General features: G+C 47.0%; 12 protein-coding genes across 14 annotated transcripts; 7 read left to right on the forward strand and 5 right to left on the reverse strand.

Annotated features, from left to right (window-relative positions):
* Positions 1-8,998: 8,998 nt before the first annotated feature.
* On the forward strand, positions 8,999-17,090 carry LOC120669807 (DExH-box ATP-dependent RNA helicase DExH9-like). The gene is made up of 14 exons (XM_039949645.1): positions 8,999-9,378; positions 9,831-10,031; positions 10,120-10,338; positions 10,540-10,878; positions 10,975-11,079; positions 11,308-11,418; positions 12,037-12,287; positions 12,620-12,743; positions 13,823-14,099; positions 14,863-15,008; positions 15,108-15,257; positions 15,329-15,561; positions 15,973-16,237; positions 16,386-17,090. The coding sequence occupies exons 1-14, from the start codon at positions 9,079-9,081 to the stop codon at positions 16,662-16,664; spliced, it is 3,000 nt and encodes a 999-aa protein (XP_039805579.1). The 5' UTR covers positions 8,999-9,078; the 3' UTR covers positions 16,665-17,090.
* Positions 17,091-18,162: 1,072 nt separating this feature from the next.
* On the forward strand, positions 18,163-18,495 carry LOC120670322 (pEARLI1-like lipid transfer protein 2). Its single transcript, XM_039950409.1, has one exon. The coding sequence runs from the start codon at positions 18,163-18,165 to the stop codon at positions 18,493-18,495; it is 333 nt and encodes a 110-aa protein (XP_039806343.1).
* An 8,905-nt stretch (positions 18,496-27,400) lies between these two features.
* On the forward strand, positions 27,401-29,299 carry LOC120671261 (scarecrow-like protein 6). Its single transcript, XM_039951549.1, has one exon. The coding sequence runs from the start codon at positions 27,465-27,467 to the stop codon at positions 28,959-28,961; it is 1,497 nt and encodes a 498-aa protein (XP_039807483.1). The 5' UTR covers positions 27,401-27,464; the 3' UTR covers positions 28,962-29,299.
* A 2,472-nt stretch (positions 29,300-31,771) lies between these two features.
* On the reverse strand, positions 31,772-34,216 carry LOC120670324. Its single transcript, XM_039950410.1, has 3 exons — positions 34,205-34,216; positions 32,430-33,693; positions 31,772-32,362 (listed from the first exon to the last, which is right to left on the reverse strand). The coding sequence occupies exons 1-2, from the start codon at positions 34,214-34,216 to the stop codon at positions 33,049-33,051; spliced, it is 657 nt and encodes a 218-aa protein (XP_039806344.1). The 3' UTR covers positions 31,772-32,362; positions 32,430-33,048.
* Positions 34,217-37,526: 3,310 nt separating this feature from the next.
* On the forward strand, positions 37,527-42,646 carry LOC120671267 (protein arginine N-methyltransferase 7-like). Its single transcript, XM_039951555.1, has 10 exons — positions 37,527-37,873; positions 37,939-38,039; positions 38,566-38,828; positions 39,062-39,298; positions 39,398-39,471; positions 40,090-40,183; positions 40,291-40,440; positions 40,528-40,602; positions 41,055-41,151; positions 42,185-42,646. Exons 3-10 carry the CDS (start codon positions 38,706-38,708, stop codon positions 42,319-42,321), a joined length of 987 nt encoding a protein of 328 aa, XP_039807489.1. The 5' UTR covers positions 37,527-37,873; positions 37,939-38,039; positions 38,566-38,705; the 3' UTR covers positions 42,322-42,646.
* A 485-nt stretch (positions 42,647-43,131) lies between these two features.
* On the reverse strand, positions 43,132-51,846 carry LOC120670170 (protein transport protein SEC16B homolog). 2 transcript variants are annotated; one of them, XM_039950237.1, is made up of 13 exons: positions 48,387-51,846; positions 47,986-48,309; positions 47,101-47,220; positions 46,901-47,023; positions 46,628-46,789; positions 45,994-46,119; positions 45,785-45,919; positions 45,343-45,470; positions 45,162-45,273; positions 44,762-45,082; positions 44,586-44,693; positions 44,201-44,499; positions 43,132-44,129 (listed from the first exon to the last, which is right to left on the reverse strand). In XM_039950237.1, the coding sequence occupies exons 1-13, from the start codon at positions 51,609-51,611 to the stop codon at positions 43,556-43,558; spliced, it is 5,757 nt and encodes a 1,918-aa protein (XP_039806171.1). In that variant the 5' UTR covers positions 51,612-51,846; the 3' UTR covers positions 43,132-43,555. The 2 variants fall into 2 exon arrangements, with proteins under 2 accessions (XP_039806171.1, XP_039806172.1); XM_039950238.1 differs by having other exon boundaries at positions 43,137-44,129; positions 44,586-44,690.
* Positions 51,847-54,673: 2,827 nt separating this feature from the next.
* LOC120669814 (protein REVEILLE 6-like) lies at positions 54,674-59,720 on the reverse strand. Of its 2 annotated transcripts, XR_005672825.1 has the most exons (10): positions 59,369-59,694; positions 58,646-58,703; positions 58,037-58,160; positions 57,784-57,945; positions 57,598-57,702; positions 56,612-56,721; positions 55,777-55,836; positions 55,439-55,530; positions 55,280-55,356; positions 54,674-55,199 (listed from the first exon to the last, which is right to left on the reverse strand). XR_005672825.1 is itself a non-coding variant. In XM_039949651.1 (9 exons), the coding sequence occupies exons 1-9, from the start codon at positions 59,596-59,598 to the stop codon at positions 55,184-55,186; spliced, it is 942 nt and encodes a 313-aa protein (XP_039805585.1). In that variant the 5' UTR covers positions 59,599-59,720; the 3' UTR covers positions 54,674-55,183. The 2 variants fall into 2 exon arrangements, 1 of the variants encoding a protein (XP_039805585.1); XM_039949651.1 differs by lacking the exon at positions 55,439-55,530 and having other exon boundaries at positions 59,369-59,720.
* A 201-nt stretch (positions 59,721-59,921) lies between these two features.
* On the forward strand, positions 59,922-61,883 carry LOC120669816 (putative septum site-determining protein minD homolog, chloroplastic). The gene is made up of 2 exons (XM_039949652.1): positions 59,922-60,511; positions 61,182-61,883. The coding sequence occupies exons 1-2, from the start codon at positions 60,031-60,033 to the stop codon at positions 61,616-61,618; spliced, it is 918 nt and encodes a 305-aa protein (XP_039805586.1). The 5' UTR covers positions 59,922-60,030; the 3' UTR covers positions 61,619-61,883.
* A 21,242-nt stretch (positions 61,884-83,125) lies between these two features.
* LOC120670325 lies at positions 83,126-87,929 on the reverse strand. The gene is made up of 3 exons (XM_039950411.1): positions 87,694-87,929; positions 85,838-85,943; positions 83,126-85,717 (listed from the first exon to the last, which is right to left on the reverse strand). The coding sequence occupies exons 1-3, from the start codon at positions 87,927-87,929 to the stop codon at positions 83,126-83,128; spliced, it is 2,934 nt and encodes a 977-aa protein (XP_039806345.1).
* A 17,181-nt stretch (positions 87,930-105,110) lies between these two features.
* LOC120668432 lies at positions 105,111-106,056 on the forward strand. Its single transcript, XM_039948135.1, has 2 exons — positions 105,111-105,787; positions 105,901-106,056. Exons 1-2 carry the CDS (start codon positions 105,133-105,135, stop codon positions 105,954-105,956), a joined length of 711 nt encoding a protein of 236 aa, XP_039804069.1. The 5' UTR covers positions 105,111-105,132; the 3' UTR covers positions 105,957-106,056.
* Positions 106,057-115,014: 8,958 nt separating this feature from the next.
* Positions 115,015-117,257, reverse strand: LOC120670025 (probable polygalacturonase). Its single transcript, XM_039949989.1, has 2 exons — positions 117,116-117,257; positions 115,015-116,658 (listed from the first exon to the last, which is right to left on the reverse strand). The coding sequence occupies exons 1-2, from the start codon at positions 117,152-117,154 to the stop codon at positions 115,222-115,224; spliced, it is 1,476 nt and encodes a 491-aa protein (XP_039805923.1). The 5' UTR covers positions 117,155-117,257; the 3' UTR covers positions 115,015-115,221.
* A 7,973-nt stretch (positions 117,258-125,230) lies between these two features.
* On the forward strand, positions 125,231-128,084 carry LOC120670026 (deSI-like protein sdu1). The gene is made up of 4 exons (XM_039949991.1): positions 125,231-125,478; positions 126,206-126,467; positions 126,670-126,737; positions 127,197-128,084. Exons 1-4 carry the CDS (start codon positions 125,350-125,352, stop codon positions 127,521-127,523), a joined length of 786 nt encoding a protein of 261 aa, XP_039805925.1. The 5' UTR covers positions 125,231-125,349; the 3' UTR covers positions 127,524-128,084.
* The last annotated feature ends 10,511 nt before the right edge of the window (positions 128,085-138,595 follow it).

Here is a 138,595-nt window from a genome sequence, read left to right on the forward strand (position 1 = left end):
GCCCTTCTCATGCACCGAAGCTTGTGCGGCGACTGGAGCCATGGCCGCGGCACCATCCTCTCCGCATAGGAGCAGGGGCCCCACCGCCGGGCGCAGCCTTCCTTGTCTATTTCTATCTCATTTCTTTCTCTCTCTCTCCTGGCTGCGATGCCTGGCTGTGCTACTCCGCCTGCGCTAGCCGGTGGCACTGCTCCTTGCCTCCCTTCCATTCCAAACCCGAGCTCGAAGGTCGGGCAGTTGGGAGCAGGCGGCAGGAGCAGGCCAACGTGGCACGTACCGTGCCTCCTCTTCCTCCGCTGGATGTAGCGTCCTTGCGCCCAAACGCTACTATCCAGTACCGTTTAGTGTCCCTCGGTGTAGGGAAAAAAAACGCTAAACGCGTACTGCAAGGAGCGGTGGCGGACGGATAGGGCGCGTTTGGTTCCCTGGCTTAGGCCTGAACAGGCTTGCATAATGCAGCCTCGTGGTGTTTGGTTGCCTGGCTAAGCAACTAAGCCAGGCTATAGGTGGCCAAACGGGCGGCCCGGCCCGGCCCGGCACGGGCCCGGCTAAGCACGGCCCGTTTAGGCACGATCCGCTTAAGCACGAAAATATTAACGGGCCGTGCCGTGCCTGCCCATGGGCTGAAGTGCCGGCCCAGGCACGGCCCGAAATTGATTTAATCGGGCCGGGCCGGCCCGTTTGGCCCGGCAGCCCGGCGGCCCGAAAATATTTAAATAGGGTTTGATAATGGATAACATAGTATTTAAACGGACTTATCGTGCTACCCATCGGGCCGATCGGGCCGCCCTTTTTCGGGCCGTGCCTGGACGCGTCCATGGGCCGGGATTGAGGCCCAGGCACGGCCCGGCTATCGTGCCCGTGCCAGCCCGAGCCCAATAATATTCGGGCCCGTGCCGTGCTCGGGTCGGACTAATATGGGCCGGGCTTCGGGCCCCCATGGGTATCGAGCCAAATGGCCATCTATAAGCCAGGCTTACCTTATGCAGCGAGGACCTCTTGGCCCGGCTCCGCTAGAACGCCCGAATCGGACGTACTAGCTAAGCCAGGCTTGTACAAGCCATCGGTGACCATGTGAACTAATCATCTCACCATCACCTCATGTGCTTCCACCACTCACCTCCTTCCCTCGCCTGTCGCGGTGGAGCAGCGCCCTCAGGCTTGCACGGTGGTGGGACATGTCGGCGCAGCGTTGACGTGGCTGGGCAGCTCCCCCGCTGGTCGCCGGCGCACCCCCACGCTCAGCGAAGCAGCCATGCAATACGACGAAGCAGCCAGATCAGCTTGCCCTGCGGGGCGGCGGCCACTGTGGGCCGGCGGAGCGGCTACGCACGGCCAGAACAGCTCCCCCGCTGTACACTCCTGTTTGCGCATATGCTCTCGTGCTTGGATAGGAGGGGGAGCAGCACAGGATTGAGAAAGAAAGAGATGGGGAGAAGCTCAAGCTGCTTGGATGAGAGGACATTCAGAAGAGGGAAAAGCTTGGCTTTACCGATTGGAGAGGTGAGCAAACGGAATGAGACACAAAGATGAGATGCTGCGCTGGGCTGCTCTGATTGCTAGCTTGCTTGGTAGGGGCTGCTGCTGCTTTCTTCTCGGAGGTGACGGCGAGAGCTGTTGACGCGAGATGATCACGCACCAAACTCAACCTAGGAGCCCCGTACGCCAAGCCCGGACTGCACTTGATTTGAACCAAGACGTGCCAGTCAATTTAACCTGTAAATTGACAAGAAAACAGCAACAAGTCAAATTCAAGAGTGTATCGGCTGGATTTCCGAATCACTCTTACGCGGGTTATCGGCAAGGGCCTGCCGATACAGAAGACGACAAAAGATCGGGTTTGATAAGCGTGTAATAAAAGCAATCTATAAGGGATCGGCAATGAGCTGTCGATGCCGATAAGCAGCTAGACGACTAGATCTAAAGCCGACACGTGCCGGGTAACAATGTACAAAACCACGAATGTATGGATCTGGACAAAGCTAAACTTATAATTCAATCTAATCGGCTTTACAAGGTTTATCGTGATAAATAAGAAGCTTACAACCGAAATATCTGGTCAACTTTCCCTTCTTCGGTCAGCAAGATCTTTTACCGTGGTATACGATCACCTCTCTAAATCCTCCGATCGTACAATATAGAAATTTTTCTCCTTCGTAACACGCCTCCTTGACACGTGGTAAAATCTGGTGTCAACAAGAGCTGTTGCCGCTAGCTTGCTGTGATGAGTGGCACCCATGCTTGGCAGAGTACAGCGAGGTTTCGGAGATTTCAGAGCTCGATTCGCCATGTACAGGCAGGTTCATGAGCTCTCGATAAGGAATGGATTTGCACGCGGCGGACCTCGATTCGCCGTCGAACTCTCCATGCCATGTCCGACGGGTGAGGGAAGACAGAGAGGGTAAGTTCACCAATATCCAATGCAAAATTATCAAACCAATTTATACATACAACCAAACACAAGCTAGACTATACAAACTATCAGTAGCCACTCAAATCAAACACAACCAAACACGGACGAATGTACTAGTTAAGCCTGGTTAAGTCTAGCCTGGCTTAGTTTTCTAGCCAGACCAGAGCTAGCCAACTAACCAAACACACCCATAGCGTTCCGGTGTGGACAGACTAAGGCTGTCTGCACTCGTCATACTCTAAATTCACCCTCTATAAAGAATATTCTATCTTGGTCATCAAAATTCTCTCATCTACACTTAGTTTTGTCGCACTCATCTTACTCTATATCCCATCCTCTATGCCAACTACCTAACCGCGGGACCCATATGTCAGCCCCACACCGCCCCCTTCTCTCCCTCCTGGAACTCTCTGCCCGCGCCCACCCCCTTCCCCCGCTCTCTCCCCCTCCCCATCCCCTCTGCCGCAACACCCACCGCCCCTCCTATGGCGCACGGCGGCGGACTCCTCGGCGGCGGAATCGAGTCGCGGGCGCGGCGGGTTGGACGGCGGTGCCCTCACTCTTCCTCTCGTGGACTGCCGCCTCGGCCATCCCCGGCGCGGGCGAGCTCCGCGCGGGCGGGCGAGCTTCGCGCTGCCACGGGCGAGCTCCGGTCTCCCCTGCGCAGGGCCTCGCCGCGGCGGCCGGCCTCCCTCGCCTCCCATGGCCGGCGCGCGCGGCCAGGCGGAGCGCACGGCCGGGCGGCGAGCGCGGGCGAGCACGGGCGAGCGGCCGGCGAGCGTGCGGAGCAAAGGCGGGCAGCCGGCGAGCGCGCCGAGCAAGGGCGGACGGCGGCGCGGCCTCGAGCTCGGCCACGGCGGTGCGGCGGAGGCCCTCACGCGGCGAGCGGGGGCCGGCGAGCTCGCTGTGGGCTAGCGGCCGCGCGTCGGGCGGCGAGCGCGCTGCGGGCGGCGCGTGGCAGCCGCGGCGGCTCGGTCCTCTTCTTCTCCCTCTCTGTCTGCCGGCGGGCGGCGGGGCAGTGAGCTGCAGCTCCTTCGGGCCCGGTGAGGTCTCCTTCGCTGGCGCGCGGCCCCCTCCCCTACCTCTCCTCCGCCGGCGGGCGGCGCGGAGCGGCACGGAGCTTGCGGCCCCCTCCACTGCCTCTCCTCCGTCGGCGAGCGGCGCGCGCGGGAGGGCGGCGTGGAGCTTGCGGCCCCCTCCCCCCTTGCGGCCCGTCCCTGCCCCCGGCGGCGGAGCTCCGCCCGCGGCCTCCATGCCGCCGGTGTCCGAGTTGGAGCTGCGCGGCGTGGCGGCGGAGGCGGAGGCGTGTAGGTGCGACGCGCGGGCGGCGGAGCAGGAGCAGAGGAAGGAGGTGTAGCAGGGGCGGCCGACGAGTAGTCTTGGTGGTTGGGGTGCGCGGCGATGGAGACGGGCCCCACTCGTAGCGGAGGAACGCTACCTCCGCTGGGATTAGCAGATGACGAGCCGTCCGCTTCCATCCAGTACCTGATAGAGGGCGCCGCTGCGGGGATCCGGAACGCTATCCTGTCCTCCAGGACGACGATAGCGTACCCGGTGCACGCAGTCTAACCCAACAGGAGCAGTCGAGCCTGCCTTCTTGCCGTTGCAGTTGCGGACCAACAGCTAGCGCGTTCCACATTCCACAAAGCAATATGTACTGGTTTATTTTTTAAAATTATCGTTGCGTCACATATTGTTCAGATAGTATAACAACTAGCAAGATGGCCCACGCAAATAGCGCGGGAGCTAGCTCTTTTTGTTTTAAAATTTAAGCTCTTTTTTATTGTAAAATAAATTTGTCCAAATATTTTTTGTCTCATTGTCATTCTTTTGTTCAAGTGGCACATTTTTTGTTTCATTGTCATTGTTTTGTTCAAATGGCACGAACCGAGGTGTCACATTTTTCATCATATTTGTGTCGGATGATGAACTCTTAGTAAAAATAGTATATTTCTAAAAATAGTATCTTATATAGAAATATATCTCTTGTGCTTATTGAAAGTATTGTATTTTTGGTATTGTAATGTGAATTCGTGCTAGAGAGTTTTAGGTACGGTGATAAACTATTCTTAAGATTAGAAGATATGGGTGCGTAGTGGTTCTATGTAGTTAGCAGGTGAATGTAGTCCAGACCCACTCAACCTGAACCAAATTATTATGTCCAGCTCGATTAGTTATATTTGACTTCTTTGTTCGATCTTGTTTTGGCGAATACATTATTCATTTGTCTTGTAGCCATACCTTGAAGGCCATAGCAGCGTTGCATCTTTAATTTTTGCATAGGTGATGTGGCGTCAAGAAATAAACCGTGCTGAGGGATGTGTTTGCCATAGCTAGGGGCCACATCCATGGTGCATCTTCCTGCTATGGCAAATGATGTGGGCAATGATATCGTAGAAGTTGAAGCATTCCTCGATGCAAGCTCCTTCTCATATAACCGCATGATCCACAATGCATATTAACTTTTCCTATTGTTTTCATACTAATGAAGAGATCCTTCTACCCGATTTATCATGTTTAACTTCCATACAAAATCTAAGTCATATTAATCCATATTCAACTACAACAAACTTGATCTTTTTTATTCATCTATTTTTATATATTCTTCTAATACATCAATCGGTTATAACTTGCATCTATTGTTTACAAACAACATAAGACTAATTTTGGGTCTAAACTTCGCACCTAGTGCCATCCTACGGGCAACTTTCAGACCGAGCTCAGGCTTTCCACCATTTCTTAGTTGAAAAATAATTAAATTATAATGTTGGGCCATTCTCTCGAGGCCGAACATCTCAGGCCTGATTTCCTCCAATCCTAATCCTACAAAGGGGTTAGCGGGGCAAGACCCAATGGGCTCGAGCAGGGTCTAAAATGCTTATATTTACCATTAATATGATAATTTCTTGCCCTCAACATTAACATGGTGGCCTAATGTTTTTATATTGAAAATTATGTACTAAGTAGATAGATCTGGGTATCAAGATTTTTTTATTTATGCATCGACTAATTATATTCTACATGGGTTTTTGATCTATGTAATTTGCTTGGAAATAAAACTTTTCACTATTTTTCTTTCCAATATAGTTATTTAATACATGTATTTGATATGGAATTTTTTTTACTATTTACTTAAAATTTATTTAGAATACTACTATCTTTCCTTCTATTGTAATTTTATTAAGCTATTTATTGGTCGTACTCAAGATGAATTCTTGGGATCAATCTACATAATTAGAGCATCATACAAAATCAATGATGTGAGTTATTTCTTTCTCAAATAGCAAGGTAGCTTCAAGTCATATTTCAAAATTTAGCTATTGGCAAATTTTATTGCATAAGCTCTATACATAAGTAATTTGCTATCCAATATTATTGGAAATCAAATGCCAATTTCTAATATTTTAATTAAGTAATTAGTTATTTATCCAAGGTATTTGCCATAGACTCTATATTCATCTTGGTTTCATCCCAATTTGTATACAAATAAACTACAAATTTCCTTTTTTTCTTAATTCTTAATTTAGCTATTTATTAACCTCATTCGTCGTTAGCTCTTAGGACAACTTCCTCTCCTTATTCTTCTAAAAAAACTTTAAATTTTATTGTTTATTAATTTCTTTGACATGAGCTCTTTAGTAAACTATTAATGTTATCAATTTAATTTCTGAATTTATCCATGAACTCTTTATGTTACTGTAGACTGGTCATAATAAAACCCAACGTTGTGTATTCTTTTCTTTTCTTTTTTTATTTTCTAGATTAATATTTTAAGCTCTAGTCTCTGTTGACAAACTGGCGGCTTTGTTTTAACACCATGGTATTAAATGCAAAAAATTGTTATAAGGTTGAGTGAGCACTTTATAAGAGAGGCAAAGTTGACCTTTTTAGCCGTTGATTAAATAGATTATTGGTGCCCACGGACACGTAGACCTCGTTGAATGCATTCTATTTGAATGTTCACACGACCTATTTGGAGTTCGGATCATGGAGTTACGTTTGGCGTAAGATTAGAAAAAGGAAGCTACAGTAACAACAGGTACTTTATACAAAAGAGAGTGTTGATTTGCGAGTGTGATGATGAATGTGCTTGTGTAGATTAATATTACCGCCTACTCTAATTAGCGAATGAAGGAGCCTGGCCGTTCTTAACTATTGCCCCTTACCAATTTATGATTACTATTGATGACGTGGAGTATTATTACAACAGCTTTTAACAATCAATCAGTCATTGTTCGTGAGGTGGTAGGTAGGAATGTGTTCATGTGGCATGCTGGTGCTTGCTTCTATTAACATGACAATTTTTACTTCTCTTGCCAAAGATGGACTCTCTAGGCTAGCCTGGACCGGTAGATCTTTTCTAATTAATTTGACAATTCCTTACTTTTTTTGTTGGACGTGGACTATCTAGCCTGGACCGGTAGATCTTTTCTAATTAATTCTGACAATTTCTTACTTCTTTTGTTGGATGTGGACTCTCTAGATTAATCTAGACTGTTAGATCATCATAAAATCCGATGGTGCAAATACTTATCTTTTTTAGATTAACGTGAGAATTTCTAAACCCTCTCGGCGAACGTGGTGGCTTCTTTTAACACTCCCTTATATATATAATAGATGCCACATTTCTATGTTAGATGTTACGACTTTTTTTTTTTGCGGGTGAGATGTTACGACGTTCAATTCCACAAATTAAATATGGTTCACTCTGATAACATTATTGATAACATTATTCATCATATTGTATTAGAGTAAAGTCCATTTTTGGCCATCCAACTCTTGCCTCGGTTTGGTTTTAGCCATCGAACTCCAAAACCGGGTATCCTTGGCCATCGAACTCTCAAAACCGTTCATATTTAGCCATCCCGGTGGTTTTGGATGTGGTTTTGCTGACGTGGCTGCCACATATTGGTGGGACCCACCTGTCATTTTTTTATCTCTCTCATATTTCTCTCTTTCTTCCCCCTCTCTCTCCTATTTCTCTCTCCGCCGCGTGCAGGGCCCTCCCTCCTCTCCGGCGTGTGCGGCCCTCCACCCCCTCCCTCCTCTCCGGCCCCCTCCCTTGCTCCCACGGCTGGTGGCCTGCGCGGCGCGGGCGTGAAGGCCGATGCGGGAGCGGCGGCCGGCCTCGCGAGGAACGGCGGGGAGCCTCGGCGGGCCTCCGGTGGCGCTGGCCCGTGGTGGGGCTGCAGCTCGCTTGCCTGGCGGCGCTGGCCCGCGGCGGCGCTCGAGCTCGCCAAGCCGGCGGTGCAGGCCCGAGGCGGAGCTCGAGCTCGCCCGGCCGCCTCGCATGCCTAGGCAACCATCGCCTCCCTCTTCTCGGCCGCCTCGGCACGAACCGATCTCGGGAGCTGCCGCCTTCTCCGCGACGACGTCGGCGAGCTTCCTGTAGCGACTCCGTCCGCAGGTGGTGCCATCCCCTTGCTGCAGCACGTCGGCGAGGCCCGAGTGGCTGCGCCCCTCACGCGCCATGGCCGCCGCCCGCCGCCGACTGGACCAGCAACGGCGCTCGCTAGCTCCATCCGAGCTCGCCCGCCGCGCGCTGCAACAGAGGGAGAGGGGGGGGGAGGGAGGCGCCGCCGGCTGAGGTCGGAATTGGGTCGCCGGGCACGAGGAGGAGGGAGAGAGAGACCGGCGGAGCTCCGAGGACGCCGCGCCATGGCCTCCGCCGGCGAGCAGGAAGGAGAGAGAGGAGGAAGGAGATGAGATAGGAGAGAGAAAGAGGGAGATAGAGAGAAGAGAGAGGGGTTGTAATGCTGACAAGTGGGCCCCACTGCCACGCGGCGTCCACGTCAGCGAAACCGGCCACCAAAACAGCCGGATGGCCAAATGTGAACGGTTTTAATAGTTCAGTGGTCAAAGATACCCGGTTTTGGAGTTCGATGGCTAAAACCAAACCGAGGCAAGAGTTGGATGGCCAAAAATGGACTTTACTCATTGTATTATTAGCATCTATCTTTTCTTGCTATTGCTGCCTTTCCTATTCTTGTTGCTATAATTCAACACACCTTATCCAATCCTTAACTACATGATCTTGAGGTCTAACTTAGGGTGCGTTGATGTATTTGGAGTGCCAAAACTTTTAGTCTAAAGTTTTTGCTTCAAATCTTTTAGCATACAAAACTTTACATCTTGATGTTTAGATGCATAGCAGAACAGCAAAAGTTGTCAAATACCATAAGTTACTCTCTTGGCTCATCCCCAATGCGATTTTGGTGTTTTTTGGGACTCCTGACTCCCAAATGCCAATAGTTTTGCATCCCAACTTTTGCTACCTTTTGCCTATGGTGTTTAGATCCATTTTGCCAAAAAGTAAGAAAAACAGCAAAAGTTTTGGTAAAAATGGGGAACTAAACACCACCTTAGGGGCTGTACAAAGTTATTGGACAAATATCATATCATGAGGTAATTTGTATAAGGTGTGGGATAATAATAAAATTATAGTCGAATGATACGAAATTTAGACAGTTTTGCCTAAGTTGTTTTGTCGAGGCCAGCGTCATCTCTTCGACGAAGAATACGCTTTCCCGGGAGCAAAACGACTTCCATAGCTGCAAGCGGGTTGCAGACAGACGGGGCCACGGGGCCCAACTTTCTCCTCGCGCGCGCGACCAACTCCCCCTTTAAACCCTAGTAGCGCCGCCGCCGCCGCCCCCGCCGCCGCCATGGAGACCCTCAAGCGCAAGGCCCCGGACGGACCTGCGCCTGCCGACAACGCCTCCCCTCTCAAGGCGCCGCGCGCAGACGCCGCGGAGCCTCCCGCCCGCACCACCCTCGCCGCCGCGGATCCCATCGCCTGCGTGCACGACGTCTCCTACCCGGAAGGCTACGACGCGGCCGCCTCTGCCTCCCGCGTGCTCGCCGGCGGTGCTGAGCGCTCTGAGCCCGCCAAGAAGTTCCCCTTCCAGCTCGACCCGTTCCAGGCCGAGGCCATACGCTGCCTCGACAACGGCGAATCCGTCATGGTAACAACGTCCGAAGTTTTATCTTGCTTTCTCCTCAGTGCGTGCATTGCCTCAGTTTATCATGCCCGAGGGCAAAAATTCCCCGTTGCATTTGTCCACACAGCTCGGTGCATGCGTCCCGCCAAATTATGTTTTTTTTAGCTCCAGTGCCCCCTGAATTAGAACACGGGCCTCCTCAAATTACCTTCACTCAAGGCAATCTGTGCTCATCAACCTGCGGTAGTGTCGATTAGCAATTTAGCATTCATCATTGACGACGAGTTCCTGATTCTCTGACGAGCTGTATGGCATCAGAGCACAGCTCTTAGAGATATCCTCCACCCCCCCCCCCCCCCCCCCCCCCGAAAATCTGCTTTGCTGTTCTATGTATACTGGCAGACCGTTTCTCTTACGTCAGCTAAGTTTTCTGTCTCTAATTGATGTTTCTATATGTTGCTTTTGTGCATTTACAGGTTTCAGCTCATACATCAGCTGGAAAGACAGTGGTCGCCTTGTATGCGATAGCAATGTCTCTGCGCAACCAACAGCGTGTCATCTATACGTCTCCAATCAAGGCATTGAGCAACCAAAAATACAGAGAGTTCAAAGAAGAGTTCTCTGATGTTGGTCTCATGACTGGGGATGTCACAATTGAGCCGAATGCCTCCTGCCTGGTACTAGTTGCTTCTCGCACTATTCTTTCAGATCACTTCTTTGTATGTATCCGTGCTTGGCTCTTAAAAGCATGCCCTGTCTATGTAGGTCATGACCACGGAAATTTGGCGGAGCATGCAGTACAAAGGATCTGAGATCATGAGGGAAGTTGCTTGGGTTATATTTGATGAGGTGCATTACATGCGGGATAGAGAGAGAGGAGTGGTGTGGGAGGAGAGTATAGTGATGGCTCCCAAGAACTCACGTTTCGTGTTCCTCTCAGCTACTGTACCAAATGCAAAGGAGTTTGCTGATTGGGTAGCTAAGGTCTGTTGCCAAGCTTCCCTAGTTCTATCCGTTTTTCTTTTGCTATGTTGACATTGGGTGTTTGACCGAAGATTCAATGATTTTCATCTCCAACTCATCTACTTGTTAGAACGCATTTTCTGGTGCTAATTGGTCAAGCATTTATATACGTTTGCAGTATATTGCCATTTTGTTAATAGTGGAGGTTGTTTTGTTTCTCAGGTACATAAACAACCTTGCCATATAGTATACACCGACTACCGACCCACACCTCTCCAGCACTATGTATTTCCTTCAGGAGGGGATGGATTATATCTGGTAGTGGATGAGAAGGGCAAGTTCAGAGAGGACAGTTTCCAGAAAGCATTGAATGTGCTTGTCCCTGCTAGTGGCGGTGACAAGAAGAAGGAAAATGGGAAGTGGCAGAAAGGTATCGTGGCAGGCAAATCTAGTGAGGAAAGTGACATATTCAAGATGGTTAAAATGATAATTCAGCGTCAATATGATCCTGTGATACTTTTCAGCTTTAGCAAAAGGGAATGCGAATTTCTTGCTATGCAGGTAGTCAATTTAGATAACAGAAATATTTTGTGATTTCATGAAAGAATATAAAAAAATAATTTGATTCATATTTACTATCCTTGCTGTGTGCAATAGATGGCTAAGATGGACTTGAACGAGGATGATGAGAAGGCAAACATTGAAACTATTTTTTGGAGTGCTATGGATTTGCTATCTGATGATGACAAAAAGCTTCCTCAGGCAAGTTATTCCATCGCTTCTTAATTTTTGTCTCAGGTATTCCCTATAGGTGTCATGCGGATGTTTGTTGATGGCAGTCTTATGGAATGCTTTTCAAAGCTATTTATTGTGCTACAAATTAACCATTTAAAATATTTCTATTTGTAATACGTGAATCAGCAGTGGTACTGGTAAGCAATGCTACGAATTCATAATTATTTTAAAACTGAGTCATCAGAGCCTTTCCAGGTTTCAAACATGCTGCCCTTACTGAAACGCGGTATTGGCGTGCATCATTCTGGTCTGTTGCCCATCTTGAAGGAAGTGATTGAGATTCTCTTCCAGGAGGGCCTCATCAAGGTTAGCAAATTTTATGAATCTTATCATGTCTTGAGTCTATTATTGCTTAGCCTCAAAAGTAGCACATTGCTGGAGTTATATCAGCACCCCTCAGCTACATTTTATTTGGAGCAATGATAGTTAATCGTAGATACTTTTCCATACATTTTGCACCTTTTTGCTTCAAACAAGAATTTCATGCTTCGAAAAGTTATGTGATAGTGCTTGATCTGATTCCCAGGAGAACAGATTCTGCTAGTTGCTACTGTGTTCTAATTCATAATGAAACTGGAACAATTCTTTAATTTGCAACACACAAAATGGATAGATCAGGGTTGGGTGATTCTAGGCTGCTATTTTCCATTGAACTTGAGTTTCTAAATTTGAGGACAAATTCAAACTATTTGCTACTTAAGGACAAATTCAAACTACTGGCTACTTTCTTTCAGAGTGTTCTCATCTCTGGTTACTGCCATGTACCGTCTTTACTTTGAGAAATGTGTCATGTTATGTTCTTTTATTCTCTTCTGAATAATGATGGCGTGCTTCACTGAGTCTGTTTATAATGTTTCCTTTGCAAGACTATGATGTGTGTTGTGGCTTCTTATTTCTTGCCGATATTAAAGCCTGGTGTTATAGTGTTTGTTTGCCACAGAAACATTCAGTATTGGGCTGAACATGCCTGCAAAGACTGTTGTGTTTACCAATGTGCGAAAATTTGATGGAGACCGATTCAGATGGTTGTCGAGTGGTGAGTACATCCAGATGAGTGGCCGTGCTGGTCGTCGAGGTATTGATCAGCGTGGTATATGTATCCTGATGGTAGACGAGAAAATGGAGCCTTCAACTGCCAAAATGATGCTGAAAGGAAGTGCTGATAGTTTGAACAGGTACATATCATGGATTCCTGACATTTCTGGCACCTGTAGAGCATAGTTATTATCTAGCCTGTCGAATGGTCTGAATGAAAACAAAACAAACCGCGATGGACAGATCCTCTCAAATATGAATAATTACTTTGTTAGCATTGTTAGACAGGTCCATGCTGATAAATGTTTATGCTACCCATGTGTAATATGCCTGTTCCTTGCATCCTAAAATCTTGAGTTATGCCAACACTCAAGTTTTGATCTGCTATCCTTTATATTGTTTTGAGTCATTATGGAAACTGTTCTGTTCTACATGCTTATTGCTCTCACACTCCTACCCTTCTGTTTATTAGTGCCTTTCATCTGAGCTACAATATGCTGTTAAATCAAATGAGATCTGAGGATGGAGATCCAGAAAAGCTTCTTCGGTTTTCATTTTACCAATTCCAGGCTGATCGAGCTCTCCCTGATCTTGAGGTTTGTTGACATGTCTATGATTTCCTCCTCTTTGAAGTGAAGAATTTACTTATGCCCTGAGTATTCTTCATGGTCATCCTTCATGCATCACATATTTATCATAGTTGACAGCCATCAAACACATATTTCGTGCATTTATTAACTTGTTGCCTGTTGAAACTTGTACTTTTACACACTTTATCGTGTACCTGCTCCACAGTTCATCTGCTGCTATGGACTTATTTTAACGGGTCCTTTAGGTTCGTCTTTTAGTGATTTTCTGAGGGAATACTCCCTGGGGAAGTAAAGTTGACAGCTTTACATTAAAATTCAATACAGAACAACCTCTCCCAAGTTTAACATGTTCCTTCTGGCACCACTTTTGTTGCTAGTTTTTCTGTGTATGATGTTGCATGTTCAAAAAAAGGAGCATGGGCATGCAAGCATTTTTGGATGCCTTCCAGAGTACTTGAGAGATGTATCCATGCACAATAAGACTTTTTTTTTCTCGAACGCGCAGGAGAACTGCGCATCAATATATTAAGCAGAAAAAAGGGGAAAAGAAACCTGGAGTGTACCAGAATTAAGGGCCTGCAACCCACCCTTATACAAAAACAGTTTTTTATCAAAAGGAAATAAACTAGACCAAACAAAACACATGACCCGAACCACCTAAGAGGCAGGGGCTGCCAGGGCGAGGAGGTGAGAAACCCCTCGAGCTCCAGCGACCGACCACTGATGCATCTCTTCTTGGATGGTTGCAACAACATAGGGTAAGTTAGGAGTGACTCCATCAAACACACAGCTATTGCGGTGCTTCCAAATGGACCAGGCCCCTAGGATGATGATGGAATAAGTCCTTTTTGCACTTGACCAGTCACCCTGTTACTCACATTAGTCCACCAGTCCTCGAAGGAAGTCATTAGACACTCGTAATAGGAATTTCTGCTGCTAATCTGGTAGACTGAGTGTTTTCACCTACTGCTTTTATCTATAAGCACTTTTACTAAAACAGAGACACAGGAAGTCAGGAACCCAGCAACAAAGCCCCAAACCATTTCATGAAACTTGCAATAACACTCCATTTGAATTTTGTGCAGAAGCAAATCAAGGAACTGGAGTCGGATAGGAATTCCATGGTTATTGAGGAAGAGGAGAGCTTGAAGGATTACTATGATCTCTTACAACAGTACAGAAGTTTGAAGAAGGATGTCCGTGATATTGTCCTATCTCCAAAACATGTTCTGCCTTTCTTGCAACCTGGAAGGCTTGTCCGTATTCTATATAGTACAGATGGGTCGTCCACCTTCTCCATTGATGAAAATGTCACATGGGGAATTATTATAAACTTTGAAAAAGTGAAATCCAGTGGTGAAGGTATTTAAACAGTTAATCTCATTTTCAACCTAATTTGCTAGTATGATTTCTATTTTCCTTGCATGTTTAGAATACAAAATGAATTTTATCCTGAAAATGCTTGGTGATGCATTCCGTTACAGAATTATGTTATACATTTTGATGTGGATTGGGATGGGATTTCAGGCTTAAGCTGCAGATATATCTGCATACCGTTCACTGTCATGTTCTGATGATTTATGAATTAGGATCCTTCATGGCTTTTATGGGATCTGCTCATGTTCATGAGCTTTGACCAATTGTGACAGGTGTTATAACCCCTGTCGGTGTTGTCTAGGTCTCCTACCTTGGTGATGAATTGACTGGCAGCCAAGTGCCTCTTCACTTCTTCAGAGTTGGACATAATTCTGTAGAACCATTCTGATCTCAAATGATTTGGACTTTGCAAAAATTATATAGATGCATTGATGCAGTTACCTTTTTTCTTTTGACAAGCTGATCTTAAAAGGCTTGATTCTAGTTAGGTTTGGATTAACTATTTGCAGAGCGTAACTTTTCATCAGTTTGAATTGCAGAACTTTTGGCAGCTTTTAACCTGTAACTGTACCTAAGTTAGGACCTCTTTTTGATGAAGTGAATCTTGAATTCTCAACCACACGCAGCAAGCACATCTGATTTTAATTCCTAAAAATACTCAGATTACTGTGATTCTAGCTATGCCTTTAAAGGTCATTGCTGAAAGGGAAAATAGCCCTTCACCTAACATCTGGTCTTGCTCTTGCAGATAGGAGGCCTGAAGATTCTGATTATACAGTTGATGTCCTTACCAGATGTTCTGTAATGAAGGATAGCAGCGGAAAGAAAACAATGAAGATTATTCCTCTGAAAGAACGTGGAGAACCAGTTGTTATTTCACTTCCACTTTCACAGGTTACTTTGCACATTTCAGTAGTGAAGTTTTTGTCATACAGTTCTATCTCTGTGCTAAACTGCCTTTTCCTAATCATGGGGTTAACCTGAATAAAACAGATTGATGGACTAAGTAGCATCCGGATGTACATACCTAAGGATCTTCTGCCTGTAGAAGCTCGAGAAAACACTTTGAGGAAAGTTGAAGAAGTGCTTTCAAGGTTTGCTAAAGATGGGGTACCTCTATTGGATCCAGAAGAGGATATGAAGGTAAGAAAACACTCAGGATGCTGTCAGATTTCCTCTGTTTATGCGGTTCTAATATGACCTATTCCTTTTAGGTACAATCAAAATCTTTTCGGAAAGCCACCAGAAGAATCGAAGCTCTGGAGGGCTTATTCGAGAAGCATGATATCCGTAGTTCTCCACATATCCAGCAAAAACTTAAAGTCTTGCATGCTAAGCAAGAATTATCAGCTAAAATAAAGTCCATCAAGAAAACAATGCGGTCTTCCACTGCTTTAGCTTTCAAGGATGAGCTCAAGGCCCGGAAACGGGTTCTTCGCAGGCTGGGGTATTGTATTTTTTTTCTCTTTGACATGATTTTTTTACCCCCAGAGTTTGTTGATTTGAAACTTTTAAGAAGTGCCTACCCAATGCTTGACTTGTTACAAGTGTACCATGTTTTCTGACAATAAATTTGCTGTTTTGAATTCAAATTTTGGTTGTGTATAGTATAATATTTGGCATCTAATATTGTGATGCGAAAAGACAGACACAGAACTTAATCGGTAGGCCAATTTACCAATTAGAAGCATCTTCCTCTGGCATGTTGGATATTTGTTTCATTTTGAATCGTATTGGAAAAATATATGTCCTATCATGAATTTTAAAATCTCATTGTCGATTGAAAAGAATAGTGTCAGGGATATCATATAGTCACACCAACCTTACAATTTCTCAAGAATGTATATCTTTATTTCAGATATGTTACAAGCGATGATGTTGTGGAAGTGAAGGGCAAGGTGGCCTGTGAGATAAGCTCAGCTGATGAGCTGACATTGACAGAGCTTATGTTTAGTGGCACTTTGAAGGATGCTACTGTAGAACAGATGGTAGCCCTGCTTTCTTGCTTTGTTTGGCAGGAGAAGCTCCAGGATGCCCCGAAGCCAAGGGAGGAGCTTGATTTGCTCTTCTACCAATTGCAGGAGACAGCAAGAAGGGTTGCTAACCTTCAGCTAGAGTGCAAGGTAATTAATACTACTAAATCATCATATCAAATGCCTGTCCTTGTTTTCATTTTCCTTTTCTCTGGAAAGATATGTGGGCTTGTAGTGCTGTGTATATATTGAATCAGGGTTCTGAAAAATGATATTTTGCTCCAACTGATAATGACAGATCCAAATTGATGTGGAAAGCTTTGTGAATTCTTTCCGACCTGACATAATGGAAGCGGTGTATTCTTGGGCCAAAGGGTCGAAATTCTACCAAATCATGGAGATGACTCAAGTGTTTGAAGGCAGCTTGATCAGGGCCATCAGGAGGCTGGAGGAGGTTCTGCAGCAGCTAATTCTGGCATCCAAGTCGATTGGGGAAACCGAATTGGAAGCAAAACTTGAGGAGGCAGTCAGCAAGATCAAGAGGGATATAGTATTCGCTGCATCTTTGTACTTGTAACATGTCTTGATGGCGTCATGATTTCGTAAGAGCTCCAAAGCATAGAGAAATTAAATCACACTTTGCTCAAGTGCTGTTGGCCTGATGGAGCTGTCTGGTCGAAACATGGAGCAGTGATATGGCAGGCAAAGTTTTGTTAGTGTTGTTAACCTTGTAGGGCATGTTTGGATTGCAAGATGTAAGAATTTTGCAGGAACCTTTACAATTCTACCAGAAATTCTGGAGAACCACAGGAATCGATGTAGCTTGTACAAGTAAATTAGTTAGGAATAGTCCATGGACGGAAATCTGTACTGATTTTTTGCCCTGTACACAATCAGAGACGCACTGAAATCCATTGTTTTTATTTTGTCAGAAACGAGTGTAAGAGAGCAGGTCAATTTCAGATTATTTTGGGTGTGTATATTATTGCAAAGCTCAATGTCACTTGCTATGTGTTGGTTTGGATGTTATTGGCCGGCTGAAGGTCACGGGCTACTATATCGCTGCTTTTGGACAATTATCATCATTTGAAAGTGAGCATTTGTATGTGTATGTTTGCATCATAACACAACGTCTACACCAGTCACCAGGGTGCAAGTGTCAAACTTGGAACTGGTCAGCCAGGTCAGGTGATGAGTATGACTACTCCTACAGTCCTACTGTATGTGATAGAGTATGTATGTACGTGCAGTAAGCTACAAACTGCCTGACGCTTGTGCGGTAACCAGTTGCGGAGATTATATGATCTGATTTTAAGTTGATATTTAAAACTAGTTATGATTATATATGATTCTGTGTAATACTATAGAGTGCATATAAACAGAGCGCGGAGTCGAAGAACCGGTCCTGACAAGGAAATGCGACTAGTAGTTAATCTCAAATGGAGCAAGTATTTGGTTAGCAATGTAAAAATTAATTGTACGTTGCAGCTGAAGACATGCATGATGGCCGGCCAGTTATGCACATATATATCAGATTAAAAGCAAAGTAAGCTCGTTCAGACAATGTATTACTTGTCCTTTTACTATCCACTAATTATTACTAATGCAAGTGGTAGTGAGCAAATTGGCATCGTTGGATATTATGCTGGTAACTAAGTCGTGCATGCTTATGATGTCGTATCTGATCCAATGAAGAGCACGTAAAATCTGCGCAATCAAGAAGGCTATCTACTACTACTACTACATACTAGAGTGAGAGATAGCAAATGCATGTTCCACAGGGCACGTACGTACGTATGCCGCGCCTCAATTGCTTGCCGGCCGGCTGTCTGTCAGTATTACTAGCTAGCTAAAACTCTGTATAATAAGCGAGCGAGCGAACAACTATACTAGCTAGCCTCCAGAATTCGTGCAGTACAAATATGGCCTCCAACTGATCATATTTCGCACAGCAAACAAATTGAAGCATCAGCTAGCCATCATCTCAGCTCTCGATCATCACTAAACCAGACTCGCAGCTCGCTGTAATTGACACAAATGACGGCAATGGCGGCGATCAGCAGCAGCATCAGGCCATGATCACCTGCTTGCTGCTGTGGGTCGTTGTTGTTCCGCCGGCGTCGGCGTGCGGCAGTCACCCGTGCCCGAAGCCGGCGGGCAAGTGCCCTGTGAACGCGGTGAAGCTGGGCGTGTGCGCGGACGGGCTGATCCACGCGGAGGTGGGGCAGCCGCCCAAGGAGCCCTGCTGCTCCCTCATCTCCGGCCTGGCCGACCTGGAGGCCGCCGTCTGCGTCTGCCTCGCCATCAACGCCAACGTCCTCGGCGTCGGCCTCGACGTCGCCGTCGACCTCTCCCTCCTTGTCAACTACTGCGGCCGCACCGTGCCCGCCGGCTTCCAGTGCGCATAGCTGCAGGCCAGCTAGCTAGTACACTGTGTGCACCGCATGCGTGCATTTTATTATCATGATCCATCGTATCAGCGCCACCGATCGACACGTCTATATAATATATATCATATATATCCGACTCATGTGTGTGTAAGGTAAAAGAAAGAAATAAGATCGAAGTGGCGTGCATGCAATTACTGGCTTTTATTAATTTCCTCCATCTATTTTTTGCATCACTGTGAGCTATATATATATATATATATATATATATATATATATATATATATATATATATATATATATATATATATATATATATATATATATATTGTTGGAGTAATGGGCTTGGCCCATTACTTCTAAAGCATTAAAAGAATTTAAAGCCCACTATTAAAGCTAGGGAATCAATGCTTAATTCCGTACCGGGAATTGAGGAGGATCTCAACCGACTTAAAAGGTGGACTTCGTGTACACCACTTGTGAAGCCGGTAAGAGGAGGACGGTGAACCACGCGCGCGCGCTCGCTCGCCTCGCTCGGCCGGGCGGGGCCGTGGACGAGGCGCGGCGCGGCGCGCGTGCGCGGCCGGACGTGACGTGCAGGTGCCGGTGCGGTGCGGTGCGGTGCGACGTGATGTGCTGAGATGAGAAGGATACTAATGACCGGACATTGAAGGCTCTTTACGACGTCCAGGTTCGTTGAACCTGAGGCACATTAACTGCCGCTCATCAAAGCCATTCATGATGTCCAGGTTCGTTGAACCTGAGGCATATCGTGCCTATATAAACCAGCACCCTCTCCTCTCATCCTCACTCATCTCAAGCACTCATCCAGGTACTCCTCTTCAGGAGACCTCTCCCTTCTTCCTCAGCTGCTTTCTGCCTTCCCCACCGCTAGCACTGCGCGCACAGGTCTAGCGAGAGCAGGCCCTCTCCTCTCATCCTCACTCATCTCAAGCACTCATCCAGGTACTCCTCTTCAGGAGACCTCTCCCTTCTTCCTCAGCTGCTTTCTGCCTTCCCCACCGCTAGCACTGCGCGCACAGGTCTAGCGAGAGCAGGGCCTCCGGAACCTCGCGGGCAATTAGGTTTTTGGGAAGCGTCTTGACGCGACTGCTCGCTCCCTGAACGACTCCTTCGTCTACTTCCCGGCGTAACCGCTCGTGCGAACGACTACTTCGTCTACTTCCCGGCGTAACCGTTCGTGGGACTGCACTGCGAACATCTTCCTGCATCGACATAGTTCGGCTACTTCGAGCAAGACCAGTCGAATAGCATGTCTATTCCAGCTCTACTTCGAGCAAGACCAGTCGAATAGCATGTCTATTCCAGCTGGTAACGGCGCAACCGGTGCCTCTGGCACTGGTCCCGCCTTGGGGTACTTACTAAACCTACTCTGGTTTAATTCTTTGTTCATGCTTATTAGTGAGAATAACATGAACACATGCACATATCTTGTACACACATTATCACTCATCTATATCATGAAATTGATATTAATATTTGGAATTAAAATATACCGAAAATTGCCTAGATATCTAACAATCCAAAAACCTAATTGTGTTAATAGGCTTTCGGTATCTAGCTTTGCTGCATCAATCAAACCACCACCTTTTGATGGTTCAAATTACAAACGTTGGCAAGAGCGGCTTATACTGTGGTTAACACTATCGAGAGTGATCCATGTGAAAGAGGGTAAGCCTGAATAATTCTCTCCAGAGGAAGGGAGTGCATTCGATGAGGCTGATATTCTCTTTCGAGGCTTGATCATTAGTGTTCTCGGTGATAACCTGGTGGATTCTTATATCCGGCTGCCAACTGGCAAAGCATTGTGGGATGCTCTTGAGACTCAATATGGAGTATCTGACGCCGGGAGTGAGTTGTATATCATGGAGCAGTTCCTTGAGTACAGGATGGTCGAAGACCGTTCTGTAGTGGAACAGCCTCATGAAATACATACTCTGGCAAAAGATCTAAAAATTGCAGCAAAGAGTCCCCATGTGTGTTACCCAATAAGTTTGTGGCCGGAGGTATAATCTCTAAGCTGCCACCTTCTTGGAGGGACTTTGCTACTTCTCTAAAACACAAGAGACAGGAGTTCACAATAGATGGACTCATAGGGACTCTTGATGTTGAGGAGAAGGCGAGAGCAAAGGACATACGTGGGAAAGGAGTTGTTGGTGCTTCAAGTGCCAATCTTGTTCAGAAGAACAACTCCCACAAGAACAAGAAAAAGCCACCGCAGAACCAACCAAAGACTAAGAAGACAACCACTTTTAAGAAGAAGAAGAAGACGGGAGCTTGCTATGTGTGCGCTAGTACGGATTACTTTGCTGCAAAGTGTCCGAACCGCAAAGGCAACGACTCCGCCAACATGGTTATTAGCGAGCCTGGAGGAACTTCGGGGTACGGTAATTTATTACCTACTGTTCTTTCAGTCTTTGGTTCACCCGAGTGGTGGGTTGACACTGGTGCTAATATTCATGTTTGTGCTGATGCTTCTTTGTTCTCTTCTTACCAGACCGGCGGGACTTCCTCCTTGCTGATGGGGAACGGATCACATGCGCGTGTTCTTGGTGTTGGTACGGTAAATCTGAAGTTTACTTCGGGGAAGACCGTGCAGCTGAAGAACGTGCAGCATGTCCCCACCATCAAGAAGAATTTAGTCAGCGGCTCTCTACTGTGTAGAGATGGTTTCAAATTAGTCTTTGAGTCCAATAAATGTATCTTGTCTAAGTTTGGTACTTTTGTTGGAAAAGGTTATGAAAGCGGAGGCTTGTTCCGTCTTTCTTTGTCAGATGTTTGTAATAAAATTGCATACAATGTTATTAACGTTGATGAAACAAATGTTTGGCATTCGAGGCTTTGTCACGTTAATTTTGGTTGTATGATGCGCTTAGCTAATTTGAGCTTAATTCCAAAGTTCACTTTTGTCAAAAATTCTAAGTGTCATGTATGTGTTGAATCAAAACAAACTCGTAAGCCTCATAAGACCGCGGAGGCAAGGAGCTTGGCACCCTTAGAATTAATTCATTCCGATTTGTGCGAAATGAATGGAGTGTTGACAAAAGGTGGTAAAAAATATTTCATGACTTTGATTGATGATAGTACTAGATTTTGTTACATCTATTTGTTGAAGTCAAAAGATGAAGCTTTACACTACTTTAAAATCTATAAAGCTGAAGTAGAAAACCAACTTGAGAGAAAGATCAAAAGAGTTAGGTCAGATCGTGGTGGCGAGTATTTCTCAAATTTATTTACTTTATTCTGCGAGGAACATGATATTATTCATGAAAGGACGCCTCCCTATTCACCTCAGTCAAATGGGGTTGCCGAAAGAAAGAACCGCACTCTAACGGATTTGGTTAACGCCATGTTAGATACAGCGGGACTTTCCAAGGAATGGTGGGGTGAGGCTATATTGACTGCATGTCATGTCCTAAACCGTGTTCCTACAAAGAATAAAGAGATAACTCCATTCGAGGAATGGGAGAAGAAAAGGCCAACACTGTCATACTTACGTACATGGGGTTGTTTGGCAAAAGTGAGTGTGCCAATAACCAAGAAACGTAAGCTTGGACCTAAAACTGTGGATTGTATCTTTCTAGGTTATGCTATTCACAGCGTTGGATATAGATTTTTAATAGTGAAATCTGGAGTACCTGACATGCATGTTGGTACTATAATGGAGTCCAGAGATGCTACATTTTTTGAAAACATTTTTCCTATGAGAGATGAAACAAGTTCATCTAGGCAAGAGTTCATCGAGGATGATGGCTCTGCTGAGCCGATAGAACACAATGAACATACACTTGTAGAAAATCCTGAGGAGGATAACAATGATGCTCTGAGAAAGAGTAAGAGACAAAGGACTGTAAAGTCTTTTGGTGATGATTTCATTGTATACCTCATAGATGATACACCCAGAACCATTGAAGAGGCATATTCATCTCCTGATGCTGACTATTGGAAGGAAGCAGTAAGGAGTGAGATGGATTCTATTATGTCTAATGGAACCTGGGAGGTCGTTGAACGTCCTTATGGATGTAAACCGGTTGGATGCAAGTGGGTGTTCAAGAAAAAGCTTAGGCCAGATGGTACTATTGAAAAGTACAAGGCTAGGCTTGTGGCCAAGGGTTATACCCAAAAAGAAGGAGAAGATTTCTTTGACACTTATTCACTAGTTGCCCGATTGACCACAATTCGAGTGTTACTTTCCCTGGCAGCATCTTATGGTCTTCTCGTTCATCAGATGGACGTTAAGACGGCTTTCCTCAATGGAGAGTTAGAAGAGGAGATCTATATGGATCAGCCGGATGGGTTTGTATCAAAGGGTCAAGAAGGAATGGTTTGTAAGTTGTTAAAATCTTTATATGGTCTCAAGCAAGCGCCTAAGCAGTGGCATGAAAAGTTTGATAGAACTTTGACCTCTGCCGGCTTTGTTGTGAACGAAGCTGACAGATGTGTGTACTATCGCTATGGTGGGGCTGAAGGAGTGATTTTGTGATTGTATGTGGATGACATACTGATCTTTGGCACTAACCTTAATGTGATTAAGGAAGTCAAAGAGTTTTTATCTCAAAATTTTGAGATGAAGGATCTGGGAGAAGCTGATGTTATCCTTAATATAAAACTGGTAAAAGAGATCAATGGTGGGGTGATTCTTACACAGTCTCACTATGTGGAGAAGGTGTTAAGTCGCTTTGGTTATAGCGACTATAAACCTGTCTCAACACCATATGATGCCAGTTTAATTCTTAGAAAGAACAAAAGGATAATGCGAGATCAGCTGAGATATTCTCAGATCATTGGTTCATTAATGTATTTAGCGAGCGCTACAAGACCTGACATCTCGTTTGCTGTAAGCAAACTGAGCCGGTTTGTTTCAAACCCGGGAGATGATCATTGGAAGGCTCTTGAAAGAGTAATGCGCTATCTGAAGGGGACAATGAACTATGGAATTCACTACACCGGGTACCCAAGGGTACTAGAAGGGTATAGTGATTCAAATTGGATTTCTGATGCTGATGAGATAAAGGCCACAAGTGGATATGTGTTTACACTTGGTGGTGGAGCTGTTTCCTGGAAGTCTTGCAAGCAGACCATCTTAACGAGGTCAACTATGGAAGCAGAACTCACAGTATTAGATACCGTCACTGCTGAGGCTGAGTGGCTTCGTGAGCTCCTTATGGACTTGCCGATAGTTGAAAAACCGTTACCGGCAATCCTAATGAACTGTGACAATCAAACGGTAATTGTCAAGGTGAATAGTTCAAAGGATAACATGAAGTCATCTGGACATGTGAAAAGGCGGTTGAAATCTGTCAGAAAATTGAGAAACTCCGGAGTTATAGCCCTGGACTATGTTCAGACGGCTAAATATCTGGCAGATCAGTTTACAAAGGGTCTTTCACGAAATGTGATAGACAATGCATCTATGGAATTGGGCTTGAGACCCACGTGAGTCATTCTATAGTGGAAACCTGTCCTATGTGATCGGAGATCCCGTGAATTAGGATGGTGAAACAAACTAAAGTCTGACTGTGAGAAGAGAACCTTTGTGAAAAGGGCTCATTCCGTGTATAAGGTGCATTTCTCTTCTAATCTGTATGGCAGGTTGGTCTATACCTTAATGTGTGCCAGGTGGTTTCTTTTAAACAAATGAGTTGTTTTCTTGAAACAAAGATGTTGTCCTACAGAACATCTGAAAGGAACACACCTATATGAGTTTGACCACTGGTCATGGTCTATGAGAATTGGGTATTCTCTAGAAACTCATGAAGGGCCAGGAGTATGACTTATAAGCTCCAAACCGCGGGGATGCTTTTACAGCCTAGTACCAGTGTAGGGCTCTGGTCAAACTTGTTTGCACAAAACTGGCAATTCAAGGCATAGTCCATTGCACAGTTGTGAATAAGTGTAGCCTTTGTCCTAGATTTAAGTTCAACTTAACAGTCTCTGTCGAATACTGGTATATCAATGAGGGAATGAGGGTATTTCTAGTGTGGCTTGAATTTCTTGGTGGGGATTGTTGGAGTAATGGGCTTAGCCCATTACTTCTAAAGCATTAAAAGAATTTAAAGCCCACTATTAATGCTAGGGAATCAATGCTTAATTCCGTACCGGGAATTGAGGAGGATCTCAACCGACTTAAAAGGTGGACTTCGTGTACACCACTTGTGAAGCCGGTAAGAGGAGGACGGTGAACCACACGCGCGCGCGCGCTCGCTCGCCTCGCCGAGCCGGGCCGGGCCGTGGCTGTGGCCGTGGCCGAGGCCGAGGCGCGGCGCGGCGCGGCCGGCCGGGCGGTGCGCGTGCGCGGCCGGACGTGACGTGCAGGTGCCGGTGCGGTGCGGTGCGGTGCGGTGCGACGTGATGTGCTGAGATGAGAAGGATATTTTGCAGTAAAGAGTATTAAAACAGAGGGTTAATGTCGTCACTAATGACCGGACATTGAAGGCTCTTTACGACGTCCAGGTTCGTTGAACCTGAGGCACATTAACTGTCGCTCATCAAAGCCATTCGTGACGTCCAGGTTCGTTGAACCTGAGGCATATCGTGCCTATATAAACCAGCATCCTCTCCTCTCATCCTCACTCATCTCAAGCACTCATCCAGGTACTCCTCTTTAGGAGACCTCTCCCTTCTTCCTCAGCTGCTTTCTGCCTTCCCCACCGCTAGCACTGCGCGCACAGGTCTAGCGAGAGCAGGGCCTCCGGAACCTCTGCTCGCTGAAGGTCCTGCACGGGACACGGGCAATTAGGTTTTTGGGAAGCGTCTTGACGCGACTGCTCGCTCCCTGAACGACTCCTTCGTCTACTTCCCGGCGTAACCGCTCGTGCGAACGACTACTTCGTCTACTTCCCGGCGTAACCGTTCGTGGGACTGCACTGCGAACATCTTCCTGCATCGACATAGTTCGGCTACTTCGAGCAAGACCAGTCGAATAACATGTCTATTCCAGCTGGTAACGGCGCAACCGGTGCCTCCGGCACTGGTCCCGCCTTGGGGTACTTACTAAACCTACTTTGGTTTAATTCTTTGTTCATGCTTATTAGTGAGAATAACATGAACACATGCACATATCTTGTACACACATTATCACTCATCTATATCATGAAATTGATATTAATATTTGGAATTAAAATATACCGAAAATTGCCTAGATATCTAACATATATATATATATTACATCCATTTTTATTTACATATCGTATTAGGTTGAGAACATCTCTGATGTTACCAGTCCTTAGAGTGTTACCTTGCTTTAATTACACTAAAATTTATGCATCGAAAATTAATAAAAAAAATATGAATGGATAGACCATACATATAAGCATCTTGCACAAATTTTGTTCACCTCAAACCTTGTGTGATGGTAGACGATTGTGTGCTCTATCCACTCATATTATTGGATAAATTTATGATGCATAATTTTATTTAGATTATACAGTACAACTCAGGCACTCACAACGCATGCACACTCACCTTTATTTTTGAACACACGTATGGAAAATCCTATCTCTATGAGCATTTTCGAAGACTAAGCCGGCAAATCCTCGAGATTGACAAAGTCACCACAAGCGCATGCACACTCGCCTCTATTTTTGAACACACGTATGCAAAATTCTATCTCTATGAGCATTTTCGAAGACTGAGCCGGCAAATCCTCGAGATTGACAAAGTCACCACAAGCGTCTCGTTGTCGACGGGAACGTCGCCTGCCATTGAAAGAATAATGCCATTAAACCCTAGAATATTCGTTCCCATTGGGAGTCGAACCTAGGACCTAAGGTGCTACTGAGGCTCTTGTAACCACTAAGCCACATGCCCTTTCGCATGATGCACAGATTTAGTTATAATAATAATGTTAAAAGTTGGTAATACGGTAACATCGTAAGGACCCGTAACACGAGAGATGTTCTCGTATTTAGCTTTGACCTGAGTTAAATTTGACTAACTTTGATAAAATCTTAAGAAAAATATAGCAACAACTATTTTTCAACATATGCACTATCAATATATATTTCGTGGCGGATTTAATAAAATAAATCTGGTATTTGAATATTATTTTTTTATAAGTGTGGTCAAAGTTTGCCAAATTTGATTTAAAATAAATCTAATACGACATTTAAATAAAAACTGAGAGAGTGCATATCCGTCGTGTGTATGTATGGTAGAAGAAAGAAATAAGATCCAAGTGCGTGCATGCAATTGCTGGCATTGATTAATTTCCTCCAATTTTTTGCATCACTGTGGGGTACTGGGCTTCTTTGTTCTATAGTCTAAAGGCCCAGCTACCAGCCCAATCAGCAATTCATATATATAGTTTGGGCCTCATGTCCTGTCCTCTCAAGGGGGAAAAAAGCACCGGCCCATCACTTCACTAAAAAAATCCTGCGGTACGTCTGCTTAATTAATTTTGTGCTGTATAATTAATTAGTATAAACAAGTGCATGCGTCGGCGTCGTTAACTCAAGACTTTGGCAGCAGCCTATAGCTTCTTCTTGTTATTATTAACTATTTAACTATACTATATATACTACACGCTGATGACCATCACATGACTATCACCCCCATGATTCTCAATTCTCTGGCCATGCTTGTCAAGGGCAAATTATATATTTACACATCAATCATCATCATCGCCATCGTCATCGTCATCGTCATCTCTAAAAGAGTTTAGAGTTGTACACATAACAAAACCAGAGTAGATTTTTTTTTTGAGAAGAACAAAACCAGAGTAGATGACGGCTGTGCCTCTGCACAGGGGCGAAGCTACGTGGTCTTTCCCTGGTGCACATGCACCATGGTAAAAATTTATTTTCTTAATAGATCACTAAATTTTACCGTATAAAGTATACTAGCTTCCATCTTTGCAGTGAAGAGTGCACCAGGGTCAAATTGACCTTGGCTTCGCCACTGCCTCTGCATATCATTGCAGTTGCAGCAGGAGCAACACCACCACCACCATCATCATCACAAGCAATCTCATGATAAGCGCACTGCCCATGTCCAACCTCCACGACGCCGGAAATGCCCAGGACCACGATGCCTCGCCGTCGCCGCCCAACAAGCGTCTCCGCAGGTCGCCGGCGCCGGAGCCCACCTCCGTGCTCTACAACCGCAGCCCCAGCCCACCCACCTCATCCTCTCTCGCCTCCTCCTCCGCGCCAGAACCGCCGCCCATCAGCGCCGAGGATTGGGAGGCCGTCCTCTCCGGCGACATGGCCGCGCGCTCTCAAGACAGCTGCTTGTTTCTACCCTGGATCATGGAGGACGACGACACCCAAGCCGACGCCTTTCTTGCTCCGCCGCCGCTGTGCCAAGAGCCCGCCATCGATCCCTTCTTGCTCCCGCTCCCCGTGGCCGAGGACCTCCAGCCTCAGGCGGTGGTGGACGAGCTCCTCGAGGCGGCGCGCCGCGCCGACTCCGGGGACACGACTGGCGCGCGCGAGATATTGGCGCGGCTCAATCATCGCCTCACCTCGCCGCCGCTGGGAGTGGGACACCCTCCTCTCCTCCGGGCTGCCGCTCACCTCCGGGACGCGCTCCTGCGTCTCCTCGTCCCGCCCGGCCCCGGCTCCGCCGTCTCCTCCCCGCTCGACGTCGCGCTCAGGCTCGCCGCGCACAAGGCCCTGGCGGACGCGTCCCCGACCGTCCAGTTCGCCAGCTTCACGTCCACGCAGGCGCTCCTCGACGCGCTCGGCGCCGCGCGCCGCGTGCACGTGGTCGACCTCGACGTCGGCTTTGGCGCTCGGTGGCCGCCGCTCGTGCAAGAGCTCGCGCTCCAGTGGCGCCGGGCATTCGCCGCTCAGCTACTGCCGCCGCCGAGCATCAAGCTGACGGCATTGGTCTCGCCGGGGTCAGCGCACCCCGTGGAGCTCCGCCTCACGGACGAGAGCCTGACGCGCTTCGCCGCCGACCTCGGCATCAGGTTCGAGTTCGACGCCGTGGTGTTCGACCCCCTGGACCCGTCCCCGCCCGTGGGCGTGTCCGCCGCCGCGCCCGGCGAGGCCGTCGCCGTCCACCTCCCTCTCGGCTCCGGGACCTTCTCGCCGGCGCCGGCGACTCTCCGCGTCGTGAAGCAGCTCCGGCCCGCCATCGTGGTGTGCGTCGACCACGGGTGCCACCGCGGCGACCTGCCGCTGCCGCATCACGCCCTCAACGTCGTGCGCTCCGGCGCGGCGTTCCTCGAGTCGCTGGACGCGGCCGGCGCGCCGGCGGACGCGGTGGCGAAGGTCGAGCAGCACATTCTGCGTCCAAGGGTGGGGCGCCTGTTGCTCAGCGACAGGATGGCGCCATGGCGGACCATGTTTGCGTCCGCCGGATTCGCACCGGTGCAACTGAGCAGCGCCGCCGAGGCACAGGCCGAATGCCTTGTCCGGCGCACGCCCACGCCGGGCTTCTATGTCGTGAAGCGGCAGGAGGCTCTTGCGCTGCGGTGGCAGCAGTCGGAGCTGGTGACGGTGTCGGCGTGGCGGTGCTGAACGAAGGTGAAATAAATAATTCGGAACAGTTGCTGTAAATTCTCTCTATATATATTATATATCTTTTCCAAAGATTGAATGATCTTTTTTTCATGCTGTAGTGCGTGGAGTATATATGTATTTGCTGATTAACTTGCATTGTGTTTGATGTAATTAGTGCCTATTAGGATAGATATAATTAAGTCCTGCTACAAGGCAAGTGCGTTTGGCTAATATAATAGTGTGTAGCACTAACCATCCAATGTCAAAGCTTGAAGATACTTCTCATCAGTCATGAACAATAATAGACATGGATGTGATGTGCATGACTTACCAGTAAACAAGGAAATGTTTATGTTCGTGTGTCCTCGCTCATCTGTGAGATGACAGTTGACACGGATCGGACCTAGCTTGGATTATGCGAGCATGATAAAGCTAATAATTAAATTTTCTTGCTGTTTCAGGAGCCGCAGTTGAGGAACAATGCAAGAACTAACAATTGGAAGCCACAAATTTGCAGTACTGTTTAACCATCAAATTAAATGAGGTGCATGGTCACTCATAGATGAGTCATCTACCTAGCTTGTTGCAATGCAGTTAGTTGCGACGTCAATTATATGTATTATTGATGTATGGTCAATTATATGTTACAAGCCACAAGTTAGTTGCATGGTCAATTATATGTTACAAGCTAATACATCCATGTTGATGTATTTTACCAAGAGTTAGACACATGGTATCTGATGAGGACCGACCACTGCCTGGCATTTCTGGAGTGAAGATTATGACCTCCAAAGTAGCTATATATTAGGAGGACCACAGACCATTACATCGGATGCCAATGCCATAGTCTTGTGCTCCACAACTGTTGCTTCTGAATTCTAGCTAGTGCCTTGCAGGTGAGTTAACCTCGCTCGTCACAACACACAAGCTAGCCAAAAAAGTTGAGACGATGACTGTACGCTTTACGGCTCTAGAACTCTTGCCGCCCAGGAAAGGTATTTTCGGGTGCCCAAGCAAAGTACGCAGTGCCTCAACATCAATATACATATGGATTCTTCAGCCTGCCAGTTGTTGAGTATATATTATATTGTTCAACGTGTATGCATGTTGCAGGCAGGATTATATATATTATTATCCAGTGGCAATGGCAACCCCTGAAAACGCCGACACTTTTTCGCAAGCACATAAATCTCATTATGTACAGTACTAGCAGAGCAAAGATATAGTAGAAGAAAATGTAGCTAGGCAGGTCATCTTCGGATGATCATTGAATTCAATGTATCCAATTCAACTGTACCAGCCAAATCTCAGGGAGATACATGCATACAAGGCTAGCTGCATCACCTGCAATTGATGATTGGCCGGATAACACGTCCAGCAATGTAGCCAGCGCGATGGTGACAGCCACTCTGATCCTGATGACGACGGCTTGGCATTCTCATTTCTCAAGGAAAGCTTTCGCTGCCTGCCTCTCCTTTTTGGCGATGCCTTGCAACCACAGCCCCTCTTTTATCAGTCACATTCCCATATTCTGATTGGGGGCATGCACTAAACAACAAGTCAACAAGCAACAATCCAAGATTTCTTTCTATACACCATCCTATAGATGTGTGTATCCTGCAATAATCATATCGTGCCCTATTGCAAACAAATTAGTTTCTTGGTACATTTACTAGGTTCAATGCATTACCAATAGCACTTATTGAATCCAATATGAATACTAACAATCCAAAATGCTTGATTAAAAAACTATATGTGATGTGAATTTGGAACAAAAATCGAAGAGTCATTCATGTTATAATATATTCCAAGACATTCAAGACAACTATATGTTGGTCTGGAACTATTGAACCATCTAAACTATTCATAGAGAAAATAATACGGGCTACATGTCTAAGGAAGGTGTGTAACAAAAAATGACAATATGCCAACACCTTGCGGTCATACAAGAATAAACTGAAACAATATTTAAAACTATCAAGGTAAATTAAATCAATCTCTTTGCGGATCAATGGAGGGAGTTGTCGCTTGACATTGCGCCTTCACTCTTGAGCAAAATAAAATTGGATAGGGATACGGATAAGATAAGCTACCCCAACTTGCTTGGGGAAAAAAGACTATGTTGTTGTTATTGTTGTAGGGATACGAATAAGATAAGAAGTGGTATGTGAATAGCATCCAATTTGGAAGCAACATGTACCCTGAGAAGGCCTGTGATACAAATGCATTTCAAGCTTGGACGCTCCATTGTGTGACATTAGAAGTAGCAATGAAAATGAAATGTCACAGCATGTACACGAATGTTCTTGGTCATGAACCTACACTGTCGATCAGATCGGAGGTTCACTGGAGGACTATTTAAAACGTAAATTGCTGTTCTAACTTGGTGAATACCATCACACCCGTGAGAATCATCATTACCCCCGTCCCAACCTAACATCCTGACTCAAAAGCACCATGGTTGGACATGGAGGGAGCTCAATCATGGAGGGAAGCATGTTACTGATAGGCAAGGGATTCTTAAAACAGACACACCAGCAGCGAAGCCATGAGATCCAACGCAAGCTCGCGCATCCAACAAGCATCCCGGATCTGCACCATGGCCACCATCTTTGCCATTGTCCATGCTCCGCAACAGACACCTATGCAAATATGTTTGGGATCAGCACAAATTTTGCTCTAACAGTGCTTAAGCATCTGACATGAAGTGACGAACCAAAACAATAGAGAGATCCCACCAGCAATCAACAAGATACCACCCGCAACCAACGCAAAACACAACTCTAAGAAGCAAGCCCAAATAAATGAGGAAAAATACACAATATACCAGCAGCAGAAAATATACCTCCTTAGTTTTCATTGCATTAAGACCCAAAGGCAATATCTTACAAATTTGAGAAATCTCACATAAGCAGTGGAAAGGCTAGAAAGGGAGAATGTGGCCTGTGTTCAGTCACTCTAGTTTTTGAGCACGACTGAGTTCAATATGTTTTAGAACTTGAGGATGAAATATCAAAGAGGTGAACTCATTTTGCTTGTCTACGTTCTAATCTTTGCAGTTGCTCATTGATGAATCAGGTTGAATCAGAAATTTATATTCAAGAAAAAATAAAGTTACCTCTGTCCGGATTCATTCAGTTCATTGAACTCATTCAGTTTTAACCAGTTCTCCAATATTTCTTGGATGCTAAGCCCATCTGCAACCTTGCAAATATCACCTTAATATAAAATTCAATCAATCTATAATCGATAATCATTTGCCTATTTTGTTACCACCTAAGACAGTATGATAATATTTGGTGATGAATACACTACAGATGAACACTGCAGAACAAAACTTACTGATGGTTTCCGAACTGACGGTATTTGGATCTCAACAAGCAATAGGTTCTCATATCCTTTTTCACCACTGGACGGAGCTGAAATAGTGGAAAACATTTTAGTATTACTACTACCACCAGTGCATGGGGAGGGTTGGGCACGAACCCTTGTAGGGAGTTGAACTTGACGGTGAGTCCGCCGCTGTTTGCTCTCAGCACCGGCAAAAATAGACAGCTCGGCTCCCTGCCTCCTTCCATCAGGATATGGGTTGCCACCAATATTGTTGGAGTGTACAAATGAATTCAGAAAAATAGACATCGTCCTATACAATTTGCTTCTCACCATAGAAGAAGGTTGCGGTGATAGTTCCTGCAATGCATCTCATTGCCTCCTGTCATAAATGTGGCTATCTTGCATTTTTGGCAGCATGCTTCATAATTTCCTTCAGGCTGCATAGTTCTTCAAGAATTCTCTGATGATCTCCTTGCACTTGGCTAGATTGTTAGTGTTTCTGAATAAAAATAAAGTCAATATTCCCAACAATATCTTGAAGCATAGAGGACTAATCAATAAGATAACACAACCAAAATGGCCCCTCACATCCATTAACCTACACTATGATGCTCCAATCTTGGAAGAAGCATCGCTACTGAAACAGACTACTGATGGAATCGTCAGAGTTTTGGAACAGAATCGATGGAATCATCAGAAGTTTTGGACAGAATCACTCTATGGCGCTGAAGCTGGGCACCTGGCTTGAGGCTTCCCGCACTGTCTTTGCCGATCAGACGCTTCTCTTCTCTTCAGCCCCTGCTCCGCGCAATAAGTTCTCGCGGCGGCGGACAGACGACGCCCCCGTGGTGTCTGCGGCCTTGCCGGCGCCCGGCACAAAGAGCGACATCAGCCTCGCCACGGCGTTCCTGAGGCTCCCACCCATCTTGCTGGCATCGAGGGCGCTAGCCTCCTTGACGTGCACGGACGCAACCGCGCTCATCACGTGCCTCAGCCTGTGCGACATGAGGATCTCCGTGCGCACGTGCTCCGGGAGCCGCAGCGCGACCCGCTCCATCCCGCCGTCGCTGGTGCCGCCGCCGTGCCCCGTCGAGTTGGACCGCGGCAGCGCCTGCCGACCCGCCGCGCGCCGGTTCCTCGTGAGGCGCTGGACCGTGTCCCAATCCTCCTCCTCGCGGCCCAACGGGTGCTTCGGTGCGGGGCTGCCCCGCACAGCGGCTGTCCCGGCGGCCCGGGCGAGGGAGCGCCCCGCGGCTGCACCGCGCGCGGCCGGCGACCGCGGTGCGCCCGGCCCGGCGGCGCCCCCACGCGGCAGCCCTGGCCGCGCCCGCGCGCAAGGCTCCACGCGTGCGCCCCGCGCGCAGATCCGGTCAGCGCCCCGCGCGCAGCAGATCCGGTCAGCGCCTCCGGCCAGCACCTAGGGTTTCGGGGAGGGGGGCGGATTCGAGCGGGGAAGGGGGATTCGGGCCGGCTCGACTCGGGACGGAGCGAAGGGGGAGGCGAGTCGCGAGGGTCTGCAGGGCTCAGATCGCACGGGGGCTGCCCGTGAATGGGCCGGGCTTCGTTTCTCATGGGCTCGACGAGGCCCATTTTCTTTCGCGGTTTTTTCTTTTTTATATTTAAAAAAACTTAAAATTTCAAAAATATATGTCGGTTTTGGAAAATTTCAAAAATATACCTCGGTCGCCCTATGGGGGGCGACAGGGCTCAAATGTAATTTTTTTTCTTCAAATTTGCAACGAAGTCCCTGGAGAAAAAAAAAAGAGGGGGGTCTGTCGCCCCCCCAACGGGCGACAGGCCCCTGTCGCCCAACCCAGGGGCGACAGGGTCCCCTGTGTCAACACTGCAAATTGGAACAATTGCTTCCGTTCTTTTTTTTTCGAAAATATTATTCAGAAATAGCATAGTCCAAGCAAACCCACTTAAACACTGGCCACCATTCGCCGCCATTCTTGAGCGTAAAAATTCAGAAAAAAAGAGAGGGGTGAGGAGAAGAAAAGCGGCGAAACTCTGCCGAATTGCGTACTCCTGATCTACAGGTAACTTAAAAGCACACATGTAATTAATATAACGATAAAAAATAAGAACTAAGAAATGCATTACGTAATGTGAACCACCAAATTTTACATCATAATACAACGATAATGAAACACACATCACACATGCAGTGGCATGTCAGAACCCGTTGCAAACTACGGTAAACAAATTCCGGACTAACCTAACATGCCTTAGGTAATTTAAAAAAACAGAATAAACACAATGATGCAGCATGTCACTAGCACTAGGGTAGTCCTAGTAGCCGTACCCCCACGTAGCAAACTGCGTTGAGCCTTCTCCGCAGTATCCACCCATTGCATGTGGTGCAGGCGGTGGTGCCGGAGGCGCATGGCCCTTCTTCTTGTGACAAGGGCAGTTGCAGTAAGGAATAGTGCATGGTTCATCCTGTGAACCGGCTGCATTGCTGGTATCATCAACTTCGTCGTCTTTGTTACCCTCGCTCACTTCCTCATAATGGTTCACCTTACATTCCAGATCAAAGATCTTTATCTGGAGGTACTCGATGAACTCCTGAACAGAATCAATTGGTGCAGGATCTACCCACCTAGTAAAACCACAGTTTTCTGGAGCATCGGAAGACTGCAAAACAAATTCCATGTAAGGTGTCTCATTAAAGATAAAGAAATGAAACAACCAAGTATTACCCATGCGTGTGGACATTTAAAGAAACGCCGACCGCCATCCATCCCGTCGGTGCACATCTGCACTAAGCAGTCCTCACCATGTCTGCATTTTGGCCACGGTTCTCTACGGTTATCGTATTGTCGAAAAGGAGTTTCATTGGTAAATTCACTCTTGTGCTGTGGCGGAAACTCAAACACTGGTTCCGGAAAGGAATCAGGTCCAAGAGGCCCCTCCCATATTATGGGGTCTCCCTTTCTTCCCCCTTTTCCTTTCCCAAAACCATAGTAATTCTTCCCGTTAGACCCACCTCCAGACATTGTGTATACAATGAGGTTTGATGTTTTAGTTGTGCTGGGAGTTCACAAACTTGGGAGTATTTATAGGCGCACAAAGGTCTGATACCCGGAGTGTGGAGTGTAAATGCACCTAAAAAACCTACATGACAACACAGTGAAGATGCTAGCTGACCTAACACTGAAAAGGCTAGATTCGATTCTCGAAATGACTACTCGATGCATCTCTGTGCATGCAGACTCACAGCACTGCATTACTGCCGCTCGGTCGATCGCGCCTAGATGTCGCCTTCCCCACTACACGCCACAGACCTTCGCTGTAGAATGACAGGTCCGTCGTCCTTGCCAGAGAGACTGCTTTGAAGGTGAACTGGTGTGGTTGCCGTGTTGTCACATCTTTTTGAAATGTTGGAAGAGCACTGCTATTGGGTTGTCGTCTTTTGTCACGTATGTCTGGGCAAAGAATGCGACATTTGGGAAACCCGTGATCGCCGTGCTGAGCAGTGGCAACCTGTGATCTCGTACTCGCAGCTAGATACACTATGGTTCCTATTTTGAGCTATTCGAGCTTTTTAGCAGCAGACCCTGATGTATTTCTTAGTTCTTAATTCTTATCGTTATATTAATATGTGTTTTTTATATTCTAGTGACATGAAAAGCTCCGAAAATATTAAGGAAAAGTTCAAAGATTTCATAGACTCCCGGCTACAACTGCAAATTAATGGTAAAGGCTACAACACACAGAGTTAAGCTCTCAACTTAAAACATAAACAACTAATTGCAGTGGCATGTGCACGCGACAAGATAATTTCTTGTTGCATCTAAACCTACCATGCCTTATGGAATATAAAATGCCGGGATTACATGGTACTACTCTACTGAGTGCACCTAGGATATTTGCCCTTTCTAATTGCTTTGGGCCCGGCTTCCTTCGCACGGCGTGCCCTCTCTCGCTTTCTCTCCCTGTCAGCTTCACGTTCGGCCGCCGCCTTACGATCCACCTCCTCCATCCTCTTGCGGATCTCTTCTTGCTCTTTGTTGCGCTTCTCCTCTTGCTGCTCCTCGTGCTTCATTCGGCGCCAACGTTCTGCAGCCCATCTTGCTTTTTGTTCCACAATGTCCTTTGCCTGCTGCGACTGCACGGTGTCGAACCACTGCATAAAATCACAAAGAGGCGGAGGAGACTTTGTCCAACACAAGTTAGAATCATAACTCAATGTTAGGTCATATAGAAAAATAGCGTATGTTGTCCTGCTACCTTGGCCCGGTCTTTGCCATATCGCTTAGGTGGATCATATTCGTAGTTCTCACACATAAAGAACCGCATGCCGTAGTCATCTTCTAAAACCTCAGATTGTATGAACTTGCATAACGAACCGCAGAAGCACATTGGCACATCAATTACTTTGGGTACGGTGGCTTTACACTTGCTCCACGGAATGTAGGTTGATCCTGACGAAGACATTGGCGCTATAGTGTGGTGCGCCAAATAACAAACCATAATTTAAGCAATGCACATATCGTATACCAAATCGATGCGTGAAAATATAGGTACTATTATAATTCTATTGTCTTATACTGCAATATCAATAAGGTACTATCATAATTCTATTCTAATGTATAATTATTTTATTTGAAAAAGTCTGTAATAGTACTCAAATTGTAATACTAAACCAGTGTTCTAAAGCACCAAATCTAATTCAGCTAATCTGCTAATTAAATTAAATTGTTATACAATATCAACGAATTTATACGAAAGTTACCGGTAGATCACAAGTGCGGAATTCGGCAGAGCTTCGCCGCTTCCCTTCTTCTCACCGCTCTCTTTTTTCTGGATTTTTTTGGATTTTTTGAGGTCAAATGAGAGGAGGGAATGAGGGGGAGGCCTTATATAGGCGGCCTGACCCGGTCGCCCGTGGGGGGGGGGGGGCGACAGGCCCCCCCCTGTCGCCCGCAGGAGGGGCGACCGGCCCCCTGGCGGGCCCACTGGCCTGTCGCCCCTGGGGTGGGCGACAGGGGCCTGTCGCCCGTTGGGGGGCGACAGGCCCCCCCTTTTTTTTTCTCCAAGGACTTCGTTGCAAATTTGAAGAAAAAAAATTACATTTGAGCCCTGTCGCCCCCCATAGGGCGACCGGGGTATATTTTTGAAATTTTCCAAAACAGACATATATTTTTGAAATTTTAATTTTTTTTAAATATAAAAAAGAAAAAACCGCTTTTCTTTCGTTCGGAAACCAACCAACGGCCTGCGCCGCCCGCCGCTCTCGGCCTGCTATCCTAGCTAGTTGAGAGCACGTTCTTGTGGAAGATGCATGATCTGCACAGCAATGAAGCAAGCACTGAAGATGGTGTGTGGCTTACTCCTGACGGGACAGAAAACATCCTTTCTGTGAAGCTACAACAACATGCGATGCACTGGCAGATGAAATACGATTGGTACGTAGTTTTTCTTTGCATGATGTTATATAAAGTGTTATTCCAAGTCCTAATTTCGTTGCTTTAGCTGTCCGAACCCTTCAAAGTTTTTGAATTTGACTTTTGGAAACGACCAGATAGTCATCGTGAAACAAAGCTTGAGATAAAAGCAACTGCTTATGGGCATGCTCATGCTATTATTTCATGGTAACCACAAAGTCTTGTCTCTCTACTCCTTAAATTTCTCTGATTTTTTTGGTCTTCTGTTGCAGGTGGGTGCTTCAACTGGATTCTGCTGGATCAGTCTTTTACTCAACGGCTCCTAGATGGGTGGGACAATCGAGTGGTGTGGATCTACCACAATGTGTCAATGGTTCGTAAAGCAATTGTGATTCTCACTTTATGCGACATTTCTTGTTCTGAATTTATTAAATGGAATTCCCTTGATTGATTCTTATACTTGGCATGCCTTGGCCAACATATAATCTATTGTTTCTTGGATGTTTAACTTTCATCAGCACAACTCCAACACAGTGCTGAAATGTAGCACAGGCTCACAGCACTATGCCTCAATTTTTGGAAAAAGCACCATGTCACTTGTCTGCATGGTAGTACACTTGTATTCCAAATTGTACAAATGCAACAACCTAGCATCTTGCAAAAGCAATAAGTGACTTTCGTATATGATGTTTTTTTTTGTTAGATTACACATATTACACCACATATTCTTCCTCAGTTCTCATTCAATTCTTTTATGTAGAAATACATTTTTGAAGTTGACTGTTGAATTGGTATTTATCTGTCTAGAAGTGGAATAGAGTAACCTGGTTGAAGGGTAATAATATTGGGGGTCCTTTGAATGTTTTAAGTATCTTTACACCATTTATCCCTTATCTCAGTTGCTAGGCATGGAGGATTGGTGTGATCATGGAAGCAGTGTGTTTGGTTTATACAAGGGACAGGGGCTCCTGCTACGAAACATCAAATTCTTGCCTTGATAGCTAGTCATGACAAAACTAGTATCTCATATCACTTGAATATGAATGATGAAGTAAGCAGTACAAGCCCCAAAGGTGACCATCTAACATTGTTGCCAGAAAGGATAGCACTTTATGGTGATAAAGCTTGGAGATCAGCATTGATAGGTGCAGTTAGAAATGCTGTAAGTACCCCATGCTTGCTTGGGTATAATTATGTTGTTATCCAACTAGGATATATTCGGATATCCTAATATTCAAAAACTTGCACAACCTTCCAATTCGTGCTACATTTTTCTCATTTTAACAATACAGAATCAACTTGGTCAACTCTGTGAAGGATAGACTATTTGTAGCTGTCCTATCATGTACATCTCCTCACCTTAACGGTATCATGTTTAACGGTTTTTCTGCCCAGATGAGTGGAAGGTCTTCTCCAACCTGCATTGTGGCTGATGATAGTGTGCTACTGGCTCTCATAGTTTCTTCTCTGTTACCATCTTCAAAAGTTATTACGATGTTTCCTGGTCTTAGGGACAAGGGTTTCAACTATCTTCGAGCTGTTGCAGATGCAAATAATTTTTCCATGGACCGGATTAAAGTCATTGGTAAAAAAGCCTCATCCCTTTCTATGAATGACTTGAAAGATGAAAAGGTAAAGGCTATAGGTCCTATGTTTCTCATCTCATTTAATTCCGAGATTCATATTATAGTGTTTATGATTAATGAGTGACTTTTGATACTTTATCACTAGATTAATCTAGTAGTAGGGGAACCTTTCTACCATGGAAATGAAGGGATGCTGCCATGGCAAAATCTGCGTTTCTGGTTCGTAAATACTTTAAACCCTATTAATCATTGCCCACCAAATCAAGCTTCGTCCCATAACTAAGGGCTACCGGTTCTTATTTTCACTACCGGTTCTTATTTTCACTTTTGGTCCATGTTTGGCTGGAAGTAGTGGTCTAAGTCCCACACGGTTAGTTATAGTTGCATGTACAGACCTTGGAGAATCACCGATACTAGGGGTGCAAATTGATGACCTTTAGGTGCACCTCCAACCCTCTTTAGTTCAAAATTTTGTACTAATTATCCAAATTGAGATCTCATTTTGAAGAATTAGTACAAAATTTTGAACTAGAGTGGGTTGGAGGGGCACCTAAGGGTCACCAATTGACACCCCTAACTGATACCAGCTGGGTTAACTGTTTTGGAAGAAGAAAGGACAAAAGTTTGAGACCTGGTATGCGCTGGATGAAGTCAGGGTGTTCCGCTTTGTAGAGTTTCACTAACCCATATTGACGAGATTTGTCGAGAAACAAATTTATTTCACTAATATGGATTTTTCCTGTTAATGGGCACTTGAAGCTTCTTATTTTATCCGGAACTCATTTTTGTGTTGTTAATTGTAACTAGTTTTGAAGAATCATGTTTTTCTGACTCTAGGAATGAAAGAACTCTGCTTGATCCATTGCTATCTGAGGATGCATTCATCATGCCTTGTAAAGGAATATTAAGGTTATGTGCCATGTCACTTCCGGTTAGTCCATCATATATTCACCTCTTTTGTTTCTCTCTCAGCCCTATTATTTTCACTTGGGCAAGTAGTTTTTAGTTTTATTTTCTCTGATAACTGTTCTACTGTAGGATTTGTGGAGAAGCCGTTGCAGCCTTAAAGATGTTGAGGGCTTTGATCACTCGGTTGCTAATGATACTTTTGGAGCCTGTGGTGATCTGCCTGGAGAGCAACAAGGCCCTTGCCTGCCATATTACGTGTGGCAATGCGGTTATACCAAGGTGACATCACTGCCACATTTTAACCACACAACAAATATCGTTTCATTGAAAAGCAACTGATGTCTGATGCTCTGTCATTTTTTCCAGAAATTAAGTAAAGTCTACTCTCTCGTGGACTTTAACTTTTCTGAGCCTATTCACTCTTGCTTTGGCAAGACAAAGGTACCATTTTAACCTTTTCTGGAAAAAGTATATCATGATACCATAATAAGTTACTTTAAATTTGCAAAATCTGAATACTAGCCTGAGTGATTCTGGCTGAATTGGTGAATATTGAGAAAATTGAGTGTAGGAGATTTCAGACCCCGATGCAAACAGTCCGTTTGATGAGTTTTGGGTGCGATTCTGCTGTAACAATTTTGTATATAAAAAGTTGCACTGTTAGTAGTGAAACCAGGATTGATACATAATAAGCAGATCACAGAATACCAAACCTCAAAGCACTACGATTAGTAGAGTAGTGGACAGAGCATGGAGGCAAAATTTTTATGAACAAGTTAATCATACACTGCGATGCAGCTTTGGTCACTTGGCTGAAATGCTGTGTAGTTTTCTACTTCCCTGCTGTTTTTTTCTCCCATTCAGTGAACTCCTTCATTCAAACCACCTTGCAGATCAAGTTTGCCCATGATGGAATATGCCATGGTTTCGCAGTTTGGATTGACTGGGTACTTGACGAGAAAAATCCGATTGTGATAAGCACTGGACCAGGTAAAGATTATGCAGCACATCCATATGGTACCGTTTATTGATATCTATTTAATATAACCTGCAGGCCCGTCCCCAAGGGCGTGCAACCGGTGCACCTGCACAGGGCCCCCAAAAATGTGGGCCCCCCAAATTAAACTATGTGCTAACTACTAGTGCTATTTCTCAAAAAAAACTACTAGTGCTAGTACTCTACAACCTTAGCATTTGATAACTTTCCTTCCTCTTCCTAAATCTCTTCCAATTTTTCCTGCAGCATACAAACAATCTGCTTTAGATCAACAGCCGTGCGCCTAATTCTCCTCCCCTAATTAATCCCTGAGTTCACCCATAGAAGATCACCTGGACCTGTGGACCATAAATCGCCACCAATCCAATCTAGCATTTTTTTTTGTGTGCGTGTGTATGCGCGTGAGCTCTATGCATAGTCTTCCTCTATTTTTTTGTTTCTTACGTCTTGGTCCAACATCTCATTTAATCCAAAGGGATCAGATTGTATTAGATCGGGCCCATCAAGAGCAATAGCATCCCAGGGCCTCCGTACTAGTACAGAATGGATATGACTGTAAATTATGGTTTTCTTGTTGAAATGGCCATGTTAATTTGACCTTTTTTATACTTTTCACCAGTATTTAATTAGTCGCATTAGGAAATATTACTCCAGAAAAAAGAGTAAAAATAAGAAAATAGTAGAGGAGCGGACTAAATCTCAGAAAGGAGCTGTAGGTTTATTATTAAAGAATCTTCATCTCACTCCAAAATTTAGATTTTGAGATTCTTTTAGCTTAAAAAATAGCCTATCTAACATAAGACGTTGAACAAATGGATTCAATTAAGCAACATACACAATCATTATATTAAACTATTTGATTGAAGTGGCTATAAAATAAACCTTAGTTATATTATTTCTATAGTTAGGGCCTAAATTGAAATTTGGCACAGGGCCCATATATTTTGCGGGACGGCCCTGATAACCTGGGATTAACAACGAAATCTGATGCCCTCCTGCTATTTTGCGTGTGGATTTTGAGCTCAGAGAGCAGATACTGGAAGCAAGGAGTGCAGCTGCTTAGCAGGCCTGTGCAAGTGAATCCAGTGAGTTCAGTGATGCATGTTGAGGCGCATTTCGATCCTGGCACGGCGGAGCTCGTGTTTAAATCCATGGTATCGTGATGTGATCATGTGGTGCAAATTCTATGTGTGACCAACCAAGCTCTTGCATGTGTAGAACTTTGGTAGTAGAGCTTTGCTCGTTTGGTTTTGTTGGTCAGCAGCTCCTGATGTGGGTTACGTTCCCTGTGATTACAGGGACCTTGATCAGATCTGCTACAATACTGTGTGTGCTTAGTATGTGGGCAGGGCTAATAAGGTGGTTGAGCTCTATCTGAATCATCACAGGGCACTGTAATCACAGGGCAGTACAATGACTGTAATATACCCAAGAATCATCACAGTCAACCATTCGGCGACGTAGGCTTTGTATTCGAGGAGCACCCAAGGGATCTCTTCTTCATCATCGCCGCGCGCCTGTGTCGAGGAGGGCAGGCGGATGCAAGCTCGCTTTCATCAATTTCATCAGGTGCATGGGGAAAGACATGGCGACTGGATCTCTCTCTCTCTCTCTCTCTCTCTCTCTCTCTCTCTCTCTCTCTCTCTCTCTCTCTCTCTCTCTCTCTCTCTCTCTCTCTCTCTCTCTGGGTGTTTTGTGCTTTAATTTGTGTTTGGAGGATGAATCGACTCGACGCCTCCACGCACCAAATATATATGAGTACATCCATCGAGGAAGACGAAACCGATCAGGAGAGAGGACCGCCGGCGTTTCAAACTCCAATATACCCAAGAATCATCAACAGAGCTTTTCTTGTCTCTCCATAACCAACAAAATTGGCTGATTCAAACAAGCTGCAACACAAAATAAGCTGAAACGCCACTTATAGGAAAAATGCTGCAACACAAAATAACCATATATCGATAAAATACAACTTCTCTAAATTAACGTACATAACACGATTATTTATTTAGCTTGCTAGCCACATATAGGGCCTTATTCATCAAAGTTTTCCCAAGCATCCAGCCTAACAATGAATCATGGTTCTAATTCAAGTGTTTATATAGAAAACAAAAAGACAAAAAAGAGGAGGTGTTGTCAGCCTTTCTACAACTTGCTTGCTACCTGAACCTACATCTCTCCTTGATACATTTTGCATCTGGCGAACGAGTGAACTATCTGTACAGGTACAGCGGCATCCACATGCTTCTCCTGTAAAAATCGAAAAGGGACGCCACTCTTTTTTTTTCTCCTTTCCTTTCCTTTCTAGACACCACAGCTATTATAAGTTACAAAACGAACAAAAGGGTTAAAGCTGAGACATTTCACGGTGAAAGCTGTGCCACCTCCTGTCAAATATCAGAGCTCCACCTCGTGCAGATCCTCACCCAAACCATTGAACTGCAGCGATGAGTTGCTGCTGGAACGGCTGTGCGGTGGCCTCTTTCCAGGCATCATTGGTGGCGGCATGGTCTGTCCTTCGGGTGATCTGGAAACAGCAGTGCCGCTCAAATGCTCCGGGTACGCTCCACTCCATGACGACGCTCTTGACCTCGACATCGAGCTGCCAGCGCTGTCTGCGGGGGGCACGATGTTGTCCATACTTGGGTACCGCTGAATGTTGTCCCCACTTGGGTACCGCTGAATGGTTGACTGCATGGGTACTGGTGGTGCCAATGAACTGAATGCTGCTGCCTCCACCGCTGGTGAGGATGAGGGTTCAGCCTGTTGAGTGGTTTCACTGTGGGCATCCATTGTTGCATCAGCAGCTGCCTGTTCTGAAGCAGCAGCAGCAGCAGCAGCAGGAGTTGGCACAAAGAATTTTGCACCCGACAGCGAACTCATTGATGGAGCAGCTGGTTTGCTATACATTGTTGCTGCACCAAAAGCATTTGCACCACCACCACCACCCTTGTTGAAAGTGTCAACATACCTAGACAAAGAAGAAAATGTCACACCCAGCTGATACAGAAAGAAATTAGAAAAAATAACTAAGCAAATCACCTTGATCTTACACCCATCCTTCCCCGTGCTGAGAATTGGTTCTGGGTGGGTGGCATCGGTGGCATCCCAGAACTAGGCTCCGAAGGGTTCAAAGCTTTAGCTTCTGCAAATCCATTAGCAGTATAACCTCCAACAACCGGGGGACCATTCAATTTCGACTCTGGAATACTGTTCTGGAATGAGGATTTTGTAGGAGGCGGGGGGAGTGGAGGCTCCTCGGCAGGGACCTCAGCACCTTCTTCCACCCACCGCTTCAGCTTCTCATCATAGTAGAACTTGTTCTGTTCCCCTAACTTTGCCTTCAGATCCATAAGGAGATTAAGAATGTTACTAAGGTAGAAAGTAGCTAAGGATAAAATAGTGTACTTAATGTGCACCCAAGTACCTGACGATGAGATTTTGAAACAAGCCCCACTGTCTTCTGCACCAACCATCCGAAACGAGAACTTCCGGAACCTGATGTGCTTTGTGTCTTACTTGACCCAGCAGCCTGCTAAAATTTCAAATATAGGTAAAACATGATTCAGAAAATCGTCAGACAAAATAGCAGACGGGAAATACCTTTTGTGGGGTTTTGCCAAAGTCTGGCTCAGAAATACTTCTGTTATGTGCAACTTCCCTGCCAGGGCCGCAATTTCCTGCCATCTCGCTCATAGACTGCTCAGAAGCAGAAGACATTAGAGGTGACATGGACATTACTGACTGGTTATTTGCAACTTTTGTATCCGGAGGAGAATAGACATCTCTTTCATTTGCGCCGCCCGGTGGCAGTGGCGGCATTGGTGCAGATTGTGTACCCATCATTCGGGACAAAGATTTATCAAGTGATGTGAAAAGCTTCCCAACAATCATTCCAGGGGCCAGATTTGTCGCATATCCACCCTAAATAGCAGCATATTGACTATCAGCGAAATGAAAAGAAATGCTCTACGAAAAAAACAATAACAGCAGTATGCCGTACCTGTTGATAGGTGCGTATTCGCTCCTCCAGGGTTGAAAACAATTGTTTCCATGCTTCTAGTTCAGGTGTGCGGCCAGAGGCCTTCAGCACCTTCAGAGATGCTTGACAATACCTTAACAAGGTAATTCAATGTCAACTAGGAAATGAGGAAAAATACTGAAATGATAATTCAACAACCTACCTTAGCGAATCAGAAACCTTCCCAATCTCCGCAAGCATATATGCATATATCAGCTTGTACGGTTGAAATGGCAAGAGTATATACTGAGAATTACCAAGAACCTTTGCATATTCATACACTTCTGTTCTCTGTTCATTCAATAGGAATTTGATCAGGGGCCGAAAAAAATTTGCACTGCATGTCCCAAGAATTTGAACTTGAAGATGCAGCAATGTTCACATCTCATTACATAACGCATATGCCACAATAATATCAAGCAAATTCATTTGTATATATGATATTTTCCTAATGTACTCTAAATTAACTTCAGCAAAGCATGATGGTAAATGTACCACAGCATAGCACCCTCAATCAGAACCTAACACTAACACTAGCAGCAGAAGACAAAGAAGAAGACAATCTTGTAAACCAGGAAAAACAAACAGTGCAGATTTGTATTGACCTGGATGGCTTCAGGGCTGGCAAATGTGCGTGGACACCTCAGATGGTCTGCGCCAATGAGGCACATCCTTGCACTTTCAGAGTACGAATCAATATTTAGTTCAGCAACTAAATAGCAAGAGTGGGCTGATGCAACCTGCATAAATAAAAGGTGCATTAGACTCAACCATAAAATTGAAACAGGTATATTCGTCACATAAGGATTCGAACCTCGTTCTTCTCTTTCCAAAGGCAATCACCAAGGTGGGTAATTACAAGGTCATCACCTTTGGTTCTGTTTGCTGTTATAATAGCCAAATTCTCTTGCCAGTCATCCAGCATACCCTTAGGCGCAACCTGTCCGAAATTGGAAAGTGAGTTTCAGATATTACAAATATTACAATTAAGAAAAAAGGCATGTATGATGAGATCTCATAAAATCCAAGAATCATTTAACGTAGTTTTAGATGACAGCACATAGTATAATACAAGATTAAATTACATGAAAGGCTGCTTTAAGTAACACATGATGACATCAAAAAGAAGAAAGTAGATGCCATTGATGATAAATTTATTTCCCATCGAGACAGTTATCATTGCACTTAAAACACTATTTCAAGTACAGTAACTCCATTCACAAACATATGAGCAAACCTCTCCAACTTTGACCAGTAATTTTGAAAGAACTATTTGGGTTAGTCATATTTAGAAATTAACATTGGATTTGTCATAAAAAAAATACTTTCATGATATAGCAGCTTTTACAATCTTAAAAAAACATATAAATAATACTGGTCAAAGTTGCATATTGGAAACCATGTTGGTGTACAAAAAGGATATGTACGAACGTGGGAGCGCATGTTACCTCTACAGGCTGGTGGGGTGTATACAAAGAACCACTGTTGATCGGGTTCTCAGAACTGAAAACATCTGCAGGTTGTCCAGCAATAAGAAGGCACAATGTCCTCAACGGTGACCCAGACACAAAATGGCAGTGAGCCATTTTCTTCACAGTATCCGCATAAAACTGCATCATGAGGTAGTAAAGCAATAAGAAATCACTCAGGGAAAGGAAACCGTCATGCCATCCAAGTATCCAACTAATCTAGAGACTGCAAGTTTTGATTCTGAAGCAGACCTTATCACCCAGTTGTAAAGCAAGGATCAATGCAGGTCCCCAAAGTTGACCTTCCTGTGCATACTGAAGGGCCTCTTTCCTTCTACCAGAAACCAGGAGATTTTGAACCTCCTGAGCAGTAGCCTGCAAAAGGGTATTTTCATAAACAAAGGAACGCATTGTAATATTTATCGCAGCGCAGACAGAGAAATAATAATTACCTGAATCTGGCTTTCCGAGGGAAGATTTCTCATGCAATGGACTCCATACCCTTTCATATTAGCACTGCTCTTACAAGATGAGAAAAGTTTTGTAACTGCCATATCTGGGCCATCTATACCCTGTTACAAATAGTTCACACAAAATAAGTATTGGATACAAAAATTAAAATAGCAGCCACAATAGAGTTAAGAATCCTGTTGAAAACAGCCCTTCTTAGCACATGATTCATCTGGCTGAATTAATAACAGAATGAACACAATAATACATTTTTTATGTTTCTTAGATCAGAATACATATACATGGAGACTATATGACTTAATTTGCATACATGGGCATTAACGAACTCATTAATCATCTTCCAACATATTTCTTTGTTTCATTATCATGTCTACAATTTCCATTAATAAGTGAAAACTTGATCACCTCTATCAGCGCAATTGACAAAACAACACACAAAGCGCCTTAAAAGTATATCTCTTAGGTGGCCAAAAGTTGAGCTTTAGCATCAAAAGATTGTGTTATTCAAGCATACATAATAATGATTTAAGATTGGACTAAAAAGGAGACCCAAAAGGAGTAAAGATAAAAACCATAGAGTAAATTTTCAACTATACAAGAATGATAATTTTTAAAATATTAATACTGAACAAATCCATTACTAAACATGTCTCCTTACAAATTATCAGAAACCAGATTATATTTAACATATGATCTTAGATAAAACAAAGACTTACTAGGACGACATCATGATAGTGGTGTCTGCTATATGTTTTGCTTATTGGAAGATTTGTAATAAAGTGACAAGTGACGCTCAAACAAAAATATGAATTCTTGCGAACAGGATCATAAGTGCAATATAATCAAGCAAGACAGGTAGAGAATACCTCCTGTGATGGATCAGACCCAAAGGGTGCACGGAGTTTTCCATAGTGTTGACACAGTATTTTCAACAACGAAATAAGCACCTTCTGGACATCCCCTCCCTGGAATGCCGTAAGAGAAGATTCATATACTCCAATCATATCATCAAGCCATTTATTCACGTCCTTTGATGCAGCACTACCACCAACAAGAGGGCCAGGAATAGGTTGACGACAAAGAGCATGGAAGTAGCTAAGTGCACTGCCGTTAGCCATGCTTTGATTGTCAATTTTATCAGCGACAATTTCTGGAATATTAAGAACTGACACTGTGCGACCAGAATTGCCCTAAGATTGCAGCAATGAAAGTTATTAGTCACTACTCATTACAAAACGAATATTACAAAGAAATAATCTTATTGTACCTGATTTCCGCTGTCAAAGTTTGCGGTCATGGAGCTGCTCTCTCTCAAAACTAATAGCTTCCCCCCAAATCCAAAGGTGACCACAGCATGTGGTGGGCGTCCAGCTGATGATCTCTGCTCATGTGGTGAGAAACCAAACTGTTGGGTTGGACCATTTGTACCAATCTGTTGCTGCTGAGCAAAGTCCATTGCGGTCTGAGTACCCCAATAGTTGTCGGGCACATACGTATGTGCAGAGGAGACAGCATGTGTTTGTGTCTTGTACATGCTCTCTTTTGGAACAAAGTCTTTTGGACCATTTGAATTACCATACCCAACCCTTGTTGAAGGTTCATGTGCCATGTGGCCAGCCTGGTGATCAATAGGAGGCTGTAATTCCTTGTGACCAGTCTGGAAACCTGTTGAAGATGCAAACCCTTTGTACCCAACCTCCTGACTTGTAGAATGCTCAGAACCCTTGTACGAACTGTGGTTCCCTCTGAATCCCTCATAAGTAGCATGATTGCCCTCACTACCAGTGTGTTGGCCTGTAGAAGGCACAAATGTGTCCGCATGAGGCTTATAATTTATAGATGACTGCAATGACTCAGAATTGGCCTGCCGCCCAATCTGATTCTCAGCCTGCTGATTGGAACTATAGGAACAACCCAACAAGCTATTACCTCCCAAAACATCAGGTTGCATAGTGTTACCCAATGAATCCGGTTGCCACTGGCTCTGCTTGCTGAAGCTACTTGCATAAGAATCGTCGGTGTACTGAGCTACACTATAACCAGCCCCTGCGAACCCATCTGAGGCTGCTGGAGAAGTTGCAGCTTGCGCAACACTTTGTTGGTATGACTCGAGTGATTGCCACTGCTGAGTGTTTGTATCAAAGTACCACCCTGGGTATTCTGCATAGAATAACATGTTTGGTGGGTATTCTACAGGCGCAGCACTGCTCCTAGACTGGCCCCAGCTCGCGGCATTGCCACTGCTCTCCTCTGCAATGGTCTCAAGTACTGCATGCGAGGTGTTTTGCAGGTACGAAGCACTAAATTGCTGCTGATGCTGCTGAACATTATCACTCTCAAGGACTGCCACAGCACCAGTATTATCAGCAGCATAACTCTGTGCACCGGGAGTATCAACCTGATACCACTGTTGCGTAACCACATCGTACTTCCATCCAGGGTAGAGGCTCTCGAGATATTTGGGATCAGTGGAGTCCAATTGTGCATCGGTGCTCTGAACGCCATATCCCGCAGCACTTGCACTGGAATTGGCATCGTTATCCATTCCCCCTGAGAAGCTGTAACCCACCACTCCAGCACTAATGGTGGCATTGTTATCCACTCCTGCAGAGAAGCTGTGATCTAGTGTTGTAACATTGCTGGTACCTACCATGGATGCTTGGACACCCTGATTGCCAGGCACAGTAGCCCCAAAGAAGTCATCCTCTGTTCCTTCTGGCAGAAGGTCCCCAAACGGATCTGCTCCGCCAGCACTGGTGTTGGCACCAAAGTCGTTCCACTGCACCTGCTTGATGGCGGTGTGGATGCCCTTCTCCAACCCCATGGACCCACCATCTGGCGCTGTGACAGCCTTGTCAGCACTGGCGGGCATTTTCTGGAGTTCAGTCTTGGTATCAGGATGCAGCACCGCAGACCCCACCTCAACTGCCTCATTATCAGCCTCAGGATGATGCGCCACCACAGGCTCCACCTGTGGACACACCAGTGTGGGATCATTCCCCACCTCATCCTTATGTGGCGCCACCAAAGGTTCATTATCAGCCTCAGTCTCAGAAGGCGCTGCCGAGGGCACAAACTCAGGCTTCGGCTCAGAAGTCGCTTCCGTGAGTTCATGTCCAGCCTCTGCATGCGAATTGTTTTGCTGTTGCTGCTGCTGAACATTATCACTCCCAACAACTGCCACAGCACTAGTAGCTTCAGCAGCAATATGCTGTGCGCTGCCAGTGTCTACCTGATACCACTGCTGTGTGGCATCGTTGTACTTCCATCCAGGATAGAGGCTCTCTAGGTATCTGGGGTCAGCGGATTCCAATTGCGCATCGGTGCTGTAACGCCCATATCCTGCAGCAGCTGTGATTGAATCGAACTGGGAACTGTCATTGCTATCCATCCCACCATAGAAGCTGTGATCTGGTGCACTGGCATTGGTGGTACCTAGAAGTGATGCATGGCCACCCATAGGCTCCAGTTGTGGATGCGCCGGTATGGGCTCATGGTCCACATCCTCCTTATGTGGCGCCGGCATAGGCTGATCATCAGCCTCAGGCACAAGCTTGGGTTGAGGAGTTATCTCTGTGGATCCATTCGCGGCCTCTGCATGTGAATTGTTTTGCTGCTGCTGCTGAACATTATCACTCCCAAGGACTGCTGCAGCACTGGTTGTTTCAGCAGTAATATGTTGTGCGCTGAGAGTGTCTACCTGATACCACTGCTGTGTGGCGTCATCATACTTCCACCCAGGGTAGAGGCTCTCAAGATATCTGGGGTCAGCGGATTCCAATTGAAAGTTGGTGGTTTGATCGCCATATACCGCAGCACCAGTGGTGGAGTTCAACTGAGAATTTGTATTGTTATTGTCCGTTCGCCCATAGAAGCTGTAATCTGTCTGCCCATCAGCGGCGGTGGCATTGTTATCCGCTCCAGCGGAGAAGCTGTGATCTGGTGCACTGGCATTGCTGGCACCTAGAAGTGATTCCTGGCCGCCCTGATTCCCGGCAGCAGTACCCCCGAAGAAAGAGTTTTCCACTCCACCTGGCGGGAGGTCTCCGAACGGATCTGCCCCGGCGGCCCCGGTGCTGGCACCAAAATCGTTCCACTGCACCTGCTTGAGGGCGGGGGTGGCATGGGCGCCCTTGTTCGGGGCCAAGGAAGGCTCGTCGGCCGCAGCCCCAGGCGGTGCGACGGCAGGCTGCTGAGCCGCGGCGCCAGGTGGTGCGACGGCAGGTTCCGCCTCCGCCACCGGCTCCGTAAGAGGGTCGGGATTCGGCGGCGTGGGGTGATGCTCCGGCTCCTCCGCCAGTGGCGCCGGCGCGGGTTGATTATCGGGTGGGCCCGCGTCGGATTGGTCGTCCAGGGTGAGTGCGGCGAGGTCCCCCGCGGAGGCCTCGGCGGCGGCCGCGGCTAGGCGAGGGCGATCGTCGTCGCCGTCGTCGTCGGAATTGACTAGGTTGTCGAAGAAGTCCTCGGTGGTGTCGTCGAAGTCTGCAGCCATGGCGGAATTAGGGTTTGTTTGGATCTGGGGTGCGGGGAGATTTTGGGGCGGGGCGGGGCGGGGGCGCCGCGCCCTTGGACTTGGTGGTGGTCTGGTGGACTTGCGCTGCAGGGGAACGAGATGGAGTCGGAGTCGGAGGCGAGGAGGCGCGTGCCGCGTGCCGCGTGCGATGGCGATGGCGATTTGACGTCACGCTCTCTTCTTCATTCCTCGACTCCCTCTTTTTTTTCCCATTTGATTACCATTTTTCTTTGCTCCCCTGGATTGTAATGCTACTGGAAGTCAGGATGACATCACACAAAACCATATTTTTCCACTTGTCCACTAACTTCTATGATATGACTATGATGGTTTCATTATTTTTCAAAAAAATGAAGCCGTGTTTAGATAAAATAAAATTCAAAATTTTTATAGATCGCCTGCATGGTGTACTAATATAGTCGAAAAATAAATCGCATTATACAAATAGACTGTAAATCGCGAGACGAATCTAATGAGCCTAATTAGGACGTGATTAGACACTAAATTGCTACAGTAAACATATGCTAATGATTGATTAATTAGGCTCATTAGATTCGTCTCGTAGTTTACAGACGAGATCTATAATTAGTTTTGTGATTAGTCTACATTTAATACTTCAAATGTTGAAAGATTCTCTTCCAAAATCCCAAAATCCAAAGTGAACTAAACACACTCTAAATATGATGATTTATATACACACACAGACACACACACTAATTCCATGTACATTTACTCATAAAAATTGCAAGCTTTTTGTTTAGATTGCTATGGATATAGAAGTAGAGAAAAATTGTTTTCCTTTTACGCGCCAAAAGAGCTTTTACTGTCTTCTTTTGTGGTTAGGGGTGGTAAACAACCTTAAAATTTAACTTAGAATATCTAAGAACCGACCTCTAATCCTATGCAATTTTAGGCTAAAAATTTATAAATGTTAAATTGGATTATGAAGAGATCACTAGGGTCATTCTATTACCACCCTTGCGGTACACCTTTTTATCTGATAATTCACATAGAAAAACTGCTTAGCTACGCAAGTAAAAATTCCGCAATGATGAAAAAGTATAGTGTAATACCATATGTTAGGGAAGAAGTTAGGAGGTAAGTGCAAGTTTTCTGAATGTTAGAAGTCAAACAATATGATCTTGAATGTTTTTCCTAAACTGTATTTCCATGCAGACACTCTCAACTAAAAAAAACACAAAAGAAAACCTATCTACAATACAGATACGTTGTACACACTCTCAACTAAAAAAACTAAAAAAAAGCACAAAAGAAAACATATCTACAATACAGATACGTTGTACATAGAGATATTTACTAATATCATCTCGTACATATGTCAAGGAAATAATATATATATACGTACAAGAAAAAGAAAAGGAAAGAAACCTCTACAGAAATGAAATATAGTAACCTATCTACCGAAATAATGCATTCCATTATCTAGCAATATAAAGGAATTCTTCACATGTTAGTTGCTACGTGTGTTGCATATTGTACCGTATTATATATGCAAAGTGTGGAAGCTAAGGTAATGGATAACTTGATCTCTTGAGCTTGCTTACTACGGCAATGTAAGTGTATGACCACTACCTACAGTAATTTGTTATTGAGTATGGAGGCATCTAGGCGGAGAATGGTCTTCGGATAAGGTTCTTTAGAGACCTCTCTCCACCTCATACACTACATTGTTTGAAAAAAAATCCACCTCATACACTACATTGTTTGAAAAAAAAACTCTCGTCCCTATCTTCTTCCCCCTCCCTCGACCTCCGCTCCCGTCGCCCCTCCACCCCTAACACCTACCTCCCCCTCACTGGCCTCGCCTTCAACACCGGCGAGAACCACCACTTCAACCCCTCCACCATTACCACCTGCCTCACCGCCCACACCCTACCTCCTCCGCTAGGCCGGTCACTGCCCACAGCCATCCCTCTAAGTCCCCCTGGCCATGGAGATTCTCCAACCCAAACCTACCAATCCTAACCCTAAGGCCGTTAACCTCCGCCACTACCCACAACCCACCAGCTTACTCTTCTTTTTCTTGTTACTTTCTTCTACTTATGAAGTGGAGGCGACAATTCACTTTGCTTGTCAGACAACCAGCCAGTAGTGTTTTTCCTCACATCAAATCAGCACCAGCCACCAGCTGGCTAACAGTACTTTTCTTTCATAACAAATCAGCACCAGCTTCCAGCCATAGCCAAATGAACAGAATGTTGACAGAGCCTCTCCAGTTAGTGCTAAATGCAGAGGACTCTCCATGTAGCATTTAGGTTCCATTGTTCCAGTATTGCTGCTGCACCACTGCAGTTGTTGACAATCAATCTCGCTCTAGTATGTTGCTTGCAAACCCATGCATATGTTCAGCTAGCTTGTCAGCCAGCTAGCCAACATTGCTTTTCTCTTACACCAAATCAGTATCAGCCACCAACTAGCAAGCAATACTTTTCTCTGACAACAAATCAGCACCAGCTACCGGCAACAGCCAACTGAACAGAGCTGTAAGCCAAGCGTCACGCTTCCTCGTCCTGCCTGGGCTTCATCTATCAATCAAGCTTCTGCATTCAAACGGGCAGACATGCAACTAACAACCAGAGCTGATCGATTGCCCGGTAACGAACGAGCTCGGGGGGAGAATGATTGGTGCCTTCGCCAGATTCGGACACTCCTTTGATTGCAAGGCAAGCAAGCGCATGCCTCGTCATATCCTTTGCTTCTCTCTCGATTCACGCTTCCAAGCAAAAGCAATCCAAAGCAGGCGACAGATCAGTCAGAATCAAACAGGCGAACAGCACAAAGATTCGACATCTAAACTTCGATCAGACTATTTTACAAAAGCCACATGTACATTCACAAACCACAGATGCAGTCTCCATACTTGAGCATCGATTCTTCATAAAGGACATCTACTCAGGTTTCTTCTCCTTTCTGAGACCCACAGATCTATCTATACAAGCCAAATAAACCAGAACATATCAAGTAAATGTCACATGTGTATGCCAGAGTGAAATGATAAGGGCAAAAACTCCAGACAAGAGTTGCAACCATGTGTCAGCAAGGGCAACTGAATTTTATTTATGTTACATCTGCCACCATTCTTCAATACAATATCATTCGGAGGAGTCCTTGACATGAACTGCTGCAGAATCATGCACTCTCAACTATGCATTACAACAGCAGTTTGTTAGCCTATACACATACCATTGCATACCACTGCAAAAACTACATATCATTGTATACCATCCATCCATCCTTCCTTGTGGGGGAAAAAGGTATCGACAATAAGCATACCATAACAAACCACCTGGCTCATACTTGGTGGCAGGCTCACACATAGGTTAAAATAGGGAAAACTGAAGGGGCAAAGAATCACATGCGCATAAACTAGCTGGCCATCTACATGATGAGCAAAACCAGCCTAAGGTGGTTAGGGCATTACCAAAAGCTATGTACACATGCGAAACTATAACATGCGGCTAGCATCCAGCACGCTTCCACGCTACAGAGTAACTCCAAACCCTTGGGTGCTCGCAGGAGGGGACCTTCTCTCATTTGCTCGTTATCCTGCATTGTGATCGGTAAACTCAGCAAAAGAAGATACTCTGGAGCAGAAATGAAGCTGTGAAAGAAATGCTTAGAATTACATGAACGGAAGATGAATGGTGTGAGAAGAGCCAGTATCTTGGTCCATGTTTGAGCCATGTGAAGAAAGCAACCTCCTCTGCGACAGAGAGGGACCCAATAGGTAAGAATCCAAGGAGAACAACAGTTAGTGCGGAGGTTTTACGGGGAGTGTCAGTAACTCAGTATATGCGCGCCACTAATCATGTATTAGCACCTCCAGCAAGGAGGCATTTTACCACTTCTAGCGAAGCTTTTCCAGAGTGCGCACTGACTATAACCACATCCACAGCAAAGACACAGGACTTTACAGTGTTCAATTATCGTAAAGGATGGAGTGGAACACCAGAATTTATTAATGTAGTTCATGACAGTGAGAAAGAAAATGACTTAATTCTAGCATTCCAATCAATTGCACAGCAGTACTAGATTGTACATACTTCATGCGTAATACAGCAGGTAACTAGAAACACACTGAAAGTCAGGTAAAAAAAATGAGTTTAAAGGAACAGGTGCTTACATGTTCCTCAAAGTTTGGGCTGGTTAGGTTGATCGAAAGATTTTTCATCAACAACAGTACCTGGAGATCAAAATTGTCACATACAACACATTTCATGGGTGAAAAGACAAAAAACACTGAAGGTACGTGTCAAATAGAAGAAACTGATTTGCTAAATGAAAATGCAATGCGCAATGTTTAGGACAAGTATATGCAAGCCCGATAAGTTAATGAAAACAGCAAAGCCTATCAACTACAGTGCCTTATTTTCCTATAAAGCTTAATGAGAAAGAGCTAAAGATTTTGGTCTCAGCAGGTATATACAAGAGGTGGAAGCATAAAAAGTGTTAGTGCAGTCCAAAAGATCTGCCAAACATTCTTTGTCTGTGGTAGAGCACTATCAATTTGCCATTTGTTTTCTTGAAATTATACATGGCATACTATTTGATGTTGATGTTGATACATGGCAAACTATCAAGCTTTAGCTACAATGGACAAGCTGGAATGGACTAAATTACACCGGGCTGCATAACAATGCGTTAGCTATACCATATGTAATAAACAGCTCCTTTTTCTGAAAAAAAAGTACTGCCAGAATGGTGGTTTTAGTTTGTTAAAAAAAATGGTGGTTTTACAAGCAGCTTGAAGACTATTTGCAATATAATTTGTGGACAGGTCTTCGTTTATATTACATAAAACAAAGATTAAGTTTTTTTGTTGTCGATTTGTTGTCCATGTAAAAAAAAAAGATTTATACAAATAGCACTACCAAAGTATGAACTTCATGCCTGCAGGCAAGAGTAACAAAAGGATGGATGGATTAACTAATTAACATTAAGCTGGGAGAAGGGAATACCGTTTCAGCATCAATAGGATCCATTTCCTTCAACTTTTGCAAATGTCCATTTGTCTCTGGATCAAATATGCTTCCAAGGAAACTGTATACACGAGCAAAGTCTGGCATGGCTGCAAGTTTCACCAGATTGTGCGAGAGGAGAAAAAAGTGAGAATATGTCTGAAGATGGGACACAAATGACAACCACAGTTAATAATATCAATGCTACAAGAGGGAAATACGGAAGTAGGAGATAGGGATCCCATTTGTAATAAGGTCATATGAGCCCTTATCAATCAAGCATCAAAGTCTTAAGGTCACATGTATAATTTGAAGGATACAATTAAGGTTATGAAATATCAACAGAAGAAGAATCCAACATAGAACATGTTCGCTAAAGCAAACAGAAGAGTCAACAGGGAGATGTAGTAAAAAGTTCATTTGGGCAAAGGTTCACGTCCCATAGTTCTGACAAGTGCCTAATATGTTAGCTATCCTGATAGTATGTGTATGGCAAGTTGCAAACAGTTATCATCAACAGGTAATGCAACAGTGATGTAGATGAATCTATAAGACTACAATCCAGTCATCTACAGAAGGCAACAACAAAAAACATTGTGTTTGAATTCTTCCAGCTTTGTTGGAAGAGAATGAAGACAACAGAAACAATTGTTACAACTTACAAGTTAAACTAAGTCCATTTCTATCTGAACCTGAACAATGATAGCTAGCATAATCTTTAGATGATACTATAATAAAGTTTGAAGGTATCCATGAATAGAAGTAACTAGCTAAAGTTATTTCATTTAACACAAGAAAATAGGAACCAGATTGCTTGCCACAGATTATCAGATGTCAAATTATATTAAATCATCTAATCAGGGGGGAAGAATAGAAAACGATTTGCACAAATAACATGTTGAAGTGTGTCCAAGATAACCAGAGTAATGCTAGGAAGTTAGTATCAGCAAAACATTTGCAGGGACACAGTTGAAAGAGAAGCTCACCTCGCAGTGCTGGAAGCATGATATCTTGCTCTGTAGCTTCAGAAGTTGGCCAAGTTCCAGATTGGCTACCTATGCTACTAGAGTAATTATTTGTTGCACCTGAACCTGCAGCATCTTTGATAAGTAAGTACCTCGTTGCAAGAAATTGATCAGAAATGGAGTTCACAACAACAGAAAATAAGAAACCTTGTGTATGCCTCGGACCTAAATGTTGAACAGGATCATTCTCCCAAGAAGGAAAAGCATCATTTGCACTTAAGTCCGTAGCAACAGTAGCTGTATCCATAGATGTACCACAGCCTTGCTCCATTATATGAGATGTTTGTTGCGGTAAGACAACTTGAAGTGCTGCATGATCCCCCAATGTTTCTTTTAGATATATTTGCTAAAATATAGATTTCATGAAAATCAGATACAGAATCAAAGAAAAAGGCCAAACCTTTTTTCGATGCTTTGTGTGGATATGGATGGGCAGCCTTACGTTTTGGCCTAGGCGGGGGCAAATGTTCACCTGTTCCATTCTTTTGAACCTTCAAAAAGTACTTCTGCGCATGACTCCTGATCTGTTAAAGGAACTGTTATTTAGATAATGCACAGCCCGTCAGATACATCATAAAAAAAAGCAGCAACCGGTTTAATCTTTGGAGTAGCAAGTTGACAATGGGTGATTTATGATATAACCTTGTTGAAAGAACAGGTAGCAAAATGTCTAATCAAATTCCTTGGAGAAACTTTGAGGTAGTGAAATAGATTCATTTTTTCGGGGTCTCAATAACACAGGACTCGGATACGACTAGTTATCTAGTTCAGCCACTAAAGTTTCAAATTTATAATCTTTGCAGCATATAAAAGTAGGATGGCCAGGGGAAAAACATGAAGTTTGATGCTGCTGGCATGATCCCTTATCCTATGTTGCTACATAGAAAATGTATGTATCTCACCTAAAGCTGTGTGTCTAACTTGCCTAAAATAGTGTGTGACAAAGCCAACCAACTAAACAGGAAACAGTGGCACAAGTTTTAGGCTGGAGAACAGATTTAAACTATACCTGTATTACAGTCTTGGAGCCAACATAAGCTTCAATCTTTTTCCAATCACGATCAAACCTGTTAGAGAAGAAGAAAGAAGGAAATATGTAACAAAGTTTTTTCCAGCTGTCACATGAGCCATTCTAGAAGTATGGAATGTCCTGGACTAGTAAAGCATCTGGTTAGCCGACAAATCATGTATAAGACTATGATCCATAATCGCCTAGAGATAACATGTCCCCAAAATCCAAATGCTTATCCGTGGGGCGAAGATGTTGCCGTTCAGAACAAGTTGAGAAGGCAAGATCCTAAAAGGCGCAATTTGGTAGAATGTTAACAGCACAAATCATATCTATAACTTGAGCCACAGCCACTTGAGAACTGAGCTGCTAATAGATGAATCCTACAAGACCCAAACTCGTAGCAGTGGTACAGAAATGTGTACGCGAGAAGCTGGAAATGGATCCACGGTAAGCAGTGCAAACGAGGGCAAGGCCTGCTAAAAAAAAGGAAGTTTTTGTTCCGATTATTTATACAAATTTAGGTGCAGGTACGAGGGAAGGAAGGAACACAGATGGCTCATTAAGCAAGCTGCAGGAAGCTGCGATCTAATATCAGGCGAGCTAGATCTGGGTAGGAGCATGAAAGCACACGAGGACGGCATAATAATCGCGGGAACCAAGCAACCCAACTGGATCCCGACGAACGAGAAAAGGATGGGATGGGGGAGGAGGGAGACTCACAGCTGCAGCGCCTCGAGGAACTTGTCGTGCTCGGGTTCGGTCCAGCTCTCGCGCGACTTGGTGATGGTGTAGGGCTTTCGCACCCTCCTGGGCCCCTCGTCGTCGTCGTCCCCCAGCGGCAGGGCCATGGGCGCGGCGGCCTGGCGCAGGCGCATCGGGCGCGCCTCTTCCTCCTTGCCCGGTGCCGTCGGGGAATCGAGAGGGTGCGGCGTTGTGCTCATGGACACCATGGGCACGGGGAAGCGGGGAGCTAGGGTTGACGTGGTCCGGTGCTGGCGCTCTGCTGCTGCAGCTGTAGGCTCTGGGTGGGTGGGTGGGAGCAAGAGGAAGAGGAAGGAGAAACAGAAGACAGCCAGGCAGGCCCAGGCCCATGCCCACCATCGGCGGGCTCTTCTCCTGGCCACAAGTTTCTTACTCACACTGACACCCGGGCCCCACTGGCTCATAAGCAAACACATGTTGTTTTTTGTGCCTATTCATTCAGATTCAAATCTGAAAGGTCTTTGCACGAAATTTGCTCAAATCCGAAACAAATTTGAAATCCCAACAGATGAGCGAGTGAGCCTACAAACCAATCAGCCAGCCATGGTCGCCGCCGCCGCCACCACCTCGGACTGAGACCTCCCCAAAACCCTAGCCAGCCAACCATACCCCCCACCCCGATGGCGTTCCTGCCCCTCCCCCCCGCCCGCTCCGCCACCACGCCGGCCGTCTCCGCGCGCCACCACGGGGGCCGCACGGCCCCGGAGCTCTCGGGCCCCACCCCGCGCGTCGTCGTCGTCACGTCCGGCAAGGGCGGCGTCGGCAAGACCACCACCACCGCCAACCTCGCCGCCTCCCTCGCGCGCCTCTCGCTCCCCGCCGTCGCCGTCGACGCCGACGCCGGCCTCCGCAACCTCGACCTCCTGCTCGGCCTCGAGAACCGCGTCCACCTCACCGCCGCCGACGTCCTCGCCGGGGACTGCCGCCTCGACCAGGCGCTCGTCCGACACCGCGCGCTCCAGGACCTACAACTCCTCTGCCTCTCCAAGCCACGCTCCAAGCTGCCGCTAGCCTTCGGATCCAAGACCCTCACCTGGGTCGCCGACGCGCTACGCCGCGCGCCCAACCCGCCCGCATTCATCCTCATCGACTGCCCCGCAGGTAACCTCCAACCGCATTCTGTTTCTCGAAATCTTGCAGTCTTGCAATGCTCCCATCCAATCCAACCCCAGTTGTAGGCTAGCGGATTATCTCAGATCCCCAATTCTAGTGTATTATCTCGACCCTATGAATTAAGGAAGGAACCACATTTGTTACTGTCAATTGACACAGATTAAGAATTCAAAGCCAGAATTGAATGCACTTCACATCATCTCCATGACTCTAATCCATTTTTAGCATGGGATGTTCAAACTTGAACCCATAAATGTGTGATACTTTCACACAAGTGTTTCTTATCCATTCGCAAACACGTTAATCCAAAAATGGGGTACCTAGTTACATTTCTGGGCATGCAAACATTGTTTAATATCCAGGATGACACATAATTCTGGTGGCGAATTTCGTCTTGACTGATTTGCCTCTAGGGTCTTAACTGTGGCCGCAGTGCATCCTTAACCACTCTCACATTTATTCCAGTTCTGCATATTTTGCAGTCAGATTGACGTGATGAACTCTTAGATAAACAGTGATTCCTTCCATATATGCCATGCAGCTGCCTGACTTGGTGTTGCACCTTTTCCTGCCTGAAACAAGTCATGACTTCGAATTTTAAAACCAGTTATATGCATTTACTTCTGTTATGTAAAGCTGATTGCCGTTTGCCTTGTAGGTGTTGATGCTGGATTTGTCACTGCCATTGCCCCCGCAGAGGAGGCGGTGCTTGTTACTACGCCAGACATTACAGCTCTCCGTGATGCTGACCGTGTCGCGGGGCTATTGGAGTGCGACGGCATCAAAGACATCAAGATCATTGTGAACCGAGTGCGACCCGACCTGGTGAAGGGGGAAGATATGATGTCAGCGCTTGATGTGCAAGAAATGCTCGGGTTGCCGTTGCTAGGTGTGGTGCCAGAGGACGCGGAGGTGATCCGCAGTACGAATAGGGGTGTGCCTCTGGTTCTCAACGACCCGCCTACACCGGCTGGCCTTGCTCTGGAGCAGGCCACCTGGCGATTGGTAGAAAGAGATGCAATGACAGCAGTCATGGTTGAGGAGCAGGAGAGGCCCCAGAAGAAAGGTGGCTTCTTTTCATTCTTTAGTAGTTGAGTCTGTGAGTTCAGTCGTGGACTTTAGACTGTAGATGGTGTATAGGCTCGCAATCTGGAGTTTCCGATTCTTTTCCGTTTTGGTTTTGCTCTGTTGCTAGTGTAGGGATTCATTCCTTGTGATGGAGCAGAAGAAATATGTGTAGTTTTATTATCAGAGGATCTGGTAGTATTCTGGTTTTACGTGATGAGACTTTGGTTGGCTTCATTGTTGCTGTGCTGGTTGTGGATAATTTACGTGATGAGTCATTGTAGTTTCTTTGAGATTTGTAGGATAATCACAGTTGTATGAGGATCTTTAACTGTATGCGGGGTTTTGTGGGCTTGTTGCAACTGGAGTGCGTACAGCGAGGTGACGCAGATGATGAGGAGCTGAGCGTAGCTGATGACGATGACTACTGCATCAGAAGCTCCTTCCTGCCTGCCTGGGAAGAAGAGCAAAGGGTTCTGGCAGGTAGGAGCTGAATGCTCGTGGCAGCATCCAATACCTTTGGTAATTCTGCAGCTTTATTTGTGACACACCCAGGTAGGACCGGAATGATCGTTGCAGCATCCAACACCTTTGATAAAGCATTACTATAACAATAGTATAAGAGTAAGTATTATGATTGGTTATAAGCTAGCTGAATTTCTGTTGGCCGAGAGAGAAAAGTAGAGAGTGTGCAGCGGGCGTCTCACGTCTGGTAAAACAGAGCGGGCGGATAGCAGCGCGCGGCACTCCCATTGGTTCTCTGTTGTTGGGCTATGCGCACATTGGCTGCATCTGCTACTGCAAGGATGACATATGCTGCTGCTACTGCATTAATTGCCGGTCACCCTTGTGGTCATTTCGCCCGGCACGCAGGCTATATTATTGCCCATGCTCTAAGCTAATTCTGCAGCTTTATCTACTCGTAGTTGGATTCAGTCAACCAAATTCCGTGGATTCAGGGCTGGGCCTGCATCCATTCTAGGAAAATGAAAAAGGGTCTCAACAACGGTACGTGCCTGACAGCTGCAAATTCCCATGTGATTCCAGGATGTTCCACTGAATCTTAGCGCCGCCACAGGCACGTGTTTAAAAAATAATTATATTTAAAAATATCACATGTTTAAGAAATAATTATATTTAAAAATATTATTATGCAGTAGCTATTATATTATAGAGTACAAAATAAAAAGTAGTAATAACAATACAGAGTAATTATAAACTGAGGCACAAATATTGAATAATGTACCTTAATCACAATATATATATAATCTTATTCACACTCAAAAAATTCTAACAAAAATATATATAAGAAATAAAAGATTAAGAAATAAACCATATATACTGTAATATATATAAACATAAATGATTAAGAAATAAACTATATATGTTGTAATACAAAAAATGATGCTTCAAGAAATGTGCAAACTTTTGTTGGCTGCAACACTGGCTATAATATCAGAATAATTGATAGTCCTAGTTGATTGCTTGTTGGTATTTTTTTCTTAGCCTTCTGATCATCTGTGATATTAAGGTACCTTTTGCTTCACCTTTCTCTGTCTTTCGCCCTCCGCCGCTCGACCAGAGACAATTCCGGAAGAACTATCACATGGTTCAAAAAATGTATGAACGTTAGTAAATTGATACTATGCATATAATCCAGCTATAATATAAATAATTAACAATACCATATGCTCTGTATAGAGTGCTCGTACGTTCCATTGGAATTGTTTGGAAAGTATCATTGTGATGCAACCATGAATCATCAAAATCATCTGTAGTTCTCTCATTTAACTCAGAAGTTAGATGCTCAACAACGCCATTGGACGTATTTGTTTCATTAATCACATGGGCAACACCTACATAAGGTAAATGCATTTGAGTTAGCAGACTCACACTGATGGGTACAAATTTTTTTTAAATATACCTGTTGTGGTTCTCCCGTCTAACTCAGAATTTGGTTGTTCAACAACGCCATTGGACGTATTTGCTTCATTAATCAAAGAAGCAACACCTACATATGGTCAATACATTTTGAGTTAGCAGGCTCACATACTGATGTGTTGGGTTGTAAAAATTATACCGAGATTCTGTGTATCCTTCTGAGCAGCTTTTGTTTCGGCCTTTTTCCGATGATAACTTTCTCACCTCTTAGCATTCAACTCGGCTTTTTTTTATCAGCTTGCATGTTTGCATATTTCTCCCTAGCCTTTTGCCGCTTAACTTTCCTTTGCTCGGTGCAATCAACTGGAATTCCAAATGTTATGGTTTATGAATTATGTCAAAACTAAAATGAAATGGTTATAACAAGATGAAGTGTCCCCCTCATCAGAGGTGACTCGGATGTGATACAAATATCAGTCCCAAGAGGCTGATAACACATTTATTACATCAGATGGTACATCACCGTACAACTCTGCGCGGTAATGGGCAATGAAGCGCCACTATCGCGAGGATAACAACTAAAACCCAAACAACGATATTAACTACGAAGAGGTCATCAGAGTCTTGCGCCATACGGAGCTTCCTGCGGATGACCCTATCCACAGGCAAAGTTGGGTGTAGAACGGAACCCCTACTCAACGTCCTCGGGAATAAAGTCTAGATCTTCCTCTGTAAAAATTAAGCAAGGGGTGAGTACAAACGTACTCAGCAAGTCCATCCGCACCCACGGAGGGGGTATAAATAGAATACATGCACATGATGAATCAAGGATAAGGCTAGGGTTTAACTTGCGGAAAACTGATTTTAACACATGCAAGGGTTTATTTTGAAACAGAGTTTTTCTCAAAACAATTCTTTTATAGCCGGACTGCGGACTCTGCAGCTCGTTAATGGCAGCGGGGCCGGCGGTGGAGCTTGAGGCGACGTTGGGTGGTGGCGCGTAGCGTGGTGAGGCGACGGCGGCGCAGAGAAGGACGAGCAAGTGGGAAAGTGGAGGGGGCGGCGCAAGGGGCCGGCGTGCGGCACGCGCTTGGCTCGGCTCCTCGGGTGAGCGCGAGAGCGCTTGCTGCTGCCACGATGGGGAGTGCGCGCGACAAGGCGAGCAAGGGGGCACAGCCACGCAGGGAGGGTAGGCAGAGGGGGGCTGCTGGTGGGGGCGCCCGGTGTGCCGAGCTCTGCTCGTGCAGCACGTGGGAGGAGAGAAGAAGGAAGAATGAGAAAGGGAAAGGAGAAAAGAAAAGGAAAAAAAAGGAAAAAAGGAAAAAGGGAAAAAGAAAAATGGAGAGAGAGAAAGAGAGAGAGCTGTCGGCGCGATTCGCGGTGGCGGTCAGCCACGCGCGCGCTGCGGCGTTCGGCCGGTCAGCGACGAGCACGCGGAACGAGAGAAAGGGAAAGGCGATAGGACAGCAATTGGTACTGGTGTCGGGACGGCGGATCGCCGGGAAAAAATTCTGGGGAAAAACAGGATCTCGGATAGAAATGGATTTGGGATTATTTGAGCTCAACGACGAAAAGTATTTTGAAAACGATTTTTAGCGAGTTATTTGTCTCGGTAAATTTTTGGGATGTTACAAACCTACCCCAGTTAAAATGAATCTCATCCTCGAGATTCGACTGAGTTCTGAACAGATGGGGAAATTTCTTCTTTAATGCATCTTCGCGTTCCCACGTAGCTTCTTCTACTCTGTGTCTGCTCCATTGCTGTGACATCCCAAAAAATTCACTAAAATTAAATCACGCGCTAAAATAATTTTCATCATTGAGCTCAAAACCTTCCTAAACCTCTGAGCCCTAATTCCCGAAACCTGTCCCATCGGATCTCCGCCCCGACACCCGAAATCAATCACTGTGTCATCTCTTTCTTTTCCTATTCCGCGCGTCGAGTACCGATGACATCCGCGCCACGCCCGACCGGCCGCGGTCGCCGCCGCGAAATCCGCCGGGCGAATCTCTCTCTCTTTCCCCTTTTTCTTTTTTCCATTTTTCTTTTCCTTTTCCATTTTTCTTTTTCTCTCTCTCTCCCTTCTCTGACACGCTCTCGCGCACGCGCAGAGCAGGTCGACGCCGCCGTGCCCCTTGCGCCGACCACCGCCTCACCCCAGCCGCTCCCTGCCCGCGCACGCCGGCCCCTGCTCCCTGCCTAGCTCGCGCGCGCTCACTCCCGACCGCCTCCACGCGCCCACGCGCCCCCCCCCCCGCGCACGCGCTCCGCGTGCCGCGACGCCCGCCGCGCCACGCGCCGCACGCTGCCGAGCCGCTCGCCGGCCGCCACCACCTGCCCCGCCCGCTCCACCGCCTTACTAGACCTATAAAGAGGGCCTCCGCGCAGCTCTCGGCCACCGCAACCATCTCCACCACCGTTCGCCCCTTCCCCAAGTCTGCATCGGCGCCGCCACGGCCATAGCCGGCTACCTCCGCCCGCCACCGTCGCCCGCCCTCCACAGACCACCTCTGCCCGAGGTGAGTAGGGGAATCGGACCCCCTCCTCCTCCTCTCCCTTTTCCCCTCCTTCCCGGCCGCCGTCGATGCCCTGACCCCCTCCTCTGTTCTGTTCGGGAGGGAGGTTGAAGAAGGGCATTTTGCCCTTAGCCCCCTGCCCTCTTCCTTTTTAGTTATGAGCCCCCACCCCTTTATAACCCTTTTTCAAAAGAGGCCCTTTCTATTTTTCCTTTTTGCAAACAAACCCTTCCACTAAATGAAAATAATTCTAAATAGATCCCTGCTCTTTCCAAGAGTGACCCTGACATTTCTGAATATTATAAACAAGCCCCTGCCATCCCAAAACTATTTACAAATAGGCCCTTGGATCCTTGTTTAGACCCTAAACACCCCGTTAACTTATCATTTCATGTGCCAAACAATCTCCGATCGACCTGAAACTTTACCATGCCAATCCTAACATAGTTTTGGCCATGCCATTAGGAAACCGCCCAAAAATATTACTTCTATCTCCATATCTTAATTGTTTCCGAATCGAGCTCAGCGATAAAACTTTTATTTCTTTTTCTTGATTGTGTGTTTTTATGCGTCGTAGATCACGGTGTGAACGAGGGAGAACCCGCCGACGAGCAATACTGCGAGCAAGCGAACGAGGACCAGTTCTGCGACCCCAAGCCCGAAGGACAGTACTTTGACCAGGACCTCCCGGAGGGCTTTGCAGACGGCAAGTTCAATCTCATCCTTTGATGCATATTTTGTCCTAGTTTTTAAAAGCACAACCTATTGGCCTATTTCAAAACTGCATGTTGTTTTGCTGCTAAAACATGGTTGGATAGCCACCCCTTGATTTGTTATAACCATTCCTTGACCACCTAGATTAATGTCTGAATGCGTTTGGATGTTAATTGCTGCTAGAATGCTTAGGACCTTAAACTCGGTACAATTTGTTTTATAAAAAGAAAACGTGTGAGTGTGTGTGTGGGAAGGGAAAATGTGGAATTTTCGAAAGATGAGTTTAGACAGGATGGATGGCATTTCTGTGTGATTTGCCGATTGGTGTGCCTGTACCTATGTGGTTAAGCAAGGAAGGGAGATATCCATCTTGTCACAACTAAGGACCGAGTTGGTGTGTCATCTCACCTAACTCTATTACCGTGCGAACCACTCGACCGTTGAATGGGCAACGGCTTAGCATAAACCCCACTAGTTAGTCTGATAGCCATCAGGAAAGCTGAGAGCAATGGGTGATCAAGGAGAAGGGATTAGCTCTGTGTGACTTATGCCCGGGTTAAAACCTCTGTGATAGGTCAATAACCCCTTGGTGGATCCCGTGATGGCTAGTCAGGTCTAGCTAAGGTGGGTAATGGCTTTGTTGGGATCTGCACCGACACTAAGGTGATCGAGTTGCGGTACCCCGCTTGTGGGTAAAGTTGCACACCTCTGCAGAGTTAAAATCTATTCGAGTAGTCGTGCCCACGGTACTGGGCGAGTTACGGTGTGGTCACATGACGAGTGTTTCTTCTGGGAATGGACGGGTTGGCGTGAGTTGTTTTGGGAAAAGTGTCCGGCAGTTGTGCCGTGTGCTACGACGGATGAGGAGTCCGGTAGCAACTTAAAACTTGGATCCTGTGTGGATCAACACTACGTGTTACTTGGTACAAGAAAACTTGCTTTGAAAATCCTTTCTTTTGTATGAACCCCTGCATCAAAATTTGCTTTCCACAAATAAAACCCTAGCCTGTAAATGGGCATTCCTGGGCCTAAGTTGCTTGAGAGGTTTCCGGCTTAAGGCATCAGCGACCACATTAGCTTTGCCGGGGTGGTAAAGAATTTCCACGTTATAATCCTTGACCAGTTCTAACCATCTCCTCTGTCGAAGGTTTAGATCTGGTTGGGTGAAGATATACTTCAGGCTCTTATGATCTGTATATATCTCACACTTGTTTCTAATCAGGTAGTGCCTCCAAATCTTGAGGGCATGCACTACGGCTGCAAGCTCCAAGTCATGGGTCGGGTATTTCTGTTCATGAGGCCTGAGCTGGCGGGAGGCATATGCCACTACTTTCCCATCTTGCATAAGGACACACCCTAATCCTTGTCGGGACGCATCACAATAGACGACAAAGTCCTGATGAATCTCCGGTAGGGTTAGCACTGGGGCGGTCGTCAACCTTTTCTTCAATTCTTGGAAGCTCCTTTCACAGGACTCTGTCCAAACAAACTTCTTTTCCTTCTTAAGCAGCTCCGTCATGGGCCGGGTGATTTTGGAGAATCCTTCAATAAACCTCCGATAATACCCAGTTAAACCAAGAAAGCTTCTGATTTCACTAACATTGGTTGGTTGCTGCCAATTGGAAACTGCCTCAACTTTCTCGGGGTTGACTGCTACTCCTTCTGCGGTCAAAATATGACCAAGGAAAGCTACTTTCTCAAGCCAAAATTCACACTTGCTGAATTTGGCATATAACTTCTGTGTCCTTAGCTTTTCCAAAACCACTCTTAAATGTTGTTCATGCTCTTGAGCACTTTTGGAGTAGATGAGTATGTCGTCAATAAAGACTACGACAAACTTATCTAATTCATCCATAAATACCTTGTTCATGAGGTTCATGAAATAAGCAGGTGCATTGGTGAGTCCAAAAGACATCACAGTAAACTCAAATTGCCCATAACGGGTGACAAAAGCTGTCTTTGGAATGTCACTTTCCTTAATCTTGAGCTGATAATATCTTGACCTCAGATCAATCTTGGAGAAGTACTTGGCTCCTTTTAGCTGATTAAAAAGATCATCAATCCTGGGGAGGGGGTACTTATTCTTGATGGTAACCTCATTCAGTGCGCGGTAATCCACGCACAACCTCATACTCCCATCCTTCTTCTTGACAAATATAACTGGGGCTCCCCACGGGGATGAGCTAGGCCTGATAAAACTACTTCATTGTAACTCCTCTAGTTGTTTCTTTAGCTCTGCTAGTTCTGAGGCTGCCATACTATAGGGTCTCTTGGCAATAGGAGAGGTTCCGCGGATAAGTTCTATGACAAACTCTATATCTCTGTCAGGTGGCATTCCGGGGAGTTCTTCCGAGAAAACATCAGGGTACTCATTCACAACTGGAACTCCTTCTAGGGATTTCTCATCCATACTGAAAATCATTGGGTCTAGTCCACTTCCCCGAGTATGGCAGGTCGCTTGCATTCCATCTGAGTTGGTTAGGTGTACTATCTTGTCAGCACAACCTATGAGGCCATTGTGTAGGCTTAACCAGTCCATCACAAGGATCATGTCTATTCCCTTAGACTTAAGTACTACTAGGTCTGCTAGGAATTCTATCCCACTTAAATTGATTCTTACCCGTAAACAACCTAGTTGACACTTGATGTCACCTCCAGGCGTCTGGGTTAATAGGGGTGTTTTTAGTAGTACCGTAGGTATTTTATGCTTATCCACAAAGCTTGACGATATGAATGAGTGTGATGCTCCAGAATCAAATAACACTGTTGCCAGAGTTGAGCTGACTAGAAACTCACCAAGTACTACTCCTTGTGCACCCTGAGCCTCCTGCGCGTTGATGTGGTTGATGCGGGCTCGTCCGTAAGGCTGCTGGCTGTTGTTGTTGCCCTTGTTGTTGCTGCCGACGGGGACACGGTTGGCTCCGGAAATCGGTGGCCTAGGTCCATTCACCGAGTTGGAGAAGGTTGATGCAGCAGGCTTATTTTTGGCATATGGGCAGTTGGCAATGTAATGCCCTGTCTCACGGCGGTTGAAACAGGCCCTAGCATTGTTGTTGGTGGTGGTGACTTGGCTGGCATTGTTCTGCGGGGCTTTCATGGTGTTCTGGCTCCAGAATCGTGTGTTAGGAGCCTGGGAGCCTGTCACTTGGGACTGGGTCCTATACTGCATTGGGGCCTGAGATCTTGGTGCAGTGTAGCTGGAGCTTATTTGTTTCTGGAAGCGATCCTACTAGCGGGCCTTGTTTTCCAGGAACTTACGCTTGGTTTCTTTCCTTTCTTCGGCTTTGACCCTTTCTGTGAGAATGGCTATGTTCATCAGAGTATTGAAGTCCGGGTATATCTGAGGGGTAAGCAAGGTTCGGAGTTTTGGACTTAATCCCTTCTTGAACATGTCTTGCTTCTTTTCATTCTTATCCACTTCCTCTGGTGCATAGCGGGCAAGTTCCATGAACTGGTAGATGTATTCTTCCACAGACATGCTTCCTTGCTGCAGTGTGCGGAACTCATCCGCCTTGCGCTTCAAAGTGGCTGCGGGGATATGGTAGCGGCGGAACTCTTTCACAAATTCATTCCAAGTGATAGTGGTGGCATCTTCAGCAGCGGCACAGTAATTCTCCCACCATGCTAAGGCAGTTCCGGTGAGTTGGTGAGCTGCCAGAAGAACTTTGTCTCGGTCTTGGCATTCGAATGGCTCGATCTTCCTTTTGATCACACGCAGCCAGTCATTTGCCTCCAAGGGGTTGCTGGATCTGGCAAAGGTGGGGGGCTTGGTTCTCAGGAAAGCTGTCAGCTTGTCATTCATGGTCTGCTCTCGTGGCTGCTTATTGACGAGGGCATTGGCCAGGGCTTCTAGTATGAGGGTCTGATTGTTTATCACCTGTGCCAGGTCTCCGACAGGTGGAGGTGGTGGCAGTGGCACTTCTCCTTCAATTTGGTTCACTTCCTGTTCTTCGAGAGGGTCCTGTCCGTGCCCATTTTGCGGTCCTCCTGCGCCAGGGGCTGCAGAGTTCTGACTGCGGGAGGCTCTTGAACCGTGTCGGGAAGCCATCTGTAGATTGGATAGAGTCTTTGTAAGACTGGGATTAGGATTAAGTGATGTTTAAGTTATTTAGTTCGTATTTTTGAAAAGGTAGAATCCACGTCTTGCCGAAGCACACCAACTAACAACAAACACACAGACTAGCAAGCAACAAGCACAAACAACTTCATTACTGCAAGGGGGCGTACAACGCTGGGGCAAGGCCAAAACGCGTACTACACGTCCGGGTACACAACTCCAAAAGAAGGAGGGCACAACTCTAACTTCGGACCACACGGCTTCATCCCTTGACGGTCACTGGCATTCAAGCAGACTCGTTGGCCTAAGTGGGTTCTTTCTAGGGTGGCTTCGAGACATGCTACTCGCGGGGCAAGCCTCTTCGGAGTGTGCCTCCAGGGGAATGAGCAGTCCTTGCTCGCCGTTCTCTGGGTTTCTGTGTTCCAGGGGTTGCCTAGTAGCTTCTCCTTCAACGGCGGCAGTAGGCCCTTCTGGGTTCTCGGGTGGGGCTTGTGGGGTCCCCAAAAGTGGTCCCTATCCCATGATAGGTGTTCCAAGTAGGACATGGGTTTCTCCAATTGCCGAGACTGGCGTTCCACTTCTGGTCCATTCCTGTATACACAGATCCCGGGCTTGCCCGAGGCTCTCCTGGGCAACCGCCTCACTACTGACCGCGGCTGCGACTCTTGCCTCGGCTTGAACCACCCGAATCTGATGCATTCTTACCGCGAGCTCTGCTTGCTCGGCTCGATGGGTTTGCTCCCTCAGGATGCTGGCTTGCTCGTCAAAGAGCTGATCCAAGGATGCTTGGTAAGTAGCCACTTGGTACAGGGGATCCTCTTCATGGCGTCACCGTTCCAGGCTTCTCATGCGAGCCTCCCAAACTGGGGTTCTGATGGCCGGAGGAAACAACCTCATCGGTGTGGGGGCGAGGTGTCCCTCAAAAATCCAGCACAGATAACGGAGCGCCTTCCTGACGACCAAGGGATAGGTGTCCTGGTACCTAAATCTCGTGGTGGTCACTCGCCATAGCTGGATGTCGGGGTAGCGGTTGCTTTTGGCGATGACTAGGATTACCCTGCAACGGAGGGTACCATGGTGCTCGTACTCCCTGCTGTAGTAGCTTGGGCGTTCCGAAACACCAAGACTCTCCAGGGCATTAATCAAAAGGCTGGAGAGGCCAGGTGCAGCTTGGCAAATGCCCTGGGTCCATCCTTCCTCAGCCATCTGGAATAGGCAAGAGTCAGTGATGAGTGTTTGTGTGGAAAAGGGGTTAAGCAAGGAAAGTTCTAATGTGGAAAGGGTTAGAAAAAGGGTATCGATCTTAGGGGTCACGTCCTACAGCCAACTTACGGCTCTGATACCACCTGAAGCATCCCCTCATCAGAGGTGACTCGAATGTGATACAAATATCAGTCTCAGGAGGCTAATAACACAATTATTACATCAGATGGTACATCACCGTACTACTCTACGCGGTAATGGGCAATGAAATGCCACTATCGCGAGGATAACAACTAAAACCTAAACAATGATATTAACTACGAAGAGGTCATCAGAGTCTTGCGCCATACGGAGCTTCCTACGGGTGACCCTATCCACAGGCAAAGTTGGGTGTAGAACGGAACCCCTACTCAACGTCCTCGGGAATAAAGTCTGGATCTTCCTCTGTAAAAATTAAGTAAGAGATGAGACAAACGTACTCAGCAAGTCCATCCGCACCCACGGAGGGGGTATAAACAGAATACATGCACATGATGAATCAAGAATAAGGCTCGGGTTTAACTTCTGGAAAGCTGATTTTAACACATGCAAGGGTTTATTTTGAAATAGAGTTTTTCTCAAAACAATTCTTTTATAGCCAGTGGGGTTGATCCACACAGGATCCAAGATTTTAAAAGTTGCTACCGGACTCCTCATTCGCTGTAGCACACGACACTGCTGCCGGACACTTTTCCAAAACAACACACGCCATCCCAACCATACCCAGAAGAAACACTAGTTATGTGACCGAACCGTAACTCACCCAGTACTGTGGGCACAGCTATTCGAATAGGTTTTAACTCTGCAGAGGTTTGCAACTTTACCCACAAGCGGAGTACCACAGCACCATCACCTTAGTGTCGGTGCAGATCCCAACAAAACCATTACCCACCTTAGCTAGACCTGACTAGCCACCACGGGATCCACCAAGGGGTCATTGACATATTACTGAGGTTTAACCGGGGCATAAGTCACACAGAATTTATCCCTTCTTCTTGATCACCCGTTGCTCTCAGCCCTCCCGATGGCTATCAGACTAACTAGTGGGGTTTATGTTAAGCCGTTGCCGCACACAACGGTCGAGTGGTTTCCACGATAGTTGAGTTAGGCAAGATGACACATCAACTCGGTCCTTAATGGTGACAAGATGGATATCTCCCAACCTTGCTCAACCACACAGGTACGAGCACACCTTTTGGCAATTCACACAAAAATGCCATCCATTTCATCGGAACACATCTTTCATTTATTTTCCAACAAATCCACCCTTTTTCCTTCCCACACATGCACACATTTTCTTTTATAAATAATCACATTTGATGTGTAGTAGAACGAGTATAAGGTCCTAAGCAATTCTAGCAGTGATTAACATCCACACAGAATGAATCATATGTAGACATCAATCTAGGTGGTCAAGGAATGGTTATAACAAATCAAGGGGTGGCTATCCAACCATGTTTCAGCAGTAAAACATATGCAATTTTGTAAAACAGGCCAATATGTTGTGTTTATAAAACTGGGACAAAATATGCATCAAAGGATGAGATTGAACTTGCCGTTCACAAAGCCTTCCGGGAAGTCCTGATCGAGGTACTGTCCTTCGTCTTCGCGGTCGCGGTACTGGTCCTCGCACACCTGCTCACGGTACTGCTCATCGACGGGTTCTCCCTTGTACACATCGTGATCTACGGCACACACAAACAAGCACACAATAAAGAAAAAGAAATAAAGGTTTTACCGTTGAGCTCGAATAAGGGAAATTTAAGATATGGAGATAGGAGTAATATTTTTGGGTGGTTTTCTAATGGCATAGCCGAAATTATGCTAGAGATGGCGTGGTAAAGTTTCGGGGCAAACGGAGGATTTTTGGCGCATGAAATGATAGGCCGAAGAGGGGTTTAGGCGCTAAACCGGGGTTTAGGGGCCTCTTTGTAAATATTTTTGAGGGTGGAAGGACTTGATTATAATTAATTTTCGAAAATGTTTGGGCTGCTCTGAAAAAGGGCAGGGGTCTATTTGAAATTATGTTTATATAGTGGAGAGGCTTATTCATTTAAAGGAATAAGAGAGGGGCTTATTGGAAAATACTTTTAGAAGAGGAAAGGACTTAGTTGTAATTTCTAGAAATATTTGGGCCACTCTAGAAAGGAGCAGGGGCCTCTATGTAATTAGGTTTGTATAATGGAGGGGTTCATTTTTGGAAAAGAGAAATAGGAAGGGCTTCTTTGAAAAAGGAATATAGATAGAGGGGAGGGCTCTTAAAAGAAAAGGAAGGAAGGGAGGGGGTTTTGGGCAAAATTGCCCTCCTTCTTCTTCCTCCCGTTGCTTGGGACAGAGGAGGCCATGGGAGGGGCCGGCGGCCTTGGGCCCGTGGCCCTGGGGGCATGGCGGCGGCCGGGGAGAGGGGGGAAAGAGAGAGGAGGCCGAGGGGGTCCGATTCCCCTCCTCACCTTGACCGGAGGTGGAGTGAGGAGGGCTGTCCACGGCGGCGGGCGGAGGTGGCCAACGGCGGCTATGGCGGCGGTGCTGCGAGGCTGGGGAGAGGGTGCACGATGGTGGAGGGGGTTGCGGTGACCGAGAGCTGCGCGGGGGAGGCCCTATTTATAGGCGGGGTAAGGTGGGAGGAGGGGGCCGCGGTGGGGCGCTGGACTGCGAGCTCTGCAGCTCTTTAATGGCGGCGGGGTCGGCGGTGGCGCTTGAGGCGACGTTGGGCGGTGGCGCGTAGCGTGGTGAGGTGACGGCGGCGCAGAGAAGGACGAGCAAGTGGGCAAGTGGAGGGGGGCGGCGCAAGGGGCCGGCGTGCTCTGCTCGGCGTGCGGCACGTGCTCGACTCGGCTCCTCGGGCGAGCGCGAGAGCGCTTGCTGCTGCCACGATGGGGAGCGCGCGCGACAAGGCGAGCAAGGGGGCACGGCCGCGCAGGGAGGGTAGGCAGAGGGGGGCCGCAGGTGGGGGCGCCCGGTGTGCCGAGCTCTGCTCGTGCAGCGCGTGGGAGAAGGAGAGAAGGAAGAAGGAGAAAGGGAAAGGAGGGAGAAAAGAAAAGGAAAAAAAAGAAAAAAGGGAAAAGGGAAAAATAAAAATGGAGAGAGAGAGAAAGAGTGAGAGAGTTGTCGGCGCGATTCGCGGTGGTGGTCGGCCACACGCGCGCTGCGGCGTTCGGCCGGTCAGCGACAAGCACGCGGAACGAGAGAAAGGGAAAGGGGATAGGACGGCGATTGGTACTGGTGTCGGGACGGCGGATCGCCGGGAAAAAATTCTGGGGAAAAACAGGATCTCGGATAGAAAAGGAGTTGGGATGATTTGAGCTCAACGACGCAAAATATTTTGAAAACAATTTTTATCGAGTGATTTGTCTCGGTAAATTTTTGGGATGTTACACAAGATCATACAAACATACCATTTTGCACAGCTTGGTTATCATGTTGATCATGTGAATGTCGCTTATGACGATTCAAGGTATTTGTGATATCTCCAAATGGTCGACGACCATCCATTTGCTTCAACCCATCAAAATATGTCATAACAAAAAAACAAATAACGAGTCATCTGGTTAATCAAACGAAAAATCACCTCTCTGAGCAAACATGCAGGAGGGGGGAGACGTTTAGAGAACAATTATGAATGAAACCTCGAACCTCTATGCTCCCTTCTCGGCGAACAGGACTGTCGGATGGGGATGACCAGAGCCGCCTATGGCGCCAACCAGTGGAGTCTCGCACCTCAATGGCACCCTTCTCGACGGACAGGGGCACCGGTGGCGACGATCAACCAAATGTGCAGGAGGGCGCCGGTGCCTGCAGCTGAACCTAAACCCCACGCGCCGAGCAGCGGGCAGTCAGGAACGCAGCAGAGCACAGCAACGTGGAGCGGATGGAGCACTCCGAGCCGGCGGGGCCACAGCTGCAACGAAGCAGCTGAACGATCAGGCGTGCAATCAAGAATACGACAGCGTGCAGCAACGTGGGGCGAAGGGAGAGCGCCGAGGAGGCAAGGCCGCGGCGGGGCAGGTAGCACCGGGTGACGTGTGAGCACGCCAAGCAGACGGGCAGGCAGCGCGTGGTGACGTGCGACAAGAGCGGCGGAGGAACGGGAGGGCACCCAGCGCGTGGTGCTATGCGATGAAAGCGGCGGCCAGAACGTGACGAACGGGACAATCAGCAGAGGAATGTGACCGTGATCTCCCTTGCTTCCATAAATTCAGTGATCCTCTCTTTTTTACTACCAAAAAATCAGCGATCCTCTCTTTACTTCAAAAAAAAGCATCCCAAAAATCAACGATACTCTCTTTTTTACTTCAAAAAAAAATCAACGATCCTCTCTCTTTACTTCAAAGAAACATCATCCTCCAAAAATCAGCGATCCTCTCTCTTTTTACTTCCAAAAATACAATATCCTCTCTTTTTATTTCTAAAAAACCAACATCCCCAAAATTCAGTGATCCTCTCTCTTTTTACTTTCAAAAAACCAGTGGTGGGTACGGTAATCAACGATCCTCTCTTTTTTACTTCCAAAAAAGAAGCATCCCCCAAAATCAGCGATCCTCTCTCTTTTTACTTCCAAAACATAGTATCCTCTCTCTTTTTACTTCCAAAAAAATAACGGTGGATATGGCAAATCTTTTGGTGAAAAAAAAACAAGACTTTTGGGTGGAAACATTTTCTATCTATCAAAAAAATGGGACTCCACCCCCTTTCGTCAAAACTTTTGGTATGACAAGTGGAAACTCCGTGAGGGGTGCGGTGGGCCTAACTTTGGTGAGAAAATATTTCAACTTTTATAATATATATAGGTTGGCCCAATTAAACCAGACAACTTTAAGTAACCACACAATTAATATATATATCGTTACGATACACATGCTTGTCATTGACACGAGTACATGATAATAAATTGTATATACATCCCGGTGCAACACACGGGCATGTTTTGCTAGTAATAATAAAGAGAGAAAATTTGTCCTCACTTTTTTTTTTCTGTCTGCCTCCCCACCCTGCCCGTCCGTCTGCGTCTCTTTCTGTCCGCCAATACCGATTACATAGGCCACCGAGGCGCCTTGGCACGGAGCAACCGAGAAGCTTGGCCTGGCCGCAGGAGACGCCTAGAGCGAAGCCACCAGGGCACGGGCTGTCGTCGGGGAACGGAACTGCGAGGCCACGCCTGTTTTGCTGCCTATTACTACTTTTTTTTTTCTGGATGCTCACTCATTAGAGTAATGCTAAGCTTGATTGCTACCTGTCTAGCTGTAAATTAAACTTAACAAGGTTTCCTGAATATAACGTAAGGTGAATATCCAGCTGCTCTTGCTAGTAACTACGGTTATTCAGTTAGCATGTATCAGCAGCTCACCCTCCTGTTGTTTACGTTCTTACCATATGAACTTTGCATCGACTATTGTAGACATGGCCCTGTACTTATATCTTTTAGTAGCGTAATTACTGATTTTATCTATTGTTGTGTCAATTGTTGCTGCCGGTAATTTTGTAGGGGTCCTTGGTGTGCTCCGTATCCGATACCTGAAAATAATATATAACTAGCAAGGTGGCCCGCGCAAATAGCGCGGGTGGCTAGAATTTTATATTAGTATATAAATTTTTATTTCAAATAAATTATTGTAAATAGTTTTGTTTGTCCAATCCAAATCTACGCACTATATATTGCCTGTATGTTCTCATATTTTCTTATGACTTGTCTGCCTGGATTTACTATTGTGATAGGCTGTATAGCCTTCTCCTTTATGCTTGTCCAATCTCTTAGTACCGTATATTCTCACCCCCTCTTTCTTTTCTATTTTGCTCGCAAGTAGCTTTTTCTGCTACCTTTGCAGTCATCAAACATAAATCATTGATTGTGTTTTAGCACGTCCATTTTAGCTTGCGATGGACGTGCGTGCATGAAAAATAGACCCAATTATTTTGTGGGTAGAGTCAGGCTCGGTGGGACTAATAAAAATTCTAATCTATTTTTGGCTCAAAATCAACTATATCATACCTGCAAATTCGAGCCCAACTCAAGAAGAGATCGGGTTCATACCAGACCGCTCAATTCTTCAAAGAGAAAATAAATTAATAATTGTTTCAGGCCATGATACTATTATGCCCTTAATCTTAATAAACTGGTCATTACTGCACTTTTCAAATGTTGCCACAACGCAAATATCACGACTATATTTATTCTATTCTATTATGTTATCAAATTCTTTATTCAAGACAAATATATTTATTTATATGTAGTTGATATATATTATTGTTTAGTTACTTTATATTCTGAAGACTATAAAAAACAAACTGCTAATTTTCCTTAATTCTATTATTTTGTTTGATCCACCATGGATATAGTTAATTTTATAAATTTTTAGTCCATTTAAGATTCATATACTTTTTAAAAGATCCTTAATTATAAAATTGTTTGCAATAGCATATATACCCTCGGGACCACTCTAGTCTCCTGATAGTTGGTCATCCTTTTCCTTCTAGGAAAATTAATTAATTTATTTATTTCTCTCTCTTCTAGTCTCGTTCAATCCGACTGCCATCACAACTGCCTGGTATGGCCACGCAAAATTTTGAAGTCGTTTTTACCTTGTATCACATTCTTCACCTATACATTCCCATTTCTTACACCTAGTCAACGGATCTTTCTTCATACCGTCACTACGACGGCAATCCATGCATAGTGGAACTCATCAACTCCTTTCACATCCTTTTCCTTCTAGGAAAATTAATTAATTAATTAATTTCTCTCTCTTCTAGTCTCGTTCAATCCGACTGCCATCACAACTGCCTGGTATGGCCACGCAAAGTTTTGAAGTCGTTTTTACCTTGTATCACGTTCTTCACCTATACATTCCCATTTCTTACACCTAGTCAACGGATCTTTCTTCATACCGTCACTACGACGGCAATCCATGCATAGTGGAACTCATCAACTCCTTTCACATTTCAGAACCTTTTTTTTGCAACTCTGGTGATACAATGTTGCAATGTAATCACTGATGAGTTTTATTTTTCACGCCGATCACTTCTCCTAGAAGCATCGTTTAGACACGTGAAGTATTCTTGCTGTCTTGGTTTTATGTTCCAAAGACACTTATGGCTTATGAAACGTGGTGTCTTGGACTATCATCTAGACTTGACAAATGGGTGCTTTCAGTTGCACTATCTTTCCAGCATTGGAGCACCACTGTGCTGGACATCGTGCTAGTATCCTGCCCAACTTGTTTATTTTACTCATATCTAGTAAGCATGTATGCCACGTGCAGCTCCTCGTTGGTCGAGATCTCACACTGCTCCTCAGCCAGTTATTCCACGTCCTTTCCCTGTCGGCTTCTTATATTGTTTTTTTTGCTCTCTAATTTTCTTGGCATTGTATTAGGCCCTCATCCAAGATTTATTTTAATTAGAGTTGTGCTCTTGTATTTTACTTGGCATCAAATAATCTGAGCCATTATGGTATGGTCCCAAATATCTCTATTTTTTCACCGGCTAACATGGTAATTTGCATGCTCTATAATCATGACTTTGTATCACACTTAAGTATTAAAATAATTAATACATGTGTTTTTTAAGGAAATTCTAGATGTTGATTTTTCTAATAACTTAGCCTACACACAAATCTATGTTCTCGGTTTCCTTTCTTTCCTTTTAATGCGAACATTCGACTCCATAGCTTATAAAGTCTCTAGTGTCAAATTGTTGCTGAGATTAACACAGTAGATCTTTCTTTTTTCCACAAATCAACATGGACATTTCTAATCCTTGAGAATGAATGCCCTCAACATGAAGGAGAACATTGATATAACCAACTACAAAGCAAAAGGGCTTTGGAATAAGCAGTGCCCGCAAAGATTAATACTTGTAAATTAAAAATGTCACCATGTTAATTTAAATGTGCCAGAAATTCTCGTGTGAATGGTGAAAAAAGAGAAAATTTCACACTATTTGGCCCAAATGATAACTCTAGCTATTTGATTGGTTCATAGGGATGCAAGTGGGTACCCATTGGTGTTTTTAGGTTTGTCATTTTAGTTTATTTTTTCTCCCAAAATAATTACGTAGCATGCCATTCTAGTTCATTTTATCAAGTTTTGGGTTGACCTGATGACCCAAAAAGGATGAGACTTGCACTCCTAGTCAGGGGCGGATCTAGAATTGAAGTAAAGGGGGGGGGGGCTGAGTTTCCCATCTTCTTCCTTCTTCCTCTCTTTTCCTTCTTCTTTCTTCACCTTTTCTTCTTCTTCCTCTTCATTCATGGCTAGAAATTGTAGGGGGGGGGCTCCAGCCCCACCTGCCCCCACGCTGGATCCGCCCCTGTTCCTAGTTGAGGTGTAAAGAATAAACCTCTTGCGGCCATGGATAGACTACAATGCATCTTCCCGAAAGCAATGATGGCACAAAGCTAACTGTGTGTGGACATGTGTTATTATGGGATTGTGTGCTTGCAAGCTTTGAGTACATGTGCTTGCCAAATTAGATCTTGGGCATATGGTACCTAATAGCCGTATATGGATGGCATGTATCCAGTGATGGAGCTAGACCTGAAGGAAGGAAGGGAGGACCGGAAGGAGCTCCAGAACAGATCGTCCCCAACTATTTCTCTCCCTTTTCTTCGAAAAAACTGATAATTATGCTAATCAAATCAGCAAATCAACCAACAGGGAATAAATGCCTAACGGATGATATGGTTCATGCATGCACTGGCCAAATTATTAACTTAATCATCAGCATGGCTAGTGACAGCAATTTTTCAAATTATCAACCTAATCATCAGCATGGCTAGTGACATCAGTTTTTGTTACGGAGTCAAATCGGTGGGGACTGAGGATTCAAGGAATCCAAGCCGATGATGCGGTGTACATGCGTTCGTAGCCCCATAAAATAGAGAAGGGAGTGGGAATGCGCTATATGTGTTTTTGCATATGTATGGTGGCTTCATGGACTCCTACGGCAACAATATATATACAACTTTAGGTTCGTGTGTATGCCTGCAGTAGGTGTAAGCAACAATTTCTGATCTGATGCGCTTCACATGGAATGGAATTTTGATGGAGGAAGGGGGGCCACGACCCACAGCCTAGGTCGGCCAATATGTGGCTCCGCGCGGTGCATGTATCATGTATCCGTGATCGGCTCCAATCAGATTTAGCTTTCTTTTCTAATTCTAAGTTTAGATATATGTAGTACTTTTATTCGATATGGATTTCTCGGATTAATCTAGACCGTTAGATCTTCATAAAATCCAACGGTGCAAATTCTTCTTTTTTTAATTAATGTGGGAATTTCTAGACCCTCTCGATATGGATTTCTCGGATTCGCCTAGACCGTTAGATCTTCATAAAATCCAACGGTATAAATTCTTCTCTTTTTTAGATTAACGTGAGAATTTCTAGACCCTCTCGGCGAACGTGGTGGATTCTTTTAACACTATTGTATTAAGATAATAGATAGATGCCTTACTTTCTGTGTGTTTGGTAACGTGCTCTGCAGCTGACGACTACTAGAGTTAAGCCGAAGTCGGTGATGCACTTGCTGAGACATTTCAGAATGGACGAGGATCTGTTCATCACAACCTTCTGTATTCTACTGCAGGGTTTTCTTTTTACCCGACTCTATTCCATAATCTTCATGTGATTGAAAGTTCGGAATCTGTTCTCATTGCAGCTGTGGAACTCAGATCATGGCCATGTGCTTGACGCCTGCAAGGATAGATTGTAGAAGCTGCAACTAGATTATCTTGATCTCTATCCTATTCACTTCCCAGTAGCTACTTGCAATGTTTTGCATATGTATTGTAACTGTGATGTGCACATGTCAGGCAATCTGGTTACAGATGTAACTATGTATGTCTGCAAGGATAAAATGTTTGGAGTATATATATAGTGTTAACGTGTTCGATCTCTTGTTGGTGCAATCTCAAATGGATTGTGCCGATTTTATATTACTAGCAGTTCCATATGAATAGCTTGACTGTTGGCCTCCATTGATGTTTGAAGGCATTCTACATAACGCCTCTAAATAGTATTTGAGGCAGTTAGAAAATGCCTTTAAATGTTGATATTAGAAGGCATTTTGAAAAAAAAAATGCCTCAAAAGACCTTTTACTTCCCTGTTTTAGACGGCATTTTAATAAATGCCTCGAAAGGTCTTTACAGACGTTCCTACCACTTTTTGAGGCATTTTTTTTTACGACCATGTCTGAGCATGTTTTTCATTAAGAAGAAGGAGAGTTTATACACATAGAAAAGTGATCTCAGAGGGGATCACACGAGCCCTTGAGCCAAAAAGGAAATTACAACGTAAACATGTCGCGACCTACAGCTAGTTCCTCAGCAATGAGAGGTTCATGTAGTAGCTCCGGGAATAGCAGAAAAAAAATGTGTGTGACCTGCATATGCCCAGACCTTCGCTTCATCTAGAATCAGTGTGACTAGTTCTCGGACCATTAGTGATTTCCTTTGAAAAACACGCTGGTTCCTTTCCTTCCAAAGTAGTCATGCCACCAAGAGTAGAAGTGAGTCAAAACCTTTTCTGAGTTCTTTTTTGATCTGTTTGCGGGAGCGACACCACCACTCAAAGAAATCAGAAGCAGTGGGCTGAGGAGTAACTTGCTGAAGATTGCATCGCCTTAGTACCATGAACCATGTTTCCTTGGCAAATACGCAGGACAGCAGCAAGTGTGAGATCTCCTCGGGGTGTTGGTCACAAAGGTTGCAGTTATCACTATCTTGCAGATTGTGTCTCTTCCTACAGGCTGCAGTTCAACACCGATCATGCATCGCGAGCAAAAGGAAGAATTTGCAGCGACCAGGTGCTCTGGCTTTCTTGAGCTCCCTTGCGCCGGGCAAGGCGTGCTGACCCACAAAGAAGGCAGCATAAGCGGAGGCAGTCGTGAATTGCCCATCTACTGTCCACCTCCATCTAAAAGTATCTGGGCTATTGGTGTTCAAAATAAAGTTGCTTTGGCGCAGTGCGTCCCATAGGAATAGTTAATCCATCAGAACTTTTTTTTTTTGAGGGATAACGGGGGGAGAGGATCCCCACCAATATATTGCCAGAGTCTCTTGCAGACTCAATAAATCTCGGAGGGTTCAGCAATTGTTACATAGGGAAAACACTGATGTATCTAGGGGAGTTTACATATTGGAAGAAAAAACATTACACCAGGCCTCTGCGACGAGCTTGTCCTGTCGCGGCAATCTACAGCTCCATAGGCGAGCTTCTTCCTTGCAGCTGAGCAGGAGACGGAGGGACGGGTTTTGGCCTCGGAAGACAACATCATGTCTATGTTTCCAGAGCTGCCAAGCACACAGCAGCAGGAATGTGGAGTAGTGTTCAACAGGTATTGTCACGGGGCATTCCAGCAGCCAGAGTTGTGACACCATTGCGTCTTGCACCGGGACACCTATTTTTGTCCAAAACTGTTTGGCAAAGTGGCAGTGTAGGATGAGGTGGTCAGGGCTCTCCTCAGCAGCATGGCACACCTCACATTCCGGATTCTCAACGACTTTCTTGACGACCAGGTTGGTTTTGCACTGGATTTTCCCCTGAACCAGCAGCCAAGCAAAGAAGCAAACACGCGGTGGGGCACAATTGATCCAAACAAATTTGTAGAAGGGGCAAGGTGTATGTTCCTGCAGACTCATCATAGCAGCGTAGATCGGCCCGGCACGCAGCGTGCCATCTTTGCTCACCAGCGGGCATAGCCGGTTGTCAGAGGTCTCTTGTAACACGACTTCTTCGACGATCTCTTCCAGTATGGCGAACTCGGCGGCAGCGACATGAGAGAGACGGGTGACAAAGTGATCGCGCAGTGGTCTGGAATATACTTTGGCAACTGATGCATTCTGGTCATTGGTATGACTGAAAAGAGAAGGTAAAGCTTCCGAAAGTTGGCCGACGGGGAGCCAGTGATCAAACCAGAAGGAGGTGCGTATCCCGTTGCCAACAGTGGTTGTTGTGATTGCTCTGTAGATAGGTAGCAGGTCCTGCAAGTTCTTCCAGTGTGCTCTAGCACAGTTACTTTCCAGGGAGGCAATGTCAATCCGAGAAGACACCCATTTTGCCCAGGCCGATTCCCCAGGATGGTGTAGGCGGTGCAAGTGCTTCAGCAGCAGGCACTGATTGAGGATTTGCAAGTTCTTGATACCGAGACCACCCAGTTCTTTGGGCAGGCAGGTCTGTTCCCAAGCGACAAGGCATCGGGCACCAGTCATTGTAGCTTCACCTGACCAAAGGAAAGCCCGACGTTTTTTGTCAAGAGCATCGATCGTCCCTTGCGGAAGTTGCATGGCGGAGAGGGTGTAGATTAAAGCACTGTCAAGAACTGAATTGACCAGGACCGCCCGGCCCATGTAGTTGAGTAGAGATGCTTGCCAACCGCCCAGGTATCTGTCAGTGCGGTCAATGAGTGGGGTAAAGGCGCTCAGATTGAGTTTGACATTGGAGAGTGGCATGCCCAAGTAAGTCTGTGGGAATTGGTCTCTTCGGCACCCCAGCACGGTGAGGTAGCTTGGTACATCCTCCTCCGGGACATGCATCGGCACCACTGTGCTTTTGTGAAAGTTAATCTTGAGGCCGGTCGCATTAGCGAATTGGTCAAGGAGCAACTTGAGTTTCAGGACATCCTGATCCGCAGCCCGCAAGACTATCAGAGTTTCATCTGCATACTGGATCACAGGGCATGGTAGCGCATCGGACGCCGGGTGCCGCACACCACCATCACATTTGATGAGGCGTTGTAGGACGTCTGCCACTAGCAGGAACAGATATGGGGATAGGGGGACCCCTTGCCGGAGCCCTTTCTTGCAGGTGAACCAGCTGCCCGGACATCCATTCAGTAGGATTGCAGACTTAGAAGTGGTGAGGATGTGTTGAATCCATGAGCACCATGTGGCGGGGAAACCTCTGCATTGAAGGATTTTGAGCAGGCTGTCCCAATTGACGGAGTCAAATGCTTTGGCGAAGTCCAGTTTGAGGACAAGTGTTGGCAGGCGCTGTTTGTGGTAGTGCTGAACTAATTCCAGTGCGTAGATGAAGTTTTCAGAAATTGAGCGGCCTTTTATAAAACCTGTTTGATCCATGTCAATCAGCTTGGGGATTTGCACCTGCAGTCGTGAGGTGAGGATCTTGGCAATGATCTTCAGGGAGCAGTTCTGCAGACAAATAGGGCGATGGTCCCCTGGTGCCGTTGCTCCCGGCTTCTTGGGCAGGAGCACAATGTAGGATCTGTTCACCCGTTCAAGATACACTGTTCCAGCAGCAAAAGCATCCACGAAGCTCATAACCTTATCCACAACGGTATCCCAGGCCGCCATGTAGAAACCAGGACTAAAGCCATCCGGCCCGGGAGCACTATTGCGGTTCATCCTGTGCACTGCTGCTTTCGCTTCCTCCACAGTGAAAGGCGCTGACAGTGTGTCCAGAGTTGGTGACTCGACCCCCCTGTAGATATCCTCCAAACTGAATTGCCAGTGTGCTGTGGCTGTTGTGCCCATGATGGAGGAGAAGTATGTCGTCAATGCATTTGTCTTTGCATCATGTGCTGTGAGTTCACACCCATCAACTGTAAGCGTCTTAATCTGATTCCGGCGTAGGCGATTAGTGGCATGAGCATTGTGGAAAGCAGTGTTGGCATCGTCCTCGCGGATCGCCTTGAATTTGCTCCTTTGTTTCCAATAGGCTGCCCGTTCCCTGATGGCCAGCTGCAAACGATCAGCGCAGGCATCCTGCAAGAAACACTCCCCTGCAGACAGGCCATGATACTCTTCTTGCAAGTCAAAGTAAGCTATAAGAAATTTGCAGTTTTGCATGACAAAAGGTGGAGTCCTCTTACACCTGGACCAAACCTTTGCTGCATTTCGTGATGCTTTGAGCGAGCTCGCAAGGTCCCCGGCAGCATCCTGAATGTTGGGAGCGTTGTTCCACGCCGAAACGATGCATGGGAGGAAGTCGCTGTGTGTGAGCCAGGAGTTTTCAAAGCGGAAGGTATTTGTTTTGGGTATTGTGGTGGAGATCCTGACAACCAGTGGGGTGTGGTCAGAGGCTGATCTGGTGAGAGAGTTTAGCGTGGAATTTGGGAATCGCGTGCTCATATCCGTGTTAAGGAAGACTCGATCAAGACGTGCAAGTGTGGGGTTTTCCCGGCGGTTGGACCAGGTGAAAAGCCGGTCCAACATTGGGAGCTCGAGGAGGGCTAGAGAATTTATGGCATTGTTAAAAAGCTCGGTGAGCCGGTGATCAATGTGTGCATTGTTTTTGTCAGCGCCGGATCTGATAAGGTTGAAGTCCCCAGCAATTACCCAAGGCCCACAGATTTGTGGGGCGAGCTCGACGAGATCGTCAAGGAAAAAGGCAGAGTCCCGGTGGTCGGAAGGCGCATACACGTTCGTGACAGTGAAGCTGATATTGGTGACAGTAGAGGATAGCACAGTGGTGAGTGTGTGCTTGCGCATGATGAAACTTTCTAAAGCTAGCGCATTAACAACCCACGCAGTGAGAATCCCACCTCGGCTCCCTCCAGCATCGACACAGAGGAAGTCACGTAGGGAAGGCAAAAGGAAGGAGCGAGCCTTAGCGGTAGAGGTGGAAGAGAGTTTCGTCTCTTGCAGACAAACAACAGTCGGTTTAGCCGTAGTTAGCGTGTCCCTGACCGCATCACACTTGTCAGTGTCCCCAAGACCACGAACGTTCCAAGAGAGAAGTTGAAACACACGGCCGTTTTGATTCATCTAGGCAAAGTGCACACCCAGGTGACATAGGGTAGCGCATGCATCTCCTGCCATCCTAGGAGAGCCACGCACACACAAACAGAGAAAACTAAAATAAGGGACAGAACAACGACACAACCACAACAACTAAACGACAGGCAATGCGACGCAGCGCATGCACACGCAACCGCTGACCAGACATGTTCAGGGAACACTAAAGCTAAACTGTGACACCTCCGGAGTTTAGCACTGTTTAAACATACCATTAACATCAAATGACACAGTTAACCCTAGTTTGGTGATTACTTAAAAGCCGAAATTCCGTTTAAATACACCAAAAAGTCAACTCTCGCACCTTTGCTCAAATGAACTTTGGCCCAACACGAAAGTTGTAGAGTTTGATAAGATAAACAACTTTCGTGTTCAAAGTTTTTCAAGTTACAACATGAAATTTTGAGTTAGCCCCGAAAGACCAGTGGGTTCCTGAAATTTGAATTCGAATTTTGAACTTTCAAATCATCGCTCAAACGAAGTTTTGCCTAAAAGGAAAGTTGTAGAAAATTAAATTTTGAACAACTTTCGTGTTCAAAATTTTTCGAGTTTCAATTGAAAATCTTGAGTTTGAACCAAGTCAAACCGCTGACTTTTATTTCTCTCTCCACTCCCTTTTTCTCTCTCCTCTCTCTCTCTCCCTCGCTGACTCTCCCCTCCCTGCGCGCGGCAGAGCTCGCGCCGCTGCCGCCCGCTCGCCGCGCCGCTGCACGCCCGTGCTCGCTGCTCGGCTGCCGCCCCGTTGCTGCCTCGCTGCGCCGCTCCATCACCACCCCCGCTCGAGTGCGCACGCGCCCGGACCCCGCTCGCTGCGCCCGCCCGCTATGGCACTCGCTCGCCATCATCGCCTCTGTGCGCCGCGGAGCCATTACTGCTCGCCGCCTGGCCACGCCAACACGCGCCCCTCCCCGACCGTTGACCCCGCGCCGCATTCGAGTGCTCGCCTGCCTCGCTGTGCCACGCTCGAGTGCTGGCACTCCGCGACGACGGCGACGCGACGAGCCGCCGCCCACGCCAGTGCGCCCGCCCTTAACTCCTCCCCTGCTGAGCTCCCCTCTGCAGCCCTCTCCTCCCCATTTTGCTTCGCCATCCCGCGTTCCCGCTCCTTCCCTCTCCCTTCCACCCCAAGCCCAGCCCCCACTCCGCTCCCCGCGCCCTGGAACGCCGCCGCCCACGCCATTGCCGCCGCTGAGCACCGCCTCACCACGGAGCCCCCACCTCCGGCCTCCCTCCGCCCCAACGGAGCCCGGGAACGGGATCCCCACCTCCCCTTGGTGCTCACCGGCCCCCTCCTCTGTCCGCTCCGACCACCGAAGCTCGCCGGGGCAGAGCCGCCGCCAGCGTCGCCTGCCGCGGAACCCCGTGCTCCGCCCCTCCCCGACTCCAATCAACCCCCGAGCTAGCTTCCTCATGGCGCCGTGAAGCTCCCCGGCCTGCTCTTGCCCCTCCTCTCGCGCCGGAGTGCCGCCGTCGCAGCTCGCCACCGCCGCCGGCCGTGCTGCTACGCCGCCAACCCTGCTCCGGCCATCCCCGTCGACCACATCACCCACCCCTAGGTAGAGCTCGGTGAGCTCTCACCCCTGGACACCATCCCCGCCGCCGGCGAGCCTCCTCCTCGCCGGAAAACCTCCGCCGCCGCCTCCTCTGTCTTCTACCTCCGGCCAGGGACCCCGACGCGATTAGTTTTAGATTTCCAGGGGTTTTGTGAAAGTTCCAGGGGCCCCTTTGCAAACCTGAGTTTGTGTTTTCTAGTTTTTCCAGCAAACTTGTAAATTCGTTTAAAAATCGTAGAAAAATCAGAAAAATGCAAACTCAACTGTTCTGTAATCTTTGCAAAGAAATCTACAACTTTTGTTACATACACTTTTTCTTTTGCTCAATAGTTTTTGCTTCATTTAAAATACAAAGAAAATATACTTTATATTAGATCTCACGTTACAAGCATGAGTTGTGAAAAAGTGCGGTACATGTTAGATGTATAACCTTGTGAAAAAGTTTCGTGGGCAGTTGACATGTCTAGCTATCAGTTTATTTAAATCTTGATGTATGCATAGTATAAATAGTTTTGTTTTTCCAAGTTGTTCCACCTTGAACCACAAGCTGAAACTTTTTCAGTACCTCTGAGTTGTTACCTGGATGCTCTAGAAAAATGTAGGGACTTTTTACCCAAGCAGAACATGCTCAAGTGTTTTATGCAATGAATAAATGCACTAAACTAAGAAAAATAGTTCCTCTGTCTAGAAAAATCTGATATTTTTAGAATAGCTGATATTTTAGTGCTGTATCTTGCTAGAAAAATTTTGACCTTTGAAACTCATTAGAACTAGCTGTGAAAATTAATTTTCTTTACGGCAGTTGTACATTGCTCTATTTTTCATGCCCTGTACAATGCTTGTTTAGTTGTGAAAAATTTATGGAAATCTCATATTTAGGTAAACAAGACTCAGTTAAAATTTCATTACCAGTACTTGCACAGTTTGATCTGTAAAATTCTTTTTTATTTCTAGCAGTAGCTGTTTATTTTATTTTTCATGGTTAATAGGCCGCATAAAATGGGCTGAAAATTTCACAGTAGGCAAGTTACTCAGATATGTACCTTGCATAAAAATTTCAAACCCAGAATCTCTGTGTAACTTTATTTATGATAAGGACATGCTTAACCTAGTAATAAATGAGAAAAACCATTCTTTTGCTGCATAGGAAGAAAAGGTAAAGTCCACCCTAGTTACTTTGTAAAATCAGATATAATGATTATTACTCTATAAATGATTGCCCAAAATGATGTAACAGAATATTTTGTAAATCATCTTAAGTTGCGTTGGATTACAACTCTTTAGTGAAGAATTGAATAAATCGTATCACTAAAGTAACTCACGCATATGCATTTCATATAGATTCGACTACTCTCCCAGACGGTACGTACGAGCTGGTGCCGGAGTCCGAGAGTGAGCAGCGTGAAGCTCAAGTGAATCTAACTGAAGCCACTGAAGACATGAACCAAGGTTCAGAAGAGCCCAAGGCTAGCTCCGCTCAGGAAGGCAAGCCCCGGAGCATGTCCTACCTATTCTAAATTTATGCAACTATTCATCTTCCTATTTATTTGTGCATTTAAGTTGCAGGAATTGTTTGGAACCTTAGTTGCATGATCCTAGGTACCTATGTTTGAACACTAGTATGTGTAGGTCGCTAGTTGGCTATGCTAATGGTTCGGTAGAAGTCGAGTGATTTCCTGTCACTCGCGAGCTCATAGGAGTTGAATGCTTACTACACACTGCAATATAAGGTTTACGGGCGGGGTTGTTGTACTCGTGATACCCCATATGTTTAGCAAAAATGGATAAGGCCGCGGTGTGTGGTAGTGGTGGTTAAGCGTTTGAACGTACTAACCACATGCCGAGAATATGGTAATCGGTAAGCTTAAGTACCTGATGGAACCGGCCGTGGAACATACTCCCCACTGTCTGGTCTATGGTCACGCACGGGTGCAGGGCACCCTAGGGCGGTGGGCCTGTTCCATGCCCGGGGGTAAAGGGGAAAAGTCGCGTGGGTGATTTTCATTCCCATGCGTGTGTTTAGGTCTGCCTGGACAGGTTAACAAATTCGATTCGAATCGTCCGTCTCTCACGGATATTGAGATTGCTTAACCCTTTTGCCACATAGTGTAAGAAGTGGAACAATGATGACGAGAAATATGATTGAATGATGGAAAATAATTGTTTTTCATCATGTATGCTTTAGGGTAGATGCTAATGTAGAATGGTTAATCAAACTAGAACTTGAAGGCTAAAATCGGAAAATAAGGACTTACTCTTATTGCTTTTCGGCAAAGACAAACCCCTCAAGCCAAAAGCACTGCATGTCTAGTTAGAGGGTTAATTATATCCCAGTCGGGTAAGCCTTACTGAGTATTAGTATACTCAGCCTTACTTGTGGCTCAATTTTTGTTTCAGGTGATACTTTTGAGGACATGATTGCTAGTTTGACTTGGCCGTGTACTCTGCCTCCTGGTTGGTCGGTGGAGTGGGGTACGACTCCGGCCAACGATGGCAATGCCGAGTGATGTCATGTACGGGCTTCATCATGACATCATGTATCGTCGTTTAGAACTCGTTTTATTTCCGCTGCAGTGAACTCTGAACTACTTTTAATTTTTCGAACTTCAATTACCTTTTGGAGTTTCGAAACTGGTTTGTAATAATTAAGTTAAGACTCTGTTATGTAATGTATCTGTGAAGTGTTGTACTCTCTGGACTCACCTTCGTGTGGGTTACATGTAAGCTTTGGGTTCGATCGACGCTCAGGTGGATTCTTCGGGACTTTACCCGACGGCACTGCCGAATTACTCCGTTTGAAGTGCGTGTTAGCCGGGATTATCTTTAAAAGGATGGTTAGCGCACTTGAGCTGGATTAATTAGGGCGGTACTGCCACATAAACGCACCGACCCAGGAACAGCGCTACTGCTAACTGAATGTGGCAAAGCAGTCCGCGCAGTGGAAGTAGCAGTTTCGATCATTCCTTGGCCTGTAACACCTTATCCAACTCAGATGTTGCCGATGAGCTGATGCCCGCGGCAAGTGCAAGCTTGTGCAGGTCCTGTCTTCCCACTGGTTTCTTCTTGTGTAGCAGGCCGTGTTTGATCACTTGGTCCTGGAGATCCCTAGAACAAGAGGTAAGAGTGTTCTTGAGCATCTTGAGCTGAGTGGCTTTTGCTGCCATGGTGAGAAATCCGGCCGGTTCTTTGGCCTTCAGGCGCGAGCTTGGATCACGACGTGGGGGTGGGCAGCGGCGAGCAGGCATCTTGCGCAGGCGTGTAGTATGGGCGTGAGCAGCAGCTTGGGTGTGTTCAGGTGAAGAGACTGGCGACGGTGGTGGTGGTGGTGGTGGTGGAGTGTGTCATCCAAGTGCCAGGTAAGCAGCGGCAGGTTGCAGAGCGTGGGGGATGCGAGGGTGGGCGAGCGCGGCGAGGTGTTGATGATGATTGGGAAGGCAGGCAGGCGTGCGAGCGGGAAGGCATTGATGAAGCCATGGCAGAGGATGGCTGCGCCGAGGAAAGCGGCAGGGTGGAGAGGAGTGGTGGTGTGTTGCAGTTGGTTGTCAAGTGGTGGCAGCTGCGGTGGGCCGAAAGGCTGTGGTGGTGGCGGCGGCGGCGGCGGCGGCGGCGGAGCAACTTGGGGCATGTGTGGTGGTGGAGGCGGCGGCGGGGGTGGTAGCGGTGGGAAGAAAGGACGCAGCAAGCCATTTTCATCCAGTTGTTCAGCGCGCGGCCAGACACGTCTCTTACTTATGTTGACAATGCTTCCATTCCCATCTTCAGAATGGATCCAGACATCACCAGAGACATCACAGGATTGCTCAAGCTCAACCACAAAACGCAGAGAGGAGTAGTCGACACGGGCCACGTTCCGAGGGTCAATCTCCACCATAGTGCCAAAGCATCGGAAAGCATTCTTGATAGGCTCCATAAACCAGTGTTCCGGAGGGAACTCACGGACAGACAAGTAGGCTAGCAGCTCGGGCTTCTTGCGGAACCTGTTGGTGGATTCTTCACATCGCTCAAGGTCCATGCGTGCCCCCTCATGAACGATGGGCTGCATGGCAACAGCCCACTCGCGGTCCTCATGCGTTTGGAACCGCAGCAGCATAGCTCCACGTGAAGAGGGCAGCATCTCAAACTGTAGATCCGGTGTAGTAGCATGCATGGCCTCAAGAATGAAAGTTGCAGCATTGGAGGCTGCCAGAGGTGGGAGGAAGACATATGCAAAGCGCAGAGCCTCTGACCAGTTACCCGCAGGGAGCCAGATCTCGCGGTAGTCTGGGCCGGAGAAACCGTTGTCGCTAAAAGCAGAGGTGGCATCAAGCTCGCTGACGTACTCTTCCTCGTCCATCTCATCGTCTCCCGTCTCCACGGCAGCAGGGGCAGCAGGGGCCGCCAGCTGCTGCACATCCGCAGGGTGGACCGGCACCGGGCGTCGGATCGGGGAAGCCTCAGGTGGCGGGGACCGGGAGGGGGCAGACCGCGCCTGGAGCAGCTCCTCAGGTGCAGGGGCAGGTGAGGCCCTCCCGGACCTGGAGCCAACAGCGCGGATGTCGCACGCGTGGGAGACCGCTGGCCCCCCCACACCTGCCTAGCCCAAGCGCGCCGGGATGGCGCCAAGAAGCCCTTTCCCTTTAGGGCTAAGCTCCCGAAATAGGCAGTCGAGGTGCAGTGATTCCAAGGACGAGGAGCGCGAACGTGCAGGAGCTGGCAGCTCGGGTGAGCACTCGAAAGGCGGCGGCTCGGCGCTGGAGGATGCCAGCATGTGCAGGGGGTCCAAAGCAGAGGTGAACGGCAGGAGCTGTAGTGGCGTAGGTGGCGGAACCCGTGGCACCGGCGGCGGGTTCACGGCGCGCGCGGTGAAGGGAACCGGGTGGATGGGCATGCGGGTGGCGGGGATGGGGATGGTGGGGCGGCGGGATGGGTGGGGGGGTTTGCTCTCTAGCTATCGGCATGGGGCACCGATAGCTGCGGTGGCCGCTGCCGCGGCAACGGTGGCAGCGGATAGGGTCGCGGCAGTCGCGCACCTGGTGGTCGGCGGCGATGCACCGGAAGCAGCCGTTGGTGGAGGAGAGTGGAGGGAGGCGGCGTGGAGGGAGCTGTTTGTGGGTTGGCGGGGTGAGCAAGGCGGAGAGGTAGGGTTTTGGGGTGGGGTGGTGGGGCGCAGTGAATTCGGACGGGACGTGGCCTCGGGCTTGTGGTCGGGGAGGTGAGGTCTCAGCTGGCTTCCATTCAGTAGTAGCAGCAGCGCGGGCGGGAACCAGCTTGGGGAAATGAATGTCCTCCTGCTCTAGAGCCCCGTGCAGCGAACCGGCCCGCTGAACAGTAACTGTGCGCTGCCGCCCGAACTGCACAGTAACTCTTTGGTTGGTCGGCCGAGCGCGTTGAGCATTGATGGCGTCGTCTTCCTCCGGTGGGAGTTGGAGCACAGAGGCCATGGCGAGTTCACTGGAAGAGTGAAGCAGGAAACGAAGCCCATTGAACTGCAGACTGCCACGGACGAGGACAACATTTGCCACATTCGAGTTAGCGAGCCTAGCGCGGAACACAAACGGATAGACCTCGACAGCGATAACCCTAGCAGGGGACGCGGTTAGCAAGAAACTGAGAAGGTTGGAGACGTACGACGCATTTAAACGGCTCGAGCGGCATGGTGGGGTTAGCCAGATGTGCGCGGGTGGGGAGCAGGAAAACGGGGAGATGGCACCTGGGATTGCCGTGCTGTAGTAGTCTGAGAGAAGCAGATGTTCGAACTGGACTCCGGGCCTGGAACTGAGCTCCCGAGTTGTGGAGCCTGAGGGGGCCTGCGAGCTCGCCTGCGAACGCGAAAGCAGCTCCGGCAGGTTTCAGGGTCGGAGGGCGGAGCTGTGCGTGGTTTTGGTGGTGGCGGTGGCGGAGGCGTCGGCGTCGGCCGGGGGGATCCGGACGGCGGAGGCGTGGGCGGCGGGGGCGGGGTCGCCCGTATCGCCAGGGGCGAGACGAGACAATGAGACATCGGACTAAACTTCAAAAGATTTCTCTCTCCGAATCGTCATCCATCAGAACTTGCACCGTTAGAGCACCGGTAATGTCTTGTGCCTCCTATAATATATAGGACGTGCTGTAGTGCTAGTGCGTACCACAAGGGTGAGCTGTGGACGGTGGTCGGTGGCAGACTCATGCACAGTTGAACATCTGAACGGATGAACGGCTTCTGGTTTGACCGCACACGAATTCTGGGAGCACGCAAAGCGAGTGGCACAGGAGGCGCACGGGTGGGTGATGTGTTCATTTCTATTCAAGTTCCAGTGCAGTGCAGGGTGACTAACTTCAGTGGAAGCAGCCGCATCAGCAACAACCGAGCTGGCCAACCCATCATGAGCAGGTTGTTGGGCCAGTGGCGCCCTTGAGCCAAAGCGCAAAGGGCGAGGAAGCGACCAGCCCAGCATGGAGTCCGCCGGGGCAGCGGAGCGTGTCCCAGGATGCGGCATCGACAGTAAGAATGAACCCAAGCGCAATGAAAGCGACCGACTCTGCGTCGAGTCCGCCGGAGCATCAGAGTGAGCTGCAGTCCCGCGTCGCCGAGGTCTTCGCCGTCGACATCCACCCGGCCGCCACCATCGGCAAGGGGATCCTGCTCGACCATGCCACGGGCGTCATCGTCGGGGAGACGACCAAGTGACGCTAGGCGGCACCGGCACCCCCAAGATCGGAGACGACGTGCTCATCGGCGCCGGCGCGACCATCCTCGGCAACGTCCGGATCGGCGCCGCCGCCAAGGTCGGCGCAGGGTCCATTTGAATTTTTTTTTGGATAAATTAGAGTGCTAAATCACAAATTTTTGGATAAAAAAAACACGGTATGGCAGAAACTTTAGCAACCTACTATCTCGTTTTGTGGGTAAAATTGGGGACAAAAACAAGTGAACATGGCAAAACAAAAAAAGTCCATTTGAAATTTATGAAAGACCTTGCTTCAATCCAACCTTATATTAGACATATAATTGACCAAAACCAAAGACAGTGTCGATATCGATATCGCTTGTCGAAACAAAAACCTCATTAGCTATATATACATACTAGGATAGCTTGCCTTGATCTACTAAGAGCATGGCTTATGGTTTCGCTAGCTTGCCGGCGAAGTGAAAAGCCACGTCAGCCCAGCCGTGTGACATAGTGGTGGTGGACCCCGCTTTCTTTAATACACACCGTGAAAATAAAACAAGGCTAGCCAATGAGAGCCGGATGATCGGGCGGTGGAAAGGCTCAGTTAATGCATGCGCTCGCTTCCGCCCGCGACTAGCTATCCGCGCGCCCGCTGTGCTCTCTTTTCTTCTTTTATCTCTCCGCCGCGTAGGAATCCGCCGGCATCTCGCCAACTATTATACCTGCACTAAACACAAGAGACAAAATGCAACAGGTAGGACTTGGATCAATATATCACTTCTTCACGGGAGACGATGTGTTGATGGTGTCCACACACACATAGATGAGTAGCGTGGTCCACATGCCAAGGACGACAGGAGCACCTATCTTATTAAATTTTTTTCATCTTCTCTGTGAATTTACGCTGCTCATCCAAGGCACGGTCTGCAAGCTCGATGATTTGATTGATGTGGGTTGGCACGGCCCGATGCCGCGGCTCGTGGTTTTATTTGCAGGCAGCCTAGGCGTAGCCGAGTCGGGCACAAGCCTCCAATCCGGACGATTCCTCGCAAAAAAAAAAAAAAAAAATCGGTCTCGTATCTACTACCGTGGACGACTCCGACTCCATTCCAACCGTCTCACTCTCCCACGTACGTGAGCAGCGTCGGGCGTGATTCGGCCTCTTGTTTATCAATTTGAAAGCGTCATGAGTAACAAGATGCTTAATTCTCCTTGCCTAAGAAGTCAACGCCAACGTGCGAGTTTTTCGGATCGGACGTTTTGGCGATCAGGGCGACTCTGATGGCGATCTCGTTCCCACCTCCGACCTAGCTGCCTCGCCAGCGGTGCTAGGTCCGCTCCATCGCTGGTTGTCACGATCACGACGTCCACGCCCCGCCCACCGACACCCGAGTCCGCGGCGGCCACCGCAAATCACCAGTTAGCCGCTCCGGTGCCGGCGACCATCAACTCTCGCTCCCTCTAGTTTTGCGCCGCTTAGGTTTTTTAGGTGGGATTACTGGTGTGTGCACTCGTTCGTGGGTGCAGTACCAGTGCTGTTTTTCCTCTCTGGTGGTCCGCAATGGCGACGACCGGAGGTGGAGGTGCTGGAGGTTCGGGGTCTCGCCCACCCCGGGTCCAAGATGATGCCAACCCTAATGTTGCTGATATGCTGAAGAAATTGAACCTGACTGAAGAAGAAGGGGATTCGTTGTTTTCAGTGATGATGAAGGCGACAGGGAGATGGCCAAGGTTGAGTGGGCACTGTTGGGGAAGGTGCTTTCCCCTACGGTGCTGCACGTTACCGGACTGAAGATTTGTTCGATTGGAGAAAAGAGTGCCAACCTTTTTGCGGCAGAATTCAGCTGCAAGGAGGACAAGGAGCGGATCCTGGCCAATTCGCCATGGCTGGTCGGGAAACATGCTGTCATCCTGCAAGAGTTTTTTTTCTCTCGAATACGCTGGAGAGCTGCGCATCATTGCATTAAGAAGAAGAATTTGAATTTGGATTACAAACACAACGTGCCACACGGACTGTGGGCGCTCCCCATACTACTGCAAGCTAATCAAGGCAGCTACTAGCAGAATGGGAAAGGAAGGCAGGGAAGAACTAGAGCTATTACTCGCTAAACAGACAACCAAGCTTCTTCGCACCCACTAAGACCCACTGCTCCCCAAAATGCCTGATGGTCTGGACAAGTTGTGGCACAGGAGCAGCAGCGTTACGGAACACTCTAGTGTTTCTCTCCTTCCATAGCTCCCACGCGATCAGTGAGAACAAGGTGTCGAAACCCTTTCTTTTGGTTGGAGGCAAGAAGGATCGAAGCCGCGCCCACCAGTCTTGCAACGACTCCATAGCTTGTGGTGTAATGTCCTGAAAGTACAGAGGGGCAATGAACACCCACCAGACTTGCAAGGAGTATGAGCATCTGAAAATGATGTGGTCTGACGACTCATTCTCCTGGTCACAGAGGCGGCAAGTAGGACCAGCAGTCAGCCCATGTCGAAGGCGTCGATCAGCAGTCCAATGTCGACGCTTGACAGCAAGCCAAAGGAAAAACTTGACCCGAAGAGGTGCCCAAGTCTTCCAAATGCAATCTGCACCATTGAGCTGAGTTGCTCCATTGTGCAATGCAAAATATGCAGAGCTGGCAGTATAACTACCACTTGCAGTCCACTTCCAAGATAGCTCATCGTCGCTGTCAGGGGTCAAAGGAAAATCCGCAAGTCGATCCCACAAGACATTGTACTGCCCCATTGCTTGGATCGACAGAGGTCCAGTGATATCTCTTGTCCAACGCATTTCAGATAGAGCCTGAGCCACTGTCCGAGTAGATTTGAACCGCTTGGGCACAGCATCCCAGACCAATTAATGGTGCTAGATTCTGGATGGCACACCCGTCAATCTAGCTATCTGTCCAAAACTTAATGTGATTGCCATTTCCAACTTTTGCTGATGTGGAAGCCTGAAAGAAAGCAAAAACCACTGGATCAACCTTGATGTCAATGGAGGACCAGGCTCTCGACGTGTCAGTGCGTTGTAACCAAAGCCAGTGGGTCTGCAACGCAATGCCGGCAAGCCTAAGATCGAGCACACCCAGGCCTCCATTAATTGTCGGAAGGCAAACAGTCGGCCAAGCCACCATGCATTTGCCGCGAACCGATTCCTCGATCTCCTCCCGCCCATAGAAACCTGCGTCTTAGGGTGTCAATCTCCGAGATGGCCCAGCTTGGTAGGTTATTGGCCATGAGAATATAAATTGGCATTGCTGAGGCCACTGATTTGACGATGATAAGCCTCCCGCTCTTGGACATCAATTGTCCCATGCAAGGTTGTAGACGTGCCGCGACCTTCTCAACCACTGGTCGAATCATTGATTTGGGAATCGCCTTGGTGGATGGGGGAAGCCCAAGATATCTGACAGGGAACGGCAGCACCTCACAAGAAAGGATCTCCCTAATCTCTGACAGAGTTTCTTCACCCCCAAAAATTGGCGTCAGGGAGCATTTGTGCAGATTAACATGCAACCCAGAAGCAGTGCCAAATATACCCGAAATTCTCATCATAGCATGTGCTTCCTGGACTGTCGGTGAAATGAACATGATGACATCATCAGCATAGAAGCTGCAATGATGTTGAACTGCCATCAGCCCAGTAGGTTGCAGTAGGCTTGAGTTCGCTGCAGCTCTGATAACCCGGTCCAGAATATCCACGGCAATGATGAAAAGCATCGGAGATAATGGATCCCCCTGGCGTACCCCTCTAAAGTGTTGGACTTTCCTGCCTGGCTGACCATTGAGCAGCACCGGTGATGATGCAGATGAGAGGAGGACGGAAATCCATCTGCACCACCTTAAACTGAAGCCCCGTGCTCTCAAAACCTCCAACAAGAACGGCCAGGACAGTGTGTCAAAAGCTTTCGAAATATCCAACTTCAGCAAAATCTTGGGGATTTTCTTTTTCTTGTATAGGACAGCAGCACTCTACACAAACTTATAGTTGTCGAGTATGGAGCGCCCTTTGATAAAAGCGCTATGATTGCTGCCTATCATTGCTGCAAGCTTAGGGGCCAGCCGATTGGCTAGTAGCTTGGAAATTAGTTTGGCAAAACTATGTATTAGAGCAATCGGCCGATAATCCCTTGCTTCCTTAGCATCCGCTTTCTTAGGGAGCAGTACGATCAGGCCATTGTTCACACATCTGAAACTGTCTCTTGTAGAAGAGAAGGAGGAGTTGATTGCCCACATAACATCACCTCGAATCACCGGACAAGCAGTTTTATAGAAGCTCCCAGTGAACCCATCAGGACCCGGGGCTTTGTCAGGTGGCATTTCCTTAATAACTGCCCAAACTTCCTCCTCGGAGAAGTCAGCATCCAAACCTTCTAGGTCAGTTTGAGGCAACTGGAGTGCACCGAAATTCAGTGTCGCCTCCCTGACTGTGTCCTGACCCAAAATCTGAAGGAAATAGTCATGCAGCAAATCAGCCATCTCATCATGCGTGGTGGCCCGGCGGTCACCAACAGATATGATGGTAATGTGGTTCTTCCTTCTTCTACCACGTGCACGAAGATGGAAGTAGCGAGCGTTGGCATCTCCTTCCTTCAGCTCAAGAACCCTTGACCGTTGCCTTGCTATTTTACTCTCCAACGAGGCCATACCCAAGCACTTCCATTTCAACTCGTTTCAGAGGTTGGCCTCCAGCTCTAAAAGGCTCCGCCGGTCTTGTTCCCGATCAAGCCGCAGAATCACTTCTCTAGCGACCAGCAGCTGCGTCTTTATGTGACCGATCTTCTTGGCTGACCAACTCTGCAACTCCCTGGCTGTACTACGGAGAAAGTGGTCCAGTCTCCTGAAAGGATCATGGATGTCATCCGGGCAGCGCCACCCGCGAGCAACTGCCTCCAGGTATCCATCAAACTGTGGCCAGAAGATCTCGAAATGGAATCTCGGTCTAGATCGGACGGCCGCATTGGTTTGCAGCAAAATTGGGCAATGATCAGAGGCTTCGGAAGACAGACCCTGAAGAGAGCAAGCTGGGAATTGCTCCTCCCAGTCAACAGAGACGAGTGCCCTGTCGAGCTTGACCAGAGTGGGTTGCAACCGCTCGTTACTCCAGGTGTAGGCCCGGCCATGCAAATGGAGTAGTATGATGACAAACTGAAACCATCCGAAATTAAATTTGATCGGATGGAGATATGGGCTAGGATTCTTGACCTGCCTCTGGGATGGATGAACGAGAAGCGAGGTGCTCGCGCCATGGGTCTTCTTGGAGCTGTAGTAAAGATGGACGTTGACACCGACGGCAAGGCATGCGGCCCCTTTCTTAGGGCATGGGTGGCCATTGACGTTGGCAAGGCAAACCCATAAGACGGGGCGTCTTTCTGAAGATGTCGCAGAACGCCCCCCCTGAATGATTCGATGCTCAGTACGAGAAACTGCCATACTTCTGTCGTTCTTGCGGCGTAATGGGGCACATAGATGTGGAATGTGCGTCGCCGGCTCCCAGGAATGCGGAAGGAAAGTTGCCATATGATCTGAAACTCCGGGCTGATGATCGGAAGAAGAGGATGCAGAGTTTCTCTGAAGCGGCTGCTGAATCCTACGGGAGTGGTTCATCCTCGGCCTCCAAACCTTCCAAACGATCTTCAGGTAACTCTGACGATTTACGCTCGGAGAATCTGAAAGGGACGCAGACAGTGGAGAAGGACGTGGAGGTGACCTCACCGTTAAAGGAACGGGGCGCTCGCACTGCGAATGCTTCTTCGAAACATGGGACGACTCGGCAATTGTTTCAGGCAAAGAAGGGAGAACAACAACAGACGGTGAGAAAGAGAAAGTCTAAGGTTGTTTCGGGAATACCCACGACAGCCCCAGACCTCAACTTACCTATAATGGATACGACTGCTCTAGTACCGGCGGGCCTGGTCAGCTCGCGGGTAAATCAGCTGGCAGGAACTCGGGATGGCAACGAAGATGGACAGACAGAAGTGCCCAAAAAGCAGAAATGCTCGACCAATTCTGATGATGCACGATCGGCGGCGGCTGTAGATGACAGCTCCCGCCGGGCACAATGAATTGCATAAGTGTGAACTGCCGGGGCTGCGGGCGGCCCGAGGCAGTTCAAGAACTCCGTCACTTGGTGGAAGTGACGAGGCCCGCGGTGGTTTTTCTGATGGAGACACGGATGAACAAAGAACGTGCCCTCAGACTGAAACAAAAATTGGGTTTCCCAAATGGAGAGGCAGTGAGTTCGGATGGCCTCAGTGGGGATCTTCTTTTGCTGTGGAGGGGAGATGTCACTATGGCAGTACAGAGTCTGTCCAAGTCTCACATTGACGTGGTCCTCTCGTGCGCAGCAGTGGGTGTTCGAGAATGGCGCCTAACTGGCTTCTATGGCGAACCAAGGCGCGAACTGCGCAAGAATAGCTGGTTCCTGCTGCGCTTCCTGCGAGCACAACTGGATGTCCCATGGCTGTGCTTGGGGGATTTTAATGAGGTGCTGTCCCCTGACGAGCACTTTGGTGAAAATGAGAGGGAACACTGGCAGATTGCAGCATTCCAAGAAGTTGTCCAAGACTGCCGTTTTGTGGACCTGGGCTTCAGTGGCCTTCCATTCACCTGGGACAATCGGCAGGAAGGGAATAGAAATGTGAAAGTGCCACTGGACAGGGCTTTGGGAGATCACAATTTCCTGGATCTACTGGCTGATTCCTCGGTGAAACATGTGCCGCTAGCGGAATCTAACCATTGTGCGCTTGTCATCCATATTCAGAAACGGGAACAAACAACCTCACCAAGAAGGAGGAGAAGGGGGAGGTGTTTCCGGTATGAGAACATGTCGCAGCGGCATGAGGACCACGTGGATTTTGTTCAGCAAACATGGGACCCAGGGAGGGGAGTCCCTGATCTGAAAGATATTGCAACCTCGCTAGCGAAAATGCAATCATCCCTGAGTGCTTGGGATAAGGAAGTGTTTGGGTCGGTCAAAAGAAAGATTGCTTCGCTGAAACAGGAACTAGAAGCGGAGAGGACGAATACCCTCTACCGAGGCCCAACGGCTCATGAAAAGGAACTGATGAACCAGTTATCTGAGTCGGTGGCCCGAGAGGAAATTATGGAACGCCAACGTTCCAGGGTGGAGTGGCTGCGGGATGGTGACCGTAACACTGGTTACTTTCAAGCCAAAGCCAAAGCGAGAGCGCGCTCAAACAGAATACAAGCTCTGAAAAGTTCAGATGGAGAACTGGTCTGCGATCAAACTCGGCTAGAGGAATTGGCTAACAATTTCTACCAAGATCTGTTTATGGCGCAGACCGATCTCGAGCCTGAACTTGTGTGCCAGCACGTGCCAAGGAAGGTCTCAGAAGCAATGTGTGATATTCTGGAGCAACCTTTCCTGCCGGAGGAGGTCGAGAAGGCCTTGTTTCAAATGGGACCGAGCAAAGTGCCGCGGCCAGACGGTTTTACTGCCGGTTTTTTCCAACGACACTGGGCCCTTGTGAAGGAATCGGTCATCTCTGCAGTATTAGGATTTCTGAATGGGGGTGACATGAGCAATGAGGTTAACAAAACTGTGTTGGTTTTAATCCCGAAAGTGTCAAATCCACAGGAACTCACACAGTTCCGACCCATTGCCTTATGTAATGTGCTCTACAAGATCTGTTCAAAAACTGGCGAATAGATTGAGAAGGGTACTTGATGATATCATCTCTGAAGAACAAAGTGCATTTGTGCCAGGTCGTCTTATCACTGATAATGTACTCATAGCCTATGAGTGTGTCCATTACCTGAGGAAGAAAAAAGGCAAGAATGGTGCTTGTGCAGTGAAGCTTGATATGACTAAGGCTTATGATCGTGTGGAATGGGAGTACTTACGAGCAATCATGGAGGCCCTTGGCTTCCCAGCGAGATGGTGTCGTTTGGTCATGAAATGTGTCACGAGTCTCTCGTTCTCAGTGCGAGTGAATGGCATGTTATCACTAACTTTCAGGCCGACCAGGGGCATCAGACAAGGTGATCCGATTTCTCCACATCTTTTCTTGCTGTGTGCAGAAGGACTTACATCTATGCTCAAGTCTTGTGGTCCTAGGCATATCTAGCGAGGTATTCGTGTGGGGATCTATGCACCATGGATATCGCACTTGCTTTTCGCTGATGACTGCTTAATATTCTTGCAAGCGGACAAGAGAAGTGCTGATAATCTTGTGGGCATTCTGGATATTTACCACAGGGCTTCGGGTCAGTTGGTAAATAAACAGAAATCTGCTGTGTTTTTCAGTGCTAATGCTGATTCGGAGATGAGACAGCAAGTTAAAGCATCTCTCCTGATTGAGAAGGAAGCTTAGCTATGCTGGCCGGGAAGTGCTCCTTCAGGCCAACGCCTAAGCTGTTCCAACATACCCAATGAGTTGTTTCAAATTACCAGCCCCCGTGTGCAAGAAGATGAAGACGTATATCTCAAATTTCTGGTGGGGTACTTCCATAGATAACAACAAGATCCATTGGCAACGTTGGTCCAAACTGACCACGCCAAAGGGAGAAGGCGGGATGGGTTTCCGTGACCTGCCACTTTTCAACGAAGCCATGCTTGCGAAACAAGGGTGGTGACTGATTATAAGACCTAATTCTTTGTGTGCTCGAGTTTAAAAGGGAGATACTACCCTAATGGAGATTTCCTGTCAGCAACAAGGAAAAGGAGGGCGTCTGAGACATGGAAAGGAATCTCACATGGCCGAAAAGTCCTCCAAAAAGGTTTGATCAAACGTGTTGGCCCTAGAAACACAGTCAACATTTGGAGAGACAATCGGATACCAGGACTAAGAACGATGAAGCCATTTGTAAAACCTGTCAATGCAACAGTTCAGTATGTGGATGATGTTGGAAATATTTCAGTTAAGATATTTTGTGATCTTCACTATTAAGGAAGCATTTAAACCATCTAAACGCGATTAAGGAAACCTAATGATAAAACCCTAATGGGCTGTGATCAGCAGGCCCATTAGGCCCGTTTCCAGAGGCTGGCCCCCAGCCCCACAGTGCCTATAAATATAAGGTCGTGGTTAGCACCTTAATAACCCATTCACGTCATTCTAAAACCCTAGCCACCGCTAGTCTGATCGCTAAGGGCACTGGAGGGGTTTGGAAGGCCAAGCACTCCCGTTTGGCGCCCGAAGGACGCCGATTTGCCGCTGCATCTCCTACACCGACAAGAACGCCTACTTCCTCTACGGATCAGGCGTAAATGGCTGCTGTAACTGCTAACGCTGGTATAATGTTTACCAATTTATTCCGCATTAGATTGATTTGTCATGAACTAGGTTATGTTAAGATCTTGGGTTATTAGCCTCTAATGTTTAAGCCTGGCTAATTCTAACAATCGGTATCATGAGCCAGTTAGGTTTTCCGACCGGCTACAGAAATTTATATTGGATGGCATCAGTTTCCAACTGTCCGATCTGATCAACGGTCCAGATCACTTCACGTTAGGGTTTGTGGGCAGTTGGGCCAAATGGGCTGACTGGGCTTAACGGGCCGCGCGCAAGGGGATGTTTTTGGGCCTGTTTCATGAGTTTTAGCCCATTTAATGTTAAAGCCTTATTATTTTACTGTTTCTTATGATTTAAACTTAATTTTAATTGTTGTTATGTTTAAAGGCTTTAATTATTTCTGTTGCACTTATTATTACCAGCATTATGTTTATTTAATTTTCCATGAGTTATGTAAATGTTTTTAATCATGTTTTAATTGCATTTATTCACTGAAAATTATGTTCATCCACCATAAGCAATTAAGATGCACTCTATTTAAATGGAACCATCGGGAAGTTTATTTAGAGCACTTGTAATTAATTCTGACCATCGTTGATTTAATTACGAGTTTTAATGATAAATTTCGTTTGTTTTCCCCATCGGTGATGCAAATTGAAATTTATGTATGATTTTAATCAGACCATCGTAGGGTTAATATCATACTTCTTATGCGCATCTTAATTGTGAGTTTAATTAAGTTATTGTTCTCATGATTTTCAGTGAACACTGTGACGGGCTACCTGAAATCCATTGAGCCCCTGAATGGCACCAACTATCCAAGCTGGTATAAAGATGTTAATGTTGCCATTGCTGTGTGCGAGTATGATCTCGCCTTACGTCAAGACAAACCAGCAGAGCCCGCTGATCCCGATAGTGATCGTACTGACATTGAGAAGTGGGAGAGATCAGACAGGATGGCCAACATGATCATTAAGAACACGATCACTCCGGCCATCTGTGGTGCTATTCCTGATAAGGACCAGGATGGTAATGATCTGAGCGCCAAGGCATACCTTGCCAAGGTGGAGGAGAATTTTAAGAGTTCTTCCAAGACTTATGCTAGCACCCTGATCATGAAGATGCTGACTTCACAGTATGATGGGCAAAGTGGAATCAGGGAGCACATTATGAGCATGTGTGACATGGCAAATAAGCTGAAGACACTGGATATGGCTATCTCTGATGGTTTTCTGGTGCACTTCATCATGACTTCTCTGCCAGTACAGTACAGTCCCTTCAAAATAAGCTACAACACTCAGAAGGCGACTTGGAGCATGACTGAGCTCATTAGCTACTGTGTTGAGGAAGAAGAAAGGCAGAAAGCTGGAAGGATGAAGGATGCTGTCAACATGGTCAGCGAGCGCTTTGGGCGTGTTAGCATGAGCAACACTCCTAAGCATCAGGCTGAGTCTAGCAGCAGCAGGCAGCATAAGAGAAAGTTTAAGGGCCATAAGAGTAAGGCCGTGTCACATAAGAAGACCTCTAATGAGAGGCTGTGCAAGTTCTGCAAGTCACCTAAACATGAGCAGAAGGATTGCCATGGATTTAAGGAGTGGCTTAAGAACAAAGGTACAATTACTGATTATGTATCTTTTATTGATGAATCATTCTTAGTGAATTTTTCTCCCAATACTTGGTGGATTGACTCAGGTGCCACTGTGCACATTTCCAATTCACTGCAGGTATTCAGTTCGATCCGAACTATAAGAGAGGGGGAGCGAAGTCTAAGAGTGGCTGATGGCAATGAAGTGAAGGTTGAAGGCATTGGGAGCTTCAATTTGGAGTTACCAGGCGGCTTCAACCTTAGTTTGCACGATGTTCTTTATGTTCCCAGTTTGAAGAGAAACCTTATTTCTGTTTCACGTTTAGATAAGTCGGGACATATTTGTGAGTTTGGCAACTCAGTGTGCAACATTAAATTTCATAATTTAAGTGTGGGCCTTGGTCATTTGCAAGGCGATATTTATTTGCTCTCTCTTGATAAAGTTTATTCTGCAATGAATGTGGATGATGTATCGCATAAGCGTAAGCGTGATGATGAGACTTCTTCGAAATTGTGGCATTGTCGTTTGGGCCACATTTCGAGGGGGAGAATTGAGCGTCTCATAAGAGAAGAGATACTCCATTCATTAGATCTCTCAGACTTAGATCAACAATGCGTTGATTGTATTAAGGGGAAGTTCGCTAAGACAATTAAGAAAGGAGCTACTCGGAGTTCGGGCCTATTAGAAATAATTCATACTGATATTTGTGGCCCGTTCCCAGTAAAGTCTGTTGATGGTTTTGACTCGTTCATTACCTTCACAGATGACTTCTCTCGTTATGGTTATATTTACCCCATTCGTGATCGATCCGAATCATTAGATAAATTCAAAATATTCAAGGCTGAAGTGGAAAATCAGCATAATGTCACTATTAAATTAGTGAGATCAGATCGAGGTGGTGAATATTATGGGAGACATACTCCATTCGGCCAAGTACCTGGACCATTCGCTAAGTATCTTGAAGAGAATGGCATAAAGGCCCAGTACAGTATGCCGGGCGAACCACAGCAAAACGGAGTTGCTGAGCGTCGTAACCGTACACTAATGGACATGGTACGTAGCATGCTTAGTTATTCTACTTTGTCTGTGGAGCTGTGGATGGAAGCATTAAAAACAGCTGCGCACATACTTAATCGTGTTCCTTCCAAATCCGTGCCAAAAACACCTTATGAGTTGTGGTTTGGGAAGAAACCATCGCTTAATTATTTGTGTGTGTGGGGCTGTCCAGCCGAAGCTAAGTTATTTAATCCACAGCAAAAGAAATTAGATGATAAGACGGTGAGCTGCTATTTCATCGGATACCCTGATAAGTCTAAGGGATACCGATTCTACTGTCCTGATCGTTTCACTAAGTTCGTTGAGACCAGGCAGGCTGTATTCCTAGAGGATGCAGGAATCAGTGGGAGCTTTCCGAGGAGGGAAATAAATCTTGAAGAAATACGGGCTGAGCTTCCCATCCCGGTGATTCAAGAAACAGTAACACCTCAGTTAGTGCCGCTGTTCGTTCCTTCCGTTCAGAGTACACCATCTGTTCAGATTACGCCTCCTGTTCAGAGTACTAGCGCTGCTCCGCCTGTTGAAGTAACTCCTGATCCTGCGAGCGAACAACAAGCTGAGCAAATGGCACCTAATGCTGAAGTTGAGAACCCTGTCGAGGTGTCTCAGACTGCACCTCAACCAGCACCTCAGCCTGTTGAACCATTAAGAAGATCACAGCGGGTTAGGAAACAGACAGTTTTCCCTGATTGTGAAACATACTTAAGTGAAGACATGTATGATATTGGGAAAGCTGATGATCCTAACTCATTTAGAGAGGCAGTATCATGTGAGAACTCTGCCAAATGGGTTGAGGCCATGGAAGAAGAGCTTAAGTCCATGAGTTCCAATGATGTTTGGGATCTGGTAGATATTCCTAATGGAGTCAAACCAGTAGGCTGTAAATGGGTCTACAAGACTAAACGTGATTCTAAAGGGAATGTCGAACGATTCAAAGCAAGGCTTGTAGCCAAAGGTTTTACACAAAAGGAAGGGGTTGATTATAATGAAACTTTCTCCCCTGTGTCTAAGAAAGATTCATTCAGAATCGTTATGGCGCTAGTGGCTCATTATGACTTAGAGCTACATCAAATGGATGTTAAAACTGCGTTCCTTAATGGTGACTTGGATGAGACCATCTTCATGGCACAACCGGAAGGTTTTGTTGTGAAGGGCAAGGAACATTTAGGATGCAGACTTAAGAAATCCATTTACGGGCTTAAGCAAGCGTCAAGACAGTGGAACCTTAAATTCGATCAAGTGATTAAGAAATTCGGATTTAAGGAGAATGATGTGGATAATTGTATCTACACTAAGATAAAGGGTGGTAAATTTATAATTCTAGTGCTTTATGTGGATGATATCCTATTAGCAAGCAGCGATAAGCGTATGCTGCATGAGACAAAGGGATTTCTTTCATCCAATTTTGATATGAAAGATCTTGGTGAAGCCTCTTATGTTCTGGGCATTGAAATACACCGAGATAGGACCAAAGGAGTACTAAGATTGTCTCAAAAAGCATATATTGAGAAAATGCTTAAGAGATTTAATATGGATAAGAGTAAGGCCACACCTGTTCCATTAGCGAAGGGCGATAAGTTTAGTGAAGCCCAATGTCCTAAGAACCAATTGGAATCAGATGAGATGAAGGACATACCTTATGCTTCAGCTGTCGGAAGCCTGATGTATGCACAAGTCTGTACGCGTCCTGACTTGGCATTTGCTACCGGAATGTTTGGAAGATATCAGAAAAATCCCGGAAAGGTCCATTGGGTTGGTGTCAAGAAGGCATTACATTACTGCCAAGGCACTAAAGACTTCATGCTCACATACAGAAGATCAGATAACCTTGAAGTTGTGGGTTATACTGATGCTGACTTTGCTGGATGTGTGGATAGTAGGAAATCTACATCAGGATATATCTACACGTTAGCTGGTGGAGCTATATCATGGAAAAGCTCTAAGCAAAGTTAAGTTGCAGCGTCAACGATGCAAGCTGAGTTTGTGGCATGCTATAAAGCAACTGGACAAGCTGTTTGGCTTAAGAATTTTATTCCGGGCCTCAAGGTAATTGACAGCATTACGGAACCTATAACGTTACACTGCGATAATCAGTCTGCAGTATTCTTTTCGAGTAACAACAAGTCAAGTGGTGCTTCCAAACACATTGACCTTAAATATCGTGTTGTGAAAGAAAGATGCCAGGATCGAACCATTAAGATTGAGCAAATAAGAACTAATTCTATGTTAGCGGACCCGCTCACTAAAGGCTTACCACCGAACGTGTTTAAGCAGCACGTTACTAATATGGGTTTGGTGGATAGTCTTTAGGTCCTGGTTTAGGGCCATTATGACTCCCAACTAACGAATAAACGTTCTACCGAGGTGTTTCAGTGAGACTGTGGGTAATGGGGTCCCAGTAGTGCATCAAGCTACTGACGACGCATTGGTCCGGTACTTTCTGTTACTACTAAGGGTGAACATTAGTATGATACGAACATTAGCCTTAACCGTTCGATCAAGTGGGAGAATGTTGGAAATATTTCAGTTAAGATATTTTGTGATCTTCACTATTAAGGAAGCATTTAAACCATCTAAATGCGATTAAGTAAACCTAATGATAAAACCCTAATGGGTTGTGATCAGCAGGCCCATTAGGCCCGTTTCCAGAGGCTGGCCCCCAGCCCCACAGTGCCTATAAATATAAGGTCGTGGTTAGCACCTTAATAACCCATTCACGTCATTCTAAAACCCTAGCCACCGCTAGTCTGATCGCTAAGGGCACTGGAGGGGTTTGGAAGGCCAAGCACTCCCGTTTGGCGCCCGAAGGACGCCGATTTGCCGCTGCATCTCCTACACCGACAAGAACGCCTACTTCCTCTACGGATCAGGCGTAAATGGCTGCTGCAACTGCTAACGCTGGTATAATATTTACCAATTTATTCCGCATTAGATTGATTTGTCATGAACTAGGTTATGTTAAGATCTTGGGTTATTAGCCTCTAATGTTTAAGCCTGGCTAATTCTATCAATGATGAACTCTTTGTTCACGGGACGAGAACCTGGGATGAGGAGTTAATTCGCCAGTCCTTTACAGCGATCGACGCAGAGGAGATCCTGAAGATTAGACCTGGCCTGCGGATGGAGGAAGATATACTTGCTTGGAATCTTGAAAAAACAGGCATGTATACTGTCCGCTCAGCGTATCGGCTGCTAAAGGCCGAACAAAGTCAAGAGGAGATGTGTAAGGAGAATGAACCAGGTTCCTCTGTGGGTGCTTGGGTTTGGAAGAAACTGTGGAATCTAAAAATACCACCGAAGATACGCATACTCTGATGGAGAGCAGTCAATAATTTCCTCCCAACCAAGATGGAATTATGCCGGCGTCATGTAGACAGAGAGCCGACTTGTGTCACTTGTGGAGCAATGGAGGAGTCCCTGTTTCACATAACTTTTGAATGCCCATTGGCGAGGCGTTTCTGGGAAGAAATAAAGAAACTGACTGGAATCAAAACCCCAGTACTTCACCAGCTGACTTGGGCGCAGGACTTGCTCACGACTGAGCACTGTGATACAAGAACAGCTGAGATGATTATCTGTGGTGCCTGGTCATTATGGACGGGACGGAATGCAAGGAATCATGGCAAACTGAATTGGAATGCAGCTGCGGCGGCTAGACACATTTCGTCGATGCTGGAAGACTTTGTATGCTCAGGATTCGAAGCACACCATGATCGAGCTGGAACCAGGGGTTCTTGGGCCCGGCCATCTAATGGATGGATGAAGGTTAACACTGATGCATCCTTTCTGCCGGCTACTGGAGCTGGATCCACGGGTGCAGTGCTACGTGATGAAAGGGGTGTCGTTCTAGCAGCAATAGCACGTTTCTACTCCAACATTTCTGATGTGCTGATGGCAGAAGCACTGGCGGCGAGAGATGGAGTGATTTTGGCGATTGAGCAGGGAGCGGGGAGGGTGATCCTGGAGACCGACAACTCGACGGTGGTGACCCTCCTGCGTTCAGATGATGGAATCCGAAGCAATATTGCGGGTATCTGGCATGAAATTAGAGAGCTTAGTTTATCTTTGGTTTCTTTTACTTGTGTTCATGTAAACCGGGAAGGCAATGAGGCTGCCCATCTGTGTGCGGCCATGCCGTCATTGTCTACTCCGGCCTTGTCCTGGATTGGAGCTCCCCCAAACTGGTTATGGGAAGCTGCTAGTCGGGATTGTAATAACTCTCTGCAGTAATAAAGCTCTCTGATTTGCCCTCAAAAAAATTTGAAAGCGTCATGCTGTCAATCCATCGCAGCACCGGCAGGAATGGAGGATCTTGCCGTGGTGTCCAGTAGTACCGAAATGAGAGGTGGTGGCCATGAAGCCCGTGCTTGCTGTCGCAGCCACCGAACCTAGCGTTGCTTCCTAGTCAGCTCTTCCGGTCGCCTGATGGAGCCTAGATGCACTGGCGCATTCTGGCCATTTGCTGGGCACACGGCGAAGGCTCCAAAACACACGGCATACATGCTCACCGTGCGTGACCCAGGGCGAATCCTCGACGGCGACCAACCACGACGGCAATGCCGGCTTCGCCGTGTGTTTGGGACGGCACATGGCAAACTAAAGCACATGACGGCGGGGACGGCCACGGGGGCGATAACGGCAAACTAAATATTTGAACTTCGTCAAGTGACAAGGATTCTGGCACACGGCAAAGATTTAAAAAGAAATAAAAAAATTCTGCTACAGCCGCCGCACGCCGCCGCACGCGCCGCCGGCCGCTGTGCGCCGCCGCGTCCCGCCGCCTCCGCAAGTGCTGCCGGCCGCCGCTGGCCGCCTGCCGCCGCCCGCGCCCGCACGCTGCCCACCACGAGTCCACGCCGCCGCCGGCCGCCACACGCGCCGCCGCGTCCAGCCGGCCGTCGCGCCTGCCGAGCCACCAGATCCAGGGCGCCGGCCGCCGCACGCGCCGCCGCGTCCAGCCGGCCACACGTGCCCGTGGCAGCCGCGCCCGTGGCCGCCGCGTCGGGGCTGCGCTCGCCGCTCCCGTCGGCTCCCTCCGGCCGTGGCCCTCCGGCCGGGCCCTCCAGGAGGCTCGTGGCCCTCTGGCCGCCGCGCTCGTCGTGGGCCTCACTGCGTCGGGGCAGCAGAGATGGGGAGAAAAAGATCAGAGAGAGATGAGGAGCGTGTGTAGTGGAAGATGAAGGAGAGAGAGGAGAGGGAGCGTATGTGGTGGAGTTAAGTCATGAGCCGTAGTTCTCCATGTGCTAAAATCCAAGACACACGATGAAATCTTACTTCACTGTGTGTCATATCCAGGACACACGACAAAATTAATTTCTATTATTTCATGTCCACTTGTTTGGTAATAAAATATTCAAAAAATTAACTAAACATAAACACTCATATTTTTTATACGGCCTCAATGACATGATAAATATTTTTTTGACTAACTCAAATTTCATTGTTTCATGTTATTATTGATTATATTTTAATTATGTCAATTAAAATAGTTTACTTGCAATTAATACATTAAAAATATCAAATGGACCCGAAAAAATATGAAAATTCAACATGAAGCAATCATTAACGCATATTGTCCATAGAAAAAGTTTAAAAGTCAAACTCAATTTTTTCTATCATGACACGTACAAATCTAAACTCATCCTCTTCTTCTCTCTGAAACTTCTTCGGGAAACTCTCAATTTGTAAGCATCATCGTGACAAAATATTTGTATCGTGTTCAAATTTTATCATACATTCCACGTATGATAGCATGAAGCTGCGGCAAATCTCATAATTTTCTGACGTCGTTCTAATTTTATAGAATTTAAACACCATTTGTCACCACGATCGTCGTAATGTTTCATTACCAGAAATTTTGAAATTTTGTTTGAACTACTAGCTAAGGTTTCACACTACAGTCGACATCATGAACATCATTTTTACAAAAAATTTTCCTATTATTTCATGCACTTTTCATTAAAAATTGATTTATACCACAAAAATCATCTAAATGAAATACATTAGTTAAATAGAACTAACATTTCTATAAAAATCGCATATTCGAACATTTAGTACCAAACAATATATGTATAATGTAGAAAAAATTTGGGAGGAAAAATTAAAACATTTTAATTAAATTTGTCGTGTGCTCAAGGGTGGCACGCGGCAAAGGTTGCTTTTTGCCGTGTATCAGAGATGAGGCAGACGGCAAAGGGAGCTGTTTGCCGTGTGCCTCTCTGGGCACACGGCAAATGCTGACGTTCGTCAGCCCGAGCGACGGGGCCTGACGGCGGGAGCACGTGTCATGCGCGTGTTTCGGCTTCGTCGTGTGGCAAAAATGGTTGTTTGTTGTGTGCCTGTGGTCAACACACGGCGAAAATGGCTATTTGCCGAGTGTGTTTTATTTATCGTGTGTTTTCTACGAGGCAAACGATTATTTGCCATGTGCCCGAATAAAAGCACATGACAAAAGTTCAGGCACGATGAACACGGTAGTGATGCATGGATGAGTCCCTAGATCAGGATGTGACACGGACATGGGAGGGAGGCGAGAGGCAACCAGTACGGTGAAGTCTGGCGCTGCAGCCTCGCGCCGACGTTGCAAAGCACAAGCGCAGATCAATGCCGCCACCCTGCCGAAGTCTTCAGCGCGACCGACCGAGTTGATCCTCACCGTCCCCCATCACGCCACCCGCCTATGGAGACCGACGTAATCAAGCAGGGGAATAGTAAATCGAGTATTCGAGTATAGGAACGGTGCGGCGTGGTGGCTTCAAGTCGAGGGGGAGGTGGAGACGGACAAAGGGAGCCTCCTCGCGGATTGGGATCAGACCAAGGACACAAGGACCCACATGTCAATGATAGATGACGTATCAAAAGTCAAAATATCGCAGAATTGGTCCGCTCTTTAGAAATAGATAAAGATAAAGATATGCTCATTGAGGTGAATCTAGACACTTATAGATTGGCTAAACAGAATGATCTTACTACTTTTGATTGTCATGATTTGATGATGGATAATAGTGATGAGGTGAGCGACAAGCGGTTGCAAGTTTTGAAAGAAATTGAGAAGGACAAGTTTTGGGTGGCTAGAGCTTACAACAACATGGTAAGAGCAAAATCTTTTCAAGTTGGTGAGCTGATTTGGAAGATAATTTTGTCTCTTAGGATGAAAAGCAACAAGTTCGGCAAGTGGTCGTCAAGTTGGAAAGGATCGTACAAAATCGTCAAGGTTATCTTCGACAATTCTTATATGTTGGAGATGCTGTAAGGAGAAGGTCTTCCAAGGGCTCTTAATAGAAGATACTTGAAGAAATTCTATCACAGCGTGAGGCAAGACGCTTGAAGACGAAGACGGCCGGTATAGGAGTATCGCCCTTAGCATTGTTTTTAGCCTTGTACTTTCTATGCAAAATCATGTACCTAGGTTAGTTTCTGGTACTTATTTTTTGGCTTGCAAAGCTTCAAAAATGCAGGGGGTATATGTTGGCAGCCAAAATTGGCAACTGTCGAGGCCGACCGGTCTGACCGGTCTGGACCTGAGAAATCCGAGTCGTGGTAGAATTGTATTTTGGAGTCCTTTTGTAACACAATATGGAAGGGGTACGTCCTCCCCGGCCTATAAATATAAAGGCCACGGTCGATTGAGGTCCTTCTACCCAATCGAATCAATATATCCACTATTTTCTTCAAACTCTAGTTTTTCCAATCTCGTGCTGTTCTTTGCTCGTCTCTACGGCGTTCAAGGGCGTCTTGGGTGGTCTGACGGCTCTAAGACAAGCCTAGATCTACGAGCTCCGATGGGTCCCTCCCGAGCTCGCGGTTTTAGGTCTTCGCGTGATTTTCTGCGTCCGATCGGTCTGGCCGGTAGCCAGGAAACCTCGCTGGTGAAGTGATCGTCTGCGATCCACGCGTTCTACTGCTTGTGTGTTAGCCAATTCTGCGTCAACACTAGTACATGTCTTTGTTGCTCGCTTCGTACTAGGATTCGTCAGATTTTTTTTGGGGGGGGGGTGGTTCTACATGATACTCCCCGGCATACCGGGGGGGGGGGGGATTACAGGGGTGAAAAAGACTAGAGAGTAGAGCGAAAAAAAGCCAGCCATCGTTCCACTTGAGGCTTGTAGGAGCTGTACCGGTGCCTCCACGCTTCACAATCTTGTGTCAGTGATTCGTCAGATTTCAGAAATGCATCATTCTGATTTGAGACAGAGCTAGCAGAAACGAACATACAACTTGCAGGGCAGCAGCCCCCTTTCACTTTTGATCAGTAGAGTATGATGAGGGAACTTCAACTGACAACACGCCCAAACTTACACATCCAGACTAAATTAAGCAGCACACGCACGCCATCATCCTTATTGTTTTCCTGATGAGACTAGTACTAGTAGTGTATCAGCCCGCGGCAGCACCCAGCAACAACTAGTACTTGCCGGGAGACGCAGGAGCAGGGACGTCGTAGGCGCACTGCTGCAGGACGAGCTGGTCGATGGGCAGCGTGTCCGTCGGGAAGGGGCAGGCGCCGTCGACGCCGCCCTGCTGCAGCGCCTCGCACGGCGGCGGGCTGACGTTGGCCGACACGCCCTCCACGTCGGCGCAGGTCCAGGGGTACTTCTTGGACTTGTCCAGCTCCGCCGTGACGTTGGCGAGGCAGATGCCCCGGAAGGGCGCGCCCTGGATGCCCTCGAGGCGCGCCGCCGCCTTGTAGACCCCGGTGGCCACCACGTCCTGGTAGCTGATGCCCTCCACCACCGGCACGGCGCCCGGGTCGAAGCCGTCGTCCGGGTGGGACTTGTAGTTGCCCGTCATCCAGAACACCCACTTCATCGTCTGCAGCGTCATCCGCCGCACGAACACGTCCCGCACGAACGCACCCCGCCCCACGGCGGTCTTGATCCGCACGCCCGACTCCGAGTCCACGGCGGCGATGTCCTCGGCGCGCACGTCGCGGATGCCGCCCGACATCTCGCTGCCCAGCGCGATGACGGCGCTCGTCGGCGACACGCACGTCAGCCGCCGGACCACGATGTGCTGGCTCGGCATGCCGACCCGGATGCCGTACTCGTCCCAGCCGCTCTTGATGGCCACGCAGTCGTCGCCGGAGACGACGTAGCAGTCCTCGATGCGCACGTGGGAGCACGAGTCTGGGTTGATGCCGTCCGTGTTGGGGGACCGCGTCGGGGCCAGGATCGTCACGCCCTGCACCACGATGTTGCTGCTGTACACCGGGTGGATGTTCCACGCCGGCGAATTGAGCAGCGTCACGTTCGACACCACCACCGTGTCCGACCACAGCACCTCGATCAGGTACCCGCGCGTGTACTTGAGCTTGTTGCTGCGGAACTTGGACCACCACACCGCGCCCTGCCCGTCGATCGTCCCGTTCTCGCCGGTGACCACCACGTCGGTGAGGTTGGAGCCGCCGATGAGGCTGGCGTAGCGGCCTCCGACCTTGTCCCTGCCTCGGCCGTAGGAAGGAAGGGGGTCGATCACCGGCCACTCGCTGATATCCGTCGATCCGAGGATGACGGCGTCGCTGTGGAGGAAGAGCGTGAAGTGGCTCGTCAGGTTGAACGGCCCCGTCAGCCACTTCCCCGCCGGCACGTACAGCATGGCGCCGCCGCCGCCCTCGCCGGAGTACTGCGACAGGTGATCCACCGCCGACCGGAACGCCGCTGTGTTGGACGTCGTGCCGTCGCCCACGGCGCCGAAGTCCGCCAGCGACGCCGTGTGCGCCCGGCAGTTGGGCGAAATGTACATGCTCTGCCCGGTCCTGGACGCCGCCGGGGCGGAGTGGTGGCGCCCGGACACCGTCGACGACGCGGCGAGGAGGAGGACGCACCATACGGACCGCGCCAACTGTATGTGCACAGAAACAGCAAGCAGAGCAGATTTGATTTGGTGGATGGAGTACAAGATGGCAAATCGCAGACTCTCATGGAAGGAAAACGCTTGCAGATTCTCAAACTGCTGTAAGAATAACTTGGGGGAAACAGACAAGTACTAAAGAGAAAAATGGCAGATTTAGCCAGCATGATGCACAAGTTGCCTTGTTCAGGCGAAATTGTTGCAACACCTAAAGAACATTATTCGTGATGAGCAAACCAAAAAAAAAATGGATGGATCCGCACCTGCAAGCAACTATTCGACAGAGAGATTTGCCCTGAGTACAGGTACAGCCATGAATGATACTAGTAGGAACCGTGCAAGAAAAGAGGAAGAAGAAACCCGCAGCCGCTGCAGCGACTTGCAACACGCAGCAATGAATGGATTACATTACACGATAGGAGTAGAGTAGCTAGCAGAGAGCTGGTACCTGGAGGAGTGGTGATGCATTGAGCATCGGTGACGCCATTGCTGCTGCTGCACAGCTCGGCGCTGGTAACCGCGCGCAGTGGCCTCTAGTGATCCGTGAGGTCACAGGAGAGACGAGGGGAGTGGATGGGATGGTAGCGGCAGGAGCGGCGCCCAATTTATAGGACTCCTCTCTGCACTGTTGAGCACCACTAGGTACTAGCTCCTTCATTCATTATTACTAACCAATTAAATGATGATCCAGCCAAGCATTGCATTGCAGTGCGATCCACAACCAACTTTTCCTGCATTCTTTTTTTGTGTACCTTGTTGAGTACTGTAGCTCCTTTTTTCTATAGTACTGATTGGGGAAAAAAGAAGGAATTGCATCTGCAACTGTCCTTCTGATTGTCCGATTACAGCAGCAGCAGTACAATTATTTTACAGACTACTACTATGTGTTCAGGCCCTATTTAGTTCCCATCTCGTAAACACAAAATTTTATGAAAGAATCTTGCTAATTTGAAGTACTAAATGAAGTCTATTTATAAAATTTTTTGCATGGGTGGGCTGTCAATCGCGAGACGAATCTAATGAGCCTACCTAATCTATGATTTGCAACAGCGATGCTACAGTAACTATCCGCTAATTATTAATTAATCATGGATTAATTAGCATCATTAGATTCGTCTAGCGATTTACAACCCATCTGTGCAAAAAATTTTATAAATAGACTTCATTTAGTACTTCGAATTGGTAAGATTCTTTTGCAAATTTTTTTTGCAAAAACAACTAAACACGGCCTCAGTTACCTGAATCACGTAGCTAGCTTTCTACCGGCCTAGTGTCCTTTTTAGGTTTGAATAACTGACACTGTAACTGTTGAGGCGTATTAGTAGTAGCAGTTTATTTTAGCATGGTAACTGAATTTCTCCAATTTTATTTCTGTGAAAAGGAATCTGAGTATATAATTCTATGAAGTTAAGGGGCACAAGATAAGGAATCCTGCTGCTTTGCTGTAGGACTGTTTTTATTTGTCGCCTTAATTTGTCACAGTATCCTTGTCAGTTAAGGTGGCTATTAGTTAAAGCTGTATCAGTTACCAAGAAGTGGAGCGGAAATTATATATTTTTCCGTTGTTAATTTCTCAAATTTACTCCCTCTGTTCTTAAATATATGACACCATTGACTTTTTTTCTTCGTTTGACTATTCGTCTTTTCTACAAATATTTATGCAAATAGCCAAATCTTCAAGTTAGATTCAAGAGACTCTTGATAATAGACGTAAAAGTACTCATTTCACTTTATTTAACTAACTGATTAATTAAATAATATTGGTAAAAGTTGAAGAAAAAAAGTTAACAGTGTCATATAAAAAAACGGAGGGAGTATGTAACACCCCGGGTGTTTACACAGTAATTAAATAGGTGTCTGCACAGTAATTGTGTTTGTTGCTATGCATCTTGTGATTGAAATGCGTAAAAAGGATCTTTTTGTAATTATGAAAGGTTATATGTGTAATTATGATTTTATGCGAGGTCCTTTATAAAGTTATTTGTGTTTATAGCTTTTATGGAGGGTGTTTGTGCAAAATTTCAGTGCATTTATTGCATGGCATCCAATTTTGTTTTTAAGTCTAATTTTGAAGTGATTTTGCTTTGAAAAAGACAAATTTCCTAGAATTCAAAATCTCTTCAATGATTTTAATTTTAGCTCTTGAATCTTTGGTCAAATAAATTTTTGCACAACATCAAAGTTGTAGATCTTGAAAAGTTGAACAACTTTCATGTTGGGCACTTTTTCATTTGAGCTTTAGTTTAAAAGTTATTGCTTGTTTGCAGAAAGGTCCCTGGAACTTTTGGAAATTGCAAAATCGCCCTTATGACCATCTCCCCCTCCCTGCTCTGCTTCTCGCCGCCGACGCCACCGACAGCGCCGCCGCCGACGCCTTCCCGGCTTTCCCAGCCATTACTCCGCCGTGCGCTGGCGCCCACGCGTCGCGGACGACCTCCTCCCCCTCCTGTTGCTTCGCGCTGGAGCCTCCCGGCCGTGCCACGCGCGCCGCCGAGTCCAGAAGCGCCCGCGCCACCGCCACCTCGCCGTCGCGGTGGAGAGCCCGCTGCAGTGGCCGCCGTCCCCTTCTAGCGAGCGCCCTGGGCCTACAAATACCCCAGAAACCAATTCCTACCGCCCTTCTTTGCTCTCCTCGCTCCCACGCCGCAGAACGCCGCCGCCGCCCTGCTTGAACCCCGGCGAGCTCCACCCCACCGCGGAGCCGCCAACCCAGACCCGCTCCACCCCTACATCCCCCACCTTTAGCACCGCCTCGACCTCGCGCAGCTCCTAGGCCATTTATCCCTCGCCCAAACCTACCGGAGCTACCTCGCCGCCGTGCTCCGAGCCCGCTAGCCGCCGCTCGCCGTCGACACCCCACCTCCGACCGCCCTAGCCTCGATTCCAAGCACCCAGAGGTGCGCCTTGCACCAGTGAGGCTCACGCACCCCTCCACCCTCGCCGCCGGTGAGCCCCTCGCCGGGAAAGCGCCGGTCAAACCCGCGCTCCCCCTCTGACCCGACCCGAGGACCTCGGTTTTGAATTTGAAAAAGCCCAGGGGGCTGTCTGCGAAGCTCTAGACTCAGAGGAATAGTGCACTAAGGACTTGTTTGTAATAGTTTGCTGTGATCTTTGAAATTCAATATCAATTCATAGAAAATTCGTAAAATAGCAAATCTTGATGTTTTGGAATCCTCTTGAAGAGCTCTATGCAGTAGAACCAGAATATGTTAGGCTTTAGTTGCAAGTTTTTGCTGTAGATTTTGATTTGTGTTACTAGGTTTATAAATACTAGTTATTTACTCTTTTTCTTATCTGATGCTTGAAAGCTGGTATAGCTATGAAATTTTTGTGGTATTTTACTCTTGTTACACTAGCTTTGCTATAAAACTTTCATGATCAGTTCTTTGTTGTAGCTTTTTATTTGATTTAATCCTTGCTTAGTATACTTTATTTATGATAAATAGTTTCTGTTCTTGTTAAATCCTGAAAATATTCCTGAGTGTTCATCTAGAATATCTTAACTTGTCCAGGATGTTTGAGCATCAGTTAATGGCTAGAACAGGAGCTAAAATTGAATCTTTCTAAACTGATGTTTGTTTTGTTTATTTTCTCAGAATTATTTCTTTGTAGATAAAATCGTGAGAAATTCACAGTAGATAAATCATCCCTGTGTAGATCTCCTGTTAAATTTTGAGCTTCTACTTTGCTATATTTTAGTCTGTATAATTCAAGCTTGTGCTAGGTGTTGCCTGCATAAATGATTTTTTGTGATTAAATGGTTACATGTATTGACATGATTTTTGTAGGGTAGATTACTTTGTTCATGTTCTGTTTAGTGTAATTTTGGTAGATTTTATTACTATTTGTACTCTGAGTTGTTGTTTTATTTACAAACCATGATTTAATCGTATAGGAAATCACCACCACTCATTTTATGAAGTTAGTTAACGTCTTTTGTGCTGTTGATCATGATGCCTTGTATAGTTAAATTTGTTATTTAACCACTCTATAAACGATTGCCCATATTTGTTTATAATGTTGTTCTTGCATTGCATATAGACACGACTGCCTTATCGGACGGGACGTACGAGCTGATCCCGGAATCTGACGGAGGTGATCTAGAAGCTCAAATAAACACTGCGGAACTAACTGAAGCCCCGAACCAAAGTTCGGAAGAGCCTAGCGCTGAAATAGTTAGCAATTACCGAGAAGGCAAGCCCCGGACATAACCTATATTTCAAATTATTGTCATTTACTGTTATTACTTACTTGTGCATTTACAGTTCTTAGGATTTGAATTGAAACCCTAGATGCATGATCCTAGGAACCTATGTACTGAACACTAGACCTGAGTTCGACTATCTGCTAAGCTTATAGGAACGGTAAAAGTCGAGTGATTGCCTGTCACTCGCGAGCTTTATAGGAATTGCTTGTTTACTTTCTGTTATCAATATAAGGACGACGGACGGGGTTGTGTTCGATATCATGTCCTATGTGAGACCCCATCTGTGTTGATGAACTTGCTAAGGTCGCGGTGTGTGGTAGTGCTGGTTAAGTTTTTGAAAGTACTAGTCACATGCCGTAAATATGGTACGCGGCAAGCCTAGTAGCCGATTGGACCGGGGAGTGGATATACCTCCCACTCTCTCAGTAGGGATAGGTTTTATTTTATGTTGCGCAACACTACGACTTCTAGGGACAAAGTTCGGCCTTGGAGCCCTGTAGTCGGGGAGAGTGGCACTATCCACAAGCCGGAAAGAAAGGTTAACGGTTGTTTGGGAATGACCCGACGGTATTCCAGACGTGTGTGCTAGGTTACCCTTGCAAGGTTGAATTTCGATTCAGAATCGTCCGCCTCTCACGATGAAATGAGACTGCTTGATCTCTTTGCCACACAGAGTAATAAGAGCAACAATATTCTTATTAATCTTGATGTTTGCTTAGAAGTTCCACCATGTTTGGTTAGTAGATGCTTACATAGAATGGTTAATCAACTAGAATCTTGAAGCTAAAACTTGAAAGTAGGGACCTACTCTTTATTGCTTTTCAGCAAAGGAAAACCAGAGCCTTACAAAGCCTTGCATAGTCTAGCTAAGGTGGGCTACTTATACCCGTTGTCGGTTAAGTCTTGCTGAGTATTAGAATACTCAGCCTTGCTGTTGAAACCCTTTTTCAGGTATGAGTTTTGAGGATCAGATCGCTAGCTTGACCTATCCTTGCTCGTTGCCTCCTGGCTGGTCCGTAGAGTGGGATACGTCTTCGGCCGGCAATAACTATGACGAGTGATACCTTGCTTGGGCTGGCTTGGTACCATTTTGCGGCGTGTTGTAGCCGTCATGTTTTACCTTTCGCTGTTTAAACTCTGAACTTACCCTTATGTTTTATATAACTGTTTTATTTAAGTTGGTTTTGTAATAATCTTTTGAACTGGTTTGTAATCTTTAATATGCCTGTGTTGTAAAATTGTGGTTGTAATATCTCTGAACTCGCCTTCGTGCGGGGTATGCTTGTTCGATCCGAGAATCGGTGGTTGTATCGGGACGTTACCCGACAGACCAAAAATTGTTCCGTTTGAAGTGCGTTTAAGTTAATGTTGCCTTTATGGTGATGGTTTACGCACTTGAGCCGGGATAATTTAGGCGGTTCTGCCACAGAGTATAGTACAGAGCTCTTTTAGTATATTTAGTACTAAATAGTACTTGCCGTGTTTGGTTTGGCATGAAATTATTTTGCCCTTTGACCACTAATTATGAGTATTAAATAAAGCCTTATTGCGAAACCACTTCCACAACTATAATATTGTAGCAGTATTGTAGCAAATGAGGCCTCTGACTGTACGATTGGAGGATGATTAGACGCGATCACTGTAGCATCACTGTAGCTAATCATGGTGGAACCTAGCTCATTAGATTCGTCTCGAAAAATTACACTCATCCGTGAAAAAATTTCACAAATAAACTTCGTTTAGTACATCATGCATGCATTTGTCTTTTTTTGAAAATTTTTTCACGAGGCAATCCAAACACGGCCACTAGTAGTAGTACTACTGTGGAGTAATTTTACTGAAAACTAGTAAGACTGTGTTTGTGTTTAGTTCCTCATTTTGGAGTGCCAAAATACACTGTAGCACATTATAGCACTTTTGTTTGTATTTGATAATTATTGTCCAATCATTGACTTATTAGGCTCAAAACGTTCGTTGCGCAAATTAGAACCAAACTGTACAATTAATTTTTAATTTTATTTATATTTAATACTTTATGCATATACCGTAAGTTCGATGTGATGGGGAATCTTTTTTTAAATTTTAGATTTTTTGGGCAACTAAACACAGCCTAACTCAGAAAACATTGGTGCTCGTGTTTGTGTCGCCCCACCCCCACAGTCGTCAGACATCACGGGCACCTACTAGCTAGTTTTGTTTGGTTTTGCATTGGTTGGATGGAATGGAATGGATCACGGGTAGGCGGCTGGCTAGTGCTGAGATGCATGCTTGTGCATTATTGATTGGCAGGCCGGACCAGGCAGCAGACCCACTGAATCTGAATCACTCCTCTCCTCACTAGTGAGTCATCCACTGCACTCTGCTTTAAGTAATTTCGGCCTTCACATTACGCACGCCAGGAAAGAAAGCGATCTCGCTCATCAGTTAGTTATCTTCTCAAGAGCATGCATTTTTTTTCTTTCACCTTGGATTGCATTGCACTTGCACATGCAGCCACTGGACTCGATCGCGTGTATACTGACTGAATCACCATTTGAGACCGGATGAAGCTGATTTTGTGTGTACATGATGAGATGTTTCATTTACAAGATACTACAAGTTGAGGGCAGTCTGCAACAAAAGAGAGATCAGTTGATTACATACTGATCCGGCTGCCTGCCCGCGCATGCTTCAGTTTGGGTGGGTCGGTGGTCTGGCAGCCGGCCGCAGCAGCTGCTGCCTGCCTGCTACTCCTAGTAATAATATAATGAATTCCATAATCCATAGTAATACCTTGGATCTCACTCAGTTAGTGGCCTGCTGGGCCACAGAGAGACACCACACTCACTACTACTTTCCGCCGCCGCCGCTGCTGCTGAAAAACTAAAGGGTCCTTTTTTGCCGGTCGCCGCATGCACGCGTATTCGATCCTCCAATAGGAAGCATGCTTAATGCCATTGCCGCCGCCGTCCCAAATCTCATGCCACTTGATACTACTTTGAGCCGGCCGGCCGGCCTCATCTTCTTCCTCATCCTCCCTGCCTCTTGCTTGTCGATCCATGTCTCTGGTCACATTTGTCAGAGTTCTGGTTTTCATGTTTGGATCGGAGGGAGGGATAGGACTACTGGGTGTTGCTAAATCAAACTCTGTCACAAGCTAAGGTTGCTACCTCATGCGCAATAGCTAACTTAAAGGTTCTTCTTTGATTTTCAGATAGTATTTTCTAGTTTCAAGGTTCATCCATGGGCTTCTTTAAATTAAAATTGCTGCCCTGTGCACATCTACAGCTACCAAGTAAGAAGGTTCGGTTGGGGACATCCCATCCATTCACAACATTACTTTACTTCAAAAAAATTCACAACATTACTAGCAGTAGCTCTTTGGACCCAATGCGTCACAAGACAAGCAAGTTATATTTTTTTAAAAAAAATAAGAGCTGAAATGTGCATATATAGCTGCACTGTAGGCCGTGGCACACCGAAATGCGAAGCAAGCTAAGGCCCTGTTCGCTGTGCTGGTGTTGGAGACTGCTGCTGGAGTGGTGTGAGAGGAAAACACTGCTGGCCCTGTTCGCTGTGCTGGTGTTGGAGACTGCTGCTGGAGTAGTATGAGAGGAAAACACTACTGGTTAGCTGGAGGCTACTGGAGCATAACAGGGTCTAAGTGGTGGCTTTGCAATGGCAGTGGCAAATGGCATGGTTGGCAGCTTATTGCTCGTGCACATCATCGGCCTATACATGCAGCTTATTGCTCGTGATAGATGTAGTGTGTGCAGCATGCATGCACAACAACAGCAACAATATATTAGGATGGAGGTGGCGGGAAGCCAAACCAATTAACCGGCCTGCCGGCCTTTCTATCATATCATATCCACACGACGACGACTGCTGTAGTGGAGAGGCAGTGCGTGCCTTTGCCGTCATTAGGCCCATCTTATTTTTTTTAGTGCTAAAAAGTGCAAGGTTTCCGATGCACAATGTGCAAACAGCTATAAACAAATTACTCCCTCCGTTCCAAAATATAAGCATTCCTAAATTTAGTCAAAATCAAATTTGTTCAGCTTTAACCATCAATATTCTCATGAATAAATTATTTTAAATATAAAGACTTATAGGTTAATATAAATTACTTATGAATCTAGTAATATTATTTTTATCTTATATATCTTTATAAATTTCTAGCATATGTTAGTGCGTTTCTATGGAAAGCTATATTAATATATTGATCAATCCAAATTGAAAAAAAAAATTAATTTTAACCGAACCTAAAAATGCTTATATTCTAGGACACAGGGAGCAGCTACAACAAATAGAACCAGAAAAAAAATAGTCTAGGAATAAGAAACAAAAACGAAAACGTAAAACAGAAAGACGCCACCAAAAAGTGCAGGCTTGCCCGGGCGCATTCCGTGATCGTCACACAGGTGGGCCCGGTCCGTTATCCGCTCCGGCGAAAGGGGGGTGGCGATCTCCGGCGGCGAGGCGCCGCACCGGGGATGGGCCACGATGTGGTCGCGCACGTCTACGACGTCGCCAACGCCGGCTCCGACACCACCGTCCTCCACATCAACCGCTTCTTCAAGGACGCCATCGGCCTCGGCGGCATCTTCCACACCGCAATCCAGGTCATCATCATCATCCATTGCTCCCAATCCATTTCTCCTCTTCGGATGCCCGCAGCGCCCCCCAAAGATTGGATCCTGATGGCAGTGGGTTCCTCTTCTGGAGACATAAAAAAATTGGTTCTTTTACATGGTGCCGCTGCCTGATGCGATAAAGATACATATATTTTTTTCAGATCCTAATTCAATGTTGTGCTACACATTGGATTTATTATGAGTTTACTGCTGTGAAGAAATTACTTGTTTTGTCACTGGAATGGGCAAGAGTAGAAACTGAGTATATCTGCAACTGGTAGCCACCAATTTACTCGACCCTCGATACCCAGCACCTTGAAGAGAGTGGACCTGAAACTGTAATCTCACTGCTAACTGGATACTTCGTACTAAATCAGTAGGGTTGAATGCAGCCCTGTGGTAAAGAGATATCTATGGGTTGGCTTAACTACGAATTGTGCAAAAGCACTCTTATATAACCATTCTCCTCCTGCTTTTCTGAAATGGCTTAGCTTCGGGCCCTCTAGAATGGAAACACTGATTGCTAAGTTCCCTTACTTCTCTCCTTAGTGACATTTTACTGATGCATCCTACCAAACAAGTCGTCCATGATATCTACCGAGTATTCATGTTCATGCCTGTTGTTGTGGCTCTATTAGTCAGATGAGCCCTGAATCCTGATTAACTCCTGAGCATCTCTTTTTTGAGTCTAACTCCTGAGCATCTCAACTAACAGGTCTATGGGGATGAAGAATGGTCATTTGGCTACTGTGAACGTGGCACTGGGGTTTTTAGCTGCCCCCCATGCAAAAATCCTATGTACACTTATCGCGAGTCCATAGTTCTGGGGAAGACCAACTGCTGTATTCTGAAGGTGAATCAGATACTAAGGGAACTGAGCTGGGAGTGGCCTGGACAGTCATATGAACTCCTGTCGAGAAATTGCAATCACTTCTGCAATACCTTGTGTGAAAAGCTTGAAGTGCCAAAACTTCCAGGTACTTCCAACTTCTTATTGTTTGGTTCATGAACAAAATTATTTGGTCATTTCGTGTCTGTACGGGCTGCTGGAATCCAAATGTCCTTTTAGTTTGAACTGAAATGGAATCATGGATTTTTTAAAAAAAATTAAACACTTAAACCGAATCATGGATTAAAAAAAAATTGCATTACAACTCCAGACTGATAGATTATGTGCAGGTTGGATCAATCGCTTTGCAAATGCGGGTGATGCTGCTCTAGAGGTTGCTGAAACTACAGCGATGAAGGTATACATCCTGGTATCTTCTGCTAATTTTATGCTTTATCTTCAAAGTTTCTCATCAAGTTTTGTTCGATTAGAGTTTGATTTATTTCCCCTCAAAGTAATGTGTATCTTTTAGATTTATTTTTCAGCGTCTCACTCCTGGAAAAAGTCAATAGCAACTAACTTTTTACCATCATGTTAATCAAACTGAAACAAATGAAACCACAAAGAACCTCCCGGAAATGCATTTGCATGCTATTTGCACAGGGACATAGCAAATAGGGAATCTAAAAGAAAACTGTTGTGTCGCTACCAGATCATGTTAAAAATATATTTCCTAAGAATCTGTATGCTATGAAACGTATGCCGCTATGTCCAAAAGTTGCAGTATCCTTATCCATTGGCAATACTGTCCCGAATAGAAGTAGTTGTTTTATTGGATGACACATTGAATTTGGTCAATGTTTTATTTTCCACTCAGCTGAAACAAGCAAAGAAGGAAATCGTGACTGCATGCAAAGTGGCCTCAACATTTTTGACTGGCACATCATCAAGCAGCTCATCGAACGTGGAGGATACGGGTGGCTCAACCTCAACAAGAAATCCACTTTTTGAGGGGACATGGATCAGAAGTATAGTCGGTATGAGTATGAAGCCATCAAAGAGTCTAGCAAGTGTAGATAGTTCAGATAGCGAATGCTCTGACTGTGAATCAGAACAAGATGACAATGCTGACCAACAAGTTAAAGATGCAACACAGGAGCAAGACATGAGAAGTGAGAATAATGGACCACATGATCATTCATGAAGCTCGCACCATTACATGCAGAGAGAGGAGCAACCTCTACATACTGCCGTTTTCCTGATAAACATATTAGACAGAGAGCAATCTACGGAGGAAACTAACTTAACAATTTGCCACATTCATTTCTGATCGAGAACCTGGAGCTGCGAAAAGGTCCTGAGTAGCGCAGATGCAATGGAATGCACCACAATGTGCGCTATCTTGAGCTTAATCTGTCCACGCCGTGGCAGCGGGCGAACTCTCCTTTGCCTCTCAGCCCTGTAAACTGTGATGAGATGAGTGGCGCTTCCTTTCTCGGCCATCTTGGTGAAGTGAATGAGGTGCTTTTTTGCTGTAGAGTTTGAAGCAAATAGTGTAGTGTGAGATATTAGAGAGCTTGGTTGCACAATGCTTGATCTTTGTTCCTGTGATCTATTTATAGACATCGAGGAGTTTATATCTGAATACAAGCCATGACAGCTGAATTCTTTGTTCTGTGTAGCATCAACAGAATGCTGTTCCTTATAATAATGTTGCAGTGTCTGTAGGTATGATAAAACTCTGCTGGTATGTGTGTTTGAGTCATGATTGTGCTGTTTGTCTGTGTATGTGAGAATCTGCAAATCTTTGACCTGGCGTTGTCCATACGTGTCCCTTGGAGGAGCAGACACGTATGCATCTTCCGAAGGGCAAATGATTGGCTCGTCAGTTACGCCATTTGGCGCCTGCCTGTGATGCCATGTATGTGTATCCCAAACGCAAAGAATTGTTGCCAACCTGGCATGTCTCCAAGCCCTGAATATCTGTTCCTTGTGCAGTTGAGAATTGCTCTGCAGCTGATTGTGGGCCAAAACCAGAATAGATACTGCTAGACACATGGACATTCGCCACCTGTGATGTCATGTGCATGTATCGTCTCAACTTGCGAAGGGCAGGGAACCGGTTCCAACCTGTCATGTCGCCAAATCCGAGTATTTTTGCCGCTGAACAAGACAAGCAGTGTTGGTGGGGGTGTCTCCGGAACGGACGAACACAACCACAGTAATGAACGGCCCGGAAATCGAGTAGTAAATGTTCTCTCTCCAAGATCTATCCCATCAATGAACATTACACAGAGTATTTATAGGTGACGTTACACCTTTCAATGTACAATTACTCTACTGCACCCCTACAACGGTAATATTCTTGGAATATTCCTAGACACGAGCGTAATTTGCCCAATACAATTTGAGTGCGCCACAACTCAGCAGCGGGACCCACGCCGACCCCGGCATCTTCGCCGTATCCGACGAAGCTCCTGGACCCGCTGCTAAGTACTCTACGAGACTCGCGTCACCAAGTCTTCGCCCCTCTCCGTCTTCTTGATCGTGGAACAGCGAAGACGGAACACCTCCGCGATTGCTCCTGGCGTCGGCTTCAGTGTTCCGGGTGCCTCGTCTTCGCTTCCTGACCCGAAGACGCGCGAAGATGGGTCACCTTATGCTGGCTGTCGGCGTCGGCTCGCCCTTGACTCCTTGTCTTCGCGTACCTACGGCAATCTGACCGAAGGTGGTGACCCCAACAGTAGCCCCTCGGAGCCTCGTCCCGATCTCCGTTAGGGGCGCGGCTCCGACCCTGTGGACGCCGTCGGCGTCCCGAAGCGCTACCCTTCGGGCTGGGCGCCGCGATGGTGGTCGTCGAAGCACAGTCCGTGTTCACCTGTAAAGAAGTTGTGCCCCCGTCGAATAAGCCAAATTTTTCGTTTCCATAACCGTTAGTTCGCGCGCAGGATGGTGGATTCGAAATTTGGTGGGAGAAATTTAGTTGGCGCGAAGACATGAAAAGACCGTAAAACCCTCGAAGCCTCGTAATCCTAAACGCGCCGCGGGGGGCATTGGCGTCTTTTCATCTCGCGCGCGGTGAATTTTCACGCTTGCCGTTTGCCTATAAATAGTGGCCCTGTTACTCTTCATTTTACTTTTCACCGCCCCTGCTTCCCTGCCTCTTCGCTTCTCGATTCGCGAAGGTCCTCTCAGAGCTCGAGAGTGGCGTTCTCAGGACGCTCGGCGTCTTCGGAAATGGCGCCGAAGAGGAATCAACCGGGAGATCCGACAACCACCATCCTCGGTTTGCCCAAGATGACTTCCTCCCTCCTCAATGACCTGACACGTCGGGGCTTCGTCTCTGCTGACGATGTCCGTGCTCCTCCGACGGGTGAGACTTCTGCTCATCCCCGCGCCGATGAGGTAGTTGTGTTCCGCGATTTGTTCACTGCTGGCCTTCGGATGCCCTTGGACCCCGTGGTGGTGGATATTTTTCGTCTGTTCAAAGTGTACTTGCATCAGATGACACCTACTTCGGTCGTTCGCCTAAATCTGTATATGTGGCTGGCGAAGACCTGCCGCCTCGCTCCGAGCGCTGACGGCTTCGCTCGTGCCTTCCGGGTGCATTACCAGCCGAAGAAGATTTCAGTGGAATCGACCGGAGGTGCGGAGATATCAGCTGTTCCCCAATACGGGTGTTATACCTTCGCATTTCACAAGAATCTTCCCAGCCCGGTGCCGGCGAGCAAGAACAAATGGGCCAACGACTGGTCCTCGTATTGGTTCTATCATAAGATTACTTTGGACCCCGTCACGAGGACCCATCCTCTTGTCGTCGACCATATCTCTGATCTTGGCGACGTTCCAAAGACTTCCTCCAACGTTCGCGCCGAAGATGAAGCTCTTCTTGTTCTTCTACGGAAACTGTCGAAGACCTTTAGCACCCGCGACCTTATCGAAGAATTCGTTGCATGTGGCTGTTTTCCCGTCATGGCCGGCTGGACCATCTCCACCTGGTTAGCCGAAGACCTCTGGATCGATGGTATTCCAGTGCCTGACTTCGCGACCATCTTCAACCTTCAGACCGACCGTGAGTTTTTGAACACTCGTTATGGAGGTGCATGCTTCGTGTCTTTGCTTACACTTCTTGCTTCCTCGACGATGCAGGGGTGGGCCAAGCTGTCATCGAGAGCCGGGCCGATGAGATGGTTGGGTCAGTGTCGAAGGATGAGTATAAAGCCCTCGCCGGCCATCTTGGCGGGACTCGATGGAACCGGGTGTTCCACGCGTTGGGCCTCTCGGTACCTCCTCGGTCGGCAGAGTTGAAGCTTGCCGAAGGTCATGGCGGCCCGGAGAAAGCGAAGGCTCTTGAGAAAGCAAAGCAAAAGAAGGCTTCTTCGTCTGCGGAGCCGAGAAAGAAAAGCCGGCTGCTCGACACCATCCTGCAGCAATCTCCTCTGCAGAGCATGGGGGAATCTGAGGATGGCGGAAGCGCGGACAGCAATCGTCCTCCTCCGTAGGCGACGCCTCTTGACATTCCGCAAGTGGTGGTGCCTCTGAGGGCGGTCCGTCCCGCCCTAGATCTCGAGTTCAGCACTGCCCAGGAGAGCGAAGACGAGGGGCACGTCGAGGAGGTCAACATCGTGGCCGACTCCCCCCGCCGCTCTTCGTCCCCTCGCGCAGCCCCTATCACCGGCCAACATCGGGGCGAAGCTGCATCCTCGTCCCGGAAGACCGCATCCTCCTCCGATGTGAAGAAGAGCGGCAGCGAAAGTTCATCCAGCTCATCGGATAGCAGTAGCTTCTTTGTCCGTGACGATGATCCTAAAGCTACTGCTGTGGAGCTCGGTGCGAAGCCCACCGCTGTGCGTCTCGGCGGGAATATCGTCAAATCTCTTCATTTTGAGAGCCGGGACCGCGAACATGGGCTTCTGGCCGCAGCAGGCAACTCCTTCTACTTTCCCCTTATGGAAAAAGACTTGATGGGGAGCGGGCTGAACAACATCCTGGAGAGTGCACAAGATTTGTCGCTGAAGGCCTTCGTGGCTGCGCGCTGTGCTGCCCGGCAACTGGCAGCCGAAGACAATTCAAAAACTGTTGTTGCCGACCTGGAGGCGAAGGTAGCCTCTCTGGAGAAAGAGAAAGCTGAGCTCCAGATGCGCCTCGCCAGATCTGCCGAGGAGAAAGCTACCCTCACCACAAAGCTGCTCGCGTCAGCTGATCGAGCGGTGAAAGCCGAGGACGCCGCGAGGGCCGCAAAATTACTTGCTGAAGATGCTGCGAAGCGCCGAGATACAATGCAACAGCGGCTTCGCACTTTCAAGGATGCTATAAAGACTGGGTCGGAGAAGCTACAGGAAGAGCTGCCGGACCTCCTTGCTCGGTACGGGCTTGTGGCTCCGGATATGTTCCCGGAGGGCACCGACACAGTTGGCCTGGGCTCTTTTTTCCAGTGGCTTCGAGCCTGCGGCGCCATGCTGGATGGCGGGGCTCATTTTCACGAAGACATCAGTGCCATGGTCGCCGTCCGTACTCTCAGCGCCGCCGTGTACAGCCTTTTCCCCTCTGAAGCTGGGCAGGCTAGCGTTGTGATGAAGGCTCAACTTCGTTCCCTTCGCGACCCCTCCTTCCACTGGCCGGGCGAAGACACTGTTAATCCGGATGCGCTCCCGACTTTGGCGAAGTACATCGCCGTCTGCTTCATGGAACGCTTCTTCAAAGGTGAAGGTCGTGCCCTTGTACAGCGCGAGGTCGAGCGGATGAAGAACCAGGTGATTTTCATTTATTTATTTTTGTTATTTTTAAACGGAAAACTTGCTGACTTCTGAGTTGGAATCTTTCAGCTCCAGTCGAAGGCTGACGCCATTGCGGAGCCCATTCTCCATGAAGCTGTGACCGCCGAAGAAAGACCTGGCGGCGAGGGTACGAACGGCGACAACGGGCGCAGCGGTGCTGACTTAGCCCCGGGGCTCGAAGACCAGACAAGGGCGTCCTCTTCCCGTCCTCCGGCTGGCGAGGTGCGAGGGTCGCTGTAGGCTGTTGTATAGGGTGTCTTGATTGTAATAATTATTTTTGAACTCTAACACCTTCGGTGCCTGCGCAGGACCCTGCGTTGGCCCCTGCGCAGGTGACCGAAGACGTTATTCCTCACCGGCTGAATCGAGGGAACTTTTATGTCGCTGGTGCGTCCTGGACGAAGTTCCATATTCGTTATCCTTCGGTTTCGTTTGAAGCATTTTGGGCGAATAGGGCGCGCCTGTATGACCTACGGAACGCCGCGATGAAGCGTTTTTTTTGCCGATTTTCAGCGTGATCCGGCGAAACACGCGAAGATCCTTGCTAACCGCAGGCTTCGTCGTGAAATAAAGCGGATTCTTGATACCGATAGGCCGTATAGTTCACCGGCTGGTCTCCGCGAGCTGAAATCGGAGCCAGTGGACGAAGAGCCTCTGTCGCCTCACGACTTTATGTATCGACGCAAAGGCATCTTCGTCGAGAGCTCTAGTTGATGTGCGTTGCCCTCGGTTTCAGGGGACGACTTCGAAGGGTTTCTTCGACGGACGGCCGAAGAGATAATAGATGTGGCGGTCCGAGACGTAATATCAGAGGTGGACCGCCTAGTCTTCGAGGAAGAGGCCTCAGATGTTAGTATGTAACTTAATTCTTCGTGCTTTCGCACAAGGTTTGTCTTCACTGTGTGACGACATGTATCTTGTAATTTATTTATTCGTGCCTTCGCACGAAATGTATCTTCACGATGTAACAAACATGTACCTTGTAATTTATCATTTTGTTTGGCGTTTAACCTTCGACTGTGCACAAATGTGTTTTCCGAAGCGCCACCCCCCCATGCGCAGGAGAGGTTACATGCGCCTTTTTGTTTGTTCATCTTCACCGGCGTCGTGCGTGTCTTGTTTTGCGAAGCGCCACCCCCCCCCCCCCTCGCTCGACTTTCGGGGATGATGACCGAGGAACATGCTTTTGCCTCTCCGACGATTTCATTAGGGACCTTCTGCTCATTAGCCGGAGAGGTTCGTGCCTATCCTTCGGCTTTCGCGCGACAGGACTTTCCACCCGTCGCTCCAGCGACGGGATTTTGTTAGACGGCCTTCGGCTCATTAGCCGGAGAGGTTCGTGCCTAGCCTTCGGCTTTCGCGCGACAGGACTTTCCACCCGTCGCTCCAGCGACGGGATTTTGTTAGGGGACCTTCGGCTCATTAGCCGGAGAGGTTCATGCCTAGCCTTCGGCTTTCGCGCGACAGAACTTTCCACCCGTCGCTCCAGCGACGGGATTTTGTTAGACGACCTTCGGCTCATTAGCCGGAGAGGTTCGTGCCTAGCCTTCGGCTTTCGCGCGACAGGACTTTCCACCCGTCGCTCCAGCGACGGGATTTTGTTAGGGGACCTTCGGCTCATTAACCGGAGAGGTTCGTGCCTAGCCTTCGGCTTTCGCGCGACAGGACTTTCCACCTGTCGCTCCAGCGACGGGATTTTGTTAGACGACCTTCGGCTCATTAGCCGGAGAGGTTCGTGCCTAGCCTTCGGCTTTCGCGCGACATGAATTTCCACCCGTCGCTCCAGCGATGGGATTTTTGTTAATTTTTCCGGAAGTGGAGTTAAGGGGAGCGAAGCCCTCCATCGGGTTTTCTCCTCGTGCTCACTTCTTTCAAGCGTTAACGGCTTGCTTTTCGCGCCGATGACTCCCCTCTTCGCTTTGACGAAGAGGGATAGAAGCTTTGGCGCCTTTGCAGCGCGCTCGTTTCTTGAGACTTTTTGCAGGGGCTTTGTTTATATTTCATAAAGGGTTACATAGGGTTCCGCCTCGTTAAAAACCTCACACCTTCGGCGCCCGAGGGGACACTCGAAAGCTTCCCCGGTGAGGAAAAGAGTACGGGCCCTTTGGTACATTGTGCTAATTTACACGAGGAAAAAAGAAAAAAATTATTCTACAAGCCCCTTCGGTTATTCCCCTCCGGTGGCTTTTACACACTTCCTACACGTAGTATCTTTGTAGCATGTCCTTGTTCCATGAGTATGGGTCTTCGGTGCCTTCTAGCGTGCGGAGCCTGCAGGCCTCTGGCCTTGCCATCGATACAACGATAAATGGGCCTTCCCACTTGCTGTACATCTTGCCTTTTTGCTTGGCCTTCGGTATTCTTCGAAGCACCAAGTTGCCCTCTCTTATGTTCCTGGGCTTCACTTTCTTGTTCCTCCATCTTCGTGTTTCCTCTTGATATTTTCCCAAGTTGATTGCTGCTTGTATCTTGCCAGCTTCGATTGTGTCAATTGAGGGCTTGATGTCTTCTTCGATGTTTTCTGCCCCTTCGGATGTTCTCCAAGATTTGAGTTTTATTTCCTCGGGTGTTACGGCTTCTTCACCATATAGAAGCTTGAATGGTGTGAACTTTGTGGTCCTGGACTCTGTTGTGTTATGAGACCACACGACCCTCGGCAGTTCGTCCACCCATTTCCCCTTCGGCAGCTCAGTGATGTTTTTCTTGATGCCTGCGAAGATGATGCCATTGGCCCTTTCCACCGCGCTGTTGGACTGAGGGTGGTAGACCGATGCGAAGCATAAGTTGGTGCCAAGCTGTGTGGTGAATTGTCTGAAAGTTGTACAGTCGAACTGCTTGCCATTGTCCACTGTGACCTCCTTCGGGACCCCGAAGCGACAGACAATGTTCTGCCAGAAGAATTTTTGCAGGGCTCCTGCTGTTATGTCCCTGAGTGCTTTGGCTTCGACCCATTTGGAGAAGTATTCCACCGCTACAGCGGCATACTTGTAATTTCCTGGAGCCATGGGCAATGGTCCGACAATATCAATGCCCCATCGCGCGAGGGGCCACACCGGAGGCAGTAACTGCACCTCGTCGGGTGGGAATTTGCTGTAGGGGGCATGCTTTTGACAATTTGGGCACGTGCGAACCACCTCGTGAGCATCTGCCACAGCCGATGGCCAATAAAACCCTTCACGGAAAGCTTTGTCGACCAGAGCCCTCGTTGCGATGTGCGAAGAGCACATCCCTGCATGTATCTCTTCAAGCAGCTGTTTGCCCTCTTCGTGTGAGATGCACCTTAAGAGTGGTGCGCAGACTCCCCCTCGGTATAACTCTTTGCCTATGATTCTGTAGTTTCTGGCCCGAAGTGCCATTCTTTTTTCTTCCTTCTCATCCTCCGGGACAAAGTGTCCGCGAAGATAGGCCATTATGGCGGCCCTCCAGTCTTCGCTGGTTATGGCATTGATGAATTTGGCTGGTTCTTCGGTACAATTTACGGAGGCCTGCTTTAATGTTTCGAAGAAGACATCTGGCGGTAATGGATCGAACTGCGCTGCTGCCTTTGTCAGTTGATCAGCTTGCTTATTTTTCATTTTGGAGAAACTACGGATACTAAACCGAGGAAGTGTTTCTCCATGCTTCGCACCGCTGCCAGGTACTTCGCCAGCTCTGGCTTGAGAGCCCTGTTGGATTTGTTTATTTGACCTGTGATCAACTCTGAATCGGATCTGTTAGTCAATCTTCGTGCTCCCAGTGCTCTTGCTTTGCGAAGAGCCAAGAGAAGGCCTTCGTATTCTGCTACATTGTTTGTGCACCCGGTGAAGTCAAGCCTGATTGCGTACTTCAGCTGTGTACCCGAGGGTGCTGTAAGAACTGCCGAAGCCCCTGCTCCGTCTCTCTGGTAAGCCCCATCACACTCAAGTTGCCATATTGCTTCTATCTTCGGCTGCTCTTGCGAAGGTGCGACTGGTGTCCAGTCTGCGATTAAGTCTGCCAAGACCTGTGACTTGATTGCTGATCTGGAGAAGAAGTCAATGGTGTGCTCGGCTAGTTGCGTAGCCCATTTTCCTATTCTGCCGGAGGCTTCTCTGTTCTCAAACATGTCCCGAAGTGGGAAAGAGGTTGGAACCTTGATTTTGTGGCTCTAGAAGTAGTAATGAAGCTTGCGTGATGCCATGACCACCGCATACGCCATCTTCTCCATTTCTGAGTATAGCAACTTTGACCCGTTTAGGGCTTCGGAGACAAAGTATATGGGCGTTTGGGTTAATGCCCCTTCGACCATGCGCTCTTCGACGAGAGCGGCACTGACGGCTGCGCCTGATGTGGATATGTATAACAACAACTCCGCCTTCTCCGAAGGGCTGGACATAACCATCAACTTCTCGATATACTGTTTGAGGTCTTCGAAGGCCTTCGCCTATTCTTCACCCCATTCGAAGTTGCCTGAGCCTTTCAGCGCCTTGAAAAATGGTAGGCACTTCTCAGCTGATTTTGATATGAATCGATTAAGCGAAGCCAACCTACCTGTTAACTTTTGTACCCCCTTTCTAGTAGTCGGCGGCTTCATCCGCCTGATCGCTTCTATCTTCTCCGGATTTTCCTCTAATCCCCTTTCTGTTATCATGCATCCCAATAATTTTCCTCTTCGGACTCCGAAGACGCACTTCTCCGGGTTCAGCTTCAAGCCATGGCGGCGAAGGTTCGCGAATGTTTCGCGAAGATCTTGGATATGGTCCTCCTTCCTCTTGCTTCGGACAACAACATCGTCAACATACACGGAGATATTCCTTCCTAGTTGATCTCCCAGTACCTTCTTGATCATTCTATTGAAAGTGCATCCTGCATTGCGGAGGCCCTCCGGCATTCTCACGTAGCAATATGTCCCGAAGGGGGTGGTGAAACTGGTCTTCTCTTCATCCGTCTTGTTCATGAATATCTGGTGATAACCTGAGAAACAGTCCAACATACTGAGCATCTCTGAGCAAGCTGCTGCATCGACCAAGGTGTCAATTCGCGGCAGTGGGTATTCGTCCTTTGGGCATGCCTTGTTCAAGATTGTGAAGTCAATACACATTCGCCACTTCCCGTTCTTCTTCGGTACCATTACAACATTTGCTAGCCATTCTGGGTATTGTACCTCGCGGATGACGCCCGCGTCGAGCAACTTTTGTACCTCAGCCTGAGCCGCTTTCTGCCTTTCTTCGGACATTGATCTTTGGCCTTGCTTCACAGGTTTCGCCTTCGGATTCACCCTGAGCTCATGCTCGATGACTTCTCGACTGACCCCTCGCAGATCCGAAGAGGACCAAGCAAACACATCTTGATTGTTGCGGAGAAACTGTATAAGCCTGGCCTCTTCGGCCTCTTCAAGCCCTTTCCCAATGATCACCATTCGGTCGGGCACATCTTCGCACAAGGGAACCTTCTTCGTGTGTTCCGCCGGGGATACACCCCTTAGCTTCTCAGGCTCTTCGCAGTTTTCAGCCTCATTGTCCTCATTTGGTGCTTCAATGGCATGGACGTTCTTGTCTGAGGTGGATGCGTTGTCCTCGCACCTTCTTGCTTCTTCTTTGTTGCCGAAGACAGTGATAATTCCTCTGGCCGTGGGTAGCTTCATGCATAGGTATGACTGATGGATTACTGCTGCGAATTTGACCAAGGTGTTGCGGCCGAAGATAGCGTTGTAGGGATAGTTGATGTCGACCACATCAAAAGTAATTGCTTCAGTTCTCTGTGCTGCACCGTCGCCAAACGTTACGTTGAGCTCTATCTTTCCAAGAGCTTCGATCCTCTTGCCTCCGAACCCAATGAGTGGATACTGTGACTTCTTCAGCGCTGCTTCGGTAAACCCCATTTTGACGAAGCACTGCCATACGAGGATATCTGCTGAACTCCCATTGTCCACCAAGATTCTCCCTACATCATTCCCCGCAAAGTGCACTGAATTCTTGCCAATGTTCGCCCTTATGACGAGGGGGTCATTATGTGGGTAGTGCTGCAGCCGAAGATCTGCCTGCGTGAAGGTTATTGGGACATGCAACCAAGTTGTCCGGAAGCATCTGCCCTCGCTGACGTGGGAGACTGTTCTGAAATATTCTTTCCGCTGCTTCTTCGTCTCATGAACTGGTTCGTTGGATCCTCCGGAGATGGCATTGATGATGTTGACCCTGCTGCCCGACGGTGTGTCGATTGCTCGCTCGGGGATCTGCCCCGGCTCAAGTTTTGGAGGTGGAGGTAGATTTGTTGTGTTGCAAGACACTGGTGTTGAGCTTCTGGACCATGTCTGACTGTACTGCGGAGGTGGTAACATTGGAATTGATTGTTGTGGAGGTGGTGCATACGGGAGTGGGTTATAATTGAAAACCGGGTACGACACCGGCCAATTTGGTGTAGGAGCCCAAGTATTTGGCGTTGTCGAAGACTGAGGCGGCAGCTGCGAGGTATGATTGACTGGTTTTGCTGGTTGGGAATTCTGCCGATCAAACTCCTCTTTCCTTTCAATGGCGAAAGGGCA

Source organism: Panicum virgatum, chromosome 4N (genome assembly GCF_016808335.1).
Source record: "Panicum virgatum strain AP13 chromosome 4N, P.virgatum_v5, whole genome shotgun sequence".
NCBI classification, from domain to species: domain Eukaryota; kingdom Viridiplantae; phylum Streptophyta; class Magnoliopsida; order Poales; family Poaceae; genus Panicum; species Panicum virgatum.

What these genes read in the sequence shown, in the direction of transcription:
- LOC120669807 (XM_039949645.1), top strand. Translation starts at nt 9,079, where the DNA reads ATGGAGACCCTCAAGCGCAAGGCCCCGGACGGACCTGCGCCTGCCGAC. An exon ending in ACAACGGCGAATCCGTCATG is followed by an intron (nt 9,379 to 9,830) that starts GTAACAACGTCC and finishes GTGCATTTACAG; the next exon opens with GTTTCAGCTCATACATCAGC. An exon ending in ATCCAGAAGAGGATATGAAG is followed by an intron (nt 15,258 to 15,328) that starts GTAAGAAAACAC and finishes TATTCCTTTTAG; the next exon opens with GTACAATCAAAATCTTTTCG.
- LOC120670322 (XM_039950409.1), top strand. Translation starts at nt 18,163, where the DNA reads ATGATCACCTGCTTGCTGCTGTGGGTCGTTGTTGTTCCGCCGGCGTCG.
- LOC120671261 (XM_039951549.1), top strand. Translation starts at nt 27,465, where the DNA reads ATGATAAGCGCACTGCCCATGTCCAACCTCCACGACGCCGGAAATGCC.
- LOC120671267 (XM_039951555.1), top strand. Translation starts at nt 38,706, where the DNA reads ATGAATGATGAAGTAAGCAGTACAAGCCCCAAAGGTGACCATCTAACA. An exon ending in TAGGTGCAGTTAGAAATGCT is followed by an intron (nt 38,829 to 39,061) that starts GTAAGTACCCCA and finishes TTTTCTGCCCAG; the next exon opens with ATGAGTGGAAGGTCTTCTCC. An exon ending in CTTGCTTTGGCAAGACAAAG is followed by an intron (nt 40,603 to 41,054) that starts GTACCATTTTAA and finishes ACCACCTTGCAG; the next exon opens with ATCAAGTTTGCCCATGATGG.
- LOC120670170 (XM_039950237.1), bottom strand. Translation starts at nt 51,611, where the DNA reads ATGGCTGCAGACTTCGACGACACCACCGAGGACTTCTTCGACAACCTA. An exon ending in CTTTACAACTGGGTGATAAG is followed by an intron (nt 46,790 to 46,900) that starts GTCTGCTTCAGA and finishes CTCATGATGCAG; the next exon opens with TTTTATGCGGATACTGTGAA. An exon ending in AGGATGGGTGTAAGATCAAG is followed by an intron (nt 44,130 to 44,200) that starts GTGATTTGCTTA and finishes TTCTTTGTCTAG; the next exon opens with GTATGTTGACACTTTCAACA.
- LOC120669814 (XM_039949651.1), bottom strand. Translation starts at nt 59,598, where the DNA reads ATGGTGTCCATGAGCACAACGCCGCACCCTCTCGATTCCCCGACGGCA. An exon ending in TTCCTCGAGGCGCTGCAGCT is followed by an intron (nt 58,704 to 59,368) that starts GTGAGTCTCCCT and finishes CTTCTCTAACAG; the next exon opens with GTTTGATCGTGATTGGAAAA. An exon ending in AGGTCCGAGGCATACACAAG is followed by an intron (nt 57,703 to 57,783) that starts GTTTCTTATTTT and finishes AAGATGCTGCAG; the next exon opens with GTTCAGGTGCAACAAATAAT.
- LOC120669816 (XM_039949652.1), top strand. Translation starts at nt 60,031, where the DNA reads ATGGCGTTCCTGCCCCTCCCCCCCGCCCGCTCCGCCACCACGCCGGCC. An exon ending in CCTCATCGACTGCCCCGCAG is followed by an intron (nt 60,512 to 61,181) that starts GTAACCTCCAAC and finishes TTTGCCTTGTAG; the next exon opens with GTGTTGATGCTGGATTTGTC.
- LOC120670325 (XM_039950411.1), bottom strand. Translation starts at nt 87,929, where the DNA reads ATGGCGTGGGCGGCGGCGTTCCAGGGCGCGGGGAGCGGAGTGGGGGCT. An exon ending in AGCGTGGCACAGCGAGGCAG is followed by an intron (nt 85,944 to 87,693) that starts GCGAGCACTCGA and finishes GCTCACACACAG; the next exon opens with CGACTTCCTCCCATGCATCG. An exon ending in CATCACGAAATGCAGCAAAG is followed by an intron (nt 85,718 to 85,837) that starts GTTTGGTCCAGG and finishes TGTTTCTTGCAG; the next exon opens with GATGCCTGCGCTGATCGTTT.
- LOC120668432 (XM_039948135.1), top strand. Translation starts at nt 105,133, where the DNA reads ATGGCCAACATGATCATTAAGAACACGATCACTCCGGCCATCTGTGGT. An exon ending in GGAGTGGCTTAAGAACAAAG is followed by an intron (nt 105,788 to 105,900) that starts GTACAATTACTG and finishes AATTCACTGCAG; the next exon opens with GTATTCAGTTCGATCCGAAC.
- LOC120670025 (XM_039949989.1), bottom strand. Translation starts at nt 117,154, where the DNA reads ATGGCGTCACCGATGCTCAATGCATCACCACTCCTCCAG. An exon ending in ATGCATCACCACTCCTCCAG is followed by an intron (nt 116,659 to 117,115) that starts GTACCAGCTCTC and finishes GTGCACATACAG; the next exon opens with TTGGCGCGGTCCGTATGGTG.
- LOC120670026 (XM_039949991.1), top strand. Translation starts at nt 125,350, where the DNA reads ATGGGCCACGATGTGGTCGCGCACGTCTACGACGTCGCCAACGCCGGC. An exon ending in TCTTCCACACCGCAATCCAG is followed by an intron (nt 125,479 to 126,205) that starts GTCATCATCATC and finishes CTCAACTAACAG; the next exon opens with GTCTATGGGGATGAAGAATG. An exon ending in CTGAAACTACAGCGATGAAG is followed by an intron (nt 126,738 to 127,196) that starts GTATACATCCTG and finishes TTTTCCACTCAG; the next exon opens with CTGAAACAAGCAAAGAAGGA.